This window comes from Sinohyriopsis cumingii, chromosome 16 (assembly GCF_028554795.1).
Source record: "Sinohyriopsis cumingii isolate HCF-2022 chromosome 16, ASM2855479v2, whole genome shotgun sequence".
Taxonomy (NCBI): Eukaryota; Metazoa; Mollusca; class Bivalvia; order Unionida; family Unionidae; genus Sinohyriopsis; species Sinohyriopsis cumingii.
The window spans coordinates 44,361,212-44,505,390 of NC_142976.1; the positions used below are offsets into that span (position 1 = coordinate 44,361,212).

The 144,179-nt window shown below is 35.1% G+C and overlaps 2 protein-coding genes across 2 annotated transcripts; one reads left to right on the top strand and one right to left on the bottom strand.

Annotated features, from left to right (window-relative positions):
* Positions 1–7,476: 7,476 nt before the first annotated feature.
* On the bottom strand, positions 7,477–71,063 carry LOC149780334 (uncharacterized). The gene is made up of 10 exons (XM_089937213.1): positions 70,831–71,063; positions 57,761–57,965; positions 52,589–52,697; positions 47,341–47,807; positions 38,524–38,925; positions 30,444–30,842; positions 24,606–24,786; positions 20,170–20,292; positions 17,990–18,094; positions 7,477–12,518 (listed from the first exon to the last, which is right to left on the bottom strand). Exons 1-10 carry the CDS (start codon positions 71,053–71,055, stop codon positions 12,398–12,400), a joined length of 2,337 nt encoding a protein of 778 aa, XP_089793339.1. The 5' UTR covers positions 71,056–71,063; the 3' UTR covers positions 7,477–12,397.
* A 4,170-nt stretch (positions 71,064–75,233) lies between these two features.
* On the top strand, positions 75,234–75,641 carry LOC149780335 (protein CFDP2-like). Its single transcript, XM_089936192.1, has one exon. It carries the CDS (start codon positions 75,234–75,236, stop codon positions 75,639–75,641), a length of 408 nt encoding a protein of 135 aa, XP_089792318.1.
* The last annotated feature ends 68,538 nt before the right edge of the window (positions 75,642–144,179 follow it).

The window sequence follows — 144,179 nt, forward strand, 5'->3', positions numbered from 1 at the left end:
GCAAATGCGACTTAAGAGCTATGTGGGAGATTTCTATGCAAACTGAAATTTCATAATGCTGTACAGAACAGATTGAGGAAGATGACATTATAAAATGAGTTAGGGCTTTGCATACTGACTTGCAAAAAAGGAGATTCGTGTCAGTAAATATAGTTCTTTTATAGAAATAATCAAACTTCTCCAGTGTCGACAATTGAAGAAGTTATCATAAGTATTTCAGCCAGGTTTGACATAAATGAGGCCAAATGGCACCTTGGACTTGTTTATTTTGTGGAAATCCCTCAAGGGCATCCAGTTAAAAACACTGCACAATGACTGCAATAAAGACTCAAAGGATGTGAGTGCATTTGTTTTTTATTTCAAAGAAGCACTAAAAATATAAAATTACAGAAAACTTTTGGGAAGTGTAGTTCTTGGAAAATCATAATTTTCTGACCCATAAAATATTGTCAAACATTTGGGTTTACATAGATAACTGAAAGTAAAATTTGAAGATTTTGAAAGGCATTGGCAATGTTTTTTTTAGTGCTTTAAATAGCTCTCAAGAATAATACAAACATATTTGAATAACTACAGCTGTTGATTTCATATCAGAATGAGGAAGATCCACATACCAGAAGAAATGTGTTTTGTGGAAATATCATCTGTACAGATGGGATTAGTTTCATAAGAGAAAGAAGAAATAGCAGAAAGTACAACAGGTTCAATGGAGCTAGACTCTTCCAGCCTATGGAAAATGACTTGGAAGTAAGTTGATATAAGAGAAAATGGGTCGTCTCAAGACAGTAACAGATGCTTTATTAATAATTATCCAGTGGATATAAAAAAGATTATGGATGCTTGCAGTGGCAAAGGAATGGATATGTATTGGATATAATGGGTAAAGCTATTGTTATTGGGATCTTCGGTGGTGTGTGTGTGTGTGTGTGTGTATATATATATATATATATATATATATATATATATATATACACCACTCCCTCGATAACTCGCGCACATCGGGGTCCAGAAACATCGACCGCACTATAAGCGAGGGGCGAGTTATCGAGGTACCTATAAAATAAGCCCAAAACCAATAAAGTGATTGACGACATAACGGAAAAATAAGGGGGGGGGGGTAGGCAGATTATACTGTTGAATACTCACTTTATAATCGTTCTGAGATTAACTGTTAATAAATATCTCTTCATAACGGTGTACTTTATTATTTTCTCATAGGACAACATTAAAAATTTCAGGATAAATTACAGTATATTGAGGCGATCATCGAAAACATTATTCCACGTGGTTTCCGTTCGCTGAACATGTGTACCACTTCACACATTGTGTACTACGTCACTAATTTTTATGTTGAATTGTATACATTCTAGTTTTATTGTTTGAGCCAAATTAGAAGTTTTTTATACACAAAAGATCGACTCTTTTCGAGAAACAGTGTCGATCGAACGATAGATAGATAGATTTGAATGCGATAGAAGTAAAATGGAAAACAAAAAAAAACAAGAGTTAATCAGTACTGACATATTTAATTGGTCTACAAATTTAAAACAGCGTAAATTAGAGCAAGTTAATACTTGCCGTTTGTGCCACGCTTGACAAATATCAATTCACTTTTTGAAAAAATCAGTTAATTTTTTTTGTGTGTGTTACTCCTTGGTTTCTCTGCCGCCGAGCAAAATCCCTCAGATTTCTCAACTGCATGAGCTTTACGTAGTCAACATTTTGGGTCTCCAGCCACCTTATGGCAATATCAAAATATTTGCTTCCTGTGCAGAGGGGTGGGGGTGCAACATCTGTGTCTGCATCACTTTCAACACTTGTGTTACTCCAGTTAGAATCGTCTTCTGCTGCAAATTTGTTCGCTATAGAAATAATTATAGTTTCATCTGACATGTATTCGGCTGTAGGGCAATCATTGTCAGCACAAATCCACTCCTCCATATCATCAAGAGAAACGCCCATCTCAGGACCATGAGTCTTTACTAATTTCTCCCAAACAGCCTCGGCATTAATGACATCAGTTTCACTGAAACATTCGAAGTCACTATCGTCGTCGTTGTCTCTGTTACTGTTTTGCTTTACGTCAAAGGCAGCTCCAAGACCCTTAATTCAGCACCCGAGGTCTCTCGTAATCGATTTTTTTTTCAATGCAACAAACACTTCCCCAAGTTGTTGATCAAAACAAAGCTGGCATGTACATGTAATTAGGTTCTCACAGAAGTACTCGCGGGTTTCGATGTGACGGTCGATTGACTCTTTTCATGTTTTCAATGAAGAGACTATGTTGTGATTATAATGTTTACACTGAAACGGAATTAAAGGATTAGAACGTGACTTTCACACAGGAAGTCGTTTAATTGGTGTTTATTTCATTCTCTGTTGCCACCTGTTAACATTTACCAGAAGTTTTCATTGATCGCTATTTGACCAGACTGTTTATTTACAGTATAATGACAACTATTTATCCTAAAAACTTACATAATATATGATATCTTTAAACAGAAGTTGCTGTCAGAGCAGATTTGGAGGGAATGATCATGCCAAGGAGAGGCAGGTCATTTATCATCCATAATGGAGATTGCAGATGGATCCAGAACTTGGTGCCGTAATCACTCTGGCACACCCAGTAGTCATGATATTGGCTCAGGCAGAAAAAAGCAGTGCAGTTTGTTGTATTATTGAAATAGACTATACAATCCACATCATCTGTATGCTGTTTGGATCTACTTTATGGATTGCATGTATGAATCAGATAAAGAAATAAGGTCTTGGAAGCAACACACTTGTCTCTGTTCAATTATATATAAACATCTCACTTGAGATAGTTTATAACAAAAATAAGGGAGATGTATTATTGAAATAGACTATACAATCCACATCATGTATGTGCTGATTGGACCTGCCTTGTGGACTGCATGTACGAGTCACTCAAAGAAAAAAAGTCAGGGAAGCAACACGCTTGTGTCTGTTCTAATATATATAAACATCTCACATGAGACAGTTCATGACAAAAACACAACACAGTTGTTGAACAATCATCATCGCATTCAGAAGTCCATTTTCTCGATGAACTGCTGGACTGTGGTTCACCAATGAATTTTTCTGTCACTCATTTGCCCCAACATGAGATCAGCCTACAGACTTTAGTCCCACTAAACACTGTGCTGCTTAATCCCACTACTGTGCAGAAAGGGAAGTCACATCACAGCCAACATCCAAGGAACTCAAAGCCAACAGATATCAAGTTTGCAGAACAAAGGCAACTACTGCTGAGATGCACAAGCGAAAAATTACAAGCAAAACATCAGCTTCCTCTAATAGCTGAAGCTTTGGCACAAAGGAAGGAGTCTGTTACAAGCGCTGATAAATTGAAAGATGTTATGGAAAAACAAGGGGCTGTGCTAAAGGAGAACACAAGCGTCAGCAGCTCTAATAATGAAACTTACTATTGCCATCCAGGAGTGAACCAAGACCTATAGGGAACTAAACCATAACATCACAAAAATGATAGAACACCTCATTCAGAAGGGGAACCACCATGTGCAATTGGCTGAAGACAAAGAGAAAAGTGACGGGAAAAGAAACCAAAAGAAGGAGTGAGGAAATCCAAAAGAGGCCTGAGGAAACCATAGGCATGCCTGTGAGAGGGGAAATAATCAAGAAAGAAGAGATGAGGTATAGCCAAAATGAGAACAGAAAAGAACGGTTGAAAAAGTGTTGTAAATATTGACACTCACCATACTAGGGAGGCAGGTTCTTGATACCAATTAATGATCATTTGGAACTTCTAAATTTACTAAGGTACATGTAAATTATAGGGATAGGGATAAAAGCATCGAGTGAATCTGGTTGTGGTATCGTTGCAATTTTATAAATTTACCATGGAAAAGAAAATTTTGGATGCATTATACATTATATAACATATACATAATATTTATGTTAACTAAACCATATCAGGCTCTCAATGTTGTCATGAGATTTTAAGCTACTTTCTTTTTTTAGACATTTTAAACAGCAAAGCTAAAAAAGTGTACTACATTTTTTAAAGGATTCTCGTGTATTAATTTTACTCTTTGTGGGGACACTAAACAGAAAAAATCAGAATAATGGACAGAAAATCTAGCCTCTAATTTTTTTAAATAGTTTCAGATTAAGTTCATTAATTGTAAAGCTCTTGCTGGTCAAACAGGGTAAATGGCAGTCCTAATACTAGTACCACCATTTCTCGAATGGTATAAACGTGCTTGTTGGAATTTGTGTCAGGACCTGCTGGGTTTCTGAGGGTTGTGTTAAGAATTTTGTACATTTAGACAGTTTGTAGGAAACTCTTTTACTATCTTTTTCACTACAAAGACCATACAAGACAGTGCACAAAGAAAAGGTAACTCTTGTTTATTATTTTCTTCGAATCAGCAATTCAGTTTTTTCATTATGTCTACATAAATAAATGCAAAGAAAATGTCTTTTTGATAGTATATTTAGGAAATGTCTAAAACTAAATTTTGAAATCTACATCTGTATAAATAAAAACTTTTCTTGATATTTATTTGTTCATTTTAATGTTTTAAATCCGCATCATTAACTTAAATATCTGCTTAATCAGTTAAATTGTAATCAGAAAGTATTTTTCATGATATTTTGAGGTCAAGTGTTTCTTGCAGACTTGAGTAAAATAATAATACACACCATGGTTTAATAGAAATAGGAAATCAGATTAATAATAATAATAATAATAAGTGCAAGTTTTAACATGAAGCCACTGAGTGTTTCTCAAGTCTCTATTCATAAATTATTTGTTACATTGTGAAGCTATTAAGTGTTTTTCAAGGCTTTGCACATATTTTGTTATTTATTCTTGTTATAGTAATTGAATTTCTCAAGGCTGTTTGAAGTTAACCCATATGAATTTAATTGAATGTTAGCCTGTGTTTCAGTCTATCACTAAGCAATCTTGTGAATAGAAAATGAGAGCATTAAAACTTTGATATTTATAAATGGTTATAAGTTGATTCTATCATAATAAACTGTTAAATTAATTATGTTTGTCCAAATACACACTACCACTATAATATAAAATCAAAGAGTTATTATTTATAAGTGATGCACCTGATATTCAAGTCTTATATTTTCACTGCCATGATTTTGCGACAATAAACCAAAACTTAAATTTCAGTGTTTCATCCAATTCTTATTATAAGCATTCTCCACTTCATCAAAAAATCACAGAAACCTCCTAGAGTTAAGGTCTAAGTTTCACCAGGTCTTTATTCTAACGAGTTTATTGGCCCCAGACAGCATGGCGAGTCGGTGAATGGCCACCAAGTTAATGACCAGCACTAGCCCATAACACAATGCACTTTAAGCCTGCTGTATATCTAGATTTCATAGTGTCTTACGTATTCATAGTCATATTCTTAACTCCAAGAGTTATGGTTAAAAACAAGGAAGGTCAGTGGCCTGCTTCCTCATCTTGGCTGTCACTTTATAACTTCATATATTTCAATGAAATTTTATCCAGTTCCACACTTCAGGGTGCATCTGGCAGGTTTGTGGCACTATGGTCAATGTTATTGGTAGGGAAAATGGCACATAATGTGGCATTACGGTCAGTGTTATTGGTAGGGAAAATGGCACATAATGTGGCACTACGGTCAATGTTATTGGTAGGGAAAATGGCACATAATGTGGCACTACGGTCAATGTTATTGGTAGGAAAAAATGGCACATAATGTGGCACTACGGTCAATGTTATTAGTAGGGAAAATGGCACATAATGTGGCATTACGGTCAATGTTATTGGTAGGGAAAATGGCACATAATGTGGCACTACAGTCAGTGTTATTGGTAGGGAAAATGGCACATAATGTGGCACTACGGTCAATGTTATTGGTAGGGAAAATGGCACATAATGTGGCACTACAGTCAGTGTTATTGGTAGGGAAAATGGCACATAATGTGGCACTACGGTCAATGTTATTGGTAGGGAAAATGGCACATAATGTGGCATTACGGTCAATGTTATTGGTAGGGAAAATGGCACATAATGTGGCATTACGGTCAATGTTATTGGTAGGTAAAATGGCACATAATGTGGCACTATGGTCAATGTTATTGGTAGGGAAAATGGCACATAATGTGGCACTATGGTCAATGTTATTGGTAGGAAAAAAGCCCTACTTAGTTCTTTTAAACTATATTTAGTTTACCCCTTGATAATTCCCTTAGATTTGTGGAAAGGAGTCAAGAATTAGCACTTGTTCAAAATATATTTATAACATCATGCATTTAGGTTGGTGGTATATCGAATTTACTTTGTCTATGACTGTGGGTCCATCTGTCCTACTTGTTCATGCTAAAACTCCTATACAGCTTCTCCTCTTAACATTAAACTTGCACTGTGTGTCAATTTGGGATGAGTATATGTGTGTACCATATAAATAATCATCGTCCTTTTATTGTGAGAGAGAGTAAGAGAGCTCTGTGATAACAAACTTTCGATAAGTACACCTGGAGATGATCCCCCCCACCAATTGCATTGCACAACAAATTACTAGCTTTATCCACTGTTCTAATGCTACTTATGAAAACTGCTTTACTTCAGGGAGAGTACATTACCATCTATTAAAGCTACTCCATCCCATCATTGAGAGCAGTACATAGTCTTTTATTAGTTTTTATTATCACATAAATTAACCCAAAATCATCAACATCCACTCTCACACTGTTTACGTTTTGAGTACTATTTTGATTTGGTGCGTGATCATATCATAGTCAAGCTATTTTTAGACGAGGAAAGCCCTACGTACATTGAAGTTTGTCCACCTTTAAAGGAGACTAGAAATCAAAATTTTCCTTTTACGTATGTAATTCTCTACAGATTTTAATCCGACTGTCATGTTTATAAATTAAATATCATAAGCGGGTAGTGATTTTATTGCATAGAAGATACCACGATTACGTAAATTGCCGAGTTTTTCCGAGTTTTGATGAGATGACAGATCACGTGGTACCATGACGCAATACTAGCCAGTCCTCGAATACAAACATAAACATTGGCGAGCGAGGCAGACGGAAGGAGACCACGTTTGGGGTGCACATTCAAAACTTGAATCTGCAGTATGATATAATAGTTTATGTACTGTACTGGTCAGTGCTAAAAGAAAATTTTTAGACACAGGCCCCGGGCTGGTGACTTAAATAAACTAAAGTCCTGAATGAAATTCTACAAGCCCGGACAGTTCATACCTGTCAACTCTCAAGCCATGAGAAAAACCTCTTGATTTTGGGGGTATTTCCTCATCTACCTCCCAATCTCGTAATATCTCTCGTCCCGATTATTACATTATGTCTGTCAATTTTTATTTGACAGAAGAAAAAATCCAACCCCAAACCATTTATAAATAGATGTAACGTATGCAATCCACAGTCTAAACTGCCATACTGCAGACATCGTAGTGATATGACTGAAAAATTGTTAAAGCTACGTTAAAATTTCAAATCACAAGCATATACCTCTAAATCCGGCACTGGACGAAATAATTAATATCACACAAGTTTTTTTTTCTTTTTTTCTTCTTCAGTAAATAGAATGTGAAAATTAAACATTATTCAAGTAAATTTCAGATGTTTTTAAACAACTACAACAGTACTATAGTATAAAAAAATTAAAAGAATAAAATTGTCACCAATTAGCTTAAATGAATGATCACTGTGAAATTTTCTCTGCAAACAAAATCGCATCTCCATTTCCGCCGAAGAAACTCGGCCAGTTAACACCTGACAATCCTCTACCATATATGTAAACTTCAATTACCATGATTAAATTACAAGGAATAAAACAAAATATACCATGCAGTATATGTGGCCCTAAAGAACTAATTCTGAATAAATATCTTGTTCAGCAAACAGTGTTACATGCATTAAGACTTAAAGGAGACTAGAAATCAAAATTTTCCTTTTACGTATGTAATTCTCTACAGATTTTAATTCGACTGCAAAGTTTATAAATTAAATATCGTAAGTGGGTAGTGATTATATTGCGTGGAAGAATCCACGATTCCGTAAATTGCAGGGTTTTTCCGAGTTTTTGATGAGACGACAGATCATGTGGTACCGTGACGCTATACTAGCCAGTCCTCGAATACAAACATAAACATTGGCGAGGCTGACAGGAGACCACATTTGGGTGGCACATTCAAAAGTTGAATCTGCAGTCTGATATAATAGTTTATGTACTATACTGGTAAGTGTTAAAAGAAATTTGTTAGGCACAGGCCCCGGGCTGGTGACTTAAATAAACTGAAGTCCTGAATGAAATTCTATAAGCCCGGACAGTTAATACCTGTCAACTCTCAAGCTGTGAGAAAAATCTCTTGATTTTGGGGGTATTTCCTCATCTACCTCCCGATCTCGTAATATCTCTCAATTCTGCGCAGCTAAGTCCCGATTATTACATTATGTCTGTCAATTTTCATTTGTCAGAAGAAAGAAAAAACCCCAACCCCAAACCATTTTTAAACATAATGTATGCAATCCACAGTCTAAACTGCCACACTGCAGACACTGTAGTGATATGACTAAAAAATTGTTAAAGCTACATTAAAAATTCAAATCACACGCACACACATCTAAACTGGCACTGGATGAAATAATTAATATCATACAAGTTTCTTTCTTCTTTTTTTCTTCTTCAGTAAATAGAATGTGAAGATTAAACATTATTCAAGTAAATTTCAGATTTTTTAAACAACTACAACAGTAGTATTAAAAAAAAATTAAAAGAATAAAATTGTCACCAATTAGCTTAAATGAATGATCACTTTGAAATTTTCTCTGCAAACAAAATCGCACCTCCATTTCCGCCAAAGAAACTCGGCCAGTTAACACCTGACATTCCTCTACCGTATATCAAAAGTTTAATTATCATGATTAAATTGCAAGGAATAAAACAAAATATACCATGCAGTATATGTGGCCCTAAAGAACTAATTCTGAATAAATATTTTATTTAGCAAACAGTGTTACATGCATTAAGACTTAAACCTAAGGAAATAAGGTGGGGCATAAAACGCGAGAAAAACAGTTGCCACAAGTACGGTAACTTGTGACTGCAGATTTGAACTGTTAAAATGAGGTCCATGGTATTGTAAGTAACAACAAAATAGGCATCGTTTATTTGGTAATAATTGCTGGTGCTTACGCATACATACACTGTCGAACATGGTTTCTTTGAAGTATGTCCGAAAGGCAGTCCTTTTCAAAAGATCAATGCAAGGATAAGGATTATGTTCATTAGTCACACCAGCTTTATCGTTTGCGTACTTAAATCAAAACTTTAGCTATTTTGCAATTTAGCCAGAACTGACCAGAATATGCAAAAGGGGCTTGTCATGGAGGAATAATAAGGCATATCACAGGGAGAAAAGGCATGTCAAATGGGTGGTCGCACATTGGGGCAAGGGGGGGAGAGGGTCAATAGTCCCCCCCCCCCCGTTCTATTGTCAGACAGTTAATGTGAAACGTTGACCTCTTTTTTAATCGCTGCTTTTTAAACTGCCCAAGGAATAGTTTTATATCAGTTCCAATTATTACAGATTACCGTTTATGCATACTACATGTATACAATGCATTTTTAAATTTTTTTTTAAAATTTTGATTAGATTACTGAAAATTGTGTTTTCTCGAAACACGACAGGTTTAGAATCTTATTTTTAGCAAAGCTTCCATTTGATTAAAATCAAATCTAAATTTCACCTAGGACAGTGGTGATTTGATTTAGATTGTGCCGTGTTAAGGCATGTATGTCAACATCTTGAAAATACATTTACTCATTTCATCAGGGCAATCAAAGTTTCCTAAGGCAACCAATTTTTGTTTTGACAAGCCTGACTGGCACCTGACTTTGAATACAGGATGGGCCGGAACTAAAACCAGAAGGGACCAAGGGTGTCGGGCTATCAGATTTGTTTTTAGCACTGCTGTTTTTAGATAAAAGATATGTGGATTTATTGTTGCATTTTGTGGTCACTTACTCGTCCTTCTGCCTATTTTTGTAACTCACACATTTAACACTTTTCCCAGGATTTAAAATGTCCAAAGGTATGTCTGGAACAGCGCAAACTTTTAGTCTAGGTCTAGCATTTGCGTATCTTTGAGCTGCTATTTTTTCATGATCCCTCTCGTAACATTCCTTTGAGAAATGTAACGAGCACATAATGCTGTATGGTGTTGCTTTGAAATCGACTCATTTGCAATGATGTACCCATTCTTTCATTATGCCTTTATCGTTTGGAAAAGATTTTTTAAAATGTCAACAGGCATTTATTAATGTTCTATTACACCCGTAAGCAACGCAAAACGGTATTGTCTTTTACTCTAGCAACTCCCACTTGGGCTGCTTTAGTCGCTACTATGACGTCACATCCTGAAAGTAACCGAATAGGCGCGGAAATTTTGCACACAAGGTCACGGAAATTCAGCTCCTAGAAGATAGGCCAATATTTTAATATTGGCATTACGGTTGCAGATGATACTTCAGAATAAGGTTTTCTGCTATAGTACTTTTATTATTATTCTATATTTCCATTGGTTTCTGGTCTCCTTTAAATGCAATTTTAAGCATTATTAGATTTAATACAAGCATAATTTCAAAATTTTGATTCAAGCAGAAAAATAAACCAAAGAATTGTTTTTGCAAAATTATGCAGTAGAGCCCCTTTAAATCAATGATCTATTAATCAAGCATAAATTATACATAGAATAAATTAGCAAACATCTTATAAGCATAATAAACAATAACAATGAAACATTAAAATACAATATGAAGGAGAATGAAATCAAATAAATAATACAGGCCTAGACAGATAATGACAGGCCAATGCGCATTGAATCATACATTTAACTGATCTGAACCATGTTAGGTGAAGCTTCTAATAAAGTTATATGATTGAAAATAAAGAAAAATTTAAAATATAAAAAAATCGAAAACAAATCGTCACTTTTAAATGCACTTGAATTTTCATGTACTAATCCATCCCCACCCCAATTTACATGTAATCATCTGAGGTAAACAAATCAAAATGAACTTAGGAAAACTTATTTTCTCTCGCTCGAAAAGTGGAAAAAGCACAGCTTTTGAGTCTTAATTCAAACCCATACCTTTCAGCAGCAGCTCCTTTTCAATGTTACCTTCTTATCGTTTTAAAACTATTTGGTTTTGATATCGCTGGTCAATATAAGGCATTTTATAATGTTTAAATCATTATACAAATAACATTTTGTATGGCACCAAATAGCCTAGCAGTGCTGGTGCTCTGTTAAAATACAATCAATCAATTAGCAGCAGCTCCATGATTACACACCTGTGCTATCTAATCAAGTTATCTCTGGATACAAAATGTATTTTTGGCTAAATCATTATAAATGTCTTTCATACCAGGAAATACGTTATCAAATCATAAATATCTGAATGAAGATTATGTATCTATAAGGAAACCATTCAATTAAAAGTCAAATGTGAGATTGGTTTATGTATCTTTAAGGAAACCATTCAATTAAAAGTCAAATGTTAGAGTAGTTCTTATTTTACATGCATCTCATGTGAATGAGTTTCTCCCTCTTTGCCAATGAACAAAACTATGGAAATTATAAATTATGGGTTGCCTGATAGGTAACACTGATTTGGTACCCATTTTTATGACCATTCATGAAAGGACAAAGTCAGTTTTTAGAACTCTATGCACATCTTACAAGCAACTGTTGTAATTTTTAAGCAAAGATGATAGACTGCATTTCCATTTGCTAGACAAAATCAGGCACTCTTGTATATTTGCTTTTCATTATTTACTGTCACCCTAAACATGACTTACCTCCTTTTATTAAGTGAATTTTCTTAGTTCCCCTTTTATACTGAGCATCAAGAGAGTATCCTTTTAAATGTACTTAATTTGTATTCTTACAGACACTGCTGGAATAGGAAATCCCCTACAATGTTATTTCACCATGGCAGTAGGAACACCTACATTCAATCAATGGGGTATGCTGAATACTTTATTTCATCTGCAGTGCTGTGATGTATGTCAAATGATTTTCAAAAAAGTAAAACACAACATGTTAACATTACTGATAATATTGCCACTGCCAGGAGAAAAAGACAACTTTGTTTTGCTATACGATAACAAAGGCAGGTTAAACAATTTCAAGTTTTCCATTAAGCCCCTATGCTTTTTACTACTTGAAAAACTGGAAATATATTAATCACAGTATAAATCTTAACTGGACATTGGTATATACAGATGGGCAGATAATGGTATTAACATTAAATTTCCATTCCCTATTTGTGGCTGGATGGACACCTGTCAGTCTGAAAGCCAGCCAAAAATCCATGATCCAGATATCGCTACTCTGGCTCAATACGATTCCCAGATCTGGCAATGGGGATCAGCAGACTGCGGTACTCGTGTGGAAGATACTGCTCAATCAATGAAGTCAAACTTCTTTTTTCGGTAACGAAGCCTTGTCTGAAGAAAAAAATGATATAAAAAAGATGCATAGCCACTTGGGTTTTACTGCTGGATAAATTTTTTTTAATACAAATATTTGAAACAAATAAATAAATGGGTAAAACTTCAAAAGCTCAAACAAGAATCGCTCTTACACAGCATTACTCTAATGACTATTTTAGTATTGTTGTAAAGACTTCTCTTGGCAGTAATTTAGAAATTCTAAGCTAATGAAAATTAAAACCAATTCTGGGTGCACATCACATCGACTTTTCAAAGTTCTACTGTAAATAAATAAATAAATAAATGATTCACATGCCCCCACTAAAATAGAAAATTCTAAATCTGAAAGTTCAAAAATGTATTTGTAGTATTGCTGTAAGAATACAAAAATCTAAATGCATAAGCTATTTATGATTGCAAACAAGCATATACATTTTTTTCATTCATCTACCTCAAGTGGTTTTTCTTAATCATGCAAGTAGTTTTCTCGGGGAAAAAATTGTCCCATCAAGAAATGTGTAAAACTTGAAATAATTGCAATAATGTCCTGAAGATCTAATAGGTTTTCTGCATTTGAATACAAATGTGCATGCTAAATTTCATTGACAATCTCATAAAATATTTGTTTAATTGTGCAAACAATAAAAGTCTGAACCTGATGTGATGTGTTTGTAAAACATGTATGCCTCCACTGCAGACCAAAATGTCAAATTCCAAGAAGTTCAAAAATTGAGAAAAGACTGAATCCAAACATGTCAAATACATATGCATACAAACATACACATATCAGTTTGTGTTTCTACACGAAGTGTATTTGCTTAATTGTGCTAACATTTTTTTCTGGTAAGACAAAATTCTGAAGGTCTGAAAGTGCCAAAATGTGGAAAAACTTTAAACATTGGCCTTAAATTACAGAGGATCTACATATGAATACAAGTATGCCTGCCAAATATCATTTGTTTACCTCAAGTGACATTTGCACCATCATGCAATGGTTTGTATTTGTCTACATTAAGCGTTTTAGGCTGGATGGACAGAACATAATCACCCCACCCCCGGCTGTAAGCAGTATGGGCATAAAAACTGCTTTAAGAGATTTAAAAAAAGAGAAAAAGAATCTATATAGGTTTACAAACACGCATATTACATTTGTCTATCTAAGCTTGTATTTATTTTTATCATGCTAACAAGGTTTTCAGTAGAATAAAGTCTGTCTACAAAATTGAAAACTTGCTATATTGGCCTGTTATCAAAATTTCATTTGTCAACATTGAGTGGATTTTGTGCAATCTTGTTTACAAGCTTTTTGGGACAGGTTAAGACATGTCTGGAAGGATGGACAGACATGGCCAAACCATGATGCCCTAAGTACTATAAGTGCGAGCATAATAAATAAATGACTAAGTGGAATGAGACCGCTCCGATGGCCTGAGTGGTTAAAGCATCTGCCTCTGATGTGGGAGGTCGTGGATTTGAACTCTGGACAAGTCGTAACAAAGACTTATAAAAATGGTACTAACAGCTGCCTTGTATCGCATGGCGCTCAGCAATAAGAGGTTAGTATTAGGACTGGTCAGCCATCTTAAGTTCATACTCACCTGGTAGGTTATAGATTCCCTGACTCATTTTTAATTGTGAATAATGATCCCATGTATCTCAATATTTACTTGTTTCCACATAAAACATACTTTACGTTCCTCAAACACAAGGTACAATATGCATTTCTGGGAATACTGATTTCACTGGTCAACAGTGAAATCATTACTGACTTGAAAAGGCCCTAATCTGTAGTATTTTGGTGTGCCGAACACGAATATAACCGTGAAAAATTTGTATTGGCTCTCGTTTTGAAGATATTCATATACCTCATTTTCTATGTTTCACTGTGTAAATTTCTCCAGTAGGACTGCAGCAACATCCGGAATAATGATGTAACATTGCATAATACCATCATGCTCACATCATCCACAGTTGATTGCATCATTTTCTGATGCAATGCAATACTAATGCCATGCGGCTGCTGAAGTAAGTTGACGTCAGCAGTGTACTATACATGTGTAGGCCTATTATACTAATGCCAGGCGGCTGCTGAAGCTGACGTAAGCAGTGTACTATATAAAGCCCAATCAGATAGGTTCAGCATTTAAAATATTTTAGACGTTGTGCGAGACAGTTCAAGCTACTGTTACATAAAACTTATTATTTTATCCATTTACGTACAATAAAGAACAGTAATGCCTCGAAAGTGTGTTAATACCGCGGACAATTTTTGCTATATTTGTGGGGAAGTGACATTTGCCAACCAGAAGAAAAGTATCAATTCTCAAGTGAAGAAGGCATATCATCTTTACTTCGGATGCAAGGTTGGTGACCAAGACAAGCCTTGGGCTCCGCATATATGCTGTGCTACATGTACAACACAGCTTTCACAGTGGTTGAATTGCAAAAGGTCATCAATGCCGTTTGCAGTCCCAATGGTGTGGAGAGAGCCAAGCAACCACCTAAATGAATGTTACTTCTGCTTGGTTCCTCCTCTTTCCGGCGGAATAATGAAGCGAAAGAAGTCGAGAATAGTCTACCCAAACATTCCGTCTGCATTGAGACCAGTTCCACATGGTGAGGGACTTCCTATTCCAGAACCTCCAGCAGAATATTCTCTTGATTCATCTGACGAAGACAAAGGTGAGTCGACCTGTTCTTCTCCTGGTCCATCAGCATGCAGTGATCCAGATTTTCACTGTGGTGCATCATCAACCCCACACAGAATAACACAGGAAGAACTAAATGACCTGATTCGTGATTTGGACTTATCAAAGAACAAGGCAGAATTGCTAGGATCAAGACTCCAACAATGGAATCTTCTAGAAGAAGATGTCACAATTACTGCATATCGAAAGCGCCACCAGCAATTGGAGCCTTTCTTCAGAAAGGAAAGTAATCTGATATTCTGTTCCGATATTGAGGGCCTCATGAATGCTTTAAAAATCACTCATGACCCACAAGAATGGAGACTATTTGTGGACTCTTCGAAACTGAGTCTCAAGGCTGTGCTTTTGCACAATGGAAACATTCTTCCATCTATTCCAGTAGCGTATGCTGTCCACATGAAAGAGACATACGATAACTTAAGGCAGCTACTGAATTCCATTGAGTATAACAAGTACAGCTGGCACCTCTGTGGTGATTTGAAGGTAGTTGCCCTTTTAATGGGACTGCAGCAAGGATATACAAAATACATGTGTTTCTTATGCGAGTGGGATAGCCGAGCAAGGGAAATGCACTACATGAGGAAGGAATGGACTCACAGGCAGAATGTAGCCATTGGAGAGAAGAATATCCAACACCCAGCTCTGGTTGAGGCTCAGAAAATCTTGCTACCACCCCTTCACATCAAACTAGGTTTGATGAAGAACTTCGTGAAAGCCATTGACCGGACTTTGCCAGCATTCCGATACCTGCATGAAAAATTCCCTCGACTCAGCGAAGCAAAGATTAAAGAGGGAGTTTTTGTGGGTCCTCAGATTCGAGAGCTTTTCAAAGATGACCGGTTCAACAACTTGCTGGAAGGTGACGCGAAACAAGCATGGAATGCTTTTCGCCTAGTTTCTACAAACTTCCTCGGAAATGTTAGGGCAGAAAACTATAAGGAACTAGTAGAAGACATGTTGATGAAGTATAAGAAACTTGGCTGCAATATGTCTCTAAAGATTCACTTCCTTCATTCCCATTTGGATTTCTTTCCTAGCAACTGTGGTATTGTTAGTGATGAACACGGCGAACGTTTTCATCAAGATATCGCAACAATGGAACAAAGATACCAGGGAAAATGGTCCACTACAATGCTGGCTGACTACTGCTGGACACTCCTCAGAGATGCTCCCGAACAGCTGTACAAGAGACAGGCGAAGAAATCTAAGATGTAGTCAATGACTTGATTTTTTATAGGTAGGCTATTACAGTTGACCTTTTACTATTGGAATGCATTTCGTTATGTAAACATTAATTTCTTGCAGATTACAAAAAAACTAGAGCCAATTTTGCAATTTGACTGTCATATTCGTGTTCAGCACATAAAAATTGATAAGAATTGACTAATTTTATTTCAGTAACATGACTTTTGTAAAAATTTGTTGTCCAGTGTTTTCTGAAAAAGTGTCTGTCAACTTCCTGCACCAACCATTCCCATTTTCATGCATTTTTTATCCCTTGGTTGATATCTGTGACAGTTCATCCCTTCCCCTGCCATACTGATTACATGCATATTGATATTCATGCTGCTTCTTGTGTATGAAAAGGAAAGAGAATAGACTATTTCCGACTACCTGCTGGCACAGACTGGTTCTACAACATACTCAGCTTGCATATTCAGCCATTTACTGGCTGTACACCATTGGTGACCTGGTGTAGTTCACACTCACGCACCACCAACATTTTCTCAGCAAAATTTTGCACATCTTACAAATTCTCTTGATCAAAAAAAAAAAAAAAAAAAGGAATTCAGCCTAAAAAAATGTTCCAGTTATATGCCTGTAACTCTGAAACAAAATTTGCAGTCACAAAGTGCTTTGTCGATATGTGCATCTTCAGGTCATTTAAATAATATTTACCTAGTTTCTTGGCAATCTGGCAATCCAAAAAAAAAACCACAGGACTATTTGTGCTAAAAAGATTGTGTCCTACAGAAAAAGGGCAATAACTTTAACAAAAATCGCAGGAGCAAAGTGATATGTCGGTGTGACCATCATCAGGTGATGACTATAATATTTACAAAGTTTGTGGCAATATATCAGAAACTGCAGAAATAGTTGCACTAACGAGTGCCAGATGAATGAACAGATGGGGGAATTATAGACTGTCACACCTGTCAACAACAATATGTGTAACATGACCTGAAAAAAATCCCAAATGTGAAAATGTTAATTTTTGACAATGTGCCTTTCATGGCTGAATTTGTATCAACCTGTAAAGTTGCAACCTCACCAAGTTTCTATATGGAACAGTGTCAATTAGAAACCATTACAGAATAATACTTTTAATTAGAGAAGGTTTTGTCTGAACTGTTTCTAAGGCATGGCTTCTTTGTCATTTTTCGGTCCAATGTATTTGTTATAGTCACATTATACTGTTTAAGATTTTTTTAAAAAATTCATAGTGCAAGAAATGGCACAGCCACAATTCAAAACTGCATGATGTCTCAGCATTTCCCACATTCTTCAGTGCTAACATTTTTACTCAACTTTTTGAATTATTTCTTTATATTCCTCAAATTATTTGGCCACCAGAGCGGTCTTGAGGGATAGGGAAACCATGTATCCATTCAAATGTCAGAACTGGGAATACAGTTCAAGACCATGGGATTTGTAAAAAGAGCATGTTGCCACCATTCCGTCCACGTCTTCAGTGATCCTTGATGTAAAGGCTACAGGGCACCTGTCCAAAATTTGAAGTAGTTTTCTTTGTTGCTTTCTCCTGTAAGACAAATTTACCTTCTTATTAAGAGTGCAACATCATCCTCTGTGATTGTCTTTCTTCCAGCATGAACAGCAAAGGCTTCCAAATCCTTGACCATTTGATCAAAATATTTCTCTGACCTGAAAAATAGTTTATATTGTATGTAAACTGTTATAGATACTTTGTATTACAGCTTAGACGTCATTAGTAAGTGATATACAGCAAGTCATAGCAAATTGGCACGTTAATTGAAATATTTTCAAAATTTCATTATAAAACTGCGACCAAGATAATTACTTGGAACCATTATGGTAACAGATTGCATTCCTTATGCTTAATGGCATTCTGTCAAAGGTTGGTATTTTACCCCGAATTATTCTATTTCCTTCACCATATGGATGATCTCACTATTAACAAGTTGCTTGTTTTAACTGTATATCATTTTGTCATGGCTGAAAAGAATTAAATTTTGTTTGAAAAAAAGTGGTTCATCTGTAATTGCAGGTACTGGGAACTTCCGTTTTAGTAGTGACAACCAGCAGTACTTACTACATCAGGACAAGAAGACCAGGATCTACATGTCAGGTCCACAAAGAAACTGCTATAAAACTTTTAACCTTGACCTTAAGGTCAAATGATCATGCAAGTGTGTTACAGAATGAATTGTCTTGGCTTCATAATGATTGATCCATGCTAGAAGAAAATTCATCAAGGGTTTGGAAATTGAAGCAAATGAAACATAAAGATGCACAACCTTAATGCAAAATAATTTTCTAACAATGACCTTAAATACAAGGTCATAGGGACAAGTGAGTATGTTGCAGAATGAATAATCATTGCTTCATAATGATTCATGCCACGTATGGTGAAAATCTATCAAAGCATTTAGGAAACACAAGCAAACAAAACAGGTAACACAAGTTTTAAATCTGTAACCTTGACTTAATGGTCGCTGGGGTAAGCAAATACGTTGTAGAATTTGTCTTCTTTTCAAACCACTCCAGTGGCTTAAGTGGTTGGATGCGGAAGCCTGCAGGTTCAAACCCTGGTCGAGTTATACCAAAGACTTATAAAAATGGTACTAACAGCTACCCGGCTTGTCGCTCACATTAAGAGGTTAGTGTTAGGACTGGTCGGCCTAGTTACAGGATAATGTGACTGGGTAAGACATCATGCTACATGTCTGCGGCATGATGCCCCAGTGCTAGACATCACTATAAACTGCCACACTGCAGACATTGTAGCGATATGACTGAAAAATTGTTAAAGCTAAGTTAAAAATCTAAATCACACACACACACACACACACACACACACACAAACACACAGTCTTCTTTTCATAATGGCAGACCAACTTTGAAAGCCCTCTATTTCAGAATGCTTTCTGTCAAATTCTATTCAGCAAATTTGAAGAATACATTTATAGGATTTTCTGCTTTGGGTAATCCCAGTCACATTTGATGGTGGTATTCATACAGACTTGGAAAGTTGATAAGCTCGGATGCTCTTTGTCAAGATTGATCAATGTCTTTTTCAGTGATTTTCAGATGATCAAGAAACACGCACAAAGTTTCATGGCAATCAATAGAAAACCAAGACCAGTTAACATTCACAAGATTCTGTCATATTTAAATACCTGTATTTACTTGTTTATAAGTTGACTCCAACTGCAAACTGCACAAACCCAGATCTGCCGTCACATAATGCACCAGTAGATCTGGGTCTGTGCAGTTTGTTAGGAGTAGAACAAACAAGATATACCCAGGCTAATTATGCTATGGCAAATCAGGATATTTGTTTTTTGCATTTAGAATTGACTTATAAGCAAGTAGACATGGGAAGCAAAATGTTAAACAAAAATCTCAGTAGTAAAGTGATTTGTCGACATACATGTCTTCGGATGATGACCATAATGTCTACAAAGTTTCAGGGGGATCTATACAAAATTGTAGGATCAAGATTCTGCGAGACCAAGATTCTGACGTACATTACATTCACATGCATGTCAAACAAAAGGGTAATACTGCAAGAGCAAAGTGATTTGTCAAATTTCGCATCTTTTGGTAAAGACTATAATATTTACCAAGTTTTAAGACAACCCTTTAAAAACTGGGGGACTAATTGTGTTTACAAGATTGTGTGATGGATGGACAAATGGACATGAGGATTCCTATATACTCTGGCCTCTAGTGCAAGGTTATAAAAAATATACTACCATATAGAAACTTCCTCTACCGCCTCTTTGGAAAATTTCAGCTTGCTAATATTGGCCAGTAATTTCTTTATAATTGATGGTGGGATTGTGTAATCCACAGTGTTTGCCTTCTTTCTTCTGGGTCTGCAACAGAAGCATTGAAAATTTAGGTAGATGTTAGATACTGTATGAATAAACGTCAACCTGGTTACAAAATGCAACGGTACATTATATGCTTGCCATGTGTTTAATAATTCTCTATGTAGACACTAGTAAGGCATATTTGACTCTTGATATTATTGATCAATGAGTTTCAATGGCTGATCTTTCATCAATGTATGCAGTCTTGAATAAAACTTCCAGTGGAGAAACCAATCTGTTCTTATATGAATTTCCATGATTTGAAACCCCCAAATTCTGAGTTTTTTTTCTTATCCTAAATGTAACCAATCTACAAACTTTGGTCAAGGATCACGACCTAAAAAAAAGCTAATATGTGAAACCACTTTTTTTTCTTCTTCAGTGATACTGACCTTTGACCTTTAGATCCCCAAATCAACAGGCTTCTTTTTTATCCAAATATTGAGCCATCTGGAAATGTTGGTGAAGGAAACTGTTTGGGAACTGAAATTTTTCTTCAGAAACCAGTGTTTCTGATGGTTTTGACTAGACCCAAAACAACTGTCCTGAAACTTTTGTGAAATTCTGGACAATGCAGAAAATGTCTGGACATACTAGTGACTGACCATGCATTGCTCATACTGATAACTGACTGTTTAAAGAATTTGCAACTGTAAATTAAATGCAATTATCAGCATTTTACTGATATAAATTCATATGTTAGATACAAGTTTGAACTCCATTCTTTTTTTTGTCAGTAATCAACTAATATAAGAAACAAGGGAATTGATATTCTCACAGACCAGTATTAAACAGGCCTTATTCATTATGGACAGGCACTAATACTTTAATTGTTACATAAATATTTACTTCATTACATGATTTACCAAATATTTGTTTCAGTGGAAAGTTTCTTTAACCAGTTTTGATTAAAAGTCAAATGGTTTTGATGCTGTTTACATGATACACACTGCTACACCAGTCCACTCAATTAGACAATTCCAAATTAAGCATATCTGTCTGAATCAGCCTGTACCTAAATATAGAAATGACTGCTCCAGTGGCCTAAGTGGTTAGAGCATACACTTATAATATGGGAGGTCGCTGGTTCGAACCCTGGTTGAGTCATACCAAAGACTTATAAAAATGGTACTAGCAGCTGCCTCACTTGACACTCAGCATTAAGAGATCAGTGTTCAGACTGGTTGGCCTGGTGTCAGGATAATGTGACTGGGTGGGACATGATGATACATGTCTGCAGCATGATGCCACAAGTGCTAGACATTGCTTTCACTGCCACACTGCAGACATCATAGTGATATGACAGTTAAAAATTCCAAATCACACACTAATCACTTGTAACCACAACCACTTACAAAGTGAAGACTGTTCTATAAAATAAAAGAAAAAAGAAAAAGAGGCTGCCTAACAAATTTCTGCCTTTTACAGGTCATGCTGGTCGTGTAATTTGTTATAGAATATAAGTCAGACTAAAGTATATGTCGCTAACTTCCATTGTGGTGCTGAAATCACTGATATTTACCATTCCTTCTTCAAACGCAAGTCATAACAGATTTAAGTTCAATGTTTGAATTGTTTCTTGATCATTGTGAAAACTTGCACAATGCTGCTAATATTATAATGAGCAATCTTTATTAAGTGCTTTGACGTAGTGGTGAAGTACATCATTTGTCTTTGGAGTTAATTTGTAATGCCTGGGAGAAGTGAGGTGTTAAGTATATTTAATTGTTTGTTTGTTAGTTTTAAAATTTTAAATTTTTTTTTTACATGCTATTGTAATGTAACATTGTATGCTGGACTTGACCTTGTCCAAAATTGAGTTCATTTCTGCTTGACCTGATTGATTTTTTACTATATATATATATATAAAAATTCATTTTATGTAAACAAATAATAGCTTTATTATTCTCTATGTGTACGCACTTAATATCAGGATTTTTATTCATGTAAAGAAGGAGTAAATATGTTGATTTGGGTCAGGGTATCGGAGTTTCCTAAGTGAATTATACAGGTTATTGTGTTGTAAATAAACAAGGCTCATTAGATCATTTTAGAAGGTTATTTTCCTTTAGGTAATGTTTTTCTTATATATAGAAAATGTTAATTGTGACCTAAGGTGAAGCAGATCTCTATAGAATCTTGTGATTGTGAGGATTTGGTCAGTTGTGCTTTAATATCTAGTCCCTTCAAGTTGTATAATGTTGTGACCAGTTTGGGCTGAATTTTATTTTCTTCAAATTATTGAATTCAAGTGATTATTTTCTCTGAAAATACAAAAGTGCTCTGATGAAATTCTAGCATAAAGACATTCACTAGAATTTATAATATATTAAAACCTGGAATTTTATTACTGTGATTCAACAAAAGATTGTGGACACATCAGCACTCCATAAGCTATAAGACACATCATCACCTTCAGTTTTCGACCTCTTTGGAACTTGTACTGAGTTTTATTCAGGATTTTAAACTACTAGGACTTGTCTGATCAAATTCTTGGATTATTTTGGGATTAATTTGCAATACCATAAGATCTTGTCTCTCAATTTCACTTTGTATTCTAGGGAAATAAATTAATTCTTAAATTTTACAACGATTATTGTCTTTCACTCTTTTCTGTTACCTATTTTAAGAGCATTGACTGATAACAGAGGTCATTATTTTCATCTTTAATATTAGTGAGTGATAACTGTTTTCCAGATTTGATTGCCATCATGAAAAGTTTGTGTCGTTTGTTGCTTCTTTGGATGTTACAGTGATTACAATCTACACACCAAGGTATCATCCATTCACCTTATTGTAGCCAGTTACACGCTTTGTTAAAGAGTTAATTAATTTATGTTATTGCTGAATTAAGGTTTTGGTTGTTTGATTTATTCTGTTGCTGGAAGAATTAACGACTTATTTTATTCTATGGTGCATGTGTGCACGCATGCACATAAGCACACACACAGAGTGAGCAAAACCACTACAGTCCTTATTATAATTGATCACCATTGACATTACTATATTAGAACTGCTAATAAAAAAGGGAAAAATTCTAACACTGGAGGAAAGATTTAATGTATTTGAAAGAAGTGAAGTTATTTTAAGGACTGGATGAAAAAAATACTGTCATTCATTTTGCAATTCATATGCCAATCTTCAAATGTGAATGTTGAATGATGTACTGCTATATAGAATTATTTAGAAATTTATTATTTAAAAAAGAATTTTAAATAGGGAATATAATATATGCACAGTCATTGTGAGTATCTTTATTTCTTAAACAGTGTCAAATTTTGACCATGCAAACAGGTCCTTTGTACAAACCTGTTACTGAAGACCACTTTTTGTTGGCAGATGGGGCGGTCTCTCGGGACAGGTTTTGACACTTACAACAATGACAACAACAGTATTGATGGTGATAGTGATCTGGAAAATTCATGCTGACTCCAGTGGAAACCTGGATCCAGTAACAATATATCGTCTTCTAAGTGTTAAGATCAACAATGATGAGGACTACCACAAATATAATCCAGGCAATGATTTCCTAAGAGATGCTAAAAATGCATGTCATACTTTAATATACGTAGAGTATAAACTGCAACAAGTTACTCTAAAAAGACAGTTTTCTTCTTCAGGTCAGTGACTTTGACATTTGACTCCCAAATCAACACTATTATGGCTTAACCAAGTGCAAATCATCCACAAAGTTTAGTAAAGGTAAATGGTGTCAAACTAAATTTATTGTGCAAAACAAACAAACAAAAAAAGTAAATGACTGATAAATGTATGGATAGACAATGTCAAAACATCACACCCTCTGCCTTTTGATAGGTGTAGAACAATTTAAGCTCACAAAATTTCAAGTAATTATTGGGATAATTTAAAACTGCATTAACAGATCGTGCATATTTTTCAAAGTTAGAAATTTAAACTCATTTAACAATGTGCAAATTTCCCCTAATACAATAGTTTTTATGATGATATTTTAAAAAATCTACACTGAATTTCTAACATTGGAAAACTGCATTAAAAAATGGCAAACTGAAAGAATGGGGATCAAAAGGGTAATTTATAATTAGGTCTGGTTCTATCTTAAAATGGGAAAAATAAAGTCTGCTGAAAATCAAATCTGGAGGAATAAATTTTCCTGATTGGATATTGCATTTTTACACAAAAAACGGAAAAGGAACCTATTAGCATAAATGGTGTATCATTAGTTACCAATAACATGTGCTGTCAAAGTGACTGAGAAATGGCTTAGGTTGTGTCATGTAAATATTATCGATTCATTCATTTTGGTAGTTTTGTGAGAGAAATCTTTTTGTGGGTACTTAGTCTTTTGGATGTGCACTTCCTCATCTACTGGTGTGGAGGTCCTCACAATGCCAGGGGAGGCTGCCAGGACCGAGGAGGGGTCAGCTTCCTTTTCACTGTTGGGTGGGATTGAAGACCTATGTAATGCAGCAAACCCAGATCGATTTTTCTGACTAAATGCAACAGAACCAATGGACTCTGCAAAAAAAAAAGAGACATACATAGACATGACTGGAAGATGTCTTGTCAAATGAAAAAAATATTAAAACTGTTAGCACATTTTGTACTGTAAACTTAAAAAAAAAACAAAACCAACAGAATGTGAATGCATAAAGTGGCCATCATGGACTAATTTTATTTCATAACCGTTGAAGGCATAAAACAACTCAGGGCCTCTGCTAGGCTTCTGAATTCTGAAAGTGGCGCTATCTATTTACTGACTGGTGAAAGTTGCAAGCGACTAATTTTTTTAAAGTAAATCTTTAATTTTTCATTGATATAGGCAACTCAGGCCACTTAATACCTGTTTTCATAATCTGCTGCAGTCAGTGGATCATGTTGGTAGATGAAGAAGACGATATTCAAACATGAATGCAGCTTGCTTCAAGCTGTCAGTCGGTTTTGAGAAGCAATTCAATGTGATTAGGAGGAAATAAGGAATGACCACAGTATATAAACTGTTGTTTAACAGTTCGCCAAAAAGATTTGGTGTCATTTGCACGTGTTGCTAATTTGTTTATTGCAAACTGTGAGTGTGAGACGCACTCAGGACTACTTAGAGTTTTAAGGATTATTTACTTAGATAACACATTTTTGTGGTCTGAACTTAACTGAGTAACAGAGGATGCCACTACAAGGACTGAAAAGGGCCAGAGTTGCTTATATCAATGAAAACCTAAAAATTTACTTTATGAAACAAGTCTGTCTCAAGCACAAAGAATATGGCTAATCTAGCTCTGAAAAAGAAAGATTTATGTCCAGTTGCATCTGAGGCAGCTACCAGATTACTTGCTGCCCCTATTTCTACTGCAGAATGAGAGTGAGTTCAGTTGCCAGAATCTGATCAAAATAAACTTCCGAAAGTCTATGGATATATCTACTCTGAAAATTTAATGAGAATTTCAATTGATGGGCCCAATGTTGCGACTTTTGATTTCAGGAAGGCATTTAAGAAATGGTCTGGGGGAAAAAATGAGAAGATGTTGATGAAGTGTCAGTGACATTGACTAAGCACTATTTTGTATTATTAGTCATAAAGAAACATTCTTATTCATTCTTGCTTTTCATATGATATACACTTAACTTCACTTGTATATAATGGTACTGTTATATTTATTAAAAATTATTCTTATGCTCTGAAATGTAAAAAAACATGTAAAAAATGTTTTATTGTCATGTTTATATCGATTATAAATATAGTAAATATAATATTATGCATATATTTAAGTCCCTGAATGTCACAGAATTAGGCAAAGAAATAACTTGGTTTTGTCTTAAAACAATTCGACTATTTCTCGTTGTACATGTGTACAACGTTATCTAGGGTGAATGTGTTTTTCCAGGTAAGCGACTGTATTAACATGTACCTAGCCACAGAGATTACTTGTGACGAGGTAACATAACTAACATGATACACACGGGTATTCTACCCTGACTTGTACTCACTCTCCTATGGATTTAAATAAGACCAATTTCTAAAAACACACTGGTCGTTTTTGGATCACGTCAAGGAGTATACACTCTCCATTGTTCTCCAGCCATAGGGGTAAGTGTTAAATTTACATTTTCATTTGATATGCGAAGCTTATTCGGTTTGTAATGTCTTATCGCGTAATAATGTATTTATTACAACGCAGATTTAAAGTATTATCATATATCTAGAGATTATACAGAAACTATTATTATTACCAATTTGGTTTTATTGTAGCTGACTGTGTTTGTAGCTGATTGTGACTGTTATTGTAGCTGATTTTGACTGTTGCTGTGATTGTGTCTATGAAGTGTGATTGTCAATGTGACTGTGAATATGACTAGAGCGGTCTGAAGCTGTCCGAAGCCGTCTAAAGTTGCTTAGAGCCATCTGGAGGTTCCAGAATATTTTATGCTACATGCTGTCGATACGTATGTATGTATATACGTATGTCTGTGCCACGGACGTAGATGTAGCAAATTGAAAAAGTGCTGTATGCTGTCTGTATGTGTAACGTATGACTGTGCTCGTGGTGGAATCATAAAGGGTGTAAGCGGTCGATAAGAGTGTGGACCAACCCAAGGAATCGTGCGACTGTACAAGGGGTCTAGAAGCATACGTTTGGATCAATTGTTGTTCCATTGCATTTTTTTTGTTATATTCATAAGATTATTTTGAATCTTCGTTATGTTCATAAGATTATTTTGAATCTTAGTTGTGTTCTTAAGATTATTTTGAATCTTAATAGAATTCATATTCGAGATTATGTGAATCTCTTATTGTTATAGTGTAAAATACTGTTTGAAGCATATGTGCAGTCCATGAGGTTTCTTGGATCTGTACTTCCTTTTGATTTAATATTTTTGGTTTATTTTCGATGTGTGAATGTTGTGTAGAGTGATTTGAGTAAATCGTATGTTGAGAGCATGAGAGAATCATCGTATTTTTACATCATATATTTATCATTAATTCATTCATAAATTTCCATCTTTCCCACATTGTGTTTGTCTTATTCATTTAGTCTAAAAACCCACTCAGTTGCTATTCTGCAACTGAAATTTATGAATTCATGACCTTAAATGGGTCCAACGGCTGAAAAGTGGCTCCAAATTTTTAAATTTGGCGAATTTCATGACGCAAAGATAAATATTTCAAAATGAGGCCTTGCAACTTGGAAGTGTTTGGAGAATATGAATAAGTCAGAAACTGGAACAAACAAATTGTGTTCACAGAATACATAACTCACCCCTGTGATGCTTTACAATAGTGGTTAGACTCGGGAAACATTAATAATCTTGAAGAAAATACACTCTTAAGTGGTCTTGACCTAAAAGATGTTTACCTCTTGTTTATAAAAAAAAATTACTTAAAAAATCAGTTTTTTCTTTTCTGTCCCATGTTTCATCACATCATTATCCAGACAATCTGCTTCATAAGCTATCATTATCAAAACTTAAAAGCTAGATAAAGCTGAGTGGGTCACACAGATTTTAAATAACTTTGGAGTATCAGCCAGGACTGTTTTGGCTCACCACTAGCAATATGGTCATGACTATATGACCAACAGAATGTTTTGGCAACTTGGCTGAATTCTATTCAGCCAGGTTTCTTTTCATGTATTCTACAAATGAATCTGGTTCTTCTTATATGTATTCTCATGTATTCTACAGATGAATCTGTTTCTTCTCATATGTATTCTACAAATGAATCTGTTTCTTCTCATATGTATTCTACAGATGAATATGTTTCTTCTCATGTATTCTACAGATGAAACTTTTTCATCTCATATGTATTCTACAGATGAATCTGTCTCTTATAATAACCAAGGTCATTAACACACCCAAACATCAATTCAAGGTGAATCGATTTATGGTCAAAGTGCCAAAACACAATCCAGTGTGACCACTATTTCAAGCATCAGTAATTGACTTTGTTACAAATGAGGCCTAACATGGAAAGCATAGTTCAAGCATCACTAATTGACTTTGCTACAAATGAGGCCTAACATGGAAAGCATAGTTCAAGCATCAGTAATTGACTTTGTTACAAATGAGGCCTAACATGGAAAGCATAGTTCAAGCATCACTAATTGACTTTGTTACAAATGAGGCCTCACATGGAAAGCATAGTTCAAGCATCAGTAATTGACTTTGTTACAAATGAGGCCTCACATGGAAAGCATAGTTCAAGCATCAGTAATTGACTTTGTTGCTCATAACAAATGAGGCCTCACATGGAAATCAAGCAGTTAATTATTCTAATAATGACATCACATGTACAATAGACAGTTAAATTTCTGAGAATAAACCCATCACAATATAGGATGTATAGTCATTAACAAGTTTACCGTTCAGTAATTATAGGTTACTGCATTTGTATGGGAAAATATGAACGAGTTTTTCGGATGGAATACTGCACGACCATGGGAGTGCAGTATATCCATCCGACAAAACAAGTTCATTTTTTTCCCCAATAAATGCAGTGACCTTTTTATTATCTGCTCATTTTCTTATTCTACCTAATACTTAATTATATTAACAAAATACACTACAAGAAACAAAGCAACTGAATGTATGCCGTATTCCAAACTAAATACACATCGCAGATTCATCATTATACAACATTATTACTGCGCACATAACTCCACCCACATAAATTTGAACTTATTCATGCACTAGACATAACTTTCGAAAGAAAAAGACGTGTCTAGTTAAAATTGAAATTTGGAGTTATATTGTGAATGAATGTGCATTGCAAAAACTTTTCCATTGGATGTGGAATGAATAGATTTTGCTATTTTTTTTTAATCTACAAAATTTTGTGATTATGGACTGGATTTATATGTGACAATTCCACATGAAATACATCGGATTGAAGAAGCAAGGGAGAAGCATGTTTACATCTGCAAATGTGTTTCTGTTTCTGTCACTGAATGTTTGAAATCATAATGTGGGAAAAATATGAAGTCTTTCAATTGCAATTATCAAAAAGACACTATGGAATTTAATGCTTATTTCATTTTGAGTGCAGTAAGGAGGATGTAATTGCACTTATATTCGAAATTACAGTACAATTTCAAAATGTGTAATCAAGATTGAGAACCTAATGACATGACTCATGTAATTCGGATTTGCAGAACTAAGAAAATACATTTTGAGGAAATTCAGGATGTAAAACTGTAAGTATACTTTTTACCATTCTTATTACCAGCTAAAGTAGACAGTTTATGCCTTGTCACTTGCATGTTATTTGTAAGGACCCTTTCTGGTGTCTAGTGTATAGCTAGCATAATCCAAAACATTGTGTCAAAAAAACATTAACGGGGAATGTGCCAAAGCAGCTGGTATGTGGCAGTCCACAAAACATCTGCTTTACTTAATTTAATCAACCAAAATCTAAAGTGCCTACTACGCAAGTGCACATGATTTGTTTACAAATCAAAAGTATTAGTGTCTGCATCCATTGTTTTCAATAGAAAGTAGTTCCCTTATGAGTGCAATATGAAGTTGCGCGCAAGTTCAGTATTGTAAAATACTGAATGATTCTGACAATGCAAAGTTAACAGAAAAAAGATGAGCATATAATAAAGATTTTTAACTCACCTGGCTGTATTGCCAAAGGAAGTTATGGTATGGCCTTGTATCTGTCATGCACCATGTGTTGTCTATATGTCAGTAATTCTTTTTATCCAATTTGCCAAAAAATTGGAGTATGGGCTTATATGAATAAAATTTGTTAGAGTCTGATAATAAGTGAGATTCAAGGCAACCCGAGGTTTTATGGGTCAACAGCATTGTTGTTTATCTTCGTGTTCAGTAATCATGTCTCAGCCTTCATTTTTTTCAGGCCACTGCTGTCTCAGTTTAATAGCTGTTTTGATGTTGAAGTCATCACTGGTCTTGAGAAGACAACCAAAAGACAAGGACTGAAATAATTATGTGATGAGCAATAATGACTAAATATAATGGCAAATAATTTTTATTGACCTGTGTAAGTGCACATTTACATGGAGATTTGGTTATAGAAAAAGGCTGGAAAATGTTGGTTTTTATATTGTTGAGAACATGGATTTCTCAATAGGTAATCTACAATTCACTCAATGGAAATGCTTAAAAATGCTTACTCTCCATACAATAAAGAGGAACCAAAGAGAGGGTGAATTTACCTCCAGTGTGAATTTCCTGCTGTGATGATGCACGAATGACTCTTGACTGTGACAAATGAGAGGACACAGCCATTAACTGAGGAGATGACACAGTTATCTGAGGGTTCCCATTCTGTTCTGACATGACCTGATAAGTTGGTTCTTTCTCCCTGTCTAGCATTGAGTCTCTGACAGATTGTGGTCTAACAACAATGTGAGGAGAAACCAAAGTCTGGGACATGCTGCCATGCAAACTCTTTTTTCCTTTCCTGGCTGAAGATGGTGTAATAGAGTTTCCTAGTAAATCTGCCCGGGATATCGACTCTGTAAGAGTAGATGATTGTGAAGCTTCAAGCTGATGTAGAGATGTTCTCTCAGTGTAAGCTGAAGAAGGCAGAGCCTCAAGGAGTTCATCTGTTGCTGTAATATCAATGAAAATTTCATAGTTAAATATATATCTTTCAAAGGATTGCTCAGATACTGTTTCTGATTGTATTATTACAAACATTTAGAAATTATTATTAAATGTAAGTAACATATTTGGGGGTCTATTCAGGGATGTGTGAATGCAAGATTCATACTAGTTTCTGAAACATTGCACAGAAAATTCAACCGAATGCACAAAAATCTGATATATTTTGCAAGCATTACCCTGAAAAATCCCTACCTCTTTCCCCATTCATAATAGGATGGGGTGGGTTGGTCAGGGATTTTGGCCTTGATTTTCATTTCTAGAAACAATATTAAAATATTATTCAGGTGTTGTTCCTCAATAAACTTTTATCTTTACATTCTCTTTAAGTATGATTTTTTTTTGGTATTATCATTATATTAACTTCCCTATTTACATTCTGACTTCAATAAGAATTAGGGTTATCAGCAATAAGTGAGTTGCAAAAACCCCGCTTCCTAGTCCGATATGTGGGGCCTTAAACAGAGGAACATGTGTTAGGAAACCAAAGTTTGGAGAATGAGTAATCAAGGGACATCATTCCTTTAAACAATGGAATGATAGAAATCCAATTCTTTCAAAGTCTCATCAATACAAACATGCTTGATATATCTGATTAAAATCCAGCATTTCTTAAACAAGTTATAATGGAGAAACCTCCAGTCATTGTGGCCATGCATGAGGGGCACAATTTTTTCTGAAAACCAAAAGATTTTCAAGCTGGACACCATTGGTTGTCATCTGTTTTACAAGATCTGCACCATTTACATTTAGAACCAAGAAGATATCATAAGTGTTTTTTGCGAAAACCCTAAGTTGATATGACCATCTATTCAGGATTTTCATGATGACCATCAAAGTGCCAGATTGACTGTAGTATCAACACCAATGTCAGTTACGACCCACCAGATACCATGTTAAGAAGTCTTTTAGCCACAACTCCATGTCAATCTGTTCAGAAGGAGTCACAAAAACAAGATTTTTAAGATGGCCACCATGTCAGCCATATTGGATGTTAAATAGGCAACATTTCGTTCAAGACCAACTAGACAATGACTTCTTTTGTTAGTGAAAACCATCTGTAGCGATAATAAGATTTTAAAGATGGCTGCTATGATGACCATACAAGATGTACAAGAGGCGCCATTTTCATTTAGGACTAACTAGACCATACTGGATGTACAAGAGGCACCATTTTCATTTAGGACCAACTATACCATACAAGATGTACAAGAGGCACCATTTTCATTTAGGACTAACTAGACCATACAAGATGTACAAGAGGCACCATTTTCATTTAGGACTAACTATACCATACAAGATGTACAAGAGGCACCATTTTCATTTATGACCAACTAGACTATACTGGATGTACAAGAGGCGCCATTTTCATTTAGGACTAACTAGACCATACTGGATGTACAAGAGGCACCATTTTCATTTATGACCAACTAGACTATAATGGATGTACAAGAGGCGCCATTTTCATTTAGGACTAACTAGACCATACTGGATGTACAAGAGGCACCATTTTCATTCATGACCAACTAGACCATACTGGATGTACAAGAGGCGCCATTTTCATTTAGGACTAACTAGACCATTCTGGATGTACAAGAGGCACCATTTTCATTTATGACCAACTATACCATACAAGATGTACAAGAGGCACCATTTTCATTTAGGACCAACTAGACCATACTGGATGTACCAGAGGCACCATTTTCATTTAGGACCAACTAGACCATACTGGATGTACAAGAGGCACCATTTTCATTTAGGACCAACTAGACCATACTGGATGTACCAGAGGCACCATTTTCATTTATGACCAACTATACCATACAAGATGTACAAGAGGCACCATTTTCATTTAGGACCAACTAGACCATACTGGATGTACCAGAGGCACCATTTTCATTTATGACCAACTATACCATACAAGATGTACAAGAGGCGCCATTTTCATTTATGACCAACTAGACCATTCTGGATGTACAAGAGGCACCATTTTCATTTATGACCAACTATACCATACAGGATTTACAAGAGGCACCATTTTCATTTAGGACCAACTAGACCATACTGGATGTACCAGAGGCACCATTTTCATTTAGGACCAACTAGACCATACTGGATGTACAAGAGGCACCGTTTTCATTTATGACCAACTAGACTATAATGGATGTACAAGAGGCACCATTTTCATTTATGACCAACTAGACCATACTGGATGTACAAGAGGCACCATTTTCATTTAGGACTAACTAGACCATACTGGATGTACAAGAGGCACCATTTTCATTTATGACCAACTAGACCATACTGGATGTACAAGAGGCACCGTTTTCATTTATGACCAACTAGACCATACTGGATGTACAAGAGGCACCATTTTCATTTATGACCAACTAGACCATACTGGATGTACAAGAGGCACCATTTTCATTTATGACCAACTAGACCATACTGGATGTACAAGAGGCATCATTTTCATTTAGGACCAACTAGACCATACTGGATTTACAAGAGGCACCGTTTTCATTTATGACTAACTAGACCATACTGGATGTACAAGAGGCGCCATTTTCATTTAGGACCAACTAGACCATACTGGATGAACAAGAGGCACCGTTTTCATTTATGACTAACTAGACCATACTGGATGTACAAGAGGCGCCATTTTCATTTAGGACCAACTAGACCATACTGGATGAACAAGAGGCACCATTTTCATTTATGACCAACTAGACCATACTGGATGTACAAGAGGCATCATTTTCATTTAGGACCAACTAGACTATAATGGATGTACAAGAGGCACCGTTTTCATTTATGACCAACTAGACCATACTGGATGTACAAGAGGCACCATTTTCATTTAGGACCAACTAGACTATACTGGATGTACAAGAGGCACCATTTTCATTTAGGACCAACTAGACCATACTGGATGTACAAGAGGCACCATTTTCATTTAGGACCAAGCAGACCATACAAGATTTACAAGAGGCACCATTTTCATTTAGGACTAACTAGACCATACTGGATGTACAAGAGGCGCCATTTTCATTTAGGACCAACTAGACCATACTGGATGTACAAGAGGCACCATTTTCATTTATGACCAACTAGACCATACTGGATGTACAAGACGCATCATTTTCATTTATGACCAACTAGACTATACTGGATGTACAAGAGGCACCATTTTCATTTAGGACCAACTAGACCATATTGGATGTACCAGAGGCACCGTTTTCATTTATGACCAACTAGACTATACTGGATGTGCAAGAGGCACCATTTTCATTTAGGACCAACTAGACCATACTGGATGTACAAGAGGCACCATTTTCATTTAGGACCAACTAGACCATACTGGATGTACAAGAGGCACCATTTTCATTTAGGACCAACTAGACCATACTGGATGTACAAGAGGCACCATTTTCATTTATGACCAACTAGACTATAATGGATGTACAAGAGGCACCATTTTCATTTAGGACCAACTAGACTATAATGGATGTACAAGAGGCACCGTTTTCATTTATGACCAACTAGACCATACTGGATGTACAAGAGGCGCCATTTTCATTTAGGACCAACTAGACTATAATGGATGTACAAGAGGCACCGTTTTCATTTATGACCAACTAGACCATACTGGATGTACAAGAGGCACCATTTTCATTTAGGACCAACTAGACTATAATGGATGTACAAGAGGCACCGTTTTCATTTATGACCAACTAGACTATAATGGATGTACAAGAGGCGCCATTTTCATTTAGGACTAACTAGACCATACTGGATTTACAAGAGGCACCGTTTTCATTTATGACCAACTAGACTATAATGGATGTACAAGAGGCACCATTTTCATTTATGACCAACTAGACTATAATGGATGTACAAGAGGCACCATTTTCATTTAGGACCAACTAGACTATAATGGATGTACAAGAGGCACCATTTTCATTTAGGACCAAGTAGACCATACTGGATGTACAAGAGGCGCCATTTTCATTTAGGACCAAGTAGACCATACTGGATGTACAAGAGGCGCCATTTTCATTTAGGACCAACTAGACCATATAAGATGTACAAGAGGCACCATTTTCATTTAGGACTAACTAGACATTGGGATGAATATGTTTGTAAGGTTTCATAGCAGTGTCTTAAGAGTAGGGACAACAATTTTGTGCTATCTGGTGACAGACAAAAAGGGACTGATGCTTCTTCTAATGACTAAATAAAATTTCCAGAAATCCAATATAAGGCCAATTTTTTCTTTTTAACTGGTGAGTATTGAAACCATCTCTGATATTCATGATTCTCTTAACTGGATTTTCTTGAGGCCAAATAAACGTGTGTATCCATTTGCACTCATTTAAAAAAAAAATTAGGGTAGGTAGGTAGGTAGGCATTTTTTATTTGGATTTTATATATATATATATATATATGATAAAATGATTAGTACACATAATGCATCAAGCGCACCAAGTACTGGGCTAAAATGGGGGGGGGGGAACAGTGCTAGGATCAGCAATGAAAAACAAGGATGTCGGATGACCAGAAATTCATTTTTATTTTTGCCTGATGGCCATCATGGAGGCCATACTGGATGTGAAACTGAAACCATTATCTTTTAAGAGTACATAGACATCTTTACTCTTGTTGAAAACCACATGTTGATATGGAAATCCATCCAGGATAAGTAATAAACATAGTTTTGGGGAGGGGGACCTTATTAAACATCTTTAGTCTTTAGGTGAAAACCCAATGTCAATATGACCATTGATCCGTGTGAAGTAGCAGTTACAAAGATTTTCCAGATGGCTACCATGGCAACTGGACAAGCTAAACACCATAAGAAGTCTTCTAGTGCAAATCTCATGTTGATATAACCATCCATTCAGAAGGTGTAGCTATAAGATTTTCAAACTGTTGCTGTGACAGCCACATTTTGTGTCAGATCAGCACCGTTTTTATTAAATAGCTTAGGAGTAATGATAACCTGCACTAAAGTACAGACATATCATGGATGACGGACAACAGGCCATCTCAAAAATTCTTCTTGTCTAGGAGTTCAGCTAAAAATGTGAGAATATTTGTACTAATGAAATTGTGTCATAAACTACATTAAAGCCATAATGCTGCTGCTATATAAAAAAAGTCATATATGTGAAATCATCTGAATAATACAGGATCTTGAAAGATACTAGTCCTTAAAATCACTGGGTGCTATTAAAACTAGATAATATGGACATTTCATCACATTATGAGCCATGTAATTTCTCCCTCAAACTGAGAAACCCATACATTTTTCAAGTGTGTACGATTTCATCGGATGTTGACATCCGTGGGCCAACCCATTTCATTCAAAAGTTGAACACAAAATTTGATGACATTACCATTGTAAGCAGAACAAGCCAATGCCACAATACAATAGGTGATCCTTATGTGATAAGCTATTCTCATTTTTTCCCCCAGAGATGCATTACTCAGCCGAGCATTTACGAGCATTTGTTCTTCAAAAGCATAACTGATGCACATAATGTTTTGCAAGTCAGTGTTGTATGCTTACCATCTAATCTGGAAATCTACAACAGCTGGGTTTGTCTTCAACACTAGTTCACCCTTCAAAGTATTACAGTGCCCCAGTTGATCACTAATTTTCAAAAAAGTCTTATTTTTATCTAATGCATGCTTTTCCTCAGATCAGCCTAACAAAAGTTAGGCATGCCTCTCTTCATTCCCTTTAGAATCAATTTGTACACCACAAACAAAGTTTGTTGATTTTTGATTAGTCACTAACAGAATTTGTCTAATCTATCACATCACTACTTTTTTTGAGCACTCCAGAAAAAGAACAGAATTAAAGCAACTTTGAGGACTGAATTAAGCCATGGCAACTTTAATTCTCAATTGGATAATTGAATGTTGTTTAAACCTAACATCTTGATTATCTCAAAGAATGGTTAATGTCACATAATTTTTTTTATCAAATCATTTCCTTCCTTCCAAACTTTAGTTCGCTTGGAGGAAGGGTGAAATTTATGAAATATGGCAGCATTGTGGCTTTAAGCTACAGGACAAAAAAGGCAATAAATCTAACAGAAATTGTGGACCAAAGTGATTTGTCAATGTGTGCAGATTGAGGTGATTATCACAATATTTGAGAAGTTTCATGTAAATCCATCAGAAACTGTGGAACTAGTTGTCCTAATGAGATTGTATCTAAATAAAATGGGCAATAACTCTAACAAAGCTTGTAAAAGTAATGAGAAATCTATCAAAAAATGTGAGACTAGGTGCATGAAGGATACTGTGTGCCAGATAGATGAATGGATGGACATGATGTTTACTATAGTACAGAAAAATACTATCCAGAAGTCAATTATCCAGATTATTCAACTGTATGGATTACTACCATGCCTATGATAATTCTGCTTATTACAATATAAATATATAATTATATAAGTACGATTATCTGTTGATCATGATGCAAACAGTGAACAGATCTCATAGTTATAATTACGATGGTATTATGTATAAATAAATTATCTTTTTAAAGTAAAAAGGAAATGCAATTTGGACAGAGGGATCAACTGGGCAAGAAAAATGAGAAAGTATATTTTATATTTTACAGCCTATTGTCACACAGTGCCACTATGGCGATTTGTAATTTGTCATAAGATAATCAAGCATGATTAAAAAATCGTAACAATTTAATAAAAAGCATTCAGCAGTCAAGGCCTACATAATTAACTGCTGATCAATGCTCTAGGGTAATTTAATGTTTAATCACATAATGGCACATTTCAAACCATTAATATTTACTTAATAACTGATAAATACACAATCAGATATATGATTATTGGACAAATCTAATATATATATTTCCATTCACAGCTCTACTTTTTGAAGTGGATCCAGATAACTGATGTAGCAGTATCAAGTGGATCCAGATAATTGATGTAATAGTATGAAGTGGATCCAGATAATTGACGTATCAGCATGAAGTGGATCCAGATAATTGATGTATCAGTATCAAGTGGATCCAGATAATTGATGTAGTAGTATGAAGTGGATCCAGATAATTGATGTAATAGTATGAAGTGGATCCAGATAATTGATGTAGCAGTATGAAGTGGATCCAGATAATTGATGCAGCAGTATGAAGTGGATCCAGATAATTGATGTAGTAGTATGAAGTGGATCCAGACAGTTGATGTAATAGTATGAAGTGGATCCAGATAATTGATGTAGCAGTATGAAGTGGATCCAGATAATTGATGGTATGAAGTGGATCCAGATAATTGATGTAGCAGTATGAAGTGGATCCAGATAATTGATGTAGTAGTATGAAGTGAATCCAGATAATTGATGTAATAGTATGAAGTGATCCAGATAATTGATGTGTTAGTATGAAGTGGATCCAGATAATTGATGTAGTAGTATGAAGTAATAAACAGCATAAATAAGCATCTCAGCACAATAGTGGCTACAAGGTGCCAACCAAAGGTAAAGTTGCAAGAATAATCAATGTTTTAATGTACTATTAGCATACACTCACGCCTCAAAAAGTTTATATAACAATATGTATGCCACACTTCAAGGGGGAAAAAAGGGGGAAATTACCTCTAGTTTGAATTTCCTGCTGTGATAATGAATGAGTGACACTCAACTGTGACAAACGTGAGGACTTAGCCTCTAACTGAGAAGATGACACAGTGTGCTGAGGGGTCCCATTCTGTTGTGACATCATCACTTTGTAAGTTGGGGACATTCCCACATCTGGCATGGACACTCGGACAGATCGTGGCAAAACAACAAGCTGCGGTGAAACCAATGTCTGGCATGGGGCAGCATGCAAACTCTGATTTCCTTTCTTGGCTGAAATTGATATTACTGGTTTCACTGAAAAATCTGCTTGGAATATTGGCCCTGTAACAGTGGGGGATCGTGGTGTTTGAAGCTGAGGTAGAGATGTTCTCTTGGTGTAATCTAAAGAAGGCAGAGGCTCTTGGAGCTCATATGCTGCTGTAATATCAATGAAACTCATAGTTAAAAACACATGGATAATATTACCAGTCTAATTTTATTATCATTACTGAACTCTTTATGAAATTATTAGTTATATTATAGGGTCTATTCTAGGATGTGTCACTGCAAGATTCACACAACTTTAAATCATATAACAAAATCAACTGAATGTGCAAAAGTCGTGCATAATTTTTGCTAGTCTTGCCTATGTTACTATTTTGTTACATCTCCCAAATATTTGGGAAAATCTATTCAACCTTTAAGATAAAGGGTGGAATTTCTGCCCTAAATAGCCAATTCTAGAAAAGACCATGTATCTGCCTCCCAAATTTCAAATATAAACAATATTGAAATATCTTTAAGGTATTATTCACGGAACATAAGTTTGTCTACCAAAATGTGAAGTTTGTCTACCAAAATGTGAAGTTTCTCTACCAAAATATGAAGTTTGTCTACCAAAATGTGAAGTTTGTGTACCACAAGGGACCTACCATTTAGTATGTACACAAAAATCTGACTAACCTTGACCCCTCCTCCTCCCTGTACACATGCATACTTTTTTACACACATCCCACCTGCCTACATACGCTTGACATACCACCCCCAATTCTATAGAACGGCCTATATTTAATCCATGCAGAAACAATCAAGGATTAATAATAATAATGTGTTTAATAAAAAAGATAGTCCACCAATGATGAACGTCTGGCTGCATCAAAGAAATAAGCTGTGTAGCTTTAACAAGTTTGTCTAGTGTCCTCTAAATTCAAACGCAAACTGAATCCAGTAGAACAGGTTAAGTATTAGACAAATTATTATCGAGGTTTCAAACCACCCCCATTATCTATGCATATGTACATTATCAGTAGACACCCCTCCCAATATGCAAGCATATGCATTCAGGTTAACCCCCTCCATGCGTACATACTAAATGGATGGCCTCCAAACTTGTATCAAGATATTATTACATTTTATCTGAGGTATAATTTTTCAAGAAAACTATCATTCAAGCAATATTATTATGGCAACAACAACACAAACTATCAACAACAATTGATGCATTGTAAAGGGTCCTGGTCACTACAGCCTGATCTGCAGTGCAACATGTTGGAAAGCCAGAACAGGATGAATGAACAACTAAAGTCATTTCAATCAGTGGTTCCCACCCTTTTTGAGTATGAGGTCCCCTTAACTTCAAAAATGCCCAATCCAAACATGCTATAGATGTACTTTTAAGTGCATACCCCTTAACTTCAAAAATGCCCAATCCAAACATGCTACAGATGTACTTTTAAGTGCATACCCCTTAACTTCAAAAATGCCCAATCCAAACATGCTATAGATGTACTTTTAAGTACATACCCCTTAACTTCAAAAATGCCCAATCCAAACATGCTATAGATGTACTTTTAAGTACATACCCCTTAACTTCAAAAATGCCCAATCCAAACATGCTATAGATGTACTTTTAAGTACATACCCCTTAACTTCAAAAATGCCCAATCCAAACATGCTACAGATGTACTTTTAAGTACATACCCCTTAACTTCAAAAATGCCCAATCCAAACATGCTATAGATGTACTTTTAAGTACATACCCCTTAACTTCAAAAAAGCCCAATCCAAACATGCTATAGATGTACTTTTAAGTACATACCCCTTAAATTCAAAAATGCCCAATCCAAACATGCTATAGATGTACTTTTAAGTACATACCCTTTAACTTCAAAAATGCCCAATCCAAACATGCTATAGATGTACTTTTATGTACATACCACATGAAATAACCCTGTGACCCACAGGCTGGGAACCACTGCTCTAATTCATAGCGTGGAATGATATATATTCAAGGTCTTGTCAATATAAAGTTACACTGCAGATACGAAGAGGCAATCATGAAGCGTAACTTTTTAAAATGATAATGTGGAAATTAAACTCATTCAAGGTTTTGATCAGTTTCCAGCTGCATACTAAATTTGGTTTGATATGTAGGTATATATGCCTGTATAAGGGGAGGGGGCTTTAATTGCACATCAACATAATCCTGGCTCTGATTAAAACACATTTTTAAGATGTCAACCTAAATACTACTATCATTTTGTAAAGATAAATACTTCCAAATGTAAAGATATACTTTTAAAAAATGAAAGATAAAAGCTTATTAGCATTCTTTAAAAGGTATTTAAATGATAACAGTAAATTAGAAATGTGTCAATATGCACCAGACCTCCCAACAAGCAACCAATATGATGCAAGTAAAGGTAAAGTTCCAAATCAATGAGCAGTCTTCTAACTAAAACTTCATACTAAATTTAATTTCAATTCATGAAGTCTATCTTAGTGAAAACAAACTTCAAAGGTGAAGTTCCAAGTCAAATTTCGCTTTAATATAAATTTAAAATGACTTTGGTCTTCTTCATGTAAATTGTCATACCAAATTTAATTTAAATCTTTGAAGCATTTCAAAAGTTCTTGTCAGGGGCCATAAATCCACAAAATTCTGATGGAAAATGCTGATTTTTTTTATTATATATACTTAGGTACTCTTAAATGTAAAGACTGATATCAAACTTTATTTTGATCGAATAAGTCCTAAAGAAATTTGATACATAAACAAACTCCTATCTTTAAGAAAGTCCACAATTTTCTCGGGTGGCACATCATCAAAACTGAGCTAAAATTAAAATACTTCTGGATAAACTCGACATGAATGTGTGATACTGTCAGTAGACACTGGCAAGGTTTCCAATAACTGACTTGACATCCTAAGTTTGTGTTTTTGGTGTTTTTGTTCAAAAAATTTTCTCAAGTAGATACAATACGCCGTACAGTATTTAGAACAATTTCAATTTCCTTCAGTACTTTGAACATCAATGTGACACAATATGTTTTCCATATTTTTTAAGCATGTCTTTGTTTTCTAAGATATGCAATGGGATGTAAAATTTAGGGCTTTGCGCTTTTCAGTTTGGAAAAAAAATCCCAAATGATGATGAAATTAGGATTTTTTGTCCAGAGGTTTCAATGTGCTTCAAAGATTTTGTCTGGTTTGGTGTTTTACAGCACAGCAACACAAGTAGGTTATTAATACCAAGTACACTACTCCCTCAGTTACTCATGCCCTGATAACTCACAAACCTGCTTATAACGTGAGGTCTAGCATGGATCCCATATTTTGAAACAAGAAAATACCCCCAAATTGACCCCTATTTGTTGAACATGACGAAAATCATTATCAAAATTGGAAATCGAAATCTTCATATATTGCTCGTTTTGTTGTCAAAAACAGTAGTTAGGACCTGGAAATTTGAATCAACTTGATATTCTCAACTTTTACTAAAGTCGTATATTTTATTAAATTTTCTTTCCCAGCAACATTTATAGTACACCTTAAATAACAATATTCAATGCAAGTTTGTTCAATGAAAATGTCACTAACACTTGCTGCAGGCAGCACTTTCAAAGAGCGAAATTCGTGTTTGAGTGCTATCTTTTAGTTGGTTTAAGTGTAATCATCATAAATGAAATGTGCCCTCATGTTTTCAAACATGAAATATTATTATCTACCTCAACAGCTATGCCCACAAGCATTTCCATGACAATTTAATTAAGTGCCAACCGTGTTTTGATATCTGACTGGCAGAAGTATTTGTTGTATTATTGTAATGAATTAAAAACATTCATGTTTTGTATATTATTGCATTAATTATGTCTTTTATATCAAAGAGGGAATAGAATAAAAGAAAACTTAAAAGGCATGTAAATACTACCTGTGCAAGTAGAGGCCCCAGTCATGCCTCAGGTAAATTCATTTCAATTGATCAACTGAATACTGTTATAAATATTATTGTGTATGTAATATAATTAAACTAACTTAAATTAGCATATTCATTCATAAATGTGATCAAAGATAACAAGACAACCAATAGACATGAATATATGTATTTTGTGATGTATAAAGCTGTTTCACAGGCATGGTTCATTATGAGGAAACAAGTTTCATAATTTGTAAGTAATTAAAATTCCTGAACTGGTATTCAGAGATTTCCATAAGGATGAAGAAAGTTTCACTGTTACATGCAATGATGTCCCCGCATCAATATTTTACTAGTAAAACAATTAAAAAAATTAGTTTCGACCATGACTTTTGTTTCACAAAATAAATGTCCCAAGTTTCTGAAGAAAAAAAAAGGAATCTTGTTTGGTTGAATCAACAACAAGAAGTCTAGTTCACATCTTTGTTTGCTCCGTTATTTTGCAATGCTGAGACCTATTGAAGCAGTGAACCACATTTATCAACATCAACAAAATGCAGTGATGTAATACACATCGTTTCTGCATACATGTGAAGGTTGTTGAAACGAGGTGGAATAATGTTAACGATCTTTGAGAGGATGGGCATCTTGTGTGTGTGTGTGTGTGATTTGAATTTTTAATGTATCTTTAACAATTTTTCAGTCATATCGCTACAATGTCTACAGTGTGACAGTTTATAGTGATGTCTAGCACTGGGGCATCATGCCACACACATGTAGCATGTCACACCCAGTCACATTATCCTGTCACCAGGCTGACCAGTCCTAACACTAACCTCTTAATGCTCAGCGCCAAGCGAGGCAGCTGTTAGTACAATTTTTGTAAGTCTTTGGTATGACTCATCCAGGGATCGAACCCATGACCTTCCGCATCCGAGGCAGATGCTCTAACCACTAGGCCATCAAAGCGGTCTGGGCATCTTGAAAATAAGGGTAGCTGATATCGAAACAACTACATTATAAGAAGCACTTTATTGACAATTACTCCCAACATTATTATCAAACGAGTATTTAGCCATTAAACAGCCCAGTTGCCACACACCCCTGTGGTTTTCTCAATGTTCATTGGAGATACCATCCTTTCTTATTTTATTGAGAACTGTCAGTAACTCATGCCCTTTCTTATAGTGTGGTCTATGTTGTTGGACCCTGTTGTGCACAAGTTATAGAGGGAGGGTGTATGACTAGTTTCTACTTAAAAATTCTGCAATACGAATACAATGAACAGCACATTATATACCCACCAGGTGTTTAATAGTCCTCTATGTTGACATTAATATGGTTTAATGGAAATTGTAAACAAATGGGTCTCAATGAGCAGTACCATTTTTTAAAGTACAGGGAAATGCTCGATTTATGCCACAGATGCATTCCTGAGGTTATGCAGACCTGCCAACCCTGACGAGTCTGTCTCAGTATGGCAGCTGATTTTTTTCCCCGTAAGACTGACCAATTTTCAGTAAGGTGTAAGAAAATACCAATAACTGTTATTGTGAAGCTGGAAAAATTAAAAGTTTGATACATTGATGATAAACATTATGTTCAACCAAAAAGTTTGTCAAGTACACATAAACTTTATTTACCACTAGTACAGTTGCACAAACTCTAGTTTCAAACCCTACGCAGCTCAATGGCTTGTTGCTATCTCTCAACTTTATGTAATTCTTGAAAATTCTTTTCCATTTCACATGATGACGGCAATTATATCTCCTGCCACGAGATATACCCAAATTGGCATGTGATGTCCAATAAATATAACTGTGTCCTTTCCAGCTTTTATTCACCAGAATCTGAATGCTAATTTTTATTCTTCTGTGTTGATTATTAGCACTTTTCTAGAAGCTTATTTTCCTTTTTGTCTTAAACATGCATCTCTTTCTGGACGCCATTTAAAAAAATTCTATAATCAACAGTTTGATCATGCAGATGCTTCGCATGAACAAATAGGTGCAATTTAAAGTGTCTGGGGTGCTGCTGTAAAGTTAGTCTGGTTTCCTGACTAATTCTAAGATGAAACCCAGATCCAAATAAAACTGAGCTGAACCAATTATCCACATTTTTCAGTAACGATCATTTTCCTGTAGCTTTTGCTAGTATGCCATGAGTCCGTATTTTAAGGGTAATTTTTTTAAGACTTACAGCAAAATTATGAGTTGGCCGGTCTGGGTTATGGCATAAATCAAAAGTGATTTTTTTCCCTTGCAAATTAAGGAAGTTTGTTGGCAATTTATATCTATGAGTTTTCAAGTAATGATTATTTATGCATAATTTTCAAAAAATATAATACATATAATAATTATTGCAGTGTGAGAGTAATAGCAAGTGGCACCAGCGATGGCATATAAAACAAGCCAAATGTGTGTGATTTAGATTTTTAATGTAGCTTTAACAATTTTTCAGTCATATTGCTACAATGTCTGCAGTGTGACAGTTTATAGTGATGTCAAGCACTGGGGCATCATGCTGCAGACATGTAGCATTATGTCCCACCCAGTCACATTATCCTGACACCAGGCCGACCAGTCCTAACACTAACCTCTTAATGCTGAGCGCCAAGCGAGGCAGCTGTAAGTACCATTTTTGTAAGTGTTTGGTATGACTCACGCGGGGTTCGAACCTGTGACCTATCTTATCCAAGGCAGATGCTCTAACCACTAGGCCACCGGAGCGGTATCAAGCCAAGTGATGTGTGTGTGTGATTTGGATTTTTAACATAACTTTAACAATTTTTCAGTCACATCGCTACGATGTCTGCAGTGTGACAGTTTATAGTGATGTCTAGCACCGGGGCATCATGACGCAGACATGTAGCATCATGTCCCACAGTCACATTCTCCTGACACCAGGCCAACCAGTCCTAACACTAACGTCTTAATGCTGAGCACCAAGCAAGGCAGCTGTTAGCACCATTTTTGTAAGTCTTTGGTATGACTCATCGGGGATTGAAACCACGACCTCCTGCATCCGAGGCAGATGCTCTAACCACTAGGCCACTGAAGCGATCCAGTCATTTGTACTTCAAGGGTAATTTTCGTAAGACTTTAGGCAAAATCATAAGAGTTGGCAGGTCTGGGTTATGGCATGAATCAAAAGTGATTTTTCCCTTGCAAATTAATGAAGTTCGTTGGCAAATTAAGGAAGTTCATCGGCAAATTATATCTATAAGTTTTCAAGTAATGATTATTTATGCATAATTTTCAAAAGAATACATATAATAATTAATTGCTGTGTGTGAGTAATAGTAAGTGGCACCAGCAATGGCATATAAAACAAGCCAAGCGATGCAAACTGAATGTTATATCTTTATTATAAATGGAATAAATACAGAAGTGAATAAATCAGATCCTTTGACCTTTTCAACCAAAAACCAATAGGTTTCTTCTTTATACTAAGTGCAAGCTATCCACAATATATGGTTATGGTCTGTGATTTAGAACTAATATTACTGTGTCGAAACCAGTTTTCTTTAGTGAGTGACCTTGTCCTTTATCCTTATGACCCCAAAATAAAGAGGCTCCTTCTTTCACTTTCTGAAATCAGTGCTTTGCTGACTTTTATGCCAGATTTGTCTGATCCATAATGCTATATTAGGGTTTTACGTTTATCAATGTGATAATGTCCTTTTTAAGACAAATGTGTTTTGATTAAATAAATATCTTTACTTTTAATAACAGTTCAGATTCTTATTTATTCAATTTATCTCAAACCTGTTACACTTCCACAGCTAACTGCTTGAGAAAAGATATGAAAATTGACCTCTACTTTAAATTGTTTGTATTTTAATTAGGTTTGGTTTTCTGCCTGTTCTACATTTAATTTCAAAATACTGCTAATAGAGGGGTTGATTGGCATGCCATCTGTTTTTGTCCATCCATTATGCACATGGATTCATAATCAAGATTATTTTTGGGTTCAAAATCACTCATATATATATTCATTATATTCATTAACACTTTCTCAGCTCCAATAATCTGACATAGTTCTTAACTTTAACAATAACTCTAACTGTCACAAATATCACCCATTTTTTGTAGAATGAAATCTTCATCTGAAGATGAACAACATTGGGAAACAGCCATTTTGGTGTTCTAGGTAGCCTGTGTTTTAAACACAAATTTGTAAAAACTTCCTTGATGCAAGGTCCAAACTACAATAGAATGTGTGCACAGGATCCAACGTGCTAATCAAATTTAGTTAAACAACCATTCATGTCAAGCTGATGAACCCAGACAAGTAAATATTTGCCAACCTGAAAAGAGACAGATGATGTGACAAGCACTGCGAGACCTATACTGGTAGCATGACTTGTGGTGCAACAAACACATTTAGGGTGAACAGCTTTTAAAAAATTGTATACTGTGCAGAGCACAATTTTATTATGCGACTTTAAACTAATTTGCAGGGGTTTTCGAGCATCATTGCTCTCCAAGTGAGCAAATTCTTACAAATTTTGCAAGATTCCTGCATTTGCATGTCCTGACAGCATCTAGGCGAATGGTTGACATTATGTGAGGGTGTATATATCTGCTTTTGTGCGTGTGCATGATAATACCTTAGGTGGTACAATGAAATGTAACAATGTTCACCTTAAATGTACCTGAAAGTCTGATGCTGTGCTCTGTTGTCAACTCTCTGTAGTCATTAGTAATCTCTCTCTCCCTGATTATCTCCTGGGTGGCCTCAGTGGTTTGCTCCCCAGTTGGCTGGTCAGGAGGTGAATCATTATCTGGACTATGTATGTGGTCACCTACCTCACGTGTCTCCAATGCATTTTGCTGAGCAGGTTGTGTGACACCATCTCCAGGTGCATCTACATGCAAAATTTCAACTTCCGCTACAGTTGTTAGAGCCTCCTTCTGCCTGGGTGGAACTGAAAGCTGAATTATGTTTCGAGTCCGAGGTCGCTTAAATCTCTGGAGTTCCTCCTGAAGGGGTAAATCTACATCATTAACATTGACCGAATCCTTGGTAGGTACCTGCAATTCAATTTTATTCCTGGTACGAGGTTGTCTGATCTGCTGAGGCTGATCTGCCAATTCTTCTTCTGTTGAATCGTTTAAAATACTGTACAAAATAAACAGATTGAATACCGTAAAAAATCTATAATTTTCTTATAGTAATAACTTTTGTCGTCCAGGTCCTGATAACTTTCAGCCTTTTTTTAATTAGTTATTTACACTAAATAGACTGACCTAACTGTTTAATAAATGAATTATATTTTGACTGAGTTTTCCATTATTTAGGACTTATGATCAGGATAGCTAAATAAATTTAGATTCAGTTAATGAGAATCATTAATCAGCTGCACTGTTATAATTACTGAAGGATACTATTTATTTTAATTGGAGGAAGCCACAGTAGCTCAGTTGGTAGTGTATTGGACTTGTCATCCATAGTCATGGATTCAGTAGTCCCCCTCTTGAACGGCCCCCCTGACCTGCAGCCACCCACTCCTTACAGCCAGAATCTGTTGGCACTGACAAGTTTGTTTTCAAAAGAACTTATCATGAAAGGCCACCCAGCTAATGCAACCAGCATATTAGTGCAGTAATATAAAATTTAACCCTCACAAGATTTCTGTTTCTGGATGTCAGGTTTTCATTACTGAAAGAAGTGCTGACTAAAGTACACATACCACTAAGGTTAATATTATATAATTTATGCCTCACCAGAAGCCACATTTATTCCATAAAGCCAAGAAAGACTCAAATTTTAATCCATACAAAAGGGTAAGTACATGTAATCTGATCAGCCTTACTGCTGTGTTATCATGAGATGTCCGGTTTAGTCATCTAATTATTGTTAAGATTACAATTACTGAACAGTATTAACAGCTGAGAAATGGCAGTATCGATTAACAAGTCAGTAGGAAAATGGTTTGATAGCATTTATGGCTTCCCTTAGTAAGATGTTGAGCTTGTTCACTTTGATAACTAGTGGCTATTACTACTGAAAATAATTGTCAAGATCACAAATCCTAATGGCCACAAGGTCAAATCTGAGTGATGTTAATGGTATATATCGAAGCCGTTTTGGCTTCTCTCACTTAGTGTAAAGAAACATAAAAACAATAGGGTACCAGGCTGCAACTAAAGAATCACATGACAATATCACTTCCTTTAAAAACACATGGAAATTTGTTTAAATGCAGATTTTTTTTATAACAGTCTTGTAGTTGGCAATATTGGAATAAGTTACTGCAAAAAGATCAACATGTCATCAAAGAAAAGAAAAATTCTCAATTTCGAAGAGAAAGTTAAAGTAATTCAACTGACGAAAAGGGGGAGAGTTTGAGGTTCCTGGCAGAAAAAACTGATGTTGGAAAGACTCAGATAAACAATATCGTGAAAGATACGGAAACAATTCTGCGGAAATGGGAAAGTGGAATGGATGGAGGAAGGAAGATTTTTAGAGCCAGAAGATGTTTGTATCCTGATTTGAATGAAAAGGTTTTTGAATGGTTTTGCATTGCGTGTGCTAAGAAAATTCCACTCACCAGTCGAATGATCCAAGAAAAAGCAATCATTTTGTCAGTTGAAATGGGATATGACAACTTTACCGCAAATAACGTATGGTTGCACAGATTTCAAATCTGACACAATATTAAGTGTTCTTTCCTTAAAGGAGAATAAGCTGATGTTAATAATGAAGTTATCGAAGATTGGAAGAAAAGACTGAACGATATATGCAGTGGATATGACAGCAAGGATATTTTTAATTGTGACCAGACTGGTTTGTTGTTTAGACTGTTACCAACAAAATTGCTGGCACAAAAAGGGGATTCATGTAAAGGTGGGAAAATAGCAAAGGAGAGATTTACAGTTTTGCTCTGCACCAGTTGTCCTGGAGAGAAACTGAAGCCACTGGTGATTGGAAAATCGCAAATCCAAAGTGCTTTAAGGGATATAGCCAGACATGTTTGAGAGTTACATATGAGGCAAACAGAAAAGCACGGATGACAGGACAGATATTTAAGTCCTGGATCAAAAACCTTAATCAGCAGATGAAAATACAGAACAGGAAGATCCTGCTTTTCCTCGACAACTGTGCTGCACACCCCAAACTTGATTTGTCAAATGTCAAAGTTTCATACTTTCTTCCAAATACAACTTCAAAACTTCAGCCCTTGGATGCAGGGATAAACCCGATGGTCAAAGTGAAGTATGGGAAAAAGCTGCTGAGACATGTTTTGTTCCTGATGGATAATATAACAGCTGCATCGGAGATAGTACAAAAGGTGACTCTGCTGGATGCAATCCAATGGCTGACATCAGCATGAGATGTCCTGACAGCCAAGATGATTCAAAAGTTCTTTCAGAAATGTGGGTTTTTCCAAGAGGTATCAGGTGTACCAGAGGCAGCGGAGGAAAACTGGGATGAAGAGGACTATCTTCTCCTTATACTACCTGGAACAACCCTTAAGGATCATGTTCAGTGTGATGATGCATTAGCTGCAGAGAACACAATCAGTGATGACTGGGAGTCATTAATGACAGAAGGTGCTAGAAATTCTAGTGAAACATGCCAGGATGAGGAAAGTGATTGTGACAGTGACACATGTGACGAGCCAAACCCAGCCAAACAGTGCATTACACTGCATACTACATAGTTACATTCCACAGAATTGAGGGATTATGGTCTTGCAACAAACAATGTTGAACTTCTGGACATAATTATGAAAACACAAGACATTCTAAAAAATGATAAAAGAAAAGCTGTAGAAAGCATAGGACAAATGAAACTGGATCAATTTTTCAAGCATAATACTTCTTAAGAACATCTGTATTGTATTTAAGTGTCTGCTGGTGACAGATGATGTGATCTGTAACATTATTATAAAGACAGTTTTAAAACTATATCAATGGTTATTCATAACATTCTTTTGAAAATGATGAAACAGTCTGTTTCACATTGATTTCACAACATGTGATTTTTAAATGAAAATATTGAATGTTTTAGAATTAAATGTAGTTATGACTTTCTGCATATGTATTTACAAGTCGCAATTGTCGTCCCCTCTAGAAAGGCCACCCTCACTATCAGGCCACTTCCCTGTTGCAATAGGGGTAGCCTTATAAGAGGGGGACTACTGTACCCATCAGGTGCGTCCTGGTGAAAAGCACTTTGCGACAATTTCCTTGGCATGATACAGATGTGTTCAAATGGCAGTTAAATCCAACAAAAACAAAATAAATTTTTATAATTATTTGAAGGATACTTAGTAATGTTAAAATTGTCAACAGAATTTTCTAAGGTTTGTTGTAAGATTTATCACTTCTTTCCTAAAAGCTAATTTTCACTCAAATTTGGTTATTTTTTCTGGCTAAAGTTGTGGTATCTGGAAAAATAATTGTCCCAGTACCCAATGCATATGAATGAGTGATGGTTATGGAATATTTTATTTACTCTTGACATGACAAATTGTCACATGTAATGGCTTTACATGTTGCTTTTTTTCAATGCACAATTTGTTATGCATGGAAAAAAATCTATTGATAAAAGAATCAGTATTACTTATTGATGTATTATGAAATTATGAGCGAATCCGTGCAGTAATAAACTTACATTTTATTTTCTCAAAAACAAATCAGAAATATTTCAATTCCTCATCAGAAATATATTTTGATTCACAGGAATACACTACTATATCCAACATGTGCAATCCATTAAAATAAAAATTGTACATTGTCCACCCTGCCAAATCACAACAGCTAAGAGTTTTTTTTATGTCTTTTTTCATTTAAATCTGGCAAATATTGTGACTGCCTGCTTTGTTAAAAATGTTGAATCAATTAACCTCCAAAATCAATCTCTATTACATTCACTAATTTCACTTGGTTATTTACAGAAAAAAAATTCACTAGTGAATTATCAGCCGCAAGACAGTTGTTGAAAACACCTTTTCTGTCTGGAACTACTTCAGATTTGGGTGGGGCTTGTAAAATGTCTGCCAAGTCAGCATAATTTTACCCTATGATATCACACCAAACACTTGGTTAATTCATCCACAATGACGACATGTGTCATTCATATTTCTTACCATTTATTGTTGATGCAACATATTCAAAGGCCCAGCCTCAGAGCTGCCTGCATATTTTGTTTTCTTGATCATAAACAGGAAGTGACTGAATGTTTCCCATTAAGTACAAAATAAACAGAATAATACAACTTAGCAGCAATTATATCCAATAATTCATTAATGTCCTTTATCAAAGGACTAATTTTCTGCTGGTGCTTAATCTATTTCTGTGATCTTAGACATTTGTGAATTATTAAACATATATTCTGTGCAAGCACTTTACCATTTCCTGTATGCAGAACCCTTTAAGTGATGGAAGATCTCAAATATAAATTTTACAAATCTCGCAGGTAGCTGGCTATAGTTTGTGGAAAGATAAACTATTATAAAATCAAATAAAAAGTCATATAGTTTTCTCTAGATCGAAAGTTTCTTCAATTTAATTCTACACAAGTAAATTGCACATGTAACAGAGAAAATGAAAAGCCAGACTGGAGCTTGAATCTGGGACCTCCCTATCTCTCTATGTTCTCCCTACCATTTGACCTTTCCATGATGACATGCCAAGCCCTGCCTGTTATACATGCTGTCTTCTGGCAAACATCTCTGTCTCAACAACAGCTTCCACTTAACTGCATGGTACCTAGCTAGTTTGAAGTTTAGATGTAGAATCCTGCTTGCTGTGCCAGACATAAAAAGGAAGAATGCATGACTGGACTGGATTTGAATTGCAACCGAATGGCTACAATTTATTTGTCTTTATTGATGTTTGATTGACCCCCTTACAGTCCCTACATAAATGACATAAGAAAGAATAAACCAGTACCTAGAGTAAGATCGTGTTGCTGAAAAACTTGGAATGTCTGGCACACTGCGCCGCTTCGAAGGTTTCTTTCTCTTTGGTAATAATGCTGGTGTCTCTTCTACATCAGAGCCTATAGCAACAGAAGGCAATAAGTTGATGAAATAAAGCCATAATTTATATTAGCATTTATCCGTTATACTGTATTTATACTTATAATCACATCTGCCTTAATAAGTATACCCACACTTTCTTGGTCAAATCTTGCCAAAATTACCCCTTACTGAACACGTTTCTTTAACCTGTCATGGATGTATGGGAGGTAGGCAGCTGCTAAAACCCATGTATAACATCATGATTTTTTTTTAGAACTTACCATTTTGCATGTCCAATGTCTCATTTCAACATCACTTTATGGATAAAATTTATTATGCAAAGAATCTAACATGTGCTTTATTCAGAACTACCACACTGCAAAAGACAATGCATCTCCAAAATGGAGAACTCCCAACAAAGACAAAAGATGCTAATTCTTTCAGTACAAATATACCATTAATGACTACATATCACTGGTGTCCGCTTAATGTGACGAACTTCATCCTCATGAAATTGATCAAAATAATAACTTCTTAAGCACACAGTGTATAGACTATGTAAAATATGGTATATATTGCAAATTAACTTTTATTTTGTGGGTTCACATTTTTAGGATTTCTTGGTTGATACAACCGTTCATCTGTGACAAGAATATGACCCTCTTTCCCATCAGCATAATATCAGTAATTCAAATACCAACTAAGATGTCGTTTTCAAAGCCGCACAAATTGGTTACAAAATGAAATAAAGGCGTCCAGAGGCTGCTCACCTGGTTGGCAGCTGCATTACCCTGAGATGTCTATAATTAGTGTGGTACAAGGCATTCCATAAAAACAGAAAGTAGCTGGTAAAGATTGCAAAGTAACAGATGGCATTGAAAGTAGCTGGTTTGCTCAACCTGATTTAGGCAGAAAAATGAACTGGCTACTGGTGGTTAGGGAATGCCTAGAATAAAATGGACTAGAAAAATAGATAATTAGAAACTGGTGGTGACCCCCTTATTTGAGACCAACACAACATAAAATAAAGTGGAATATAAATAAATGTTCACTAACTAAAGGAACACCACTCGCTAAATGATAATCAACATTTCACAGTAGCATTAAGTTCTCTACTGAACTTGCATTTAAACACTTTAAAGAATGTCTCAGGTTTGGCAATGAAGGGAGCAGATACCTTTCCCATGCCTGAATAAAACAGTTGAAAGGTGTAATAGTTTATCTAACACCATGGATGGGGTGGGGGAACTTAACTAGGCAATGCTGAGGTTGCTATCAACAAATGCCTGGAAAAATGGAAATGAGCTTAATTATTTCACAAACAAAACAAGGGACTGAAGCAATAAGCTCTGAAAAATACAGAAACCCATATTAGTTTGCCTTATGTACAATTTAATGTGAGGTGAAGGTACAATTCACAGAGCAACTTTTCAGCACAAATGCAAATGAATTCTTAGAAAAAATGCGGACTATGGCACAGGTGCTAATGACAAGGGTAATTCCCTCCTGGAATAACATGATACACAATATCAGACCAATCAACCCTAACAAGACCTTCTCAAAATTAGGGCAGTCAAATTTTTTCCATAACTTAGACCAGTTTTCAGAAAGGTCTTAACAAAAGATAATGTTCTGTCATTTGTAAAAATTTAAAACAAATTCAAAAAGCCAGAAGTGCAGGGCTTGTATTTTGAGGAGCTCAATCACTCTTGTGTGCCAAAGCGCTCCTTAAATTGCTTCCAGAAGCACAATTCATCACTCTCCAAAATTTTATTGTTCAAAACATAGATTTCCAGAAGTTTTCTGGGAGAATGTTTCAATTTTTGCCCCAAATGTCTTTCACAAATATTAATATGTTTACAGGTTCCACCATTTTGATATATGATGTCATGTGCCATAATCGATGATGTGCCCTAAAAAGATGAAATACTTATTTGAGGAGAATGAATAACTCTTAACACTACCAAATCACAAGCCCTGGAAGTGTGAATGAAGATTGATGCTGCAACAGTAAACACTGTAGTCATCTAAAAAGTTTATAAAGTCTGCTTGGACCATAGTTACCTCCAGAGGTTTCACAATCTGCAGTTCAAATTCTATGTAGTTAAATGGCTTCTTGTGATCTCTCAACCTGATGTAATCCTTAAATTTAAAAAAAAAAAATCATGTGGGCCATTGGGAAGGCAATCTTTTTTTCTTGCCATGAGACATACTCAAATCCACACACAATGTCCACTAAATTAAGTTTTGCCCTTCCTGCTTTTATCCCCAAATATGTATTGTATTCTTCTGTACTGAGTATTAAAACTTTTTAAAAAGTTTATTGTCCCTTTCATCCTCCTTAAAAATGCATCACTTGTTGGATACCATTAAAAAAACAAAACAGCTTGATCATGCAGATGTTTTGCATCACAAAATGTGTGCAATTCAAAGCATCTGAGGTACTCCTGTAAAGTTAGTCTGGCCAGTTCCACTGAATCTAACATGAAACCTGGATCCAAATCAAATACACATAAACCAGTATCGGATTTCACCGCAAACAATCACAATTCCAATAATCTGCGTTTTTATTCCATAAGTCCGTATTGTAAGGGCCGTTTCCGTAACCTGTAAGTTGGCATGTCTGCAATACTGAGAGGTAATATATTCCAGTGATTAAAGTTTTAGTAAACTACATAGAATAGTTTTGGAACAAGCTTCTTGGGATAGATGTATGGAAGAACAGAGAGAGCAAACTAAGATGCCCTCACTTCAAAAAAGCAATTGCAAAGAAATATATACCACACACTTTTCTCTGGCATTTATCCCAATCGTATTAGCCAAACTTTAGGTCCATCTCTGAAAGAAATGGATGAAACTGCATACCTGCCAACATTCCAAATGAGAAATCAGGAGATATTTTTTCTCTCACATGGCCACTGACTTTAAATGCATCTTTGCCACATATTTTTTATTTAAAAAAATATTTGTAAACTCCAGTTTTGCACCCCATCATAACTGTGTTATAATCTGACAGCACTTAAAGTTAAGCAAGTTGTCATAGAAATGTCACATAATTACAAGTTATAAAGCAAAAGATTTTCTGTAGTAACATCTGTTGAATCTCCCTCTAATGGCAGTATTTAAAGAAAGCAGCTTTCAATTTGCTGCCTTTCCTGGTTAAAAAAGATCACTAAAACTTTGAGTCACTTTGGTTGCTGCCATCTCTAGCAACTGAATAAGGCCCATTTTTTAAAGCCATTACAACTTTATCATTTTCTCTACAACCCATTTACCTGACAATAGCTGCAGTTTCATCTAGCACCGCCATACATTTTTGCTATTTCACTATCAGGATACTTTTATTTAAAATAATGCACCAACATGATCAACACAGCTTAAGGGCAAATTGTGTTTAATAAAGAATTACACGAACAAGCATTCAGCATTAATAATGCTGTCATGGTGCTCAAAAACTGAAATCTATTTTTTTTTGTTGCTTTCTATGCAATGTTTATTAAACTGATGTTTCTTTATGCACGTGTGTTTTACTGTGCCATTCTTCCTGCCATGTGAAATCGAGAAATCACACCAGCATATGCTACAAAATGTGTAAAAAATACCATTCATCGCTTTGAATATACACAGGAACCCTTGTCTATACCCTTTTTTGAAAATGTTTCATCTTTTTGCCATTTTGCTGTATGCATTCAAGTATCCACTTCTGTTGCACAGTTGATAAACAAATGCAGAAACCACACTCAAGACATGGAAAGGGAATGTGAATTACTATTGTACAAAGATTTTTGTTCTTTTTCCACGATGATAAAAAATTACGAGAAGTTATACTCCAAGCAGATGTACATTAAAAATCATAAAAAGTTATACTCCAAGCAGGAGTGCACATTAAAAATCATAAGAAGTTATACTCCAAGCAGGAGTGCACATTAAAAATCATAAGAAGTTATACTCCAAGCAGGAGTGCACATTAAAAATCATAAGAAGTTATACTCCAAGCAGGAGTGTACATTAAAAATCATGAGAAGTTATACTCCAAGCAGGAGTGTACATTAAAAATCATAAGAAGTTATACTCCAAGCAGGAGTGCACATTAAAAATCATAAGAAGTTATACTCCAAGCAGGAGTGTACATTAAAAATCATAAGAAGTTATACTCCAAGCAGGAGTGCACATTAAAAATCATGAGAAGTTATACTCCAAGCAGGTGTGCACATTAAAAATCATAAGAAGTTATACTCCAAGCAGGAGTGTACATTAAAAATCATGAGAAGTTATACTCCAAGCAGGAGTGTACATTAAAAATCATAAGAAGTTATACTCCAAGCAGGAGTGCACATTAAAAATCATAAGAAGTTATACTCCAAGCAGGAGTGTACATTAAAAATCATAAGAAGTTATACTCCAAGCAGGAGTGCACATTAAAAATCATGAGAAGTTATACTCCAAGCAGGTGTGCACATTAAAAATCATAAGAAGTTATACTCCAAGCAGGAGTGTACATTAAAAATCATGAGAAGTTATACTCCAAGCAGGAGTGTACATTAAAAATCATAAGAAGTTATACTCCAAGCAGGAGTGCACATTAAAAATCATAAGAAGTTATACTCCAAGCAGGAGTGTACATTAAAAATCATAAGAAGTTATACTCCAAGCAGGAGTGCACATTAAAAATCATGAGAAGTTATACTCCAAGCAGGTGTGCACATTAAAAATCATAAGAAGTTATACTCCAAGCAGGAGTGCACATTAAAAATCATAAGTTATACTCCAAGCAGGAGTGTACATTAAAAATCATAAGAAGTTATACTCCAAGCAGGAGTGTACATTAAAAATCATGAGTCTCATGCCTAAATATGGAGGACTGGCAGGTTTGATAATATTACAACTACTGCAAATGCTATACATCACTTTGAAATATATCTAAAGGTTTGAAGTTTATGTCTTGAATGCAGGGAAAGAAGTTGTGCAAAATTATGCAAACAGACAAAAATGCATGGAAAAATGTTACATGCATAGAAAACCACAGCTACAATATTTTCTTACAAAAGTATGAAGGACAATTTTTTGAACAAGTTTAAATGACAACTGCATCTCTCATTACCAACTGCTGCAAGGTATCCTTCAATATAGGTTCTGGGTGTTTCTTTCTCCCCATATCTGCTGACATTTGGATTGGAGGGAAACGAGGATCGTGTGGATCTGACACTGCTATTTTCGGATGGTAATACGGATTGGTCTAGGGATCGTCTTCTTTTTCCACGGATACTAGGGACAACAGTCTGATTGGACTGCATGAAATCCTCAATCTATTGAAGAACAATTGTAAAAATTAAGTAAAGAATGAAAATAGATAAAATACTTAGTTTCAAGCTATTTGCAAAAGGTCAAATTAAACAAATTCAGAAACACGACACATAAATACAAATATGGCTACCAAATTTAATGTGTATATCAAGTGATTTGTGCTTAACTGTGCTAACAATGTTTTGTAAATCAAATAGTCAAATTTAAAATGTGTGTGCGCGTGTATATATAATGGAAAAAATTGCTATAATGATTTGAAATTTGAAAGCAGCTCTAGAGTTGTTGTTGTTGTAGGGTTTAACGCCATTTTTCAGCACAAGATAGGCTATACATGGCGGCCAGTATTAATGGTGGAGGAAGAACCCAGGAAAACCCCGGAAAGAACCACTGACCCACGAGAAGCTACTGGCAAGCTTTCTCACATACCCACATAGGCTGAACCCGAGACTCGAATCCATGCAGACAGAGGTGAGATGGCAGTGATCCATAACGGTGAGCGCTTTAGACGACTCGACCACTTGGGGCCCCGCTGCTCTAAAGATATTAATGCAAGTCATCATACCAAATTCATTTATTGCCACACTTCAAGTAACTTTTTTTTTTACAAGAGTACAAGTACAAAAAGCTAAAAATCTGTAAAAAGACAGAAAAATAAAGAAAAGAATGATAAAAACAATTGACTAAAATCTATACTGGTATTTTGTATATTTTAATACAAATATACATACCAAATCTACCTCAAGCAAATTCTTCAAAAGCATGCTTACAAGGCTTTTGTCAAAAGTACATGTATTTAAAAAAGTTTGGAAAACAACAGATAGTCGCTTGGACTAAGATACTGGGACCATCTCATGGTATTTAAATCTCAAATTTGGCTTCGTTTAGGTCAAGTATGTGTGTGTATTTGTATGTATGTTAATGGTGTCAACCAAAGGTAAAGTTCATAAAATGTAAAAATGAAAAATTGCACAAATTGTTGGGAACATAAACCATTCCAAATAAATGAAAACATGAAGCACATTAAGATAAAATAGAAAAAGTTTTGATGTTAAAAGTTCTGTACATAAAACAAAAGGTGATGAAATCTTGTGTAATCATTAAACAAAGGTCTGGTTTGGATCAATAGCTCTTGAGCTATTTTGATAACAAAGGTGTGTGATAGATTGATGGACAGCACTGAGCCAACATATCGTCGTGCTTGGAAACATGATCAAACTGAATTCCAATATTAGCAATTTCCTCATGAAAATATTTTTTAATTGGTACAATACCTCTACAACCTGATGGGCACAGGCTCCATTTCTAATTCCTAAAACCATGATGCTCATTATATTTGATAAGAAGTTTCACTATTACTTTCAATGAAATCACGACATCAATATTGTACTAATTGAACAACACAAAAATTGAGTTTCGATGTAGACAATTGTCTCACAAAATAAATGTTGCTAGTTTTTGTAAAAATAGGAATCTTGTTTGGTGATATATCAACAGATAGTCTATTTTCTGGCAACTTTGACTCCTGACTTGCTACTACACTATTTAATACCATTCTGGATGCTACTACACTATTTAATAATAGTCTGGGAACCTTTCACATGTTGGAAATTTTGAAAACAAATGTTATTTATACTGAATAGCGAAAAACTTCATTAGATAAAGTGCGTTATTAACAATTATTATCGATGTGATTGTAAAATGAGGATTTAGCCCAGTTCAGTAACAACCCCCTGGTTTCTCTATGTATATAGCAGATTTTTTTTCAATTTTTGGATGTCCCTTGAAAAGTTGACCCTTGCTTATAGTGCAGTCTATGTTTGTAGACCCCATTATGCGTGAGTTATCGAGGGAGAGGTGTATGCTGAACATGAAGAAAATCACAATAAAAACTGATAAACGTGACCCTGATATATTGCTCATATTGTTGAAATCGGAGGTTATTATCAAGAAATTTAAACCAACATCATGATATTCTATTAAAAAAAAGCCCTACATTTTCTTTCCCTAAAAATTCTCAGTACACAGTAAATAACAATATCTGATCAGAAAAAAATGTCACTACTGCCTACTTGAAGTAAATAGCAATAAAATAAGTTTCGTCAAGTGAAATTTGTGTTCTAGTTGTATATTTTCATTCAGTTTCCGTGTGATCATAATAAATGCAAAAATGCTCACTTATATTCAAATGTGAAAAATGTCAATCTACTGTCACTACCATGTCCATTTCTATGAGAACCTAATTACTTGCCGTGTTTTGTGACTGTATTTGTTGTATTGTTACACTCAATTAAAAGAAAGCATCTTTGTATTGTCATGTTAATTACGTCTTTTGTATCAAATCAGCTAAAGGGAAGGAATAAAACAAAAGTTAAAAGGCATCCAAATACTACCTGCGAGAGAAAGTGGTCAGCCTGTGGCAGGCTGACTCATTTCAATTGACCAGTCAAGCACTTAAAAATATCAATGTGTGAGGAGCAATTAAACTAATTTAAATAATCCTAGTCATTCACAAATGTGATAAAAGATAGCAAGGTAGCCAAGCAAAGAAGTGCGTGGTTAATTGAAAGCTTTTTTTTGATAGATATAGTTCATTATGGTAAAGTAAGTTACAAAGTTTGTAGTAAACCTAAAATCCTCACTTTATGAACAAAAGGAATCTTGTCTTCTTGAGCAAAGTAGCAGTTATGTAATACACAAAACTCTGAGGCACACATATATATGATGTCTTCAAACTTTTTGGAGTTGTTAATCATGATCATTCAGAGATGGGTTATTTTGAAAATAATGGCAATTTATAACGAAATGCACACAATTTCATTATAAAAAGTGGATTATTGACAATTATTCCCAATGCAATTATAAAATGAGCATTCATTAAACAGTGCTGGTACCCCCACCCTCCAGTCTTCTCAAGCACCACCTTCATCTCTCAGAAGTCCCTCAGTAACTAACACCCTCACTTTTGGTGCGGTCTATATTTTTGGAATTATCAAGGGAGAGGCATATTCCAATGCTTTGGATGAGATGGAAGACAAAAAATAAAGCATAAGTGGCTTTTTTTAATTACATGATAGTTGTTGGTTTGGGCTTCGCACCTCATTTTTCTTCAAAGTTAGGTTTTAAAATGAATGGTTTTGTGGTTGTTGTTGTTGTGGGGTTTAACGCCATTTTGCAGCACATGATAGGCTATACATGGCGGCCAGTATTAATGGTGGAGGAAGAACCAGAGAAAACCCCGGAAAGAACCACCGACCCACGAGAAGCTACTAGCAAGCTTTCCCACATACCCACATTGGCTGAATCTTAGACTCGAACCGCCGCAGACAGAGGTGAGATGGCAGTGATCCGTAATGAAGAGCGCTTTAGACCACTTGGCCACTCGGGGCCCCGAATGGTTTTGTGGCTTCTTAAAACTCCAGTATTGACCTTATACAGCAGGCATAGCATATGCATGTATAAGCTGCAGGTTTTTCATTTGGTACCATTAAGAAAGACCTTAGCTGATCTCTTAGATCATGGACTGAGCCGTTAATTTCTATAATCTCTGTGCAGTGGCTGGAAGAAGACAATATTGCATCTAGCTCTACTTTGAATGGATTGTGACTCCTGGAAAAGCTGGGTGTCGTGCAAATTAATTACTGGCTTAATCAGGAAAAAAAGATAGAAAACAAAGTATTAAAGTTGTTAAGTTGTAAATTAAATGCAGTGGTCCACCTCTTAAATGTCCTTCTTGAATGTGTTGGCATTTAATTACATTATCACAGAAATGCGCATGGGCATAGCAGTTACAGTAGATAAACACATTTCATTGCATTTATGATGATTACACTCGAACTGAACTAAAGGATAGAACTAAAACAAGCATTTTACTCAAATGAACTTATTTAATTCATATTTATTTATGAAAGCGCTGCCTCCAGTAGGCCTTAGTAACATTTCATACATACCAACCTCTGGTGAGTATGTACGAGTATGAGGAAAAAGTGTAATCCAAGTGGAAAAAAAAAAAAGAGTAATTCGAGGAGACAAAGAGTAATCCACATAAAACATGATACAAATTCAATCACCATATGCACAAAATGATATTTTTTAAATGTCTTTTAATATCAATTACTGCTTCAAGTTTTCATATATGTAGCACTTTTAGCTTCAAGTTTTCATATATGAAGCACTTTTATATTTAAAAAGCAATAAAATCTCATGTTGCATTTCAAAACACTTTGTACCAGTTGCGACTATTAATGTTGTGTACACCATTTTAGCACTGAGTACTACATTACTGAGCCTGGATCTGAATTCAGTTTTATTTTTGTTAACAATACTGAACAATCTCTCACTGCCAGCATTCACATGGTAAAAAACCAATATTCCTTTCATAACCTGAAAAAGAAGAGGAAATTTATATCTTCCAGTTAATGGGTCGTTAAGCTGGGAAATAAGATGAAAAAAATCAATTCTGTCCACATGAAGTACATTGAAAGGTACAATGCCAACTTGATACTTCAGGCATTCTCCTTCCAATTTACTGGCAGCCTTTCTTGCAGCAAGGTGCATCAGATGACAGGGACAACCTGATATGTACACTGATGAGACATTTTCAAAATATAGAATGCAACTCCTTTATGAATTCCAGTTATCACTGACACATTATCAGCTGAAAACCCCAAACAGTTCTGTCAATTTATATCATGGTTATTCAAAACATTATCCTGCAAATCTAAAATGTTTTCTACAGTGAAATTTACTGTCAATCCTGATAATGAAATAAGAGCACTATGACTTTGCCCTTTTCATTATCAAAGTCTCTTACATAGACTGAGTACAACATTTTGTCATCATAATTACTACTCCCTTCTGTGGCAATAATAAACGACCCAATTTCAACGGCTTCTGCAATTTTAAGTGAAGTATCTTCAGCTAAGCACCGAACAATATTAGATGATTTTGCTCTTGCATATGCATGTATTCTGCAATTTGTAATCAGGAAACATCCGTTTGATCAAAGGATCAACATAGTCTAGGGGTAGTCTGACTTCTCTTAAGAACTTGCTAATTAACACCTCTGCATTTATAACATTCATGTCCACAACTGAATTTTGCTGTAAAAAAAGAAGTTATCTCAGAATTGGAGTTAGTATAATCCAAGATTTATTTAGTTTTCAAGTGTTGCTCCACATCAAATTTACCACCATTAGGGACGGCAAAGGATAAGGGGAGATAACCAAAGCAAACATACCAAAATATATTCGGAACTTTTCATTATGGAAATGTGTGAAAATTAGAATGGATGGGTACACACTATGGCAATTTTTCTAAGAGCTACATACTGTCATGTTTCCAAAAGGTGCCAAACATTTTCTAAAGTTTATGGAGCATGCATATTGACACCTTTTTCCTAAAAGGGGCGCAGGGCAGATTATACAAATGGCCTTAAAAGAGAAGAAATATTAATGAAAATAATTTCTGGGCTGATTACGCAGTTTCATTCAAGACATTAATAGTTATTATTCAATTCTTATACTGAATAGTGAAAAACTACTTCAATCGTCCACGCAATAAAGTATAATTATTAATTTTTGTATGACCCTGTTAGATGCAATTCTTCAGCTTCGTTTTCATTTCACCATGTATATGGATCAATGCGAACATGCAAATTAGAAGCTGAAAATCACTCTGTACACAAAATATGATAGTTATTTAATCCATAATAATAAATAAAGTACTGATTTAGAATAATTACTTTTTTGTTTATCTTCTGTTGAGCTGTTTTATTTGGCCTGCTATAAATTTATAAGAAGGTCACTCACATGTCAATTCGTGACAAATTACATCATAATTTGTATTGTACAATTTTAATCCAGGATAAATTATCTTGGTAGTAAGCCAAATTGTGTTTCATATCTATTTCTTATCAGACATTTAATAAATCTTGTACGGAGTTGCTTTTAATTTGTTTTCGTGTCTTGCATGCTGGTGTTAAATGTATGTATATTTGACAAAATACATATATACTTTGTTATTTAGTAACATTCATGATGATGGAGTCCAATAAAGACATTAGAACTTTAAATGTTCGGAGAGCTATTGATATCTTTCATAGAAGTACAGCAGAGACAACTGATGAACAATATTTAATAAACAAATTTGCAGAAATAGCTAACCTTGATCTATCATCAATTAAACATGCAAAGCTGTATCGATTCAAGAATAAGCTTAAAAGGAAACGAGGGTTGGCAAAGAATGAATTTGAAAATGAAGCATTTTTCAGTACCAGTTAACACTGTGACAGCACCTAAAGTTCCAAGTGGAAAGTTTTATGAAGATGAACTTTCATCTTGCAAGCAAGCAAACATGCACAAGTTTAGCAACTGAATTGTTACAGTTCAATAAACAGTCAGAACAAAAAAATAGTCACTGAAGGCACAAAAAACCATTAAAATTAGAAACTATAGAAAAACATCAGCCTGAGATTTTTTTAGTCTTAAAAGGTCTCATTCTCAAGAATTAAAAACTCAAAGAAATTAAAAACAAGGACTCAGTAACTATTCTCTCTAATGAAAAAGATAAAATTAATTGATAAAGACAAAACGCTTCTGAAATTCCATTTCGTTGCTAAAGAGAAACAAGTTGCTCATTATGAAAACACTCTAGTGAGGAGAACCTTAACGCGATATGCCATTAAGAGAGCTTCTGATGCAAACAACAGAGCATTGCAAAAGACCATAATTCGTCAGAAGTAAAAGCATTCAACATTGAAAATTGACAATGAAAATTTTAAGGCTCAGCAACATCAGATTATCTGTTCAGTTACAACATAAACAAGGGAAGGTAAAAATGTTAAAATGAAAAGTTAACTGCATCAGAAAATGCAAGTGATATCAAAAGTAAAGGTAATAGTCAGCTGAAGAAAGACTTGCAAAATATAACAGATTATTTGCAAGCTCTTATACAAGATAATGCTGTAATTGACCTGTACGATCCTGTAACGAAATGTTACACACCGGATACCAGTTATAATATTTCATCAGATAATGTTGGTCCAGTAATAACAGAAGTTTTAAAGTTTTCTCTTACAACTCCATATGAAGAACTGTGGATAATATAGCTAAAAAACTTACTATGCAGCTTGTAGCTATTGTTATTACAGCACATAATACATGCTTGTAGATGGAACAAGAAAATTTAGTCAGATGTACCAAAAACTGGTATTTTCTGAGTCTGAGAGATATGTCTGACAAATCAGCCAGAGCTACGCTGGAACTTTTTTAGGAATATATTTAATGATATTTCTGATATGTGTGAATCTTACAGAAACAATAATAACACAACCCTTGGGAATAGTATTAGATGCAACATATGAGATTTTATGTCTGACAGAGCCCAAACAAATTTAGTTTATACAGAAATGTTATAGCAATATATTAGAGATGTCATGCTTAAGTTTCCAGTAAATGGAATGACGTGACAGAGGGCGAACATACAGCCACAGTTAAAGTTAATAGTTATTTCTGTGGACTACATTTACTTGTAAGTTTTGCTGAATGCCTTTCTCCCATTCTTTTCCTGTTTGAGAAAATAGAGGAGCAGGATCCATCTTCATTAGACTTTAGTCGAAGAAGAGGTATCATCTGGAGAACTGTTTAGCTATGATGCTAAAACAGTCTCTTTTCTACGTTTCTGTGGAAAATGCTTTGCTCAGGCATGGATGAGAACAGTGGTTGCTATAGTGCATTTAGACCATTTTCCCAGTCTCAAAGGAGAAAAGTATGTTAATTTTCAAGGAAATAGATTGAATGTTATATTTTTAATGGGTCAAATAGCCTTTTACCACCATCAGTGGAGCAATCAATTTGTTGAAACTGTACATGGAACCTGTAACAGACTTCAAACACTGACGTTAGTGCTTGTGAAAAAGCCATACATAATTAACAGCTGTAAGGTTCTGGGGTTCATATTAAAGTTAATAACAGCCCGTTTATGGAGATTGATTGAAACTAATGTTTATGTTTTAGGCATGAACAACAGTTATCATGCACTGCTGGCCTTCTTTGACAGAGCTAGTCAAGAATCTACAGATTTCATTAATGGTTATGACCACCCATTTGAAAGTAGTCTAACTGGAAGAGACAAAATTTATGCCAAACTTGTTCAGCCATGTGATGGCATTGATGACAATGCATGTGCTCTTGCACAATGGCTATGAAAGAAAAGCTGCCTGGTGGAAGTAACTTTTCAGCCAACAGATACAATCAGAGAAACCACCCAGTCAGTTATACCACATAACAAAGTTCCTAAACATGTTTTTAGAATACTTGACTTCTTTTGCCGTAACAGACCAAATGCCAACAGCATTTCTAATGAGGCTTCTCTTATGTTTGTATTTAATAAAACTTCAGAATGGCTGGAGTCACTGCCAATAATGGAAAATGATAAAATGCTATCAGAAGGTAGAAAAAGAAGGTAGACAAATACAATCCAATACAAAGAAAGGCTGAAAGAAATTGGGGTAAAATGAATAGAGACTTTACAAAATAAACAACTTGCTCTAGAAAAGAAACATAAAAGAGCACTCAAAGTAAAATCCAAACACACAAATGCAATCCTTCATTATGACAATAATGATGTTGAGAACATCCTTGCAGAGCTAAAAATTACAGAGAAAAGAAAGGCACTAACATCATAAATATGATTCAGGCAGAGAGTCTTAAAAAAGACTGTAAAGATAAACAACTGTACAAACTGAATGAAAAGGGTAAGGCACACTAAATAGAAAACTGAAAAATAACCTCATTCAATTAATTAATGATGCCGTAGATAGCCCAAGTGAGGAATTGCCTGTACGTGAAATTCTATTACTTGTTGGAAAAAAGGTTATTCAAACCTTCAATGAGGGCATGTCGTCTGGGTTTGTACTGAGTGTAGTAGCAGGATTTCCTGAATTTTACAACATGGTATATGATTGTGATTTGCATGATACAAGTTCCCCAAAAGCCATCTACACTTACACTTTCAAACAGAAATGGCCATCTGGAAATTATTCCAGAGGCATAGTGTAATTACAGCAGTTAATGTTCCTGTTACAGCTATGCTTGTTCATTCACAACAGAATGACCAAGTTATCAGTGAAGTGGATTTATTTGTATAAATGTTTATTGTTTAAAAGCGTTATGAATTTTGTTATTATGGTTTTAAGTCAAGTCTTTGACATAATTCCAAGCTGTGCTTAATATTTTATGACAAATTGTAGATTTGATTCAGCTTTAGGAAGATTCACTTCATGCAGTAGATAAGAAACATTCACTTTAGATATTTAGAAGTTGATAATTTATATTGTTGCAATATTTTCCAAGTAAAATGCAACAATTTATTAAACTGTATCAGTGCGGTCATTTAGTTCATATTCTAGCATTGTGTTGAAACTTATATCTTTCTTTTGGAATACAACAATTAAAGTTTTGCTCTTAGGTTTACAGAGTGAATTATACAGTGTGACCCTGCTGTAGTTTAGGAGTTTTCCAGGAGATTTTAAGGAGAAAAGGACAAATTTCAGGAGTAATTTTAAAGTCTGATACTTTGATTAAAGATAAAATACTGCAGATGAAGGCATGTGTGCAAAAATCTCTTACTTACCAGACTCAACCATGGCTACTGACGTAATATGACGATCATTGCAAAATCGTTCACTGCCAAATTGCAATGTATTTTCTTCAAAAAGACTTTTTAGTTTAGCATTTTAATATCAAATTCCAGGACATATAATAACAAAAAGTAATTTTCAAGGTTTCCAGGATACCAGGATGTTTTTCATGAATTCAAATTCCAGCTGGATTCCAGGACCTTTTTAAAAATCAGTAGGGCATGGGAACCCTGAAAGTACCCACAAAGAGGTAAATAAATAAATTACCCTTACTGCTGAAGAAATAAGTTCTCACAAAAAAGTGTGTAATGCCATCTTACATTCTCGGATTAAAAAAAAAGTGAAAGTGATTTGACTAAACAAAAAGGAATCCTTTAATCACTGCTGTGAAATTCAACGTTCAAATGATTCAAATATATACAGTAAAACCTGTTATGAGAGACCGCCCCTTCAGCCAACAAAAAAGCAGTCTCTCAAGACAGGGGGTCTCTCACAGCAGGTTCGTACAAAAAGACCAGTTTCCAAGGTCCAGTTTCAGAACAATTTCAAGAAAAATAATCACAATCACTGTACATATATTCTATTCTTTATTAATAGTTCTTGCTAAAATATTGTATGCATTCATCTAAAAACAAAACTGTATAGCAATAAAGATATACTTCTATCAATAAACATGAAATCACATTTGCCTTTGAAGATCACATATTTTAGCATATGAAATCGTTTCTGAATTACTAATTTTTCTTTATAACAACAAAAATTTGTTTTACCGACTGCTTAAACTGCTTTTTTGTGAGTGGTCTGCTTTTTTCACTTTTTTCAGTTACAATAATTATTTTCTCCAACCTTAAAATTTGTCTCTTTTTAGTTGGAGGTTCATCCATCGTTATTAAGGTTCTGTGTTAAAATTATTATTGCTCAGTTGTAATATCAAACATAAAAACAGTTTTAACTGGGCTGTGGGAAAATATGAAATATCTATACATGTGCATTGCATATATAACAATTAATGGAAAAAAAAGAAACAATTATCTCATCCAGAAAAAGAACCATTAACTCAGAGACAAAAGTCAATGGCTTCTTTCAAAGATGACATACAGGGATTAACTCTATTAGCAAAGTGTGTAACCAGGTCGCACCTACATGAACAGACGTCAGCTTTGTGATTGGGATGCAATCACTTAACATCAGGGTGGGTGGGTGGGGTGTACAACAAATATCACAAGTCTTGAACACTATCAACTGAATCACGCAAACAATTCTCTCTTGCTGGTTTAATAGAAAATGACCTTATTCACCTCTGTCAATACGGATTAACTCTAAAGACAAACAATATATGCAACCACTATGTCAACTCTGGCACTGTATTGGCAAGTCGTGACATGTACATTAGCCTGGTTTATGGACTAGCATCTATCACCAGTAGCAACAATCCCTTTTTTTAAATACATATTCCTTTTATGTTTGTTGTTGTTGTTGTTCTAGGGTTTAACGCCATTTTTCAGCACAAGATAGGCCATATATGGCGGCCAGTATAACTGGTGGAGGAAGAATCCTGGAAAACCCAGGAAAGAACCACCGACCCACGAGAAGCTACTGGCAGGCTTTCCCACGTACCCACGCTAGCCGAGCCTTGGACTCGAACATACGCAGACAGAGGTGAGATGGCAGTGATCCGGAACGGTGAGCGCTTTAGACCACTCGGGGCCCCCTTTTATGTTTGTTTTTTTATCAGAACAATCATTACTAATCAAACGGTCATTGTAACAATTGATTACATATAGATCAGTGTTGTCTGTCCTTGCGATACGGTCGTTGATAGGGATGCCAGGTCCAACGATAAAGCTGGGAAGCAGGCTAAGTGCGGGAATGATTAGTCTGGTTCCCTGCTTTTTATGCTCCATGCATTACTCACTCCTATACGAAGAGCAGAAAGTAATGCAGGAAGCACACAAAGCAGGGAACCAGACTAGGAAATAATCCACATATACATTAGTCTGGTTTACGACAGAAACTATAAAACACTATAAGAATAGCTAAAAATAATTCAGAAATCAGTAACCAGCCAATTATTTTTTTCTTCAAAAATTAGTACAGTATGAGAGGTCGCTTTTATAGGGATTAAATAAAGGTCAGTGGAGTTTATCCTCGTTTTTGCGATGTAGTCGTTCATTGCAGTGTCAAAATGCATATTTTGCCAAGACATTACAGTCACTAGTCACATTCAGCAGGTGGCTGCTCATGACAGTGTTTATATAATAAAACTGATCCGTGAAATTACAATTGTGGTCGGAAATGACAGGTGGTCGCTCTTGGCAGTTTTTACTGTATTGCCAGTTATACATTCTACATCAGTGTGAAAATAGGCATACAATGATACTTACTGCCAGAATGTCTGTACCCTGACTATACTGAACTGGTAGTTTTCCCACCGTAATAGATATTATTGATAATTATTTTAAACAACAGTAATACAAGCACTGATTCCAAAACATATGGGTGATTTACAAATGAAAATATAAAATTTCAAACAGTTAGTTATACATTCACTCTTTATATGTTATTGTAACTTGCATCCGTGTGACCCCCCTATAGAAAGTTCACCCCTCTTATAAGTAAGGCAACTTCCCTGCTATGTGTGTGTGTGTGTGTCACTTAGATTTTTAACATAGCTTTTACAATTTTCCAGTCATATCGCTATGATGTCTGCAGTGTGGCAGCTTATAGTGATGTCTAGCACTAAGGCATCATGTCGCAGATATGCAGCATGATGTCCCACCCAGTCACATTATCCTGACACCAGGCCAACCAGTCCTAACACTAACCTCTTAATGCATAGCGAGGCAGCTGTTAGTACAAGTTTTGGAGGTCTTTGGTATGACTCTGCCAGGGTTCGAACCCACAACCCTCCGCATCCGGGGTTTGAACCCACAACCTCCCGCATCTGGGGCGGGCGCTCTAACCACTAGGCCACCAGAGCAGTCATGGGTGGGTGGGTGGGGGTGAGAATGAGTGAAAGAAAGGTAAAGTCAGCTGTGTATCTGGATCTGGGCAGCTATATTGCTTTAAATGCCCCTTAGCATTAATATTTCTTGCTTCCTCCACCTTCAGTTACTCCTGTCATTAACAAAAAATGCTACAAAGATTTACATTATATAACAAGTTCAATACTGCATATAACACAGCCAACACATTCTTTTTACTGCAAAATACAATGCAATATTTCTCACCATTTGTCTGGGTGTGACATCACTATCGCCAGCAGCCTGTTTTCTGAGGCTGCTGACCAGACCAAGCCCAAAATGTCTGTTTGACACATTTGTAGTATCTGGTAGATCAGGTGTTCGCTCAACTGCCTGTCTGGTTCTCGGAACTTTCTGGGTTTTATCCGTTACAGCTGTGGCAATAAACCCTTCAATACAAGTCCTTGGAGTTTTGGAGTTTCTATGCGCCATGGTTTATTCTTCCTGAAAAATGTAAATTGACTTTTTAAATTTTTGCCTGAAATATTATAGTCTGCACAAAAAAGGACAACAGTGTTAAATACTCCTCCAGGATTGCACTAGTGGGGAATGGTACACTGGAGATTACTGACCAACAGGTTTAACGAATCTTTCACCTTTGTTAATCAACTAAATGTGTATAAACTGCTATTTTCCTTTTCAGGATTTAAAATGATCTCTGTCCCAGATCCCATACTGATTTCTTCATTAATTTAAGTGCAAACCATCTTTAAAGTTTGGTCAAGACACTTTCTAGAATAAAAGTTATTTTGTAAAACCCATTTACTTTGTACTAAAACAACCTTGGTCTTTGTCCTTTTGACCCCAAATTCAATAGGACTCTTCCATGCTGTATATGCTAGCCATCCACAAACTTTGCTTGAGGTATGTGGTCTGGAAGCTTTGTATTTGAAGATTTTCGAAACTAAAGTTGTTGAGTGGAAACCATTCTCTTCTTTCAGACCTAGACTTCTGAACCTGAAAACAATTGGTTTCTTTCTTACCTCAAGCACAAACCATACAAGTTTGGTGGCAGTTGGTGGAGAACTCAACTTATTGTGCAGAAATCATTTTTCTTCTTTCTGTCGCTATGGCTATGATCATTGAACCAGAAATTGACCAGATTCTCTGATACACATCATTTATAGTTATGATAATACATACTGGCTTCCATATAACTTTTCAATGGTCTGTCCATTTGCTTTTCATCATTTATAATATTGGTGAGCTCATCTTACAGTATGTACTATAGGTTACTGCATTTGTATGGGAAAATATGAATGAGTTTTTGGATGGAATACTGCACGAACTTGTGAGTGCAGTATATCCTTCCGACAAAACGAGTTCATATTTTCCCATACAAATGCAGTAACCTTTTAATTATATGCTCATTTTTTTAAATTCTACCTAAGGTTTAATTATGTAAACAAAATACACTACAAGAAACAATGTAAATGAATGAATGCCGTATTCCAAACTAAAGACACAAGCACAGATTTGTCATTACACAATGACATCGTTATTAATGCGCACATAACTCCACCCAGATAAATTTGAACTTAGTCGCGCACTCGACACAACTTTCGAAAGAAAATGGCAAGTCTAGTCAAAATTGAAATTTGCAGTCATATTGTGAATGAATGCGTATTGCAACAACTTTTCCATTTGATCTGGAATGAATATATTTTGGTATTTTGTTTCGATTCGACGAAAGTTTGTGATTTTGGACTGGATTCATCTGTGCAAATTATACATGAAATACAGCAGACTGAAGTGGCGTTGGAGAAGCGTGTTTATGTCTGCAAATGTGTTTCTGTTTCTGTCATTGAATGTTTGAAATCATAATGTGGGAAAAATATGAAGTCTTTCAACTGCAATTATCAAAGGACGCTATGGAATTTGATGCTTATTTCATTTTGAGTGCAGTAAGGAGGATGCAATTGCACTTATCAAAATTACAGCACAATTTCGAAATGTGTAATCCAGATTGAAAACCTATGACATGGCTCATGTAATTCGGATTTGCAAAATTAAGAAAAAACATTTTGAGGAAATTCAGGATGTAAAACTGTAAGTATATTTTATTTTGCCATTCTTATCACCAGATAAAGAAGACAGTATATGCCTTGTCAATTGTATGTTATTTGTAAGGAAATAATCTTCCGTCTTTTATATAATGTAGCTAGCCTAAATCCGTAACATTGTATCAACGCGGAATGTGCCAAAACAGCTTGGTTTTATTGCAGTCCACGAAACATGTTTTAGTGCATTCAGAAACAAATTTAAACAACCACAACATAAAGAGCCTCTTACGCGAGTGTATATGATTTGTTTACAAATCAAAAGTGCTGGTGTCTGCGTCATTGTTTGTTTATAATAGAAAGTAGTTCCTTTATTCACTTGAATGCTATATGTGTATTGTCGCACGCGTTCAGTATCGGGCAATACTGAACGAATCTGACAATGTAAAGTTAACAGGGAAAAAAATGAGCACATAATAAAGAACTGTACAGAACTGTTTTCATCCAACCTGTGCAGTGCAACATAGAGTGACTAGTATTCTCTATGAAGTCTCAAGCTGAGAAATGTTGTGGAAAGTGACCTTGGCTGTTAAACCAAGAAATTAATAGGCATCTTCCTTACCCCAAGCCATCCAAAAAGTTTCTTAACTTTATATAGTGGAAAACAGTCAAAGTGACCTTCACAATTGATAAACACACATGGTAGACAACTAAAGTTATTGTGCATAAATGAAACTGGTAACGATGGACAATAGCATAATATAATGTGCTTTAACTTATGGAAGGTAAATAAAAATGTATGTAAGGGCCTAAAAGTCAAAGCACAGTCACCTATTTAAGAACATGATCTGTAAATCTTTCATAGCTCTAAGTTAAATAGTTTTTGTGCTATTGGACTAAAATGGATTCCTATCAAATGTACCAACATGCCGACAAACAGACTTGAAAAGAACATACCTACTTCTGATATTGCAGTGGGTTTTTAAGAACATAAAGTGTAAACCCTCTTTAACAGCCAAGGGATAAAAGAACTATTCATTAGCTGAAAACAAGGTGTCTCACATGCATCTGAATGCTTGACTGTATATTCACTGTTTCTGACTTTCAAAACTTTAATGATGCCACCGCTGCCTGAAAAGCGAATCTGTATCTTACCATTCTTAAACAATGTGAACAAAGAAATCCTTTCGTTACAAGTGAATGCAGTTGTAATAAAAGCTACCATCATGGATGATTGTAACTGTCCTACATATGCATAAAATCCTGGGCTAGACAAAATTTCATGTCCAAAAGTAACACTGGAACTTGAGGAACTAAATTTTTCCATGGTCTTGTGACGAAGAAGTGGCAACTATTTTTACTCTACTTCTGCTAATCAGCAGTTTTTAAATTAAGAATGCCTGTACAAGACATTGCCCAATATTAAAAATGTTTAAAAACTCCTTATTAATGTCTAATTTTAAGATGTATTGGCATTAGTGATTGCCAATGGTAATACAAAATCTTAGATGACGATTCAATTCATCAGTGCTCAGAGAAAACATGTGCGTGCTCAGGTAGTAAATGTTTAATGTTTGCACACAACTCTGCTCTTGTGATTTCTGACAATGCTTTAATGTTGATATTCAGTCTGTATCTCATTAAGAACTCATTTTTTTATTCTGCTCATCTTTGTGACACTCCTCCATTGGAACAGACACTGCCGCTTGCGAGGCTAGCAGGACAGAACAATGGAGGCAGGCCAGGAAGGCCCAAGCCAGTGATGCTACGATCTGTGTTGCTGCCATCCCCTGTTCACACTGCCATATAACATTCAGGGCACACATCGGCCTCTTCAACCACCTGCACACCCAAAGACCTACTGATCCCCATCAAACAATGGATGTCTAAAGTGGTCCTCATCATCTTGACAAACATCATTTATAATGTTCTGCATGTAGGTATAGGTGTTTATGAGCCCTGGAGAAATTTCATTTTGCTGCAAAAATCTCCATGTTTTTTTTATATCAAACTTGAAAATAAAACTGAAGTTGGAGATGCACAAATCTTGTTTTGCAATAACAGTCAGTAAAAACGGTAGCTTTACATCCGTAATTAGTTCATGCGAGTACGATAGATATGCTACAATTACATAAAACATTCACACCATATCAATAAATTCAGCAAACTACCAAATTTAATGTGATGATCTCAGTTCATTTAGGGTGAAAAAAAACAGTGTACAAGTTGCTAATCCCATCACTTAGCTCAAAGACAAAAGTCATGCTCTATAAGTGAGCACTAATTACAGCCAACTAATAAAATATGAACTCCACCACTGCTGGAACCAAGCCCGGGTGTAAAAGGAGGAGGGTTGGGCGTGGGGCTAGCAACACGACCATGTAAAACCCAGCTTGCTACAAAAACGCCAACAGAAGAAAAACCAGAAACTGAAAGCCTGAGGGAAGAACTGTCTTCTTCTGGAAGATTTATGATACTATGTGGTGAAAGCCGCAAGCCCGCAGAAGCCATAAAACAGACCACCCTTCTATCAAACAGGAGAATTAACATTGCAACATGGAACGTGAGGACAATGTATGAGCAGGAAAAACAGCACAGGTAGCAGCAGAGATGAGGAACTACAACCTATCCCTACTGGGCATTAGTGAGACAAGACGGTCTCAATCTGGACAAAGACTGATGACAGGAGAGATGCTACTGTATTCAGGACATGAGGAAGATAATGCGCCTCATACACAGGGGGTTGGGCTCTTGCTGTCAAAGCAAGCATATAATGCACTGATAGGATGGGAACCACATGGGCCCAGAATCCTCACGGCAACGTTTAGAATCAAGAAGGAGAAAATAAAGATGAATGTCATACAGTGCTACACGCCAACAAATGACAGTGAAGAAAAAGATAAGGACCAGTTTTACAACAGATTACAGAATATAGTAGAGAACTTCCCAGACAAAGACATCAACATCCTCATGAGTGACTTCAATGCCAAGGTTCTGGTCACACAACACAGAGTATGAACAAGCCATGGGGATCCACGGCCTGGGCAAGATGAACGAAAATAGAGAGATTCACAGACCTTTGTGAACTGAACAACCTGATCATTGGGGGTTCCATCTTTCCCTACAAGAGAATCCACAAGAACTCATGGATATCACCAGACCATGTGACCGAAAATCAGACTGACCACATCTGCATAACCAAGTAGTTCAGACGATCCCTCCAAGATGTTAGGGTGAAGAGGGGAGCAGATGTGGCATCTGACCACCACTTAGTTGTTGCAAGGCTGAAACATAAGCTGAAGAACTGGATGGGCACAAAAGAGAGGAAAACAAAGCATAACATCAGCCTGTTGAAAGATGCAAAAACTAAAGAAGAATACAGACTGACGCTTAACAACAAGTACCAAGTGCTACAAGAACTTCTTGAAGATGAGGAAGACAATGCAAACAACAGATGGCAGAAAGTTAAAGAGGCAATAAAATCAACATGCCAAGAAGTACTTGGCCCCATGAAGCACCAGCAGAAAGAATGGATTTCAGCTGAAACATTGCGCAAATCCCAGGTGCATAAACAGAAAAAATCAGCAGTAAATAGCAGTAGGACAAGAACTAAAAAAGTAAAGGTACAAAAAGAGTACACTGACACCCACAGAGAAGTGAAAAAAAGCATCAAGATAGACAAGAGAAACTATGTTGAAGTAATGGCAGCAGAGGCAGAAGAAGCGACAAGTGGAAACATGAAGAAGCTGTATGACATCACCAAGAAGCTGTCCGGCAAGTATAGCAAAACAAAGAGACCCGTAAAGGACAAGCAGGGAAAGACCATAGCAAGTACAGAACACCAAATTAAGAGATGGTCAGAACATTTTGAAGAACAGAGGAATCACACTCTTATCAGTACCAGGGAAAGTCTTCAACCAGGTCCTCTTGGAGAGGATGAAGGAGATCGTTGACCCACAGTTACGAGATGAGCAAGTGGGCTTCCGGCAGAACAGATTGTGTATGGAGTAAATAGCTACTCTTAGCATCATAGTCAAGCAATTGTTGGAGTGGAATTCTTCGCTCTATATTAATTCTGTCGATTATGAGAAGGCATTTGACAGTGTGGACCGAGAGACACTCTGGAAACTTCTTCGTCACTATGGCATCCTAACCAAAATGGTGAACCTGATCAAGAACACCTACAACGGAATGTCCTGCAGAGTCATTCATGCAGGACAGCACACAGACAGCTTCTTAGTGCAGGCTGGCGTGAGGCAAGATTATGAAGACGTCCACCAATGGGCGGAGAAATGGGATCCAGTGGACATTGTGGAGTCAACTTGAGGACCTGGACTTTGCCGATGACCTAGCACTCTTGTCCCATAGTCAGCAGCAAATGCAGGACAAGACCGACGTACTGGCAGCCACCTCTGCACAGGTTGGTCTCAACATCCACAAAGACAAGACCAAGATCCTCAAAATCAATTATGCCATTAACAACCCAGTCACACTGCAGGGAAGTTCCCTGGAACTGGTCTAGTCCTTCACATACCTGGGCAGCATTATCAACCAGCAGGGTGACACAGACGCAGATGTCAAGGCAAGGATCGGAAAGGCGAGAGTAGCTTTCATACAGTTCAAGAACATCTGGAGCTCCAGAGAAATTTCCTTAACTGCCAAGATCAGACTGTTCAACTCCAAATTGAAGTCAGTCTTACTGTATGGAGCATAGACCTGGAGAACCACCAAGTCGACCATAGAGTTCAGACCTTCATGAACAGCTGGCTTTAGAAGAATTCTCCAGATCTGCTGGCCAGACACCATCAGCAACACCAACCTGTGGCAGAGAATGTCCCAGCTTCCGGTAGAGGACAAGATCAAGAAGAGAAGGTGGGGCTGAATAGGATACACCCTACGTAAGCCGCCAACCAACATTATCAGACAGGCATTGAAATGGAACCCTCAAGGCAAGCGGAGAAGGGGACGACCAAAAAAAACACCTGGCAACGCGACCTTGAGGCGGACATGACTAAGATGGGTCACACCTGGAGTCAGCTTGAAGGGACGCCACAGGACAGAAGCCTCTTGTGATTTTTTGTAAGCGGCCTATACCCCGGTAGGGGTGATGAGCAAAGCGATGAAAGCTGGGAATGCCGAAATCGGGTTAAGTTGAAATATTATTCTTTACCTCAAATTCAAATGTATGTCAACGGAATGTGAAAATGCGTCCATTTGCTAGTATCATATTTTCATTCTGCCAGGATGAAGACTGCACTGTAAGTATATTAATTACACATAAATTAGTGGAAGAGAGTCGATAAAGGATAGCCAAGTGTGTTAGAATGTTCCTGAAACTTTTGATTACTCATTCCGATGTCAACGACATTGAAACACGCTATACAAGGCCGTTATTTGGATAGCAAGACATAGCACCTAAACAAAATCAACATGTGGTATGTTTTACATGTTGGACTACGTCAGGTCTTACATGCAGGACTAGGGTGCAGAATGAGGGCCGTGGAAGTAGCATCCATTTTTCTAGTTGATTTACACTTTGTGCAACATATAAATCAAATTCCCAACAATAGGACAAGTACTGTATTTTCCTGCATATATCCCGCGGGTTATACCAGATTTTACAAACCCCGCAGGGGGGGTGCGGGTTATATAAGGGTGCGGGCTATATCACAAATTTTTTACACGTACTTCATCCATATTAATAATGGCAGAATGGGGAAGGTCAAGCTTCTGAATTTCCCTGGTGACGAATTCACGAAAATCATCCATCTTCTTCTCCCAATTCTCGGGTAGACGTTGGCCGACGGTCGTTCGTGTTCTGACTGACAATTGGTTCCTCTTCATAAATTTATATACCCAATGCACTCCTCCTTTAAAATCATCAATGTGCTTCTCTGCCGCCATGAGTTTGGCCTTCAGTTTGATGGCAACTGTTGAGACTGGTCGGTTGTTTTCCCGCTGGGCCACGATCCACTGCTTCAGGTCAGCTTCAAGGTGAGGCCATTTTGCTTTAGGTCCGCGACGAGCACGTTTTCGTGGATTCATCTTCTCCAACATTCCTTTTTCTTTTCTCCAACCTCAGATTACACTCATCAATATCAAATTTTCTGCCTGTGGCTCTATTGCCATGCACTTCAGCATACGCAATGGCAGTTAGCTTGAAGTCGGCTGTGTAAGACTTTCGTTTCGGCATTTTTTAAATTAAACAGAAAGAAATTATTTAAACTCGAATCTACAATTAAAAAGAATACAAGATTATTTAGAAATGTCCGCGTTTATGTAGCCTGTAGTTGAGGCACAGCCCCTATAGACATCCTACGTGCACAAGCATTGTGTACCGAGCCTGAATACTGGTAGTTAATTGACGTCATGCGAGCTACATTCGAAATTGACAATTGTGGCATTCAGCCTCAGGACCTCACACCATTGCATATCCGGCTCACAAGTACCTGGCTTCAAAATTCAAATCTGCCGGCTGCCGGCCGGAATATAGTGGAGGCAGGGTGACTAACTTGAACTGATGCAGAGGGATGAATATGGACCGGGGCCGACTGACTTGATAGCGTAAATACAAATTTGCAATTTGGGCGGGTGAGTGAAAATGTAGTAGTTGTAGTATCGTTCGTTATCCACGTATGAGCATTGACGAATTCGGTCCTTCTAAAAACAGTAATGGTAGACAATGTGAACATACACAAAAAAGTTCACCAATCTATGGTTGCGGGTTATACAAAGGTGCGGGTTATGCCAACGATTTTTTACACAAAACCCCAAAACCCGCGGGCTATATGAGGGTGCGGATTATCTGCGTCTGCGTGATATATGCGGGAAAATACGGTATATGCCAACGTAATAGTTTACTTTTTCTTCTTTCTTTTTCGGTATTACCGCGATATCCTTGTAACTGCCCTTGCATAACATGTACATGTCACGATTATCGACATTTTCTGCAGTTTACCTATTTAAACTGGAAATTAAATGCATTTTAATATTGAGCAAAGAACAAATAGTATACAAACTGGTTCAACACAATCAATAGAAAATCGGCAAATGGACACTTAATGTTTATGCGGATATTGTATATATTAGACAATCAAACTTCTATGGATCCAATGAACGAACCTTTGATTTTAGCGCCAACATGTCGACACAGGATGTGAAAGCGAAGGACATGTCTTAAACTAGTTTCCGGTATAGCCGCCAGAAACGGAACCCTGCCAATTCTGAAATAAAGTACAGTAGATTAGTGCCAAATATAATTCTTAATTCCATTTTCCTATATAAATATCAGCAGATGTTTTGAGCGGGGGTGGGTGTGTGTGTGGCGAGAAAACGATAAAAATCAGACAATGATAAATTTATGCTCACACTACGTATTTTCATAATAACAGTTACCAATATTATTACTTGCCTGTATCAACTGGTATTGTGTATGATAAACTGTAATTAGCCCGAGTCCTATCTCTTTACAAAGAGGGTAGTAAGGCTGGTAAAAACAATTACAGACATGGCATTATATTCAGTATTGTGTTCAAGATTCTATAAAGAGTAGTTAATATACAAATTGAAAACTTTTAAACCAAGAATTACTTATTTTTTGAACTTAGTTAGGTATTATAATTTATTCTACTGATACATGTTTGATGCATCTTCTTGATCATAACGTCCAAATGTGTATACACTGGAATGATCATGCTTGACTTAAAAAAAAAAGAGTATGACACGGTGGATTATTAAATCTTGTATAATATATAAAATTTGTAGGATTAGGTGTTACATCGGTTAAATAGTTGGAACCATATATAAAAAATAGACAACAAAATTGTCAGTGTCAGCAATACAGAATCTATACCTTTAACAATATGACGTGGTGTACCTCAAGATATCATTTTAGGACTTATTATATTTTTATGTGAATTATATGGTAAATAGCACATGTGCTAATCGTAAGCTATTATTTATTATAAGCAATTTCTTGTTTTCATATCAAGATCCCGATTATATATGAAAAAAAAGGTCTTGGGAAGATTTAGAATCCTGCAATATGTGACTCACCGACAACAAACTATTATTATAATTCGGTAAGACAGAATGCGTCATATTTGGTAAAATCCCCAACCACCTCCCCCAAAGAAAACAAAACAAACAAACAACACAACACAACAAAACACTAAATAAAAAAATTAATGAATTCAAGAATACCTGTAATGACAATATGTTATTGCTATGATGTTATGTATATCTATATTTTCTTTAACTTTCGGTATTTAACTGTATGTATATTATGTATAATTGTTATTCATTACTGTAAATTGTAGTGATTATCGATAAAGAAGATAGTACATAGCTAATTTTGTACAAGGGTATATATTCTATTTTAAGATAGCACGATGCCTGTTGATTGCATAGGATCTATAAATAGATATAGTCAAGTTCTAATCATAAAAACCTGTTGAGATGTCTGTAGCAATTACTCATTGGCTTGTGGGGTGAGTTGGATTCTTTGAAGAATTAAGTTCTTTCTTATTGAATGAGTTAGGTCACGTAAACTGCTATTGTGAAACATTAGATTGAGCAGTAAGATATATCACGTAGGGTATATTGCGATATATAGTCATAATAGACTCTTGAAGGTGTATATAAGGAGAGAACTGAACAATCAATTCATTAATATTTTAGATTAATTCCTATTTTGGATTCATTCCCATTTCGGATCATTGTTTCATATGTTAAATCAGTCTGCAGACGTGTTTGATATTGTGTTTGGATAATTTGAGAGGAGACATTTATTGGTGTTATTTATTGGAATTACAAAAAGCGTTCTAATTGGACTAGATTATTATTTGGGGCTATTGGGAATTATTCAGAGGAGTACTGGACAATGGTATTGTTATACATTCTTTCTAGGATCTGAAATTCATTCGGAACATTAAAATCTTTGTGACTTGAATATAACTCTTTAGGAATATTTTGGATTCAGCTCATGATGCTGTAAGTTTCTTACATTTTCACTTAGTTAACGGTTTCTCTGTAGACAGTGTTTATCCTGAAAACTATATATTTAAAAAAGAACACGATTTGCTCTAATTCAGTACACTTTCGATGATTTCTCCTGTTCTTCGTTCGTGGTCTGCCAGAATTGGTATAAAAAATAACTCAGAATAAAACTGAAAGTTTTATAGGTAATATTGATCCCAGATCAATAATCAGACAGACTGAACTTGAAAGCGTGGAGTAAAACAGTTACGGCTAAGTCATGCTCATAAATTTTGTATGACAAAAGTCCATCTTATATGAGTCAAATATTTGTTACAATCAGCGATAATCATCATTTTGCAACAAGGAGTAGTAACTTTGATTATGTTACACGAAGTGTCAGTGGCATTGCTGCTCTAAATGACTAGAATATATTATCCGCTTGTACCAAAAACATTTAATATATATATCGTCTCAAACTGGCTGTTAAGTCGTATTATTTTCTATACTTTTATGGGTCATCCATGGTGAGTCACTTATTTGTATGCATGTTGGTATGACTGTATGTATCACAGCTGTTTACGATGCTTGTTTAATGTACTGTGTCACTGTTATTTAATCGTCATGTACATGAATTGTAGTACTACGTGCTATTTGATGCTCCTACCTAAAAATATTATTTTATTATTATTACGCTCGACCTTGTGTGTATGAGTCACCATCAAGAGAACATGAGATCAGTTTTTGGCATGATCCCTTAAAGAGTTGCTTAATTCCGATTTGAGCAGTTATATATAAGGCACAGAACATAATGACAAACCGTAACGTATTGAATTCTTGTTCGACGGATAGAGATTCCATTGTCATTGAATCAAACACGAACTTTGCAGCACAGTTGTTCAGTTGTGTGCGAGCTCGCTTGTACACTTGAACACAGGCACGATTATCCTTTTTAAATTAACAATGTAAAACGTAATTGATGCTGATATATATATCCAACCGAACTTGCATTATCAAGCTTCTAAGAGCTCTAATGATTCATTACTACCAAATAACACCCCCAACCAACCAACCACCCACCAACACATACCACCACCGCCACTATCATCATCATCACCAAAATATGAATGTCTATGTGCCAATATCTTGTGAATAACAATTTAAAAAAAACAAAACAATTAAACAAAGCAAGACATTGATATACTTAAGTTTCGGTATATTCTCCTCAATAGGATCCACAATGAAATCTCAAATCAAAAAAAAAATCCATTTTTATTCTTGTTTTTATTGGAATATCATGCTTTGAATTTCTTAACGGGAATATTCTTTTACTGTTTCTTGTACTTGTCTTGCTTTGAATTTCTTTGCTGCATTAGATTCTTCTGTTTCTTTTCCTTCTGAATTTTTTTCTTTTGCTCTTCATTTACGTCCTAGAATGAATGGACTTCCTTAGTGGTTTCATCAGAAAGTAACTATTAACATTTTTTTTATGATGCCCGTAAGCGTAAATATTGATTCCATGATCCATGATAAAAAAGAGACATTGTTTTAGTTATTTTATGCAGTCCCATACGATAGTTTTATCTCTTGATGTAGTGCACATCATGCTGTATTTTATATTTTATAATGCGAATGGTTTAATTTTAGTTTATCATTGACCTTGATACTTCCTTAGCCCTATTAACTTGGTTCTTATTATTAAAAATAACTGAAATACCTTTATAGGCCGTAAACCTACAAATTCTTTTGTAAGTTTCCCAGTCATTTTATGTTTCATTGTCCCTGTAACATTTCTATTAGTATTAGTAGTGCCATACCAATGATAATCGCTGGGGTAACTCGTGTTATCATACGTGTTATTCTTTTTTGTTATTCTTTTTCATGGCATCGTAAATAGTTTTGGTTTTAAAATTCCATCAGCTAGCTATCTGTGTCTGTGTTTAACAAATTAATTTCCTCACCATCTTGGTTTTTGAAAATCATACATTAAGAAAACGCATAAATCCAACTCAGAATTCTTTGCATAAATTGGTCAGTTTTGCATTAATTTTGTCTTTACTGAATGACTTGTGGCCAAATCTTCACCAAACAGTTTTCTGTGGATGTAATGAAATCTATCCAGATCGACTCTCGAATTATTGTCTATCTCAGAATTAGCGTTATTACACAGCAATTTGTTGGCAGGATCGCAGCCACTACCCACTGGGTTGTTGGCTTGACTAAATTTCTTTGATACCATGTAGAATCTGCCTCTGATTCCTTCATCGATTAATAAATCCAAGTTATTGACATTTAACGTTAAATTCGAGGGCTTGTCACACATTGTGCAGGATCCCGTCTGTATTGTTTGATGGATGCTTCACTAAAATTTTGAAAAACATCAGCCAACAGCATGAAGTAGGTCTTGTGATCGATCTTGTGGTATACAAAGCTTTAATATTGTACGATTATTTCTTACATTATTTGCTCCTGAGCATATTCTTCATCTGTTAGACCTGACTTGGCCAACGTCGAATAAAATGCTTCTTTTGGTGGCAATTTGTCCTCGTCAAAACACTTAAAACTGTTTAAAGAATCAAGGTGGTATACGCCTTCCCTGATGAACAGATCAAACTGGCCTGCTTCAGTAGCGTATTTAATTTTTTTAAAAAAAAATAACTTTTATGTAGATTCTAAGGTAGCTTTTCCAATCTGCTGTCCGTGAACTGAAAGGAATCAATGAACAAATTCGAACCTTTACTGAAAGACGTATTTTCCAAGTTTTTTTTAAAATGCAACTTATATGTCCATTTTTATTGTTCTGACATTATGAGGTATTATGAAAGACCGCAGGTACTTTAGTTCCCAATGAAGACACGCTTAGTTGTAAAATGCACTGATATGGCATGGATTTATTACTTTATCGTCATTAAGTTTTTGACTGCAGTTAGCATGAAGTTGTACATTTCAAAGCGGTTTTGACAATTTCAGTCATTTTTACTGAAGCCAGACTCTTTAAAGATTTCTTATTTCTTCGTTCTCATCGTTTACATTACTAAGACGATTTTCATCATTTTTAAAAAAAATAATTCGTGACTATTCCATCTCATCGCATATCAATATGGAGTTTGTTTGGTTCCTTGTTCTGTATAATTACACTTGCTTACACAAATTATTTTTTTTACTCCTTTGTTTCTGCTTCTACATGCCAATTGGGAAATATTTTTCATCTAAACCAAATTATTTTTCTTCCTCTTTTTTAGTCAATAGCAATCTTTCTGCTGTCTTTCCTAATCCTTAATAGGTATAATCCGTCAAACAATCCAAAAATATAGATAGCAAATTTGTTGCGTGTTCAATCTGCGTAATATATTTTTTTATGAAAGAAGGAACCTAATATGACCAATATTTAACTTGTCAACATGATTTTAGACTGTTTTGCTCTCTGTATCACAGAAAGCCGGAAATAAAGATGACAAAAGAGATCCCACTGAAAATATTTATTATTATTATTATTCTAAATATGTATGCACCTTTTTGTGTATGCTATAAATATCTTAATTATAAAATAAAATTAATTAATATGCTGTCCATAATACCCTCATAAAATAAGCCCCGTTAAAACCACTATTTTATACTGTAGAACAATAAACTGGTAATAAAATCCAATTTTAGTATTTACTATTTAACCCATTATTATTATTTGTATTATTATCCACGATTCATCCTCGAAACATAATATTTTGTACTTGCTAATTGATAGGATATTAAAGATATATTTCAGATATGAGATGATGATTGTTCCGGTGCTTTGTCAATATCTACAAGGAAGCGACACGTACAATTTGTATTTTTTAAAACTTAAGGCATACAACAAAAACGTGTTTTACGAATGAAGCCTGAATGTGATTTTGTTGACTTAACAATAAAAACGATAGAATATTACAAAAAATGTAATTATTAGGCATTAAATATTTTCAAACAGTCATGCATACAACACTACATAAATCTGAACAAATTAGTTCAAAGATTGTAAATAGTATGCGGTAACAAAAACATAGGAAACAAAAGCAAAACTATTGATAACGAGGTTGCTTGAATTCTTAATAAGCTACTTAATTATAGCATAAGAAGTAATAAAACGTTTTCAACAACTGGTTATGATATAATGTATAATTAGGTTATGCAACAATGGTATTTGAAACACCGTTTTAAATCCAAAAAATCATATAAATCATAAAAGTCATATATTTGCTGTGAAATTTAGCACACGCATTCTGTTTGATATTAATACAATTTGTAAATAATAATAATAATAATAATAATAATAATAATGTGGACTCAGTACAGCGCCTAATCTATAGAAGCTCTAAGAGCTTTACAATATAAGTTAAAAAGTAAAAACATATACAACGACAAGGGTACAAAAACAAACACCATGAAATAATAAAAAAAACCATACTAATAGCAATTAAAGAAGCAGACATTATTAAGTTTTTAAGTCTGTGCTTGAGTCGAAATAGATGAGTTTTAAAAGCACTCTTGAATGAGATCACAGTGTCCTTGTGTCTAAGATTTAATTTGTTCCACTTTAATTGTGCCCTGTTACGCAATAGAACGTTGTCCTTATGATTTCCTTTTAACAGTGGGAACAATGAGAATGTGGATGTCAGACGACGAGCGGAAGTTTCTAGATGGGGTATACATATGGTTGAGGTCAGATAGGTATATTGGACTGGAGCCAGTCAAGGAAATATAGCATAGTGAACATATTTTGTGTTTGATTCTGGATCGAACGGGTGACCAGTAAAGGTTAGAGGAGGGGGAGGTGTGCTCACTTCTTCATATTATAAGGATAATCCGAGCAGCCGAGTTTTGAACATTTTGAAGTATCTCTAATAGATAATGAAACAAAGCAGATAGAAGTGAATTACAACAGTCTAGACTTGAAAGTACTAAGAGACACATCAAGTGTTTGATAAAGAACATGGAGGGTAACTAATAATGCATCCGAGCATTTACCGAAACACATTTTTATTGCATTTCAACCTGTTGGCACACGTGACACACCCTAACAAAACGTATCAGTTTTGCTGCTGCAAATGTTAGACAATTATTTGCACGTATCAATTCAGTTTAAAATTCCGAAAGAGCATTAAGATATAATTTTCCATCAACAAACATATATTAGTCCCGCATATATGATGTTGCTGGATGCAGTAAATAAATATAATGATAGTGAGGACGCTAGAAATTCAGTTTTAACACATGATTTTCAACCGTTATAAAATGTCTCCCATTTAGATGTATTGCATCCAGAGGCGTAGCTATGATATTTTGCGCCCGGGGACGAACTATAAAATTGGCGCCCCAGCCCCCTCCCCGTTTAATCACATTTTTGAATATTACCCTTGTTTACTTATTATAATGTAACGTTGTAAGCCTCATTTTGGCGCCCCTGTACCTTGGCGCCCGGGGACATATGTACCCCCCTGCCCCCCCCCCCCCCAGCTACGCCTCTGATTGCATCACAGTACACAGGTGATACATTGTATATCCTTTACAGAAATAATATATCAGCTTGGAGGAAACATTCATTTAGCTGGGGCTGGTGGAGCATATTACGCTTATTGTTTTGTGTTGAGTGATAGGCAGATATTATTGAATGGTGCATATTACGCATAATGTGTTGTACTAAGTGATAGGCTTATAATGTTGAATGCAACATATTACGCATATTGTGTTGTGTTGAATGATAGGCATATATTACTGAATGCAGCACATTACGCATGTTGTGTTGTGTTAAGTGATAGGCATATGCTATTGAATGCAGCATATTACGCATATTGTGTTGTGTTGAATGATATGCATATAGTACTGAATGCATCATACTACACATATTGGTCTGTATTGAGTAAAAGGCATATAATGTAGAATGCAGCATATTACGCAAATTGTGTTGTGCTGAGTGATAGGCATATATTATTGAATGCAGCATATACTATTCAATGCAATAAATGCCAAGAGGAGTATTATAATATAAGCTCATGATTACGGTTACATGTTTAAATTTGCATACAGCATTAGAAATATATTATTGCCAGAACTCATGCCAAAAATCAACCAAAGAATAACATTAAAACCATGAAAATGTAGTGGTGGAACCGATTGATTATTCATAAACATTTTTTTTATAACATTTCGGTTGCAACGAAAATACAGCACAATTGTGTATATAAGCTAAACAACAACAAAAAACTGACTAAAGGTAACAAAACAACGAGGCTTTATTAGCGCTTTTATGTCATTTATATAACCCCTTGTTTTAAAGACAATACCTACATTATAAAGAATTTCTTCCAACATCATGATTATCCGCTGCATCTGGACATTTTTGGCTGAGTAGCACACAGAAAGCAACAACCCAGGTGTATGGTATTAGGAAAATAAGGAGGTAAAAAGACTCTTAAAATCACTTTATAATAATATATGATGCCCTTTCAATAATTGGGTTCGACTTTATCGCATCATCATAAAGATCGAGCGTGAAAGTATGTCAACAAATAACCACCACAACAAATAGCATTGACTTTAGAACCGTTTCATTTAGATGGGAGTGGTATAGTGAGGTTAGTAAAAACGCAAATAAAACGCATGATGCAATAAATAATAATGATATACAAATATGCTTTTGATCTAAAATTTTCACCTGAACAGTTCAAACAGAACAAAGTCGGCGTATTTGGTCCATTGGTTGCTGTTATTGCTGGAAGTCTTTTACCAGAATTGAGCGTATGTCAAAAAATAACCTCACCAGGAACACATGATAAAGGTATTTTCTTAAAATGTCAGCCAATGATATGTTTAAACCTGAAACAACACACAAACACACACGCACACACACACATACACACGCACGCACACACACGCGTGCCATTTATGAAAAATACAAAACCTCTTACAAATGTACATATTAAAAGAATTATAAAACAGAGAAATATAAACAATTGTAGAATATAGATCTTATTAGAAACTATAAAACTGAATGAATATATGATTGTTAATACTGAAGATTACTTTGAAGGCGATGGAACACAAATAATGATATCGAACATTTTCATTCGTTTGATCTGCCTCCCATTGATATTATTAAAGATAGCATATGATATAAAGCAAACGGAACATTATTCATAATCATACATACATTCAGGATATTGATTCCATTATGTGTGGGTGTTACTGCGTATATTGGATAATTTGCGTTGTAAATGTGAGCAACCAGTCCATATAATACATAAGGTTGAGGGCTCTATTTTTAATGAAAATATTTCAAAACAACATGTAATAAAGTACATAATATAAATGGTTATTACACAAGCTCCCATGGCAAGAATATTACGAAAGGTAATTGTGTAATATGTAATACTGAAGAAAAGATCTTTATTGGCATAAATATGTAACAAAACTATATAAATATGAAATCATATTGCATTGGATGGAAGAGGGAAACCGATGCAATAGTGTGGGTAATCGAAGAAACCATATATGGAAGAAATATTATGAGCATGTAATGCTAAAAAAGCAAGACTTTTGCTATCAGGTTCGGGCGGTAAACTGGACAAAAACAAGTCAATTTTTTTTGTGTGGTCAAGAATGTCGTCATATAAATAATGCAAGCCAGCTAATCCGCTGGGAAATGGTCAACCTGTAAATCATCTAGACTGGAGAAGTGAAGGACATATCCATTGTTTCGATGAAAATCTCACTAACAAATGTCAGTGTGACAACAAAATGTTCGCCTAGTTAAATGCGTGCACGGCTATGACACTGAGCTAAACATGCAATGAAACGACTTGTTTCACGTCCACTTATCAGCGTCAAACATAAGTTTTGGGTTGTCAAAATTATAAAAGAGGACGTTAAGTGAGCTAAAAAGGACTACTCAATGAGTAAAAGAGTTGCGTAAACCAATAATAAAAGATTTTCTCTCAAACTAGTGTTATAACTAGGAAGATAATCGATAATAAAACGGATACTGTGCATACCAATCCATGATTAAAAAAAAAGGGATATGAGCATACCGAGCGATAATAAAACGTGCAATGAACATACCAGTTCATAAAAAACGGACAATGAGCATACAATTTCACAATAAAACAGGCAATGAGCATACCACTCCGTAATAAAAAAAGGCACTCACATAACCAATGCCTTTGAAACAAAAAATAAATGTAAGGAAGGCTGAGAAATTATGGGTCGACCAAGGTAGTAAACATAACTTTAAATGTCTTTTCATGATAACAACATAGAAATGTATCATACATATAACGAAGAAATGGCTGTGATTTTCGAAAGCTTTAATGGAACATTCAAAGATAAAATATGGAAGTACATAGCAGCAAAAAAACAAAAAAAAAAAAAAAAAAAAAACAACAAATAAACACCCCCTACACACATTTGGATGTTTGTCCAAAACTGATCAATAAATATAATAATACAAATCACAGAAGTATTAATATTGCTTCTGTACAGTCATGCAAACAAAGAAAATGAACATTTTGTTTATGTTAATCTATATGATGAATCTATTTTTTGAAAGAGGCAAACCAAAGTTCAAAACAGCTCACACAGTAAGAATTTCACACAAACAGTCAGATATTTGAGAAACGATATATTCCCGAATGGAGTAAAAATAACAAGTATCAGGTATATAAACCCATTTGTGCATAAAATAAAAGATTTAAATCACGAAAACAATTAAGGAATTTTTTATGAGCAAGAATTATGAACAGAAATTCAGACTGCATATAAAAGTCAAAGTGATTATAAAAACATTTGGGCTTTCTTCAAATAGACAGGTTATAGGCCACAATCTCATTTATAAGTACCATTAAATATATAAATATATAGCTATTTGGACCACAAATGATCTTAGTTTTTATTTACATCCTATATCGGTTTCTGTGGCGGGAAGTGAAACAAAAACCCAATGAAACTATTAAGGAAGAACATTCAGTTTAGAAGACATACCTTATTGTTCCCCCAAAACGACATGCCATAAAACATATTCATTCGTGACCATCTAAAGCACATAAAATTCCAACAAACAAGAGTCCAAAGAGCACACTCATTCATCCGAAAACGTTACAAGTACTAAAAGAGCAAGTCCCAAAAACAAATTCGCATGTGACCATCTAAAGCACATAAAATGACCCAAGATGCCGCCCGAAACAGGCATATGAACTATGGGAGAAAAAATCCCAACAAAATGAACCACCACCTCGAACAACAACAACAAATATAAAAACCATCAAGCGCATATTTTGAGAGCGTGTTCATTCCAGTTTCCCATCTTCGCTAGCCATGGTTCCGATGTATTAACCCAATCTACACCTTCACGGATCAGTCAGATATTTCACTGCTTTGTCCTGGCCACATCTTTGGATGTCGTGAGCAGTGGATGGGGACGATATAGCGACAATGGGAAAATACATTACAGACCCCCCTGGGACGATATAGCTACAAGACTTTTTAGATCACCCTGGGACGATATAGCGAGAAGGGGAAATGAACATGGTGAATATTGGGACAAGGGAAAATGGTGTTGTTGTATAGGGATAACAAGAATGGAACAGGTCAGGTGAAGTCACGGTACTGGATATTGGTAACAATGTAGCAAGGGGCTGACCTGAATACGAGCTACCATAGGGAGAGACAAATACAGGAGAGATATAGCCGTACACATATATAACACATACAACGGATATACATAGATTGATAACGTAGTGAAAATGAGAACATATAAGTAAAATCACCCTGGGAACGTATAGGGACAAGGGGAATTTAACATGGGGAAATTTAACATGGGTGGGACTATAGCGGGACAAGAAAGGTTTAACATAAGTTGGGACTGTCTAAGGACAATGAAAAATTGTATAGGGCCTGTCTATGGACAAGGATGGTGGAGGGCCAAACACAACAGAGACAGAGACAGACTTATACTAATACAAGCATTACCTAGACCTGAAATTATGTTGACGGTGTTCATAAATTTGCATAATTTTAATGATGCTATAAAAAGCTATATCAAGGAAAAGACCAATGCCAAAATGGATGTGACTAAAAGTAACACTAAAATGTGGCATTCTTAAAATGCAAAAATTGCAAGACGTCTTGGCTCCACGCTACACCTTGAAAGTGCACCCTCAAGAAGTGCGCGGACCTCTGTTCTTTCGAGGCAAATATTTCAAAAAGGGAAAATACATTGACGTCTATCATGTATTTCTATCTTGCATTGAGCATTGGAATGCTTTTAGTAAGATGTTTCTTCAATCTGCTTTAAATGCTTTTAGTAAGATGTCTTTCTATCTAGTATTGGCTATTTGAAATTCTTTTAGTAAGATGTCTTTCTGTCTAGCATTTGATGGTTGAAATCCTCTTCGTAAGATGTCTTTATATGTAATATTGGTTGCTAGAAATAATTTTAGTAAGATATTAATTCTATTTAGTATTAGGTTTTTTGAAATGCTCTTAGAATCATGACACTCTGTCCAGTATTGGCTATTTGAAATGCTCATAGTAAGATGTCTTTCAATCACGCATTTGGCGTTTGAAAAGCGTTTAGTAAGATGCTTCTTCTAACCAGTATTGACTCTTTGTTTCAAAAGCTCTTCTAAAGATGTCATTAGGTTGCTTGAAGTTCTCTTAGTATGAAGTCTTTCTATTTAGAATGGGTTTTATGAAATGCTCTTAGGACTCTGTCTTTCAATCAGGTATTTTCTGTGTGAAATGCTTGTAATAAGATGTTCCTTATATAAAGCAGTGGCTGTTTGAAATGCTCTTAGTAAGATGTCTTTTTAACTATTATTTGATGTCTTTACTCTTCTTTTAAGATGTCTTTATATCTAATATTGGCTGTTTGAAAAACTTTTAGTAATATGTTTATTCTATATAGTGTTGGCTGTTTGAAATGTTCTTTGCAAGATGTTTTTATATCATGCTTTGTGCGGTTTGAAATGCTGTTAGGAAGATGTTTCTTCTGTCTAGTATTATATGTTGAAATGCTCGTACTAAGATGTCTTTCTATCCAGTTATGGCTGTTTGAAATTCTCTTAGTAAGATGACTTTCTATCTAGTACTGGATATTTGAAATCCTCTTAGTAAGATGTCTATCTAATATTGGCTGTTTGAAATGCTTTTATAAGATGTTTATTCTATCTAGTATTAACTGTTTGAAATTAAGTGAATCAGATGACTTTCTATCTAATGTTGGGTTTTTAAATGCTCATAGTAAGATGTAAGTATAACTAGTATTGGCTGTTTAAAATGCATTTAATAAAATGTCCTTCTATCAATCATTTGGAGTTTGAAATTCTTTAAGTAATATCCTTATTCTATATAGCATTGGTTGTTTGAAATGCTCTTAGTAAGATGTCTTTTGATCTAGTATTGGACGTTTGAAATGCTCATAGTAGGATGTCTTTCTATCAATATGCGGCGGTTGAAATTCGTTTAGTACGATGCTTCTTCTATCTAGTATTGTCTGTTTGAAATGCTATTAGTAAGACGAATTTATATCTAGTATTGGCCTCTTGATGTTCTGCTAGCAAGATGGTTTTCTATTTAGAACTGGCTGTTTGAAAAGCTCTTAGTAAGAGGTCTTTCTGTCTAGAATTGGCTGTTTTAAATCCTCTTAAAACAATGTTTTTCTATCAAGCAGTTCGCGTTTAAAATGCTTTTACTAACATGCTTCTTATATCTAGTATTGTCTGTTTGAAATTGAAGTAGGAAGATGTCTTTCTCTCTAGAATGTTTTGTTTGAAATGCTTTTAGTAAGACGTTACTAATATCTAGTATTGCCTGTTTGAAATGTTGTTAGTAAGATGTCATTCTATCCAGTATTGGTGGTTTGAAATGCTCTTAGCAAGATGACTTTCTATCTATTATTGGATATTTGAAATCATCTTTGTAATGTCTTTCTTTCTAATATTGGCTGTTGGAAATGCTCTATGGAAGATGTATTTAAACTAGTAGAGGATGTTTGAAATGCGCTTCTAAAGATGTCATTCTATCTAGTACTGGCTGTTTGGAATGTTCTTAGTACCATTTGTTCCGATTTAGTATTCCCTGTTGGAAATGCTCTTCTAAAGATGTCATTCCATCTAATATTGGGTGTTTGAAATGCTCTTAGTAAGATGTCTTCCTATCAAGCATTTGGCGTTTGAAATGCTTTTAGTAAGATGCTTCTTCTATCTAGTATTGGGTGTTTGAAATGCTCTTAGTAAGATGTCTTTCTATCATGGATTTGGCGTTTGAAATGCTTTTAGTAAGATGCTTCTTCTATCTAGTATTGGGTGTTTGAAATGCTCTTAGTAAGATGTCTTTCTATCATGGATTTGGCGTTTGAAATGCTTTTAGTAAGATGCTTCTTCTATCTAGTATTGGGTGTTTGAAATGCTCTTAGTAAGATGTCTTTCTATCATGGATTTGGCGTTTGAAATGCTTTTAGTAAGATGCTTCTTCTATCTAGTATTGGGTGTTTGAAATGCTCTTCGTAAAATGTCTTTCGATTTAATATTGTCTGCTTGAAATGCTCGTGGTAAGAAGACTTTCTATTTATTATTCGCTGTTTGGATCTCTTTCTGTCACGCATTTGGCGTTTGAAATGCGTTTAGTCACTGTTTCTCCTACCTAGTTTTGGCTGTTTGAAATACTCTTACAAAGATGTCTTTCTATCTAGTACTGTCTGTTTGAAATGCTCTGAGTAAGATATCTTTCTATCAAGCATTTGTCGTTTGAAATGCTTTTAGTAAGATGCATCTTCTTTATAGTATTGGCTGTGTGAAATACTCTTAGTAAGATGTCTTTCGATCTAGTAATGTCTGTTTGAAATGCTCGCAGTAAGATGTCTTTCTATCTAGTGTTGGCTGTTTTGAAATGCTCTTAGGAAGATGTCTTTCTATCAAGTATTTGCGTTTGAAATTTTGTTTTGTAGGATGATTCTTCTATCAAGTAGTCACTGTTTGAAATGCTCGTACTAAGATGTCTTTCTCTCTAGTATTGTCTGTTTGATATGCTCTTAGTAAGATGGCTTTATGTCAAGCATTGTACGTTTGAAATGCTTTTAGACTTCCTTTCCATGTCTTGTCAAATAGTCATGGTCTTGTTGTTTGTAGTTTGTGATTGTTGTTTAAAAGTGAGTGAGTTTCTTTTAGGTCCGCGCTTTCCATATTTGTTTTTGGTAATTATATGGGTCTTGCAAGTTTTGATACCAGGGTGATGTTTTCCTTCATGTCAGTGCCTGACAAATATAAAGGGAAGCGCTCGTCAATCTGGCTACCCAGCGTTCACTCATTAACATTCAAGAGGAGTAGAATCAGCAAATTAATGGATCTTCAGATGCACCTGGAGAATGTCAGGCACCTCTTGGATCAACTGGCCATGAAGGCTGGCCAGGAACGTGCCAGGCTTGAAGAAGAGGAGGAGAAGAAAAAGAAATAAGAGAAGGAAAAGAGAGAAATTATCCTGCTTCACCTGATGCTAAGACAGAGATGTGATGTCAAACCGATTGTTAGGACATCTACAATAGGCTCAGCGTCCGCAGGAGGTAAGGAGGCAGCATCCACGAGTGTGGAATAGGAAAAGGAGGGAAGTTTTCACTATCCTTCAACGTGAAAACCTGGAGATGTCACCATTAACCGGGTACATCTGAAGTTATTTTTTAAAAAAAAAACAGCCCTTCTCAGGGCTAACCAGAACTCTAGAAAAGAAACTATTCAAGTTGCCAATTGGTGCGAGTGTGGAGTAGTGCGACTATAAGCACTAACTCATTTACTGATATTTGTGTGAGTGTGTTTGTGTTTGCATGAGTTCACGTAAGCTTTTGTGTGTGTATTTGTGTGTTTGTATGCATGCGCGCACGTTTGTGTGGATAGTAGACAGGTCCTATAAAAGTTCCCCATTGTCTCTAGGCAGTCCCAACCTATGTTAATCTGTCCCTTGTTCCACTAAAGTCCAACCCATATTAAATTTCCTCATGTTAAATTACCCTTGTCCTTGTTTGTTCTCATTTGCCCATACGGTATCAATCTATATCTATGTGTTGTGTTTGTTAAATATGTCTATGCCTATATCTCTCTTGTATTTGTCTCTCCCTAGAGTAGCGCGTATTCAGGTCAGGCCCTTGCTGCATTGTTACCAATATCCAGTACCGTAACGTCACCTTACCTGTTCCATTCCTATTATCTCTATACAACAACCCCATTTCCCCTTGTTGACATACAGTCCCAATATTCCACATGTTCAATTCCCCTTGTCGCTATATCGTCCCAGGGTGATCTGAAAAGTCTTGTCGCTATGTCTTCCCGCGGGTTTCTGTAATGTCTTGTCCCATTGTCGCTATATTGTCACCATATACTACCATCGTGCGTTGTTTCCCTTACATATGCCAACTAACCAATAGTATGTAACAGCGGTGCAATGTACATTGGATGAAAATGTTGAAGACAATTGACTTCAGAACTATACTTTTTATATTTAATATCGAAAGTATGACAGCTTACCAGAGAGAAGCCATTACAGGTGTTTTTAAGGTAAAGGGTGTATGTGTACAAAAATGAAACGGTAGTTGAAAAATGCTTATTTAATGAGTCCATTCCAATTGTGTGCTCCCCTTGTCTCGATCGTTTTAGAACAGTATTCAGATTTAAACAACTTAATTTTGATTGGATGCGGTTGCCAGCCATCCAGTGAAATTCACAGACCCGAAGCAAAAGCACTGAAATGTCTAATCGATCCGCCAAGGTGTAGCTAGGATTAACATATCGGAACCTTAACTAGAGAAGATGTCGAGTTCCCCAAAACATTATAAACACAAAAAGTCAGTCCCCAAAAGTATATTCATCTGCAATACCTTAAAACAATTTAAATACTTTAAAATGTGCGTCTGTAAAGCATATTCATTCTAGGCCCCCCCCCCAAAAAAAATAATAAAAATAAAACGAACACTACAAATGCCAACAAGCACGTGTTTTAAGATATTAGATCCGAATGCACTGCAACGCTAAAATAACGCGGGCGAAATTTCTAAAATCATAGTAAATTCTGGCGCACTTAATAGTGTAAATAACACAGACGCGCGTTCTGAAAGCTATTTAAATACAGGCGTCCTAAAATGTCAGAAAAGGCATATTAAACGATCAAACTACGCCCAAAAAAATAAATAAAGTCCCCTAAAACCGAAAACACTATCAAATTGACCTAGGAAACCAGAGAAAAGAATCCCAGATTCCTCCATTTTCTCCTATTAATACTATCGTTTCCATTAGAGACTAGAAGTTTTCCGTGAGGCCGCAATGTTAATATGCGTATTTAACTATGGATATTTGTAACATTAGCTTTCCCACTGAGGCAATATCGGCCAATAATATTAACATATGGACATTCAACATGAATCAGGGATTTTTTTTTTAAAGATCATTCAGCATGTATCAAGGATTAAATTACGGTAATTAAATCTTTAATGTTCCTTTTTTGTATTTAGAGAAATAATTTTTTAGAAGTTACTGAGAACATTGTTGCATTGTTTGCATTGGGTAAAAAATTATATGCAGCAAAGACTGATGATGAGGACGTCATATTTGTCTCCAGCGAGATGAGCTTTCTTATGATTTGGCCAAACAAAGTAACATTTTGAGTGTAATATAAACTAATACAAATTTGTACATGCAGGTGGGAAAAGGAAAGCAAAATGCAATAAGTAACAAATAAATAAATAAATAAATAAATAAATAAATAAATAAATAAATAAAATAATTTCTGAATTATACATGACGTGCAAGATTGAAGGGTGATATCACGTTTAAATCTCAAAATCTGGAAACAACTGTATTTACAAATGCATTAAGACATCAGAGATGGGCTTTATTTTATATTGTACAAGATATTTCTGGAGTATACGACATAAGTCTGAATAGCATTCCACTGAAAAAAGACGAGCCTGATAACATGACATCACAAAAGAGAGATGCACATCATAACACGAAATCACAAGAAAATATGGGAGAATAAGAACCAGTCGATTTCAGATTTGAAAACCGTAATGAGAAGTGAATGTTGAAGTTACTCCATGGAAGAAACTTATATGGTTCACAGAGCAACGTTATTATTATTATTATCATTATTATCATTATTATTATTATTATTATTATTATTATTATTATTATTATTATTATCTGTTGTTGTAACAGTAGCAGTGATTGTGATGGCAATAATAGCCTGGTAGCGTTTATAGTAGTAGCAGTAGTAGTAGTAGTGGTAGTGGTAGCGATAGAAGTAATCTGGTAGTAGTAGTGGTAGTACTGGTAGTAGCTGTAGTCTGGTAGTAGTTGTCGGGGGGAGGGGCGATACATATGCAATAGCAATCATAGTCCATCTTACATGTAATCAGGGAACATATTTAATCATTTTTAAAAACACAGACGCACAAAAAGGCACAAACTGAGTCACTTTCAGATAATTCCTAAGAACTTTATACTCGCTGTAGAGCGTTGCACGAAATGGACTGTGAACATGTCTATTGTCTTAAATCCACGGTATCTAATAATTTCTGATTTTAATACTGAGAACAAAATGATACAACCTGATTTCCTTTTACATAAATAAATTGCAGATTTATCATAAGTCATCCTGATATGACAATGCTAATACCGTTCCTTTTAGCAATACTACTGGTAGTAGTAGTAGCACTATATTATTATTATTATTATTATTAGTAGTAGTAGTAGTAGTAGTAGTAGTAGTAGTTGTAGTAGTAGCAGTAGTAGTAGTAGTAGTAGGTGTGGCAACAGCAGTTAGTCAGGCCAAATTCTTAACTTTTACTTTTTTAAATCGTCGAGTGCATGTCAGATAATTTGGTGTCCAAATACGGAATGTCATTCCACAAGAAATTACAGCAATGCCGAATTTTGGTTAATTTCAATGGAAAAAAGGAGAAATGTTTGACAAAAATAATCAAATAGCAACTACACATTCTAAACTCTTTCTTGTTGCGTCTGCATCTTCCTTTGGCATCGTTCCAATTATATTTATCCAATAGCTCGTCAAAGTTTCATTGTTTTACTTGTCCTTGTAGATGGTTGAAAGTGTATTGTGCGTGTGAATAGTAACTTATGTTTTACAGCTATTTTCTTTATAGATAATGAGTACAAGTGTGTGTGTGATATAGAAAGACATACAAAGAACTAAAGAACGACAGACAGCTTTCCATTGAGATGTGCTTGCAAAAGGTTTTCATTTCTGCTTTTCTTTTACAACAAAAATGTGAGAGAGTCAATAAACCTATCCCCGTGTCACAGGCTAGAATCGGGTGGAATGGGGCTCAAATTCGTGAACTGCATAGCTTTGGATTTGTGTTCTAAACCTTGGGCCATCAGTATCGATGAAACCGATATGTTTCTGCATCAAATGCCCTTACTTTTGAGAGATACGACCGTGTGCCCCTTTTTAATTATGGAAATGAAGTCCAACTGACCCTAAAAGTTACATTCTTCTGAAATGTGGCATTTATGAGATGTTCCACCACTGATATAAAATGTCAGCAAGATGATAAAGCATCGAAACCTGAGCTTGAGCCCAGAAGATTTCTAATTAAAAGGCATTTGCGTAATTTTAGTTGAACAACAAAAAATAATATTCCCGGTGCGGTACTTTCAATATTTTTCAATATCGATCACATTAAATTTTAATAAAGAGAAAACACGACGATAAGGTTAAATTTTTGATATACTTCCAAAAATCTTGTCAATTATTATAGTTTAAGCCCAGATATTGATCATTCTATGTATGTATGTATGTATGTATGTATGTATGTATGTATGTATGTATGTATGTGTGTGTATGTGTGTGTGGATGTATGTATGTATGTATGTATGTATGTATGTATGTGTGTCTCTGTCTATGCCTGTCTGTATGTATGTATGTATGTATGTATGTATGCATGCATGCATGCATGCATGCATATGTATGTATGTATGTATGTATGTATGCATGCATGCATGCATGCATATGTATGTATGTATGTATGTATGTATATATATATATATATATATATATATATATATATATATATATATATATATATATATATGTATGTATTTATGTATGTATATTTCTGTATGCAAATATGTATATATGCATGTATGCATGTATGTATGTATGTATGTATGTATGTATGTATGTAGTGGTTAGAGCGTCCGCCTCGGATGCGGGAGGTCGTGGGTTCGATCCCCGGCCGAGTCATACCAGAGACTTAAAAAATGGTACTAACAGCTGCCTCGCTTGGCGTTCAGCATTAAGAGGTTAGTGTTAGGACTGGTCGGCCTGGTGTCAGGATAATGTAACTGGGTGGAACATCATGCTACATGTCTGCGGCATGATGCCCCAGTGCTAGACATCACTATAAACTGCCACATTGCAGACATCGTAGCGATATGACTGAAAAATTGTTAAAACTACGTTAAAAAATCAAAATCACATCACATCACATCATATTCTTAAGTATGTATGTATGTATGTATGTATGTATGTATGTATGTATGTATGTATGTATATATGTATGTATGTATGTTTGTATGTATGTATACTTTAATTTTGTTCTAAGTAATCTCGATATCAATATGAAGACTGTATTAATGCACATGATTTTAAAAATTGGCTAAGTTCATACATTATTGTCCTCTTCTGTATAATGCGCTTCTACATCCTGGTCTATGTTGTTTGATTTATTGATTATTAATAACCAACTGCATTGACCCTAATCTTCTTTCACATAATGCGCCGGCAGTTCTGGCTCAATGTAGTTTGCAGCTGAACGTGACTTATAGAACAGTACATACTGTGACGAAGACATACATTTTCCTCAAATATTTATAAGTTGCGAACAACTGAAATGATGTGAATCTAACAGCTATTCTCTATGGATGTATTGATATTTTCCACTATCGGTCACAAATATTACCTTAATGCATCCGAAGATTGAATATTCAGCAGATAAACTTGGCTGTTATCAAAGCCTCTATTCGTATATTGACCAGACTGGGCATGACCTTTACGTTGCTGTGCTTTACATATGTACGCGATGTTAATGCGCTCGATTTCCGAAATTACTTATCCAAATCGGTTTAGGGATGAAAGTATTGGTATCAAATAGTATTAAAATCTTCGCTGCGGAAATTTATTTTGCACTGATAGTAGCTTAAATTCCGGTTAGTGTGACATTAAGAGATTATCCTCGCCCAGATTATGATATCAACAATATTCATAGTAATTCACACATAGCAAAGCAAAAATTAATAATAATAATAATAATAATAATAATAATAATAATAACAGGATTGTTAACACTGTTGAAATGTTATTTATACTCTTTTCTGAAAAGGAATACCTCTAGGCATTAATTATTTGATCAATGTGATTGAAGAAAGAGTGAATTATTTGCATCAAATATCTCTTAGTTTTGTTTTTCATTATGTAGAGATGGGTACCAAAGTTAAATGTCTAACCTGACCTATTCCAGTCCTTTACTCGCTGAAAATAATATTTTGTAGTCTGTACAGTACAATTGTACAATAATTGATTTTCAGCGAGTTTCTACTCTATCCGGCATAACACATTTCCTCAGAGGTTTTCCGTTGTATTGCGATTAAAGCCTAGGAGCACCACTAGGCTAAACCTAGATTGTAACCCGCTCACCCCTTAAGCAATGATAGTTGTATTCAACAAGATAAAAATGCAAAACTTGCAGACAAAAATCTTTAATCTTGACTTTCATATCCCATCTTTGTTAAATTTATTAAGTTTCGTTAAATTGTATCTGATGCTTCACCGTGTATTTCCTTCACAAATAAATTTGTAAAAAGAGAAACCATTCCAATATAATGGCTGAGACGATTATGGGTGCCTATATGCACACAGCAGGTAGGAGTAAGATATTATACACAAAACTAGCTTCAGAGTAAAACACTTATTTAGACTTACTTGAAAATAATAAGATCCTTATCGGAACATGTATTTTTTCTTTTGAAACAAAGTCTCAACCGGTCTACCGTTTAACCTACATTTTGATATTTTCCGCATTTAAAAAAGTGCAATATTGATGAAATCGTCAGAATGTTGAATATCGGAAGTTTAATCACACACACCGCTGCAGGTAAATACGTTCGTGTGAATCAGAACGCAGTTAAAAAATCAACGTCAATAAACGACCCGAATAACCTGAATGACAATCTTCAACTGTGCATTAACGTTTATAGTTCAATTATAGAAATGTTTTGGGACCACATTAAAGTATGATAGATATTGTTAGGTCTATTACTACGTATCGTAGGTGGATCTATCTCTGCAAGAACTTAATATATGGAAGTTACAACACTAATTAAACTTACAATAGTATAATCCTTTTCTCACAAAAAATAAAATGGACTGATTCACTGACGGATTCAAAGTACTGGTCTGGCATTAACAAATATACCACAGAAACATCCCACAATATGCCAATGTTATCTGGACATTAGTCCTGGAGTAGTTGCTCATCTAGTGCATAAAAACAAAACTCTGCCATGCTCCTAAACATTCCTACTAAAACAGTACCTTACTCTATAATTTTTACCAATAACTTTAATGGTGTAGAAAATATGCTACAATTGTGGTATTTAAAAATCAGAAGACAAATAAATTCAAAATGTATTACACAAAACAAATTATGAAGCAAAGCTACATTGTGATTAAAACTAGACTTTAAAGAATGCCTGAAACACTTCAACGCGGATTAAAGGTCCGTCGTATTCTTATATCACCATAAAATCTGTAAAATGCTACTTTTTGAAAGCTATCATGGCTACACAGTAGTATATACATTATTCCATATAGTACCTAGTCAATATGAATTGTGACCATTGTGAAATTGTTAACGCATACGAAACTAATTTATTTTTGTTTTTCAGCAAATATACATGGTGGCGTCTGTAAACTGTTGCCTAAATTGAATATTCTGATATATACCATATATGGCAGTCATTCTATAATCACTTACATTTGAGATTGTCTCGCTAGATTGAGAAAAACTTTTCTGAATCACTTATCTCGTTGTTTCACACCATTTAAACTGATTATAGGTGAACCAACATTATGTTCTCTTAGATTTGGATTGAGTCCTATGTCGATAATTATTTACCTAGAGATGTCATCATACAAAGCTATTTCGTTTATATGGTTGTCATTTATTAAATGTACAATTGATTCTGCCGTAATTGTATCATTCGACAAACAAATGGTTCCCAGTTCCTTTACCTAGACATCTAAGTACTCACTATTGCAAGTACTCAATGTTCAAAGTCAGGAGCTTTGGAAGAAGCTTTAAGTTGGCAAGATACTTTAGGAGATGAAAGTTATACGTTATTTGAAACTTTGTACAATAGCCTTAAAATAGATAGATTCTTTGCCAATTGTATTTTTAGGGGATTATCAGCTCCTGATTGTACCTATATCAATATACTGGTAGTATCGCCTTCATCAGTCCTATTATTTCTACCCGAATTATGAAAATTTTGATGTCAGTCAAGTTGATAAAATCACCACTTCCACAGTATTTGGTGACGTCTTTTACAAGCATTGTACCTAATCTGTTTATCACTGTATTCTTAGCATTTCCCTTCCCTTCAAATTGAAAGATGCACATAGCATACACGGAATAAACAATATTTCTGGTTTTGTTAATTTGAAAATTTTGTTTGGTTTAAATTTATTTGGGATTTAATTAATACGATGATTTACTGGATTGATATCCTTCTGGTATCTTTACCTGCTTGGGATGAGTTAACTGTTTATCATGCGTAAACATTTGTAATATTTTTTATTATAATATTAAACGGCATAAACTCTCAAAGAAACATTTAAGTAATACAACACATACACTTAACACATAGTAATGAACAAAGTACTCATACTTCATCAGCTTAGCAGGAATCTCAGAAAAGAATTAAGTTATTCTGCCTAGATTTTACAAATGTTTTACATTAGTTTTGGCGTTGAGTACATTAATTACTACCTAAAGTCGATGCATGACGAGCACACGCATCATCAGAGTTTTCAAGTACTGAGCCTCTCAAGATAGTTTAATTAATTTTTTACATCATCTGTTTTCTTGTAACTGTTTCAAAAGTTTATTCGCTTTAATTTCCCTCTTTTCACAAATGTCTTATGCATTATTTTCACAGATACTTCAACTGAGTGGCAGACCGTTATTAAATTTACTACTACGATTCATGCAAACAAGACGATTATACTTTACGATTCATGCAAACAAGACGAAAATCGCATTCTGATTTTCGGTCAACAGTCGAATATCGATTGGATTGATCAAGTGGAGGAACTCTGAGCGGATTGAAAATTCAGCCTGGCTCCGATATATGTAAATTATGGCAGATAGAGGACATCGTAATACCTGTAGTCTATGCTTTACTTCCCAACAAAGAAAAAGAAAAAAATCGACGAACGTTTGAAGGTCTCAAACAATTGTGGTCATTGATTTCGTCCAGGTTTCAATCAACGCAGTAAGGTTGACGTTTCTGTCTTCCGAAATCAATGTATGCTTCTTCCACTTGACCAGGAACCTGCGCAAAACTCGCCGAGTAGGCCTGTTGCGCCGATACCCACTGATCCTGATTTCGATATTTCCGGCAGAGCTGGCTATTGTGCTTGAAACACCGACAAAGAAAGGTACAGAAGATCTTATGTCGATCGTCAACTGGTTTGAGGACTTCTATTTGGGTTTCCCTAATTGCCTTCGAAGTTGACGATGTGCAGCTTTCCCTCCGCAAATCTAGTCTGCCCACGAGAATGGAAAAATTACGCTGAAGCTGCCAATCAGGGATTGCAAGCAGAATTTGGGACGGATCAACCTAATATTTAGAAATATGTTGATGGAAACAAAGTCATTCAAAATGAACGACGGAGTGTATGAGCAATTCATCTGTGGAGACCAATAAACAACCAAACGCAGTGAATATGTTGATACTGACGCATGAATCAAAGTATGTAGAGAAGTACAACGTGCGAAATGTTATCAAGTACTTACGAGGATTATCACTTAATGTATGGATGGACTGATTATACTACTTGTTAGTATCTTGAACAATTTTGTTCATTTGATGAAACATTAACATAATCTCCACTCAATGTTGTTTGCAAAATTATTGGCAATTGTATGAATAATGCATTAAGAGAGTTACAATATATTGTTGTTATTTTTCTCCTACGAGGACTATCACATAATTGTTTGATGGACGAATTATACAGCATGTTCGGGTTTGATAACGAATTTGTTTATTTGAGGTAACTTTACCATAATCTACGCAAAGGCATGTTATCAAATATCGACGCGCAATCGTTTTAAGAAAAAAATCTAAGTGAATCTTTCTCTTTCGCATATTTTGTTTTCATTGCATTACTTTGGACTCTGTTAACCTCGGAAAGTTGAGTTTACGTTTAACGTTTAGGATATCCTCAGAAAGGCATAGTACAGTAATCTAACGCCAAAACGGCCGAGACCAAAAAGTCCTGCTTCATCTTTATTGTGCTGAAATCACACGTGTCTAAAACACGACATGGCATGCAGGACATACATTACACGCATTCCGAGACCTTATTTCATTCCCATTCATATCTTTCATGCTGATATTCAGCTTTATAATTCCACTATTCTGCAATTGCTTCTAGTGAACATGTCTATTGAAAGAAACACGATCTGATGAAAACAATTTTAAGAGCCTCAAATAAGTTTAAATATTACTCATTTAATCAAGGCAAATATATACAAGGCTGGTTTTCAATTCTAACAAATAGTGTGAGATTCAGTAGATGCATGTACATTTCTTCGGGTATTGCAATTAACACAGTAAAAGACAGCGTTGAAATGAAGTGGTTTACCAGTTTTGCTGTCAACTGGATTTTTAAGTTATATTTCTTTAGCGTGGAGTCCGTCGCCAGACTGAAATGGAGTATTCGTTTTGTAAACAGGCCTTTCATTACTGCAATAAATTTCATCAAACTATTTTTAGTCAATTATTCTGTCTAGTAGAAAGGTGTCTTCTCAGTTATCTATCTGCTGGCAGTTTGTATTGTTCTTGTTTCCCAAATTGTGTATTTCCTTATATATATTCTACATATTGATGATAATAAGACTTCTCACGGTTGATTGTATTTAAACGTTTTGCTTATCTTGTCATTAAAGATGTTTATCTCATTCATTACAGGGGTTAAAATTTCATTATGCTTTAAAACTTGCTTTTTGGTTAATTTCTACTTGAATTCGTTTGCAACAAATGCGTATGATGTTCCATTAAGCACACTAAAATTCAACGAAACATGGACACTGTGAGTTAGTACACCTATAAATGTTTATTGTTTATGTGTTTATTAAGGTTGATTTTGAAAACAGAAATGTTGTCATATGTATATTATATGCCTCGATAAAGAGAGAGGCAGTGGAGAAGGTTGAATAATATAACTTATTGGATAATAACCTGTTTATTTTATCCCAAATACAGCTAACTATTTTACAAACTACAGAGAAATATTAAATACCACATTTAATTAATTAGCATTTAAATTAATATAAATCGCTGATAGACTGAAAGCAATTAGTGGAATTACAGAGTCTCTTTGAGAATACGTCTATGTACAAATGGGTGTACAAAGTGTGATTTCATCATCGACAATGGGCAACTTAAATGTGATTCTTAAAATCGAGCCTGATGTCACATGTTTTATTCCCCTTCTTATCACGAAACAATAAGAATTTTGCAAAATATTATAATTATGGTCCATGGGAATTAAATAAGTTTTCTATCTGTTGATAAGACAGTCAGTTATAAAGTAATTTCTAATTGGACTATTGTAAACCGCCATCCCACAATACATTGCCATTTAACTTAGCAATTACCTGGATATATATATATATATATATATATATATATATATATATATATATATATATATATATATATATATATATATATATATATATATATATATATATATATATATAACTGTGAGTATGGAGCCATGGTCTGTTGTAGAAGATCTCTGGGACTGTGGCCAAATATTCAACCAATCAAAATTGACCTATCAGAAATGCAGCCACTATATAAGTCACTGTCAGCAGCACTACTGTATTCAAGGTTCATCATAGAAGAAGAAAAATACTTTGAAGAAAAATACTAAAATTCAATTTATGTATGTGAAACAGGTTTCGCTGGGGTTTGGAGTTTGGTATTCTGTTCTGTATCGCTGAAAGAATGATATTCCAGAAGAAGACACTTATTTTTACAGTTATTGCAATATTGTACCCGAAAATGGTGGTTACATCACGTGAGTAATGCTTTCATTGCTTTTCATTCATACATACCTCTTCATATATATGTATGTATGTATGTATGTATGTATGTATGTATGTATGTATTTATGTAGGTATGTATGTATGTATCCTTGTAGGTATCAATGTATCCACCTTCTCTGGTATTTTAAATTACCAAATTACCATATGATTTAAGGTTTTTATATGTTTACCTTTTTCTTTTTTTTATACAACTTGCACAGAATTTTAACGTCTTCAAAAAATGCAAAGCTACTAAATGTAAAATCCTTGAAACATACGAACCACTAATTTGACCGAGATAATGTTCACCCTAGATACAACAAAATCTTTTTCATTTTCACTCGTGGGAAATACATTTTGATGTGTAGCTTGCACCAAAAATGTATAGAAATTGATTTTCTGAATAGAGGCAAATCCGCTTCGGATTCTATATGCCTGGAGACAGTTAATAATATACGTCTACTAAGCCAAAAACGTGTTGTAGACCGAAGATGGATGTTAATGTAGATTCTTGATACATTTCAAACGGACTGTGTTGATACATGTTTGCAATTATTTGATTTGGTTACCTTGTAGGTAGAAAATACTTAATATTCATAATATACATCATGACAATAATGCAATGTCCGCAGACAAAAGGCAATAAATCTCGTTATTTAGGCTAACCATTTCCTTCTTTTTTCAACCGTTGATAAATGTTTCATGTTTCAGTGAATTAATTATTTTCCATGTAGGGGTGAAACCAGATCTTGCTCCGCTATATCGGCGTATTTCTGCATGAGTTCGTAAAAAAAACAATACCTAGAAATTAGCTGAGGAAACCTTTTACTTGTGATCTGCGTCAATATTAAACAAATAGCTATCGTATTAGGGTAGTTTTCCTATTTTTTTAATAGACCTCTATTACAACAGTGTGTACGTCTACACGTGACACGCGCGCGCGCGCGCGCGCGCGCGCGCGTGTGTGTGTGTGTGTGTGACAACAAAGAGAGAACATGTCAACAATGAATACAATATTTAATTTCTACGAATGTCTAATTCTTAGAGAGAGGGAGAGAGAGAGAAAGAGAGAGGTAGAGATAATAAAAAACCAAAATGCATTATGTGATACATTTCTGCGCCTTTGGGTCAGGGTCAAAAAGATAGAAATATTACATAATGGGTTTTGGATATTTTATATGCGAAGAAAAGACAATTTGTTTTATAATACATTCGTTCAATTTGAGCACGTACATTCAAAGGTACAATGTTTACAGAAATGCTATAAGCTTGAACCTTGAACCCGTCAGACATGACCCTTACTACCAGCATACGTTACATGTAAATGTGTTGATTTCGAAGAAAGAATCTAGGAGTCATTACCCAACTATGTATTAAAGTAGCAATATTTTGAAACACAAGTCAAACTGTTCAAGTTCTGTAAATATGTGGATGAGGACAAGTTAGTCCTTGTAAAGGAAAATAAAAATAGATAAAAATCTGAAACAGATTTTGATAGAAAATAACTCGACGATAGATTATGACAAATTATCCACCCTATTAATTCCATTTCGAACACAAGAAAAATAACTACTTTGTTCTGTTTTAACTAGCTTCGGACACACGTGGATTCTACTTATGCAGTAGAGACGTACCGAATGACAATAATGTTCACTTAATATTTGCATCTTTACAAATAAGAGGCAAATATATTTAAATAAATGAATATATACACTTGGTAATTTGATATGTTACTACACCCCACCAACAAAACTAAAAAGTGAGATACAGCCACTCTCTCTATTGGTTTGATATTCTCGAGATTAAAATAAAAAGAGGATATTGGAATAGCTGAATATGAAAAACATATGTATGTGAATATTTACGAAATAGGTGAACAATGCTACATAAATCACCTTAGAATAACGCCGACAGAGAAACAAGGACACGTTAAATATATTTCAAATGGCGATACTAATGGTTACTAAAGATGGAAAGTGATACAATCAAGTTATAAATAAAAATATATATTTGTTTACATCTACGATGTACTCAGTAAAACAAAACTCTTTCAAAACCAAAAATCAAAATTTAGTCGCAAAGGTTTTCGGGATTGAGACTTTCCTCTGAATTTTGAACAAACAAAGTTTTAATTTGCTGAAACTTCCTTAACTGCTTAAAGTATTATTGTATGTCATCATGATACAAATACAATCTATTCAGCTAAAAAAATCATTCAGCCGTTTGAAAGTGGGGTAGTGATCGCGGTCCTATAAACTTTGCCTTTGGATTGTGTTTGAAGTGTTGCTTATAATCCGTTTGGTGCATTCACTATATACATGGGATTCATGATTGTGAATAAAAGGCAAATTCATGCTGTGACTAATACCCCTCCTTTGCTCCCAAACTATTATTAGCAGTTCTGAAAGCTTAATCTAGAGGAAACGTTTCTTGTGTAATTTTATTGGAGCTATTATGATTATTATTCTCGTTGGGATGTGTTAAATATTTGTTAGCATCGATCATATTAAATTAGAATTAAAAGGTATATTTTAAAACGTCAAGGCTGTTAACGAAGTCTAGTTCACTTGTTGAGACAACAACCCAAGACAATACTGACGTTTGCTTCTGAAGACACCTTATGCAATAAAAAAGACTAAAATCATGACAGTCGAACCTTTGTATTCATACTATACACAATTATTCAAGATGCAAGATTCAAATAAAGTAACAGCAATAAAATGAATTTTCAGCAGTCACCTAGATTCACGAAAATATGGTACGGTGTTGTAGATGCCATCAGATAAGACATTCGGGTATATTTCTTTAACAGTTGGTTTGTGTACTTGCTTGAATTCACTGAGATGAAGGAGAAAATATCGCCAATTTTCTCTGTGTGACTTGACTCCTAATTTATTATTGTTTATTATTGTGTACTGAATGTGGAAAGGGGGAGGGGCTCTATAGAGAAGATTATCTTTATTTATATAATGTACATTCTTTGTCAGAAAAGGACTTCATGACTTAGAATTCTCGATCGGACTGCAATAGATCAGGGAAGACAACTTGTCCCTTGACTGTTTCCTAAACCATAAAAGAATTGTGACCCTTAGACAGCGTCGTAACCGACGACTACTTGAAGTTGGGTGTGGTATCAGGGGGAATAGTATGTTTGCCCGACGAAGGCAAATAAGTTGATCAGATCGAAAATTCAGTCTAAGAAAGTGTGATATTTGAAGATAAATATACACATTCAATGAACACACATGCACTAATAGAATTGTAAAATTGTGATATGAGGAGACAATTATTTTTGTCCAATGATCACACAATGTTTACAAGTAAAAGCGAGGTATGTGGAGAGAAACCTGTCACATTCAATGACCACACACAATTAATACGAAGGAGGTGGTATATAGTGAGAAAACATCACCAATGATTACCCAAACGAAGTTTTATAGCTGCAGTTTATATGAACGTCAAGGCCAACTCAATTTCACTTATTTAGCTGGAACTTGCTAAAGAAACATTCTCAAAGAACAGGAACTAAATGCCACATATCTAAATATCTCAAACTCATGAAATGGATCCAAGACTTAAAATAATAGAAGTGAAGAAATTGTTATTTGATAATAATACGAGAAACTGAAGGTCTAATTTAAATACCGAAATTACAGCATTAGCTATATGTATCTAAAAACTTTTTAACTAGCGAAATTGTTAATGAGACAAAATTAATTGCGACATAAATGTTAAGTAAATTAAAGAAGTAACTTAAATCTAGAATTAAAGTAGACACCCATGTATTGCTATACTGACTCTTAATCCTGACTGTTACATGCTGCTGTACATACCCAGTGAATATGGGCTTCACTCGCTCTGTTGTGAAGTTTCCTTCTGGCTTTTCTGGCAGCCGACTCTAACGTTTCCGGGCCTTAAATACCGTTAAGTTGTTATTTCGCTGGAAAACCGTTGAAAGTTGGAAGGCTGTTGGAAAAGTGCTGATGCAGAAATTGGAAAACTGTCGGAAAAACCTAGCTCGTCTTGAGACTATAAATCGACGCAAACATAATTATTATTTCCAACTACTAAAAATATGTATTTATTAAAATTATCACCAGGGGAATAAGCTTTATTGAAAATTTATCCCAGACCTATTGCTGATCCGCAGTTTGGTTACTCACATGGCTTTCCGTACAATACTAAAACTATCTAGCGTATTGTCAGTGAGCAATAAACAGCAATGGAGCGTCCTACGAAGGCTACACATAATGATGGATCAAATGAAACCCAGTATTTCTATAAGCATCGATAACATCTATTAAATATCACCCCCGTAATGGAAAATGATCTCCGCAATCGCCCCCAATATGTAAAACGTCTCCTTTTCATGTCAAATTTGTAAATGCGTTTTTCGAAATCGTCAGTAGGTCAGACGTACGTGTACACATTATTACTTGTATGTGCCGTAATCAGCTAATAGTTCCTGTGACAATTATTATTTTTAACTGTAACTAATTTTACTTCCTATTTTTAAAACGTACTTGCTGAAAAACAAAATAGGTTGTGTAGTGTAGTGTAGTAATTGTGGTGTTTTTATAAGTCGTTGAGTATAGTGTTCCGCGAACTTTCATCAATTACCTATATATGTAATCCACATGATTTCCAACACGATTTATCAATATCCGTAGCGATGGTGGGTTGTTGCCTTTATAAACGGAACATAGCAAAACATGCATTTTTATCAAACAGTATTAAATTCGCCGCTGTAGATCTCTTTTTTACACTTGTAGCAACATTAGTGTGACATTAACACGTTTTACCCTCATCCTGATATCAACAATTTCTTAGTGATCAATACGTAACAATGTTATTATTATTATTATTATTATTATTATTATTATTATTAAAAAGTAATTGACTAAATATTGTTTGCACTCCCTGTTAAAAAATGAATTTCTCTTTGCATAAAATGTTTGATAGAAATGATAATAGGAAAGAGCAGTACAACGTTTTGAATGTGTATGTTTCAAGTTTCGTTTCATAACAAGAAATAAAGACATAGTTTCATAGTTCGAGAATACTTCTTTTCAGTCGTGTATGCACTACAATTGTACAATGTATGATTTTCTTCGGGGAGGCTACCTAGCTTCGGATAGCATATGTCCGTACAGACTGAGATTAAAGCCGATCATCACTATATACGACACCTGCATTGAAATATGATACAAAGCAAGCAATATTAATAATATTCATCAAGTCAATAAGAAAACATTGTTTAGAAACAAATGCAGTAAAATTTAAGTGTAACCTTCATCCCCCACCATTGATAAATTTATCAACTTTCATTACTTCACATCTAACGCTTCGCCAGGTATTTCCTTCGGAGGGATATATGTACAATGGATGCCCTTGGTTGTTTCTGTTATGACTACATTCGTCGGCTCGCCATGCGGTTTTGAGATTTGGGATGAGGGTTTAAACATTATAAACCTAAATATCGGAAATATTCTTCTAAACATTGAAAAACTTTAATCAACAAATGTCATATTTAGCATTATCGATATATCTGGTCAATGTGAAACATTTTAAGACAATACTACGGTGATTACTTAATTACTATTGAAGTTTACAGAGTGGGCGAGAAAGTTCACCATATCGGGGGTGAGATTGTTATTTACATTCCCATTTTTTTAAAGTCCAGGTGTAGATTAAATCTTGAAAGTGATACCGTATAATCTATATGGGTATAAATTATCCTCTATAAAAAACCTTCTTTTGTAAATTTTTACCGTCCTATAAACTCACATGCTAGTTGTATTGGCATATCGAACGTGAGATTGAACATGTCACTCTACCCTCGTGTTATATGGAATGGATCATCATTGGCGATTTTAAAATATATATGTCGAATCAAAATCATAACAAGTGGTTAGATATGATTAACTTTCATAATCTTCTTTAATTTCCTATAAACCAACATGAGTAACCTAGGCAGCATCTAATTCGATTGACGACATTGACATCATTTACTCCCACATCAGAAACCACTGTACAATAATAGGCTGTAAGTGACCGTTAGCAGGTCTTCTTTTCGCAAAACCAGTGCATCATATACAGTACAGATCGTTAAATCATTTTGATTATTAACACCTGTGAGTCCACCATGTTTAGTACTCGATACGGACAAGGTATTATAAGTTTGGTATGTCGGCTAGGTGTCCTTATAACAATAGACGAAACAGCACTATGTCCCTTATTAAGGAATAATGAAGAAAATAATTTCCGTAGTTCAGTGTCTGCCGAAAAGGACATACAATTGATCTGGAAGCATTTAAAAAATTTAACACATCAAAGCTTTTCTCTAATCCGCCCGACATTACTGTAAATAATAACTGTACACGATGAACACGAAGCTGAAAATAGAATAAATTAATTTTTCGTATTAATCAGCAATCACTGGAATACAAATGTTATTAAAACCCAACATGACCTTTCCTCATAGTTTAATTTCTAAGCGAAAAACAGTGTGTTCTATTTAAAAAGGAGGACATAAAGAATAACCCATCAAATTATAAAGATTGTTTTATCCTGCCCATCATTTTAAAACTAATTGAGTACCATATTTCTACCTATTTCTCTTTCTTAAACAAATATAATATTCTACATCGGTCGAAATCGGGATTAAGGCATAATCACCTTTTCAAATCACACTGGCGGGAGTAATAGACGAACGGCTCTTTAATTAACCCCGGTAAGATAACTTGTATTGTCTTTATGGAATTCGAGAAGACCTTAGCTATTATTCACCATGGTATTGGTTTGAAGAAACTTTAGCAGTCCCTAAATCTTGAACTGTTTCACAATTTGCTCAAGTCTTACCGATCAAACATGACTCAAATATTCCGTACTGGAGAAACTCATCAACATTAAAACCAGTAAGATGTGGCTTGCATATTTGGACCACTTGTTTGTCCTAAATACTCTAATTTCGACATTTTCGCTTACGATACAGCTATGCACCGTTCAGGCAGCTCTACGTCCGTTTTACCCTATTATTTACGTTACCGAAGAAACGCTTGATTTGACATCTATTATTTGCCAAATATTATCTCGTTATTCCATGATCTATTCTGAAAAGATCTCCTTCTGTATCGAGACCAAACTAGTGCAATACTATTCGCATTGATACTAGAAATTTAAGTTCTTACAGTAAATTCTAGTCCGTGAATAACGAGTACGTGTTGGTTTACAGCTAATGTTCCCCTGAATTATATTCCAATTTAACTGTATACACATAACTTCCTATTCTTTATGTTTTTGTCAATTAACGAACCATTCTCTGTTATTTCCTGTGACATTCTTGTCGACTCTTTCAGTAGGATTAGGTAACTTAATGCGATGTACATAGAGCGTCCGCATCGGATGCGAGAGATCGTGGGTTTGAACCCCGGCTGAGTCATACAAAAGATTTATAAAAATGACACTAACAGCTGCCTCGCTAGGCGCTCAGCATTAAAAGATTAGTGTTAGGACTGGTTGGTCTGGCGTCAGGCTAACGTGACTGGGTGGGACATCATGCAACGTGTCTGCAGCATGACGTCCCAGTGCAAGACATCAACATAAACTGCCACAGGGCAGACATAGTGGCGATATGAATGCAATTTTTTTAAAGCTACGTTAACAATCCAAACCACGCACACACACACACACACACACACACAATGTGTATACGTATGCCGTTTTGTATACGATAACCTTATGAGATATTCGCTTTGATACTATACATATCATCCTCTTAATTTAAAGACAATAATAATAATAATAATAATAATAATAATAATATTATTATTATTATTATTATTATTATTATTATTATTAATTTGACAAGATCTGCATTGTGGAATGTTGGCAATGTGTAATCAAAAGTCAATAGTCATGTAACGTCCAATACACGCGTAGGGGAAGCAAGTTGCAATTCTACTAACCTGTCATATTACAGTCTTACATAACCTTAAGAATTCAGTCTCTGACAAATATACAAGTTATATACTTAAGAAATAGGAAAAAGGTATTAAAATTTCTTCCTTTGTCTCAGTGTGCAGATTTGTCACGCATATAAAACGGCGAAGAAAAAAGATAATATGTTGTTCGTATCTTTAATGAGTATGTATGTATGTATGTATGTACAGAGTTTCACCACATTTTAGCACAATACTTGCAATGTGGTGCCGATTAATAAATTGAAATGTTTCACCGTAAAAAATTCATACAAACATGATACTAGCAGTGAAATCGTACACCACTATATTGAAAAAATCAACATTCATTTTTGAATAGCTAGTCAGGTGCTAATGCCGCTATAAAATCATATTAATACACGCTAAACATGAACATATTTATAAACGCATAACGTCATTCCTTGCTTTGAGGCACGCTTTAAAACAAAACAAATTATGATTTATTTTATGTATGGCATATATTGAGAGCCATCAGCAAAACACAATGATTGCGTCCGATCAAACGCGCACGTATATGATTGCATTTACATTGAGAAATGTTCCCTTTGAGTGGTAAACCAATACGTGCACTGTTATTTCAAGATAAAAGTAATGTTTTTGTCATGGCTATACGATCACATGACAGAAATATCCAACCTTCAAATTACTCCACACCTGCCTAACATGAAAACCATTATTCTTGATTCAAAAGTATTAAATCGCAAACTCCTCATGCAAAATGCCAGCATCATTTGTTGTTGAAGTGTTTCTCTTTCAAAACCAAAAAATAACGTAAACACTGCAGAATCGTCAATCTTTCATTAGCAGCATTACTTGTACTTAACACAATCATTTTCTCTTCAAAAATTAATAAGTTGCAAAGATTTGAAATGATATGAAATTCAAAGCTTCCTCCTGAGCACTACGTGTGTAATGGAACAACAATGACTAATCTTCTCTATGCGATGCTCTGAAAATTCTTCTGTATTGATCATACTGAATATTACTGAGCTAGGAAAATTATATCTCGTCAATTTTTGGTACGAAGCGCAAGCGAATTCCATGACACACCCAAAGATGAAATATTTAGCGGTGTGCTTAATTTTTTGTCCTTGACTGAGGTAGAGGTTTGTCTTACCTGGTTTTTGTCGTGATTCGAAGAAATAACAAAGTTGTTAACTTGAATATGAGTTTAAGACCTGACCTTGTTTTACAGTTCAACTAGGTTTTTCCCAAGGAAATATATTACGGGACAGGTCAAGATGGGCTTGAATATAAAAAGGTATGCTAAACAATTATTCACTCCTGTGTCCTGATTCAGTCATTTGAATCACTTATACTTAGGTTCAGATACAGTTTGAAAGAAGTTACTTTTTTAAATTACACTCTGGAAATACAAAGTGATCATTGACTTTCTACACTAAAACACTACCTTGGAATTATGGTTGACTCATAAAAGGACATTCTAGATTATTCCAATGTGGTAAGTCGGGAATCGGTTGGAACATTTTAACATTGTATACTTTTGGACTCTCTATCCTTTTGGACTTGTAATATGAGATTTAGGATAGTTTGGAGTTTGGTCCGAAATGCTTTAAAGGTGTCATGGGATTTAACGCTGTAACGCTGAGAAATAGGTTGTGTGTTTTTAATAATGATTTTGATTTCGCTCTTTCTTTTACATGTTCAGGACCTTAAGGATTAACATAAATTTGGGCTCGTCGTGGATCTGACTTTCTTTAAAACATTTTGAAGATATTAAAAATTGTCTTTAAAACTTAAATTAACTTTCGTTCGGAATTTTCATTATCTCTGGTAAATATTTTAATTTCACACATTTTATAAATTTTACTGAAACCAGCAGATATTCACAATGTCATCTAATGTAGTGGTCTTTGTTTCATATCCTACCTAGAAGGGGTCAGAGTGTATAAAAAGAAGAGCTGTTTGAACTTGCATTATGATCTCTCTGAAGCGAAAGCATGATTAAGAAAACCGGAGCTGGAGATAAGGACTATTGTGATTCAGTATTTGGTGGGAAAGAAAATTTTGGAGGATGATGCTTTGGGATTGATTGATAAGTCTGTCTTTAGTTTTGATAGGAAATTAGAGGACCAGATATAATTAGAATTAACAACGTTCCAGCTTCATAAGGAAATGCAAATTCAGAAAGAGGAAAAGGAGAATCATATCAAATGGAAAGAGAGATATATGGAAGAGAACTACAAATGCAGAGAAGGAAAGGTAGAGGAAGAGAAAAGAAATACAGATAAAAAACAAATGCAAAGAGAGCAAAGTAGGAGGCAGAATAAAAAAGTAGCGGGAAGTACAAATGTAGATGTTGAGAGTAGAGACGCAAATGCTGATGCAGAGAGAAGAAAGGTAAATGCAATATAGATTTAAACAAATTAGAAACTGCAAATGGAACACTTTTTTCCCTTTACACACATATTCATTTTTTAATGTTATCAGAAATATTAGGTAGTATTCCTTTAGAGAAAAAAGAAGATAAAAAGATAAGAAAATGTTGAAAACTTGAAATGGACAAGAGAGAATTTTACTTTGTTTCTACAAAGTGTACTTATTGGCAGGGACCATGATATTTATATTTCACTTTCTGCACAACAATGTGTTGATAATAATGTGGTTAAGGAACATATCTTGAGGAGCTTTTGGTTTGTTACCTTAGACATATCGACAAGGGTTTAAGAATTGAAGAAGAGAAACTGGACAAACAGATGTCGAAATTGCATGGAAAAAAAAAAACAACAACTATTTGATAGGTGGTGCTCATCCAAGAAGGTTGATAAATATTACGATAACCTCCGAAAGCTCACTGCAGTTGAAGAGTTCAAGTATTGCATGGATAGTGACGCCAATACCTATCCTTGATGAGCAAAGAGGTAAAAATGTAGGAAAATGCTGCTCGAGCAGCTGATGATTATTCCTTGACTCACAAAATTTTAAATGTCAATAACTCTTCCTCTCAGCAGTTTCTAAGTCTCATAAGTACTTCCAAATTTCAGAAATCATGTATATATGATATGTTTGATCAAAGTTCTTTATCTCTTCCTATGTGCACTTATTTGAGAACGTCATTTCTGATTTATTATAGTCGAAATATTATCAAAAGTCTATAGAAAGATCTATTCGAAAATTTCTTATTTCAAATATGACAACGTCACGGTCTTTTAATGAATGCAATTCATTGGTTGGGTCAAACAACAACATGACTTTTGATTTTTGGCCTATAAAAGTGATTCAAGATCTTGTGATGCGTCTTATTGATCTTTAAATGACAAGCCAAAGTAGTCTCATGTACCAACCCAAGAATTTCATGTGTACACGATTGTGGACCAAATATTTTGATAGTTCACCGACCACTCGTCACCAGCAGATACCTCAAGTGGTGGCCATGTTCTCATAAGAACCAGATTGCTAACAAAATAACAAACAGGTACTTCTGTGGCTACAGTTTCACTAATAGGTTTCTGTCACAAACGGGATATTTCAGGATCCCTTTTCTGTTTAATGACAAGTGATTTTCGTTTTCCACCCTTATTGAAATAAAGAGAGTGAGTAGTTGAAAGAGGATCACTGTGATCAATATCCTTTGATTGAACCAAACAAGGAGTAAAAGTGACCTCATCAAAAACCTGACTAATACATGTGTCAGCTAAAGGAATAATTTCCTGGTCAGCAACATTCTCAAGAGATTTGTTTGCAATAGCTCTAGTGTCTCGTACGGAATTATTAATAAACCCGGAGAAGGACGGACAATTTAAAGGTTAAATATCTCGAAGTCCCCATTCAGTAAAGCCTACAGTACAGATGTTAAAATATAAAATTAAAAAGATGAAAGGAAAAGCAATTTAATAAACTATAGCACAATTTTCAATGCATTTAATTCCGATCAATCCACGACCTATCCGAATTGCCAATTATTTCATCCCGCAAAATTAAAAGTGGTAGTGTTTCCTCCCCGTGTCCCTTCTGTGTTATTCATCTGTAACTTCCGCCTTGTATTCCTTTTCAGGCTCTGCTTGACGTTACTTCCGGTACCCTCATTTCCGTTCTCTCGGTCTAATTTTCAGTACTTCCGGTACCCTCGTTTCCGTTCACTCGGCCCTCCTTGTCGGTACTTCCGGTACTCTCGTTCCGTCTATGGCCGTCCTTCCTCACACAACAGCCTATCTCTACGTGCTCTCCACGCCTTTTCCTCTCTAAGCTTCGGGTGGATTAAACGGGACGTACAATTGTGCCTTCTTGTTTGAACACAGGAGAATTAACATATTCTTACAACTAACAACTGCATACATTAATCTTAAATATTACTATTCGCTATACACATCATTACGATATGTTGATAATTTGGGGATACATCTAAGTTTAAATTTCTATTAAATTAAATGCACATAATAACACATAAATCTTATGACACCCAGTTATGAAAGTGAGACATATTCGGGCGAAGATATTTTACCTCAGAAGCCTTTGTTCCAAGAACTAACTTCCCACCCTTGTTAACGAGCGCAAAACTTCAGCACTCTGAGCGCAGTCTATTCTCTCCAATTTCACCTATGATCTGCTCCCTTCAATGTTCAGACATGCACTGATTCTTTCACAATGGAATAAACAGAAGAATGTCTGACTGCGGGAGAAACCCACCCAAAATTCGAATACCTTCGCTTTGAATGGATACTTTTGGTCTCTTTGAAAACGGTCTGGGGTTTGTTTGACACAACAAACGTATTGCTTTCAATACATGATTTTGACTTTGTCGTCTTAGAAATAAGAGCATTTGGAACAGCTCTGTCTTGATTCTGTTTCTTATTTTTAAATATTTAGCAAACATAAATAACGTGCCCTTTCTTCGAGCAATAGGAACATGTTGAAAAAGATAAGGACTTCTGATCAGTCTTATTTTAAAATTGATTTTTGAAAACTGTGCCAGTTTGAAATTTGACAGTTCTCATATTACTAGAAGACTGCTGAGTGGAATACTTACTAACAAAAGAAACTTTATGAGCTAACAAATACTCGTCAGCTTTACGAGCAGCATTTTCTAAAGGTTCGACGTTATGTTCATCACGATAAGTCTTAACGTCACTAGCGACGCAGTTCTTGAACTCTTCAACTAATATGACTTATCTGAGAATTTCGTAATCTTGACCAACTTTCTTGGCTATGTACCACTTATCAAATAACTGCTCCTTTTCTCTAGCAAATCCGAGATGAGTTTGTCCAGTTTAGTTTTTTGTATATCTCCTTAGCTTTAATCGATAAGCCTCAGGTACAAACTCATGACACTTGAAGATACATTTCTTTACTAGATCATAATCATCACTTTGTTATACGGACAGAGAAGCGTAGATGTCACGAGGTTTGCCAGAGAGTGCGCTTTGTAATAACAACATCCCTTGTTCACTTGGCGATTTCAAATATTCAGCAATTGTTTTCTTTAAAAAGTTCTGGATAAATCTTATGGAAAAAGAAGTTAAGTCCAACGGTGAAGTGTTGATGTGTCTGTGATAATTTGTATAATGCGGATGTGCAAACAGCTGAAATACAATACTATTATTCCAGGTTTTGAATTCACATAAAAATAACAGCAAATGTCTCTGTCCAAGAATATTATCTTTTTAATAAGCATTCTGTATTTCCAGAGAAAATAAGCACTGAATTAAAGTTGAAGAAATAAATTCCAGCTCAAATGACACAACATGGACACAACAATAACAAAACTTGATTATTCTAGATCTTATGCACGAATATTTTTTAGTAACAACATTATAATCTTCTACTTGACCTATGTCAAGCTTTTGATTATATCAGGACAAACTCCTAATAGGAATAATGTCAAATAACACCGACAACTTCCACTCCTGTCTGTAAACAAATGCATCTGATTCGGGTTGGGGAGCCCACATGCGGCAGAGAGGCATTTCTTCAGGGCATATAGGAACTGGAACTACATGACACTTAAACATCACTGGTGGATCTCTTTGTGACATGACTGATCAAGAACCTCACCTTTTCCCTTCCGACATTTACGGATCAGAGGGCCCAGGTAGTGGACAAATTTAGTGTACGGTGGCATTATCTGATCCTTTATGCCTTCCCATACACCATAAGTATCCACTCCTTCTCCACCCAACCACAAAATTCACTAGTGGGCTTAGACTAATAGTCCATCTGGAACCCCAGTGATCGCTTCGCAGCGGTCTTCTGCCTCTATTGGTAGATGAGCCTTGAAGATTACCACATATGAACAATGTGCTGTCGAAACACACATGGTCACAGCAACACACATATATTCCAACATCACGTTTGGTTCCTATCATGCAATCAATCTGCCAGGACTGCTCTTTGAGCAATGTTACAAGTTGCATTGACCTGGCTGCGGGACAATCAACTTACAATCTGCGAAGCAGTGTGGAAAAGTATACTCATGTTACCATTTTTATTACACATTTTTAAACCATTTTTTATTCCAAGTGAGACAAATGTTGAAACTAGAAATATCTAGTTGTGATTACAATGACTTTGTCATACATTGGAGTGAATAAAGATACAATTTTGTTTCAAAGATTTCGAATGCAGTAACTATTGACTGGAAAGTCATGATAATTTAAAGACAATGATCAGCAGAAATCATGTTGAAATATAATCTACCATATGTCTCGTTTTGAACAACCACGTTCACTGAATCAGTTGATGGTACCTTGGCAATTTTGAACATAGTCAACTTAAGCCAATTGGCTTAAAAAGTCAAGATAATCCCGTATATTATGTTAATGATGTCATGAACTAGGTAATAACGCATATTAGTCTAATGATGCATGAAAAAGATGTCATACACTTGCAATGCTGCAATTCAATGATGTAATGAAATAGATCATGACTATATGATAGCTATTTCGAACGAGGAAATCAAATAACAATATAAAATGAAATGGAGACGAATAGCTTGTAAAATATTAAATAGAACCAGATTTTTGTAATATATACTCAGATGATTTGTGCAGTGCCACACATCACATATGTTGTTTTCTTTGTGACAAACTCTTCATGGCACGAGACAATAGTTATTGTTTTTTCCTGTCTTATACTAATCATTCTAAATTTGGTGCCACTTCAACGTTGGCGCACTTCAACTTGAACTTGTAAAACCGTTTGCTTCTAAATGTTCAACGAAACGAACGTCAATGACAGAAAATTAACGAGAACATGAATATCACCAAACGAAAAGAAGTATATATATATATATATATATATATATATATATATATATATATATATATATATATATATATATATATATATAGCCAAAGTAATTAATATTGTTTGAATATTCAAGTTCTTTTGAGTGGTATGAAGTTTGAGATACTACATTGAAGAATCCAAAACAGACAACATACCTATTATAACTTAGACAGGAACAGTCTTTGGTTCGATATATTCACGACTTTAAGAAATCAAGGACATTAAAAAATTTAAACTCAGTATGATGTAGATGTAAACGTTTATAAAATTTGTGATCCATGCCAAACAGAATCGTTTGAAGTAACTAAGGTAAGGATATACGGACATGAAAACATATTTCAAATGGTAGTCCAAATGGCTATAAGGATAGCATGTAAAGCAAGAGAATATATTTCTCCATTAATGATGGTGTTTGTCACTTTTTGATCTATTAAGCAAACCAACAAACCTCTTGCATAACTAATTTGGTAGTGCTTATTGTCTTGAATAGTTCCTCCTTTTATTGTAGGCAATGCTGTCCCTCTAGCATGAAAACACAAATATTGTACACGAACCATTCAAATCATATTGATTGTAGTTGAATTTTACAACTGAGTCTTTCCATCCTCCATCCCTGATCTGACGGTTATTTTAGTCGTTTTCAGAGCTAAATAAGGACAATATAGTGAAAACCCTCACAATCGAAACCTCAGAACACTGGAATCCCTTCAGGACCGAATTTGATTTTACTCTCGATATTTTCCTTCTTCATTGTCAAAATGTATCGCCCCTGTAAACTAAAAGCCTCACCTCTGTTCACCGAAACAAAATTTGACCCAAATGTCAATTTTACTCTGAAAAATACTCATACAAAACTGAATCGCAGTTGTAATTTGGAAATATATTTTTTAAGATCTTCATGACACACTCTATAACAGATTAAAGATATTTAACGTGTAGAGGCCTGATCTGTGGAACAAGGACCCGGAAAATGACTCAAACTCACGCAAGGTTTAAACAACACTTGATAGGAACACGGACATAGATTAGGTCTGAAAATAAGCAAATCTGAAGTCTTTTGCACCAAATAAAGAGCCATCTTCTAAGGGTAATTTCATGTATTAATAACTAAATTCTTGTATGTAAGCCATTTAAAATGAATATGTTTATCTGTTGATTATATAATTATGATTGCTGCTATTCATTTGTAAGCATGATTAATAGAAAATTGCTTGCTTGTTTTTAAATCAAATATCAGGACTATATGAACTGCGCATGTTACCTACCTAGATTGTGATTATTTGCCGACGCAGACCTACATAACAGGATTCTTAAAGTCAGATTCTCTCAAATGTTTTCCAGTGAGAATTCCAGTACATTCATGTATTTAAACATTCATTGCTCTCTTTTGTCTTTACGCACATTAGTGATGTTTTGCATACTGTTCTACAGGATAGACAATTGTTAACAATTGTAATCGGCAAGGCTTACAGTTCCCGCTGATTTAAAGACATTACTGTTGAATACTTGCAAGTGACACACCTAGTTGACAGGAAATTGTGGATGACTACACATATATTCGTTATGGTTAAATACTGTATAGGAACAGATATATCGGCAGCACATACAAATCATTACATTCTTGGACAATCCGACGTCACAAGGATCTAATCAAAGTCCCAGCCACGTGACATTAAACTTGTATTGCGGTTTCGTTAAAGCAATTACTCGGTTGATTTAAGAAAGGAATATGATTATGAGAATGTATGTCTTGAATCACAATTCAGTACTTATTACATACCATAACAGATTAGAGCTCATAACAGAGATTCAAAACATTCCGCGATCGCGAAGGATGACGGTTATATGGTGGTGAGCACAAGACATAGAGTCATTAACACTAGCCACATTAACTAAAAGCCATGCAATAAGCAATAGACAACGCTCAATGACTTCTTCAATATAAGCACTTGAACTACGAACATTTTGAAACATACAGAGTATTTAAACATTTCTTGGATGCTACTTGTAATGAGTATACTGTTTATTTGTGGAACAACTGTATTTATTTATGTGCGAGAATACGATTTTCGGCATTAGCATATATTGTCCAGCTCATTCTTTATAAAATGCATGAATTTAAAATATTACATAGAACAATAACAGCTTTCTTAATTTTGTGTATTTTTACACACACTGTCATCCATGCTCCTATAGCTGCATTTTCAATCTCTTTTCACACTGTCTCTCTCCCTCACTCTCTTCTTGCATAACCATTCAGAAAGAGACTTTGTTTCAAAGGTGCAAAAGTCCTTTTAATCCACTGAAAACTGAAGCAAACCAATTATTTTCGGGACAGACGGATTTCCCCGTATTTTAGAAAAGTTATCGCATTGAATGAAAACTCCAACTGGAGCTATCATAAATATTCTACAATTGCTCTAATTATTTATTTATTTGGAATTTACGTTTTTCTTTAGACAAGTTGCAGGAAATGTGAAGAAATTTAATAATAATAAGTAAGTATTGCCTAACTAAAATTAGTTGTATCCCACACGTGTCATGTTTTATAAAAAAAAAAAAAAAACTATAAATGAAATTACAATAATGATCTTCTGTACATTTATTTCAGCTGACCGTATTTGCTCTACAGATCAGTTTCAGTGTGACAGTGGTCAATGCGTAGATGAGTCCTTGCGCTGCAACGTTCGTATTGATTGCCATGACACCTCTGATGAGAGAGAATGTGGTAAGTTTCAACGTCTTGTCAGCATTTGAACATATCGAGGTATTTAGAAAGGTTTCGCTTTTAGTACCGTCTATGCAGATCTCCTGAATCCATTTAATGCAGTAACTGTTCAATGGAAATTCATGCGAATTAAAAGACTGTATCATAGTCATATGTAAATATTTCAGACCCATGGCTTTGGATGTTTTTCTGACGCATTTTTGAGCCTTTTGGACCTCGTCCTTTTGTGAACAAATCTTTAGGCAAAAGAAAACACAATCACTTGTGGCAGAGCGTTGAAACAGTTCAGGCACCTTACTATTTATTTTTAAATGCCCTGATTAAATCTTCACAGAATTATACCAGTTTGCTAATTTTTCTTAGCATGATAAGATTTTGTTTTAAAGGTTTTGAATGTTGGAAAATGTACACCGTAAGGTAATTTAAATATGAGACAGTGATTATAGAAGGGCACTCTTCAGGGAAAAATTATGTTCATCCAATGAGAAATAACATACTGGACGTAATGCTCATCTTATGAAAGCTTACATTTTAGACACAATGTTCAGCAGAACTCATGTTAAAAAATTAATCTGCGAGATGACTTGTTTTCACCAACCACGATCACTGAATCAGTTTTTGGTACCTTGGCAATTTTGAACATAGTCACCTTAAGCCAACTGGCTTAAAAAGTCAACGGCGTAAAGAACTAGATAAGTACGTTTATTATGTTAATGATGTCATGAACTGGGTACTAACACATATTAGGCTAATGATGCATAAAAAAGATGTCATAATGTTGCAATGCTGCAATTCAGTTTAATGATGTAATGAATTAGGAAATGACGTATATCAGACTAATGCTATTAATGTAAGAGGTTATGTTGCATATCAGGCTAATGATGCAATGAAGCATTTATGATGTTTTGAGTTTAATTCCAATACCTATTTCGTACGAAGAAATCAAATGACAATATAAAATGAAATGGAGACGAATAGCTTGTAAAATATTAAATAGAACCAGATTTTTGTAATATATACTCAAATGATAATAAAATCAAGATTTGATTTCTGCAGTACCACACATCACATTCGTTGTTTCCTTTGTGACAAACTCTTCATAGCACGAGACAACAGTTATTGTTTCTTCCTGTGTTATACTAATTATTCTAAATTTGGTGCCACTCCAAAGTTGCCGCACTTCAACTTGAACTTGGAAAACTGGTTGCTTCTAAATGTTCAACTAAATGAACGTCAATGACAGAAGATTAACGAGAACATGAATATCACCAAAACGAAAGGAAGTAAATATATATATATATATATATATATATATATATATATATATATATATATATATATATATATATATATATATATAATGATTTAGACAGGAACAGTCTTTGGTTCGATATATTCGCGACTTTAAGAAATCAAGGACATTAAAAAATTTAAACTCAGTATGATGTAGATGTAAACGTTTATAAAATTTGTGATCCTTGCCAAATATAATCGTTTGAAGTAATTGATTTAAGGATATACAGACATGAAAACATATTTCAAATTGTAGTCCAAATGGCTATAAGAATAGCATGTAAAGCAAGAGAATATATTTCTCCATTAATGATGGTGTTTGTCACTTTTTGATCTATTAAGCAAACCAACAAACCTCTTGCATAACTAATTTGGTAGTGCTTATTGTCTTGAATAGTTCCTCCTTTTATTGTAGGCAATGCTGTCCCTCTAGCATGAAAACACAAATATTGTACACGAACCATTCAAATCATATTGATTGTAGTTGAATTTTACAACTGAGTCTTTCCATCCTCCATCCCTGATCTGACGGTTATTTTAGTCGTTTTCAGAGTTAAATAAGGACAATATAGTGAAAACCCTCACAACCGAAACCTCAGAACACTGGAATCCCTTCAGGACCGAATTTGATTTTACCCTCGATATTTTTCTTCTTCATTGTCAAAATATATCGCACCTGTAAACTAAATACCTCTCCTCTGTTCACCGAAACAAAATTTGACCCAAATGTCAATTTTACTCTGAAAAATACTCATACAAAACTGAATCGCAGTTGTAATTTGGAAATATATTTTTTAAGATCTTCATGACACACTCTATAACAGATTAAAGATATTTAACTTGTAATGTAGTGGCCCGGAAAATGACCCAAACTCACGCAAGGTTTAAACAACACTTGATAGGAACACAGACATAGATTAGGTCTGAGAATAAGCAAATCTGAAGTCTTTTGCACCAAATAAAGAGCCATCTTCTAAGGGTAATTTCATGTATTAGTAACTAAATTCTTGTATGTAAGCCATTTAAAATGAATATGTTTATCTGTTGATTATATAATTATGATTGCTGCTATTCATTTGTAAGCATGATTAATAGAAAATTGCTTGCTTGTTTTTAAATCAAATATCAGGACTATATGAACTGCGCATGTTACCTACCTAGATTGTGATTATTTGCCGACGCAGACCTACATAACAGGATTCTTAAAGTCAGATTCTCTCAAATGTTTTCCAGTGAGAATTCCAGTACATTCATGTATTTAAACATTCATTGCTCTCTTTTGTCTTTACGCACATTAGTGATGTTTTGCATACTGTTCTACAGGATAGACAATTGTTAACAATTGTAATCGGCAAGGCTTACAGTTCCCGCTGATTTAAAGACATTACTGTTGAATACTTGCAAGTGACACACATAGTTGACAGGAAATTGTGGATGACTACACATATATTCGTTATGGTTAAATACTGTATAGAAACAGATATATCGGCAGCACATACAAATCATTATATTCTTGGACAATCCGACGTCACAAGGACCTAATCAAAGTCCCAGCCACGTGACTTTAAACTTGTATCGCGGTTTCGTTAAAGCAATTACTCGGTTGATTTAAGAAAGGAATATGATTATGAGAATGTATGTCTTGAATCACAATTCAGTACTTATTACATACCATAACAGATTAGAGCTCATAACAGAGATTCAAAACATTCCGCGATCGCGAAGGATGACGGTTATATGGTGGTGAGCACAAGACATAGAGTCATTAACACTAGCCACATTAACTAAAAGCCATGCAATAAGCAATAGACAAAGTTTGACTTCTTCAATATAAGCACTTGAACTACGAACATTTTGAAACATACAGAGTATTTAAACATTTCTTGGATGCTACTTGTAATGAGTATACTGTTTATTTGTGGAACAACTGTATTTATTAATGTGCGAGAATACGATTTTCGGCATTAGCATATATTGTCCAGCTCATTCTTTATAAAATGCATGAATTTAAAATATTACATAGAACAATAACAACTTTCTTAATTTTGTGTATTTTTACACACACTGTCACCCATGCTCCTATAGCTACATTTTTAATCTCTTTTCACACTGTCTCTCTCCCTCACTCTCTTCTTGCATAACCATTCAGAAAGAGACTTTGTTTCAAAGGTGCAAAAGTCCTTTTAATCCTCTGAAAACTGAAACAAACCAATTATTTTCGGGACAGACGGATTTCCCCGTATTTTAGAAAAGTTATCGCATTGAATGAAAACTCCAACTGGAGCTATCATAAATATTCTACAATTGCTCTAATTATTTATTTATTTGGAATTTACGTTTTTCTTTAGACAAGTTGCAGGAAATGTGAAGAAATTTAATAATAATAAGTAAGTATTGCCTAACTAAAATTAGTTGTATCCCACACGTGTCATGTTTTATAAAAACAAAAAACTATAAATGAAATTACAATAATAATCTTCTGTACATTTATTTCAGCTGACCGTATTTGCTCTACAGATCAGTTTCAGTGTGACAGTGGTCAATGCGTAGACGAGTCATTGCGCTGCAACGTTCGCATTGATTGCCATGACACCTCTGATGAGAGAGAATGTGGTAAGTTTCAACGTCTTGTCAGCATTTGAACATATCGAGGTATTTAGAAAGGTTTCGCTTTTAGCAGAACGGATTATCTTCAGGTACTGTCTATGCAGATCACCTGAATCCATTTAATGCAGTAACTGTTCAATGGAAATTCATGCGAATTAAAAGACTGTATCATAGTCATATGTAAATATTTCAGACCCATGGCTTTGGATGTTTTTCTGACGCATTTTTGAGCCTTTTGGACCTCGTCCTTTTGTGAACAAATCTTTAGGCAAAAGAAAACACAATCACTTGTGGCAGAGCGTTGAAACAGTTCAGGCACCTTACTATTTATTTTTAAATGCCCTGATTAAATCTTCACAGAATTATACCAGTTTGCTAATTTTTCTTAGCATGATAAGATTTTGTTTTAAAGGTTTTGAATGTTGGAAAATGTACACCGTAAGGTAATTTAAATATGAGACAGTGATTATAGAAGGGCACTCTTCAGGGAAAAATTATGTTCATCCAATGAGAAATAACATACTGGACGTAATGCTCATCTTATGAAAGCTTACATTTTAGACACAATGTTCAGCAGAACTCATGTTAAAAAATTAATCTGCGAGATGACTTGTTTTCACCAACCACGATCACTGAATCAGTTTTTGGTACCTTGGCAATTTTGAACATAGTCACCTTAAGCCAACTGGCTTAAAAAGTCAACGGCGTAAAGAACTAGATAAGTACGTTTATTATGTTAATGATGTCATGAACTGGGTACTAACACATATTAGGCTAATGATGCATAAAAAAGATGTCATAATGTTGCAATGCTGCAATTCAGTTTAATGATGTAATGAATTAGGAAATGACGTATATCAGACTAATGCTATTAATGTAAGAGGTTATGTTGCATATCAGGCTAATGATGCAATGAAGCATTTATGATGTTTTGAGTTTAATTCCAATACCTATTTCGTACGAAGAAATCAAATGACAATATAAAATGAAATGGAGACGAATAGCTTGTAAAATATTAAATAGAACCAGATTTTTGTAATATATACTCAAATGATAATAAAATCAAGATTTGATTTCTGCAGTACCACACATCACATTCGTTGTTTCCTTTGTGACAAACTCTTCATAGCACGAGACAACAGTTATTGTTTCTTCCTGTGTTATACTAATTATTCTAAATTTGGTGCCACTCCAAAGTTGCCGCACTTCAACTTGAACTTGGAAAACTGGTTGCTTCTAAATGTTCAACTAAACGAACGTAAATGACAGAAGATTAACAAGAATATGAATATCACCAAAACGAAAGGAAGTATATATATATATATATATATATATATATATATATATATATATATATATATATATATATATATATATATATATAATCAAAGTAATCAATATTGTTTCAATATTCCAGTTAATTTGAGTGGTATGAAGTTTGAGATACTACATTGAAAAATCCAAAACAAACAGAATACCAGTGTCATCATTTTCCGCCTATGTAAACTCAAATCCTCACCTCTGTACACTGAAACAAGATTTGACACCAAATGTCAGTTTTACTCTGAAAAATACTCACCAAAAGCTGAAGGTCTGTTGGCATATGGAAACATATATATTTTAGAAATTCCTGAACGGCGTTATATCAGATTAAAGACACACCCGAACCGGTACTGTATTGGCCTGATCTGTGGAACAAGGATCCGGAAAATGACCCATTGGCACGCGACGTTTAACAAATTCTTAATACGGGCGCCGAAACAGATAAATGCTGAGAATAAAGAAATATGAAGTATTTTGCACCAAAGAAAGAGCCAGCTTCTAAGGCAAATTTAATATAATAATAACTGAATACTTGAAGATAAGCAATTTAGAAAGAATATGTTTATCTGTCGACTATATAATTCTGATTGATGCTATTCATTTGAAAGCATGATTAATAGATTATTCTTTGCTTGTTTCTAAAACAAATATCAGGACCATATGACAGTGCAGGTTATTTCGAATTTTTTTATACGCCGACGCAGACCTACAGAACAATATTATAAAAGTCAGATTCACTCAAATGTTTTCCAATAGAGAAAAATCAGAACACACTTCTATTTAAGCAGTCGTGGAAGCGTCAGCGAGGGAAGATTAATGAGATCATGAATAACATACAAACGAAACGAAGTAGAACTGTATTTTTTATTAAATCCTTGTATGTTCAGGACTCGTATTACAATATAATCTGAATGATGTCTCTTTTAGAACATAAGCGTTCATGAAATCAGTTTTCGGCACTTTGGCAATTTGGAACATACTTGTTATCTTAATCAAATTGGATTAAAAAGTCAACGGTGCAATGAACTAGATAATCAGGTATATTATGTTAATGATGTCAGTTGAAATTTGGAAATAAATTTGTTTAAGAAATTCCTGACACACTCTATAACAGATTAATGACAATTAACCGGTACTGTAGTGGCCTGATCTGTGAAACAAGGACGCGAAAAATGTGTGTGTGTGTGTGTGTGTGTCAAAGTAATCAATATTGTTTCAATATTATATTTCTTTTGAGTGGTATGACGATCGAGATACTATATTCAAGAATCCAAAACAGACAACGATCCTATTACAATTTATACAGTTGCCGTCTTTGCTTCGATACAATCGCGACTTTTATACATCGAGGACATTAAAAAGTTTTAAACTCGGTCTGATGCAAATATAAACATTTATGAAATTTGTGATCCATACCACATACTAGCGATTGAAATAACTGAGATAATGAAATCAGGACCTGAAAACATTTTAGAATTGTGGCCAAAATGGCTATAAAAACGGCATTTAAAGTAAAAGAATATATTGCTCTTTAGCTGATGGTCTTTAGCATATATTGTTCACTAAATTCTTCATAAAATGGATGTAGTCAAAATAAAATATAGAACAATAACATCTTTCTTAACTTTATCCATTATTAAACTCACTGTCATCCATGCACTCATAACCACACATTCTATATTTATTCTCTCTGTCTGTCTAACTCTCCTCTTACATAAGCAGTCAGTATGAGTCTTCTTTTCAAATGCGAAAAAAGTCTCAAAAGAGAAACAAATTGTGAGTCCCAGTAATTTTTGGGATATACGGATTTGCTCGCATTTTAGAACCGTTAAGGCATTAAATGAAAACTCAAGCTGGAGGAATCTTAATTATTCTACAATGGCTCTAATTATTTATTTACTGCGAATTTACCTTTAATTTAGACAAGTGGCAGTAAATGCAAAAATATTTAATAATAAAATGTAAGTATTAGCTAATTAAAATTAGTTGTATTCCCGAAAGGTCATGTTTTACAAAAACAGAAAAGTAAATGAAGTTCGAATATTAATCTTCTTTTCATTTATTTCAGCTGACCATATTTGTCCTACAGATAAGTTTCGGTGTGACAGTGGTCAATGCATACCTGCGTCAGATCGATGCGACGCTAATAATGATTGCCTTGACTACTCTGATGAGAGAGAATGTGGTACGTTTCAACGGTCTTCTCAACATTTGAAAATTGGGAGGTATTAAGAAAGGTCTCGATTTTAGGAGAACGGATTGTAACTTGCTCCTGTTGATTGATATCTCCTGAATTCATTAATGCAGTAACTGTTGAATGGAAATTTTTGAGAATTGAAAGACTTTATCATGGTTATATGTGCGTATTTCAGACCCATATCTTCGGATGTTTTTCTGACGCATTTTTGGACATTTTAGACCTAGTCCTTTTATGAACTATCACTTGTGACAGAGCAGTGAAACAGTTCAGGTACCTTACTCTTTATTCATAAATTCTCTTTTTAGATTTTTATGCAATTATATCACTTTGTTAAGTTTTCTTTCAATGATAAGATTTTCTTGTAAAGGTTTTCAATGCTGGAAAATTTACACCGTATTGCAATTTATATATGAGACAACAATGATTATAGAATCGCACTTTTCAGGGGCATATTGTGTTCATCATATGAAAAATAACTTACTGGACGTAATGCTTATCCTATGATAGTTAACATTATAGACGCCATGTTCAGCAGAACTCATGTTGAAAATGTTCTGCAGAACTCATGTTGCAATATAATCTGTGAGATGTTTCTTTTCGAACGACCACGTTCATGGAATTAGTTTTTGTCACCTTGGTTGATTGATTGATTGATTGTTTGTTTTTTAACGGCGCATCAGCACTTTTAGGCTATTTAGCGCCAAACAAAGTGTTACTTGTATAATCTTTTAAAACTTATAAAAGGTTCTATATCGACCAGCGATATAAAAGAACAAATGGTTGAAATTAAAAACGGTAAGATGGTAACGGTGCAAAATAAAGCTTCCCGATCAACGGGAGATGTAAAAAAGATGAATAGGTATTAAAATGGGACGGTATATATATTGCATAAAACTGCACAAGGTGATAGCATAAAAGTCAGAGTTTAGAGTAAATATTTACGGCTTTCAAGAACTCTATAATACGAGTGATGTTTATATTATCAAAAAGTTCTTTCATGTCATGCACAATGTAATAACGATCGCGCGTAGGTTGTAGGTCAAAGCACTCTATCACAAAGTGCTTGACAGTGAATGGTTCATTGCAAGAAACGCACTCTGGTGGGTCTTCACCTTTTAGTATGTGGGTGTGGGTGATACAAGTATGACCAATTCGGATTCTTGCAATGACTACCTCCTCCCTACGAATGGTTCTGTAGGAAGGAGTCCATTCTCCTAGAGTTGGTTTGATTGCGTGAAGTTTGTTATTTACAGCATCATTCCATGATGCCTGCCACTTCTGACGTAAGAACTTTCTGATACAAGGTTTAAAATCAGTATATGGTATTTTAAAATCAGATGGTTCTTGAGAAAGGGCCATTTTAGCAGCGCGATCTGCTTTTTCGTTACCTTTAATACCAATGTGGCTAGGTAACCAACAGTATATTATATCGTGGGAGACACTCAGATCGGTATTTTTTACAAGTATGTTTTTCAATAATAGGTTCTCCAGTTTTCTATTGTGTAGCGACTGGAGTACTGATAGCGAGTCGGAGAAGATGATACTATTTAAAATACGGTTCTTTTCTATATGTTGCAGAGCAAGGTCTATTGCTCTGATTTCGGCTGTAAAAATTGATGCTCCATTTGGTAAGCGAACTTGCGCTGTGTGATTTCCACAAACAAAGGCTGCAGCAGCCTTTTCCTCATCCTTCGATCCATCAGTGTAAATTCTGGTATAGTTTTAAATTCGGTGAGGAGTTCGTGGTAAGAGTTGTGGAAGATAGAAGGGTTTGTTTCGGACTTTTTCCCATCGTGTAGCGTAAAGCGTACTTTTGGTTGTTTAATTAGCCAGGGTGGTGTTTCGGAGATGGATGTTTTCTGAATTTTTGAAAGATCTATATTTGCAGTGTCAAGGCTGGCTGATATTCTATTGCCAAAGGAAGGTATGGCGTTTGGTTTATTTTCGTATAAAGTTTCGTATTTGGGTTGAAAAACAGCCGAAAAAGCAGGATTCAGAGGGTTTGATTTTAATTTGAGAGCATACTGTGCGGAAAGCATTTCTCTACGATGCGATAACGGTGGTTCATTCGCCTCAGTTAGAAGGCTTTCACACGGGGATGTTTTAAATGCTCCCAGAGCCAGTCTTATTCCCTGATGATGAATTGGATCAAGCATTTTAAGATACGATTTTCTGGCAGAACCATACACAACGCAACCATAGTCTAGTTTGGAGCGAATAAACGTTCTGTATAAATTTAGGATGACTTTTCTATCAGCACCCCAGTCAGTGTGCGCTACTACTTTAAGTAGGTTAAGTGCTTTTAAGCATTTAGCTTTTAAGTTCTTTAGGTGTGGAATAAAGGTCAGTTTTCTGTCAAAGATTATACCTAAAAATTTGGTTTCCTCAACAACTGGAATAGGTGTTCCATCCAGTGTGAGGTTCGGTTCATCGTGATGTTTTCGTAACTGACAGAAATGCATGCATACCGTTTTTGATTTCGAGAATTTGAAACCGTTTGCATTGGCCCAATTTTGAATTTTGTTTATATTTTGCTGCAGTTGTCTTTCAATTGTATGCATGTGCTTTGACCGATAACATATTAGAAAATCATCAACGTATAACGAACAATCCACACCAGGAGTCAAACACTTGGTGATGCTATTAATTTTGATGTTAAAGAGCGTCACAGATAAAATACTGCCCTGGGGCACACCCATCTCCCGCCCGTGCAGATCCGAGAGGGCAGAGCCCACTCGCACCCCGAATTCCCCGTCGGAGAGAAAGCTGGACACGAAAGAGGGCAGACGGCCCCTCAGACCCAGACCGCTCAGGCCATCCAGCATCCCGTACCTCCATGTCGTGCCACAGGCCTTTTCTAAATCAAAGAAAACCGCTACTAAATGTTCTTTCTTAATAAATGCATCGCGAATGAATGTTTCTAGTCTAACCAGATGATCATTGGTGCTCCGGCCATATCGAAAGCCACTTTGGAAAGGAGATATTAAATTGTTAGTTTCCAAATACCAGACAAGTCGAGAATTGATCATTCGTTCCATTGTTTTGCACACACAGCTTGTGAGTGCAATTGGTCGATAGCTGTTGGGGTCTTCGCTATCTTTACCGGGTTTGGGGACTGGTATTACAGTTGCTTCTTTCCAGATTTTTGGTACATTACCAGTAATCCATAAATCATTGAAGAGTTTCAAAAGAGATGTTAATGATGATTCTGGAAGGTGTTTCAGAAACTGGTAATGTATCTCGTCAGGCCCAGCGGATGTATCATGGGCCTTATCTAAAGCCTCCCTAAGCTCCGATAGTGAGAACAATTGATTATAACTTTCCGAGTTGTTGGATGTGAATTTTAAACGTGACTTTTCTTTTTGAGTTTTAAGTTTTTGGAAGGCTTCTGAATAATTAGATGATGAGGAATTTTTCGAGAAACTGTCAGCAAGAATATTTGCAATGTCACGTTTTGAACTAAAGTTGTTATTGTTCAGTGTCAGATGTCGGAGAGGGTTTTGCTTTCTCTTTCCGTTTATTTTGCGTATAGTGTCCCAAACTTTTTTAACAGAGGAACGAGAGTTTAAAGAAGAAACATACTTCTTCCATGATGCTCTTTTACTTTCTTTGATTATGCGGCGAGCTTTGGCCCGGGTAATGCGATATATATTTAAGTTTTCGGGCGTCGGTTGATTATTAAATTTCCTTAATGCTTCTCGGCGTAGTTTAATGGCTTCCTTACATTCCTTAGTGACCCAAGGTTTTTGGGTTCTTTTACAATATGGCGAGGACTTGGGAACGGATTCTTCTGCAATCTCTATTAAAATAGATGTAAAATGCTGAATGGTGTCGTCAACATTGAAAACTGTATCCTCATTCAGCCTAGTTTTACAGAGTGTTTCAAACTTGGCCCAGTCGGCCTTCTTTAAATTCCATTGTGGAATTACTTCATCGACTGTAGAGTTAAGATTTACAAGAACGATTGGGAAGTGATCGCTGCTGTGAAGGTGATCAGCGACCTTCCATTCATAGTCCAAAAGCAGAGAAGGAGAACAAATTGTCAAATCGATGCTTGTGTATGTACCCGTGCCTGGGTGTAAATATGTAGGTGTTTTGGTATTATATAGACACAGATCGTGTCTAGAAATAAAGTCTTCAACTTTGTGACCTCTGTCACTTATATGATTTGATCCCCATAAAATGTTATGGGCATTAAAATCCCCGAGTAAAACAAAGGGTGCGGGAAGCTGTTGAACAAGATTGTCGAGTTCGTTTGGTACTAGGTTAGTGTTTGGTGGTAAATAAATAGAGCAAAATGTAATCACTCGATGTAGAGTGACGCTTACAGCAATGGCTTGTAAATTGGTGTTTAAATGAATGAAGCTATGAGGAGCTCTGTTGTTTACAATAACAGAAACTCCTCCTGATGCCCTATCAACATTTGGAGAGCAGGTGTTAAACAGGGAGTAGTCTTTAAATGTGATGTTATCTATATCTTTCAAAAATGTTTCCTGAAGACATAGTACTGCAGGATCACGTTCGTTTAAGAGCAAAAGAATATCATTGTAGTTGGCTTTAAGTCCTCTACAGTTCCATTGTATGATGGTGTTCTTCATTACAAGTTTATATTGAAGATTCTGGAGCTAGGTTAGACCTTTCGCGGAGGCAATGTCTTTGGTTATTTATCTGGAGGAAGTACAGGGGTGAATTTTTTGTTGTTAGGTCTGGAGCCACCTTGAGGACATGGAGCAGATTCTTCTGCATCCATATCCTCAAAGTCCCCAAACCTATTGTGCAGTTTTATTGGGTCATCAGACCCTTTTTGCTGCCTATTTGCTGTCGACTTTTTCTTACTGTTTGGTGATTTTGATGGTGGAGGATTGTTGAACGTTGTTTGCGTCGATGTTGAGTTTTTTGGGGGTTTGTAATGCGATATGTTCGATACGGAAGGAGATTCAGGTGGGTCTGTTTGGGTTTGGGCGTCTTTCGTTGCTTTTTGATTGCTCTTTACTATGGTTGAGAAGGATGGGCCGGGGAGTGATGTTCTAGTTTGTACAAGCTTCCTGGCCTCTGGATACGGGATGTTGGATGTGTATTTGATTCTCTGGATTTCCTTCTCCTGTTTCCATATATCGCAATCTTTTGAATTTGCATGGTGTTCCTTGCCGCAGTTGACGCAACGCGGAGTGGCTTTGCACTCGGATTCCCGATGAGAAGGGTCTCCACATCGTCCACATACTTGGTTTCTGGAACAGCGGTCTTCATGATGACCGTATTTTTGACATTTGTAGCATCGGAGGGGATTTGGTATGTATACCTCAACCCTAATTTGTAAGAACCCAACTTTGACAACTTTAGGTACCGTTGGTCTGTTGAAGGTGAGTATAATGGTGTTGGTGTCTTGCAGATCGTTGCTTCGTTTGATACGAATCCTACGAACTGCAGTGACACCTTCACTTTTCATCCCCTCTACGATGTCTTTGTCGCTGACTCCAGCCAAGTCACGGCAACGAATGACGCCTTTTGATGTATTTAGAGATGTGTGTGCGAAACAAGTCACTGGGATGTCATGAAATACTTGAATTTTTTGAATGTTCTCAGTGTGTGCTTTACGTTCGCACTCCACAAGCAGACCACCTGATTTAATCTTTTTAACGCTTTTTGGTTTGCCGACTAATCCAAGTATAGTCTTTTCGATTATAAAAGGCGATAGTGCGGCTAGGGGTTTGGTTTCATCTTTTGATTTGATGACCATGAAGCGAGGAAACGATTCCACACTACATGGTTCATCATCTGAGTCAGTTCCCGTTTTGGTACGCTTATTTTGATTTTTTTGATTTTCCATTTTGGCTTGAATAAAAATTCAGCACCCGTGCTCCCCACCCACCAAGGAGCCCAACAAGGGGACACTTTTCAAGTGTCAGGGATACACAGATGCCATACTCAGTTGATAAAATTACCTTTGATTGACCCTGAAGTCGCCAATTTCTAAGGTCGGTAAAATTACCCCCCGATTGACCCGTTAAGCCACCGCCTTCTAGGAAGTCTTCTAAGACTTGGAAAAGGGAAAGATAAAGGAAGAGAATTTAGGGGCAACGGTGGTATCAAGAGAGATACAAGGAGACAGATAAAGAAAGTGAGAGAGTAAATAAAGACCTCCTAGGGCTCGGCGTGACCAGCCGATTTGTCGGAACCGGGCCCATCCCGACCACCCGTCTAAGAGAAGTAGAGGCCAAAGTAGTGTGTTGCAGGGAAAGCCTCTGCTCAACTACCAGGATCCTTTCCTCCTCCGACACGGGACGCAACCCACGGCAAACAGGTTGCCTCTACTTAGTCGCCTTTTACGACACGTAGCGTTGTCACCTTGGTAATTTCAAACATTCTAGTCATCTTAAGGCAATTGGCTTTAAACATCAACGGCGTAATGAACTAGATAATCACGTACATTATGTTAATGATGTCATGAAATTGGTAATAATGTATATTAGGCTAATGACGTAATGCAAAAGGAAAAGAAGCATTCAGAGTAGTGATGTCATAAACTTGCAATGCTGCAATTCAGATTAATGATGCAATGAATTAGGTAATGACGCATATCAAACTAATGTAATGGAAAAGGTTATGATGCATATGCGGCTAATGATGTCATGAACCATTTGTAATGTTTTGAGTTTAATTCCAATTAGGTGTTTCCTACAAGGAATCAAATGACAAATGACAATGCAAAATAGAATGGAGAACAATAGCTTTTAAATTATGAGATAGAGCCGTTTTTTGTAATATATACTCAAATGATAATAAACTGAAGATTTGATATGTGCAATGGCAGATATCACATTTGTTGTTTTTTGTGAAAAAATGATTCAGACCATGAGACAATAGTTATTGTTTCTTCAGTGGTATACTAATTATTCTAAATTTGGTGCCATTCCATACTAGGCGCATTTCAAGTTGAATTTGTAAACCTGTTTATATATGTTGAACTAAAGAAGCGTCAGTCACGGAAGAAATCAGGACATGAAATCATTTTTTGAATTGTGGCCAAAATGGCTATAAAGACGGCACTTAAAGTAAAAGAATATATTACTTCGTAACTGATGGTCATAGTCCCTTCTTCATTCATTAAATATACCAACACAAGTCTTCCAAAATTCCTTTGGTGGTGCTTATTGTCTGGAATACTTCCTCATTTTATTGTCTGCAAGTTTTTCCTTCTTGTATGAAAACATAAATATTGTATACGAACCATTCCAATCATATCATTGGTAGCTACATTTTACAACTGAGTATTTCCATCCTCCATCCCTGATCTTATGGTCCTTTTAGTCTTTTTCAGAGAGATATAACGACAATATAGTGAAACCCCTCACAACCGAAACCTCAAAAGACTAGCATACACAGAGGACCGAAGTTGATTTAACTCCCGATACTTTCCTTCTTTAATGTCATCCTTTTCCGCTGCTGCAAATCCAAATCCTCACCTCTGTACACATAAAAAGATTTTACCTTGAAAAATACTCATAAGAAACGGAAGCTTAGTTGAAATTTGGAAACAAATTTGTTTAAGAAATTCCTGACACTCTATAACAGATACATGACAATTAACCGGTAATGTAATGGCCTGATCTGTGAAATAAGGACGCGGAAAATGTGTGTGTGTGTTAGTGTGTGCGTCAAAGTAATCAATAATGTTGCAATATTCTATTTTGTGAGTGGTATGACGTTTGAGATATTATACTGAAGAATCCAAAACAGTCAACGATCCTATTACAATTTATACAGTTACCGTCTTTGCATCGATACACTGCGACTTTTATACATGGAGGACATTCAAAAGTTTTAAACTCTTTCTGATGCAAATATAAACGTTTATGAAATTTGTGATCCATGCCACATACTAGCGATTGAAATAACTGAGATAATGAAATCAGGACCTGAAAACATTTTTGAATTGTGGACAAAATGGCATTAAAGACGGCATTTCAAGTTAAAGAATATATTTCTCTTTAGCTGATGGTCTAACCATATATTGTTCAGGTAATTCTTCATAAAATGAGTGTAGCCAAAATAATATATAGTACAATAACATCTTTCTTAACTTTATCCGTTATTTTACACACTGAAATATATACACTCATAACCACACATTCTTTCTATTTTCATTCTCTCTGTGTGTCTAACTCTCCTCTTACATAAGCAGTCAGAAAGAAACTTCTTTTCAGATGTGAAAAAGACTCAAAAGAGAAGCAAATTGTGAATCCCAATAATATTTGGGATGTACGGATTTGCTCGCATTTTAGAAACGTTAAGGCATTAAATGAAAACTCAAGCTGGAGGAATCTTAATTATTCTACAATTGCTCTAATTATTTATTTACTGCGAATTTACCTTTAATTTAGACACGTGGCAGGAAATGAGAAATTACTTAATAATATTAAGTAAGTAATAGCTAATTAAAATTAGTTGTATCCCCGAAAGGTCATGTTTTACAAAAACACAAAAGTAAATGAAGTTCGAATATTAATCTTCGTTTCATTTATTTCAGCTGACCATATTTGCCCTACAGATAAGTTTCGGTGTGACAGTGGTCAATGCGTACCTGCGTCATATCGATGCGACCTTGATAATAATTGCCCTGACGAATCAGATGATAGAGAATGTGGTACGTTTCAACGGTCTTCTCAACATTTGAAAATTGAGAGGTATTAAGAATGGTCTCGCTTTTAGGAGAACGGATTGTAACTTGCTACTGTTGATTGACATCTCCTGAATCCATTTAATGCAGTAACTTTTGAATGGAAATTTATTTGAATTGAAAGACTTTATCATGGTTATATGTGCGTATTTCAGACCCATATCTTCGGATGTTTTTCTGACGCAATTTTCAACTTTTTGGACCTAGTCCTTTTATGAATTATCACTTGTGACAGAGCAGTGAAACAGTTCAGGTACCTTGCTCTTTATTTATTAATTTCCTTTGTTAGATTTTTATGCAGTTATATCACTTTGTTAATTGTTCTTACAATGATAAGATTTTGTTTTAAAGGTTTGCAATACTGGACAATTTACACCGTAATGCAATTTATATATGAGACAACAATGATTATAGAATCGCACTTTTCAGGGGCATATTGTGTTCATCATATGAAAAATAACATACTGGACGTAATGCTCATCCTATGATAGTTAACATTATAGGCACAATGTTCAGCAGAACTCATGTTGAAATATAATCTGTCAGATGTTTCTTTTCGAACATCCACGTTCGTGGAATCAGTTTTTGTCACGTTGGTAATTTCAAATATTCTAGTCATCTTAAGGCAATTGGCTTTAGACGTCAACGGCGTAATGAACTAGATAATCACGTATATTATGTTAATGATGTCATGAAATTGGTAATAACGTATATTAGGCTAATGAGGTAATGCAAAAGGAAAAGAAGCATTCATATTAGTGATGCCATAAACTTGCAATGCTGCAATTCAGATTAATGATGTAATGAATTAGGTAATGACGCATATCAAACTAATGTAATGGAAAAGGTTATGATGCATATGCGGCTAATGATGTCATGAACCATTCGTAATGTTTTGAGTTTAATTCTAATTAAGTGTTTCCCACAAGGAATCGAATGGCAATGCAAAATTAAATGGAGAACAATAGCTTTTAAATTATGAAATAGAGCCGTTTTTTGTAATATATACTCAAATGATAATAAAATGAAGATTTGATATGTGCAATGGCAGATATCACATTTGTTCTTTTTTGTGACAAAATGATTTAGAGCATGAGACAATAGTTATTCTTTCTTCAGTGATATACTAATTATTCTAAATTTATTGTCATTCCATAATTGGCGCATTTCAAGTTGAATTTGTAAACCTGTTTATATATGTTGAACTAAAGAGGCGTCAGTGAGGGAAGATTCATGAGAACATAAATTTCATACAAACGAATCAAAGTAGAAATGGATTTATTATTAAATCCATGAATGTTGATACATATCTATCTATCTATCAATCTATGTCTATCTATCTATCTATCTATATATATATATATATATATATATATATATATATATATATATATATATATGTATGTGTGTGTGTGTGTGTGTGTGTGTGTGTGTGAAAGTAATCAATATTGTTTCAATATTCTATTTCTTGATGGGCGTCATGAACTTTGAGATACTATATTGAAGAATCCAAAACAGACAACGATCCTATTGCAATTTAGACAGTTACCGTCATTGGTTCGATATATTCGCGAATTTTATAAATCGAGGGCGTAAAAGATTTTAAACTCGGTATGATGCAAATATAAACTTGTATGAAATTTGTGATCCATGCCACAAAATAACAATTGTAATCACTGAGATAATGATATCAGGACATGAAATCATGTTTTGAATGATGCCCAAATGACTATGAAGACGGCACTTAAAGTAAAAGAATATATTGCTCCGTAACTGATGGTCTTAGTCCCTTCTTCATTCATTAAACATACCAACACAAGTCTTCCAAAATTCCTTTGGTGGTGCTTATTGTCTGGAATAGTTCCTCATTTTATTGTCTGCAAGTTTTTCCTTCTTGCATGAAAACATAAATATTGTATACGAATCATTCCAATCGTATCATTGTTAGCTGAATTTTACAACTGAGTCTTTCCATCCTCAATCCCTGATCTTATGGTCCTTTTAGTCTTTTTCAGAGATATATAACGACAATATAGTGAAACCCCTCACAACCGAAACCTCAAAACACTGGCATACGTGCAGGACCGAATTTGATTTAACTCCCGATACTTTCCTTCTTTAATATCATCCTTTTCCGCTGCTGTAAATTCAAAGCCTCACCTCTGTACACCGAAACAAGATTTTATCTTGAAAAATACTCAGAAGAAACGGAAGCTCAGCTGAAATTTGGAAATATATTTGTTTAAGAAATTCCTAACACACTCTATAACAGATTAATGACAATTAACCGGTGCTGTAGTGGCCTGATCTGTTATACAAGGACGCGAGAACTGTGTGTGTATATGTGTCAAAGTAATCAATATTGTTTGAATATTCTATTTCTTTTGAGTGATATGACGTTTGAGATACTATATTGAAGAATCCAAAACAGACAACGATCCTATTACAATTTATACAGTTACCGTGTTTGCTTCGATACACTCGCGAATTTTATACATGGAGGACATTCAAAAGTTTTAAACTCGGTCTGATGCAAATATAAACGTTTATGAAATATGTGACCTATGCCACATACTAGCGATTGAAATAACTGAGATAATGATATCAGGACCTGAAAACATTTTGAATGGTGGCCAAAATGGCTATAAAGACGGCCTTTAAAGAAAAAGAATATATTGCTCTTTAGCTGATAATCTTTAGCATATATTTTTCAAGTAATTCTTCATAAAATGCATGTAGTCAAAATAATATAGTACAATAACATCTTTCTTAACTTTATCCATTATTAAACACACTGACATCCATGCACTCATAACCACACATTCTATATTTATTCTCTCTGTCTGTCTAACTCTGCTCTTACATAAGCATTCAGAAAGAGACTTCTTTTCAAATGTGAAAAAGTCTCTCAAAAGAGAAACAAATTGTGAATCCCAATAATTTTTGGGATATACGGATTTGCTCGCATTTTAGAAACGTTAAGGCATTAAATGTAAACTCAAGCTGGAGGAATCTTAATTATTCTACAATTGCTCTAATTATTTATTTACTACGAATTTACCTTTAATTTAGACAAGTGGCAGGAAATGCAAAAAT

What these genes read in the sequence shown, in the direction of transcription:
- LOC149780334 (XM_089937213.1), bottom strand. Translation starts at nt 71,055, where the DNA reads ATGGCGCATAGAAACTCCAAAACTCCAAGGACTTGTATTGAAGGGTTT. An exon ending in GCACAGCATCAGACTTTCAG is followed by an intron (nt 38,926 to 47,340) that starts GTACATTTAAGG and finishes TTGATATTACAG; the next exon opens with CAGCATATGAGCTCCAAGAG. An exon ending in GCAGGAAATTCAAACTAGAG is followed by an intron (nt 30,843 to 38,523) that starts GTAATTTCCCCC and finishes TTGATATTACAG; the next exon opens with CAACAGATGAACTCCTTGAG.
- LOC149780335 (XM_089936192.1), top strand. Translation starts at nt 75,234, where the DNA reads ATGAGGAACTACAACCTATCCCTACTGGGCATTAGTGAGACAAGACGG.